At 38.5% G+C, this 144,179-nt stretch overlaps 3 protein-coding genes, 1 long non-coding RNA gene and 1 other non-coding gene across 5 annotated transcripts in view; 3 read left to right on the forward strand and 2 right to left on the reverse strand.

Annotated features, from left to right (window-relative positions):
- Positions 1-9,976: 9,976 nt before the first annotated feature.
- LOC122983203 (E3 ubiquitin-protein ligase Itchy-like) lies at positions 9,977-34,093 on the reverse strand. The gene is made up of 24 exons (XM_044352977.1): positions 33,928-34,093; positions 30,452-30,543; positions 29,728-29,869; positions 27,573-27,697; positions 26,386-26,520; positions 25,480-25,525; positions 25,194-25,375; positions 24,644-24,881; positions 23,529-23,624; positions 21,941-22,115; positions 21,732-21,801; positions 20,911-20,995; positions 20,605-20,733; positions 19,063-19,135; positions 18,135-18,206; positions 17,471-17,559; positions 16,856-17,015; positions 16,593-16,726; positions 15,038-15,178; positions 14,678-14,798; positions 14,395-14,499; positions 14,155-14,251; positions 13,440-13,512; positions 9,977-13,082 (listed from the first exon to the last, which is right to left on the reverse strand). The coding sequence occupies exons 2-24, from the start codon at positions 30,519-30,521 to the stop codon at positions 12,983-12,985; spliced, it is 2,658 nt and encodes an 885-aa protein (XP_044208912.1). The 5' UTR covers positions 30,522-30,543; positions 33,928-34,093; the 3' UTR covers positions 9,977-12,982.
- A 1,709-nt stretch (positions 34,094-35,802) lies between these two features.
- calcrl2 (calcitonin receptor-like 2) lies at positions 35,803-70,573 on the forward strand. The gene is made up of 13 exons (XM_044351880.1): positions 35,803-35,922; positions 57,439-57,496; positions 57,661-57,829; positions 60,131-60,238; positions 60,425-60,537; positions 62,341-62,432; positions 62,979-63,102; positions 63,294-63,447; positions 64,601-64,661; positions 65,748-65,814; positions 66,274-66,492; positions 67,091-67,132; positions 67,246-70,573. Exons 1-13 carry the CDS (start codon positions 35,873-35,875, stop codon positions 67,540-67,542), a joined length of 1,554 nt encoding a protein of 517 aa, XP_044207815.1. The 5' UTR covers positions 35,803-35,872; the 3' UTR covers positions 67,543-70,573.
- A 521-nt stretch (positions 70,574-71,094) lies between these two features.
- On the forward strand, positions 71,095-84,293 carry LOC122981689. Its single transcript, XR_006403293.1, has 4 exons — positions 71,095-71,675; positions 73,501-73,531; positions 81,242-81,379; positions 81,917-84,293. It is a non-coding gene; the product is annotated as an uncharacterized LOC122981689 (long non-coding RNA).
- trnaq-uug lies at positions 71,129-71,200 on the reverse strand. Its single transcript has one exon. It is a non-coding gene; the product is annotated as a tRNA-Gln (tRNA).
- An 11,297-nt stretch (positions 84,294-95,590) lies between the features above and the next one.
- LOC122982948 (vitamin D3 receptor A) overlaps positions 95,591-144,179 on the forward strand; it is an 87,477-nt gene continuing 38,888 nt past the window's right edge. Inside the window, exons 1-2 of the mRNA XM_044352593.1 lie at positions 95,591-96,000; positions 96,936-97,095. The gene's annotated coding sequence lies outside the window, so the exon portion shown is untranslated. The remainder of the gene's footprint in view (positions 96,001-96,935; positions 97,096-144,179) is intronic.

Raw genomic sequence — 144,179 nt, forward strand, 5'->3', positions numbered from 1 at the left:
TGTGTGTGTAAGGTGCAAAACCAGGCATAAGAATAAATTTAAAGCAACATAATAAACCAAATGAACAGCTGTCTGAAGGGGAAAGGGAGAGAGAGGGAGAGAGGGCAGCTGCTGCAGCAGCAGCATGGCAGACAGAGATTTATCTATATACTAAAAAAATGTATGTAAACAAATATACTGTCTACATACTAAGAATGAATGAACTTGTATTGTGTATATAGTGAGGTTATTTTGTGTGGGTTTTTTTTTTTTTTTTTTTTTTAAACATTAGATTAACTAAAAGTTTGAAGGAAAGAGTTGGAGGGCTGGGGGCAGGGGCTCCTCTCTGACAGGACAGCAGCATTCTCACTGAGTCTTCTCTGCGGAGGTTCCTCGAGGGCTTGGGAGGTGCTCTCCTGTTCCCTCGGTCTCTTCTTGCTCACACCAGCCTGTTAGTTACACAGACAGAGGTGACTCGAACTGGATGATTAGACTATTAATAATTAAGGAATACTAGAAGCCTATATATCATGGCAGAGACTTTGTGTAACAATTAGACATCCTCAATATGTTACATGTAAGTAAGTGATTAAAAGTCATTGTGATTCAAATGTACTGGATTCATATTTTTGAGTTAATATCTGAAATCAGCTACTTTAAGTGAGACTAACTTTTGCTGAACAACGGCTACTGTGGCTACAAGTGGTAATTACAGGGTAATGGGGAATGATAAACATACAGTAGAATAAGTTGAGAATACTCATGAATCAGCAGACTCAGTAGTCAGTTATGCAGCAACATTTATCTAAAGGTTGCCCAAGTGAAAAAATGATTTTAAGTAAGTGTATTTGAAATGTAATGAAATATTGTATGTTTCAAGAACATTTACATAAATGTGTACTTATTGTAAACAGATTGAAAGTATATGAATATTATGCTATCATGAAATACTTAAAAGTTTACCACACTTAAGTTAAATTGAAATATAATGTACTTGTAATAAATACATTTCTGTGAAATTTAATTGTAGTAAAATCTGAGTACAAAATTAGTTGTTCCAATTTTAAGTACATTATTTACTAGTCTGGATGCAAGTACACTTAAGTGTGCCATAGAATGCTAACATTTAGTTTACTTTAGTGTATGATTTTATCATTAGGGTGCTGAAATTAGCCGGCAGTGATGACAGGCACCACATTTCTGTATATATATAGTCTTGTGTTGTAAAATGATCATAAATGAATCTTGAATCGTGGTCTTTTCAAAGTAAATATCACCCAACAATGTTTTATATCCAGCTAAGAAATGTTTTTGATCCACAGGATGAAAATAGAAAATCCCCCAAAATAAGATGTGAATTAATGACCACAGAGACACTTGAGGATGAGATACAATTTCTTGTCTGTCTTTTGATTTAAGGTTGAAATGGATAAACTTTTGCTTATATTTGTTTTCCAGATTGTGTTTGAAATAAGTGAAACAAGCAGCTTATATTTCATACTAAATTTGATGTAGTATCAGCATCATGACTCCAGTCTGGTCTGACTCAGAATAACTGAGTATAGAAGAAATAAAAACTCATTAGGGCAACACTTCACCCAGGTTTAAAGGATTTGTAATTTGTTTCCTAGCAACACTAGGAGCCACTGCAGCACATTCCATAATAACCTAATTAACAGATTAGTGCCACCTGGTGGACATTTAAGAGCTTCAAGGTTTCCCGCTGTTTTATAGTAGACCTGAATCAAAGACATGAAAAAAACATGAAAAAACACCATCATGAACTAAAACATGAACCACTGTGGAAAAATAGCAGAGCTGGTGTTTCACACAGCAAATGCCACATATTTCATGAATGTGTCTGTTGTTAAAGGCATTTAGTACTCAATTGTAAACTTGAATTGTAACAGTTTTTAAAGAGGGTTCAGTCATGTAGTCATGAGTGATCTGGTGCTTGTTGTTTTATGAAACTTTTATGGTATCGTTGTTTGTGTTTTGTGCTGCTCTGTATGTACTGCAGTTCCATATATATTTTAATGTTGAGTTTTATGTATTTTAAAGGCACATCAAAGGATAGGCATTGCAAATTAGTTTAGGATATAAATGCTGTGGTATATGGCATTAGTTCATGCTATATACTTGTCCCTGTACAAATAAATGTTAAATGAACTAAACTGATCTTGAGGCCAGATGTGTGAGGATCTTACCACCTCAACTAAACTATTTCCTGCTGGACCTGCTAGAGCCCAATCTACAAGCCCCCACTGACTGCAGTCATAAAGGAAATCAGACTTGTAACACTCCAGCACACACTTCCACTCCATGACATTTGGGGATATCATACAACTACTCCCACTGGTCTCTAAAGCAGCAGCGACACATCAAACTTACTGATGACTTAAAGCAGGGACCGAGGGGGAACCAAACACATAGTCGGCGGAACAATAGGCTACATCATCGTCGAGGCAGCGCATGAAGACCTGCAGGAGGACAAACAATCAGTGGGTCAGCTGCTTGTAGTGCAAACAACTGCTGCTGCCAGGGGAAGGAGAGAGGACAATACGAGAAATTACACTTCTTTTAGCAGGAACACATCTTAACAACTTGGCTCTGTGATGTGACTGGCTGCCATGGCAACAGTGGAGAAGAGGAAGTGTAATCTCCTGTGCTGACAGACACCTTGTCCTGGGTAGTGCTTGGACTGCAGGGCCACATCATGGATGGTCCTGTAATGTTTTGACCTCATCACTGATGATGAAAATCTTACCTTCAACATATCTCACTGCTGAATGAGGTTCAGGGCTGCGATACTGAGTATGTAACCTTCAGTCCACTGTGATCCACGGCGTACATTCAGAGGATACAAAAACAGAATTACAACAGCTCTGAATGCAACATGACACACAGCTGCCACCAAAGTATCAAACAATCTGAACTCTAAAGTGACACAAATGACCCATAAAACAACTGAGTGATCATTTTTTTCTGTTTTATAACTTTTCAGAATGTTTTTTGATTCAGTGATAGCAAACACTGTCATTTTCACTTTGTACAAGAAGTGTTACAAGTCAAATAGAGGGTCGCAGTGTATTGTATTAGTGTAAAACTTAAATAATTGATGATTAACAATGATTTCGACTGGTTTATTAATCAGATTCGTTGTTTTTGTAGATTTGTTGAGCATGAATGCTCTTTTACAAAAATGTTTCACAGTCACACATGCTAGATGTCATCAGTGGTGGAAAGTAACTAAGTAGTCAATTTCAAGTCAATTTTATTTATATAGCGCCAAATCACAACAGAAGTTATCTCGGGGCACTTTTCACATACAGCAGGTCTAGACCGTACTCTTTATTTTACAGCGACCCAACATTTCCCCATGAACAAGCACTTGGCGACAGCGGCAAGGAAAAACTCCCCTTTAATGGGAAGAAACCTGAAGTGGAACCGGGCTCTAGGTTTGTCATTTGGTACATTTACTCCAATACTGCACTTAAGTACAATTTTGAGGTACTTGTACTTTTCTTGAATATTTCCATTTGATGCTGTTTTATACTTCCACTCCACTACATTTCAGAGGAAAATATTGTACGTTCTACTCCACTACATTTATTTGACAGCTTTAGTTACTTTTCAGATGAAGATTTGACACAATGGATAATACAACAAGCATTTAAAATACAACACATTGTTAAAGATGAAACCAGTGGTTTCCAACCTTTTTGGCTTTTGACAAAAAGCAGTCTGTGGTCAGGGTCACATTTCAGATGTCTATGAGTTGTTAACAGCTCCACCAAATAATGATTTTTCCCTCCAAACTCACATTGTTTCATTCCAATAAATGATCAGATGATCCAATATTTCACATTTAATTATTTACAAATTGATGCTTCAGTATTGATAATCTAATGATGTCATATATAATAATATAACAGTCAGAGGGACCAAACCTCTACTTTTACTGCAATACTTTAACTACAAAAAGCTGATAATACTTATCTTTTTTTACTTAAGTAGGATTTTTCATGCAGGACTTTTACTTGTAACAGAGTATTTTTACATTGCTTTGTTGGTACTTTACTTAAGGATCTGAGTACTTATTCCACCACTAGATGTCATCAAAAAGACAGTTTCAGTGTCTACATTTGTTGGTAACCTCTGACAAGGTGCATGGTTTCATGCTTGTCCCAGTGTTACCAACATGACACCCCATGTGACTGTGAGTGTTGATTTTCCCTCAATCCTGCATTTTATAATATGTAGCCTGCATATATTCACTGATGTTATGGACAATTACACTTATAGTCACTGAAAATTATGAAGTATTACACAAAAAACTAAAGACAACATTCAAAATATTATTTCAAATAACCACAAGCTCAGGATACACACATTACTGTCTACATCCCAGACAGCAAAAGCCAAGGGTTTTACCTTGTTGGTGTTCGTCTGGCTCCTGCTGGGTTCTCTCCTCCAGTAGATGTGATCATGGAGGTGAGTTGGCACATCACACATCTGTAACCATTAATGTGCAGTTTAGGATGGGACTCTACTTAATACAACTGAACTGAACATTGAATAAATAAGTTCATCTCTTGAACCTGCTGAGCACACTGATGCTTCCCTTAAAGGATAGAGGTTTTACAGTTTTTCACTAGGTTTTCCTTGCTGTAATCATTCCTTATGGTCATACTGGCTATTAAAAGATGGGGGCCAAAATCCACAGTGTGTCCACACAGTCATTTTGTGCGAAAATGCATTTAAAATTTCTCTGAATCTTATATGAGGCTTCAGCAGTCTGAGTTAGTCATATCAAATGGATATCTGCCACATTTGTCTTTTTAGCATCAAATTCCCTCTTTGTTTTTCTGCGGACAGTGTTTCCCTGCTGAGCTGCAGTGGAAGTGTCATAACAAAAAGAGGGACTTTGGGACCAAAAAGACTAACGTTGAACGATATCTACTTGATTTGACTCATTTGGACAGCTTTTAAATACACTTAAAACCTAACTGAAGAGTCGCCCTAAAAACCTTTAGATACAGAAGGAGGACTGTGGATTTTGTCCCCCATCACTTACATTATAAGTGCATTATGAAGAGATCTTTTAACAGACAGTATGAACAGGAGGAATGATTATAGCCAGAAAAAGCTGTTTCAGTGTTCATTTGGGCTCCTTGTTGTTTTAAGACAGATTTGAACATTTGTGAACCCATCCTTTAAATAAACAAGCTATTTTCTACTCTGCATACACATATGCATAACAGCTTTTCTGTTTTTGCTACAATATCACAGTAAAGTTGACATTATAAATAAATATAAATATTGATCACTTATGAGTTGTTTAATAAAGTAATGAGGGCTATATCTTAAACTTTGGCATCTTTAAACCAAAAATTTGCAAATTGCTGTTACACTGAGTTGTTCAGTGTTTATAAAAAATAAATGAAATAGTTAAAATAAAAACATCTAAATCAATACTAAAAACAAATGAAATTGTTGTAAAAAAAAAAAAAAATCACTTGTATATTAAAATAAATGTATGTAAAGAAATATACTCTCTACATGCTAAGTATGAATGAAAGTGTACTGTGTACATACCAAGGTCATTGTTTTTATGTTTTTGTAGAACTTGTGGGGTTTTTTGAAACTTTAGAAGTCAGTGAAAGTTTGAAGAAAAGAGGTTGAACACATCTGTGTGTAAAGACCTACCATCACTTACTTCAAACGAAGTAACGTGCTAAAAGGAATGAAAGAGTTCAAACTTACCTACATTCTAGAAATGTATAAAAGAGTTAAAACTCAATTGCTAACAGTTAAAACTTATATATCTAATATACTGGAAGCATCAACAAGGATATTAGTAATGTCTTGGGTGTGCAGATGAACAATTAAAGTCAGTTGTTGCAGTTTTACACATTCTTGTATAAACTGTGAGCATTTCTGCAATGAAGTTATGGGAGACTCTTTACTTTTTAGTCTTTATTTGGATCCCCACAAGCTCCACAAACTGTTCTCTAGTCTTTCTGGGGTCCAGTGAGGTCATGATAGTTTTTTCAGCATAATTAGTGTGAATGCTGACAAGCATTTCATTTCACATATCTGCCATTTCTGACCCAAGACTACACTGTAAAAAAAAAAAAGGTAAAAAAATGGTAAAAAGTCTGGCAGCACAAGTTGCCAAACACTTACCGTCAAATAACAGGTGTGCTTGTTTTGAATGAGTAGATAATGCTGCTCCATCCCTTTTATAGGGAGAGGATGTCCCTCCTCTGGACGCAGTCGTCAGGACTGTCAGCCAATGGGGCTGGTGTAGTGTTCTGGTGTACTTACCAGATGTAGGGTTGCCATTAATTTACTGCAAAATCAACAGTGTCATGTTGGTGCTTTTATAAATACAGCATAAAACTGTTATTTTCTACATTTACAGCAAAATACTGCCAAAAGCAATGTAAATTAACGGTAAATTGTATATTACTGTTAAGTTGAAAATTAAAGTCTTATAATAAGCGTACATGAATAAACTACCTTACAAAGGAGGTCCCCACATTGGGTCTCAAACTGGAGTTCCCAGATCATAGACGACTGCGCTGACTACTGAACTAAAACTTTCCTCATTGCCTGAGTGCAGACAGACCTTCTGCCTATTTATACACCCATAACATAGAGACAGCACACTGTGTAATGTGTAGGGAAGAACTTCAAAGGTGATTCTTGTTTTGCACTTTTCATTTATTGCTTAGTTTTTACAACCTAACTTTGTGGAAAGGAGAAGGGGAACAACAGGTCATGGAGAGTTCCTTGGGAGCACTTCGCATGTGTCAGTAGCTCAGATTTATCTCTGGGGAACACCCCCAACTCCGGGAGTGATGTCCAAATTAGGAAATGTGCGTCATGTAGTAGATGGATGTGATTCCCCTCGTTGAGACCTGCTGATAGACGTAACAGTGGAGCAGAGGAGAAAGACTGAGATAGTGATGTAACGGACCTGTGCACTGGTATTTGACATGTTTTTTTCTTCTTCCTGAAAACAAATACATTTTAAAATATTTGTAAGAAACAAATATTCATAAAAAAAACCCCACTATTTGTGCTTTGCTGAATAACGTATTTGTATTCGGGCACACCCCTAGTATATATCATTTCTCCCTGTGCAAAACTTCAAGTATATTTAAAATTTAAAGCACCTACCTTGCTAACATTGACATTTATGCTCTTTATTAATTATTGCTGGTGATGTGTTATGTTTATGAAGAATTATTGTATTATTACCGCTATTGTTAATTATGTATTTTATTGAAACTGTTCTCTTTACCTTTTATGTATTTCTCCTGTGCAATAATGTAATAAAGTATATTTAAAAAGTTAAAAACTTCACAGGTGTCCACAGCACCAAGCCGAGTGGGTTTGCTAAAGTGCCTGTCAGCCAAAAACAAATGCTTGAGAGCATTGGCTGTTGTCTGTAAGGCCGAGGAAGAAAGGTAAGGGCGATCGCAACCTCGTGGAGAACCACAATGTTGAATACTAGACAAATAAATAAGAACAAACAAAAAATCTGGATATAACAACAAGCTTTCTCCTCAGTGGATGGAGTTGCTCAGTTCTTAAGAAGACAGTTTTGTTAACATGTGGCCAATTTCTCTCACATGATAACAACTGGTCATATATGGGGGAGATGGTAACCTCCATCTCTGTTCAAAGATGGTCTGGTGTTGGATGTGAATGTCCTCCTTGATCTTTCTCCGGCCATTAATATATTCCTGGTTGATGGTGTTCAGACTGATGTGTTTCTGGAGCTCTTTGTGTCTCTTATTCAGAGTTGTAGAATGGGGAGAACAATTATCAAGGGATAGCTCAACTTACTGTATGTCTCAATGGGCAGGTTACACACAGGTAGAAGGAAATATATTGCTCTTCCTTCAACTATGTTACCTTGTGAATCACATAACACCACCCCCTTAGTGCCAAGGCTCATTATTACTGAAAATAAGATGAAAATGTGTTTAATTACCTCCATGAATATTGCCAGGAACCAAAGAAATGGTCCATTTATATTTTTATTGCTTCCCAAAACTACAAGTCTGCATTTTATTGTCATCAGAAAAATCAGGTTTAAAAAAAACCTCAATGCTCCTCCAAGGATCCACAGGTCTGCTGTCAATCTGTATGCTGAGTGTGATGCACTGAGCTCCTCTCTCCTCCTCTCCTCAGGTTTCTTAACATTAAGGGTATTTTTTCCTTACCGCTGTCGCCAAGGGGGAATTGTTGGGTCTCTGTAAATTAAAGAGTAGGTCTAGACCTGCTCTATGTGAAAAGTGCCCTGAGATGACCTTTGTTGTGATTTGGCGCTATATAAAGAAAATTGAATCGAGTATGTTCCAAAAAAAGTGTTCCCTAAATATAACTGAACACATTGTTTCCTTCTCAGTCCTCACACACAACCTGTCTACCTGACAAGCAGGTGCATTGGTTGATTTCCTGAGTTTGTGTATATGTGAGCATGCAGAGCTTAAGTAGTGCTTTTGCCTTCACATGATTCAGTATGAGTTTGCATTTCTTAGTTCTTGCAGTCCATTTGGCTCTGTGCAGTGTGTTTTGTTTGCATTTGGCCTGCTGGCATTTGGGGCCTTCTCAAGCCTGGTTATGTTTTCTGGGTTTTGGTTTTCTGTTTACTCTGTGTTCCTCCTGTGTTCATGTGTCTTCCCCACACCTGCCCCGTATCAGTCTCATCAGTCCTGCCCTGCTCCCTGTGTTTCCCTCAGCCTATCAGCTCCCAGCCTGCCCTTGTGTCCAGTCACCTGTTCCCCATTTGCTCATTAGTTCAGTTTGTTTGTATTTTCAATAGTAAATATAATTTATTTGTGGAGTAGCACTGATATGAGAAAAAATGTACAAAAGTACAAAATAACATTGTGCAATCACTGAAAAGTAATTTATAATCCAATAGAATTAAAAAAAATATATCTGAACGATATAGAAACCCTGAAACTGTAAAGAAAGATTGAAACACACAAATATTATACAAGCTCCATTAAGCTAATTACAATGTATTAATTACTGCTTGTTAGTTAAATTATATCTAAACTACATCACCATGAGCAACATAGTATCAAAATGACCATTCGCATGAATGACTGTGCTGAGTGGGGTTAAAAAAGGTTTGGGGCTGGTAGGAGAATTGCATGTGGAAATACAGAGTTGAATTTTGAATGAGGATCAAATACAGATATTCAAACAAATAATTCAATTTCATAATATCACATTCAGCTTCAAGTTTACTGGAATTCAGTTCTAAACTTTTTCAATGCAGTTATTCAGGTTAAACAAGATAAATTCAGACAATGTGATTCAAATTCAGCGTTTAATGCAATTATTCAAGTTGAGCGATTCAAATTCAAATATAAATGATTCAGATTCAGTTTCTAGTGACACATATTTCTGCCCATAGTTCAGCCTCAGTATCCTGATAATATTCATGTCCTTCACTACTAGAAACAGCTGGATATGAAAGCTTCGCTGGACTTCGACAACATGAATTCAGACTGTCAGATTCATAAGTGAACACCACTTTCAAACTGTGCACTCCTGCCCTCTAGTGGCCAAAGTTTGAGAGAATTTTCAATCTCATCCATCAATACACTAAAACATTAAAACGATTCACTGATTAAGTCATTAATAAAGGGCTAAATGTTTCACACTTTCTGATAAGTCATCAGCCTACAGTTCTCAGTGATTGTAAGTCATTAATGAAGATTTAAATATTTCACACATGTGCATTTTAGTAAATTGTTTTGTGCCCACAACATAATCACCTTTTTGGACTTACGGGTCTCCATAAATCAATGTGTCTGATAAGTTGCAAAAACGTTGATACTGACCACATGTTCAGTTGTATATGAGTGTATGTTGTGTCACACTTGGCGCCGAGTGTAAGATAGGGCCCAAAGTCTTTCACACTCACACCAGTTCTTTTATTCATCCATCAAAAGCACAAACAGACTCACATTTTTGATTTAATTTATTAAGGTGACAATTTCTATTTTACACATCTTTCATGTACATCAGAAATTAAACAGGGAAAAGAAAATATAGTGTTACCATAAACCTCTTATTAAAACCTTTCTTTTACAAAAGAAAATTTGTTATTGACACCATTTACAACTTGTTTTCATATACAGGAGAGTGACAGTGGTTTAGTTGTATACATGGAGGATTCTGGAGACCAAAAAAGAAAAATGAACAGAGCAGTGAATTATGATATTTAGGCCAACATATTTGCTTAACTACTATGTCCCTGGGAGTTAAATACGTGATCAAAGATAACAACAACAGTCTGCATTAGGGGTAACAATCTGAGGCAAAAATGTAAATAGGCAACTTTACCAATCAATTTTTCATCATGATACACTTGTTAAATCTCAGTTTTTCTACACTGACTTTGTCTCAGTAGTTGTTATCCCTGCTGAAGTCACAATTAGCCATCAAAATGTTGGCCATGTGTCATCAGCTCAAGACTTATAGCTTTCCACACTGGTGCAGTTTCTTCAGAAAGACTTCTGGTCTGGTTACTTTTCCACAGCAGGGTCAAGAAGGACTGACCAGAGCCAGTCAGTATTAAGTATTAAGTATTAATTTGGCCATAAAGCCTACATGTTCAATCATCTCTGCTGGCATCAAGCTGCTAAAAAAGATGCCCCATGCCTGAGGGTGGAAATAAGGCAAACACCAAAGAGTACCTCACCATGCATGTGGAAACAAAGAGCCTGAACTGAGACAACCAATACTGGATGTACCACAGTGTGGAGGGAAATTTTCAAAAAGTGCTGTGCTTCGTCAGACCAACACCAGAATCCAATATTTCTCAGTAACCAAACCTGTCTTTTCAGTATGCCAATTTACAAGAACACTCCAAAACGAGCAACCACACCACCTGGTGCGTTCATTCACTCTAGATAAATGAGATTAATCATCTTCTTAAACTCTGTTACTGTTGATCAGATGTTGTGTAATGTCAGTCAAACCAAACCAAGCCAGTGTTTGTAGTTATAATGTTACTGTAGGAGTGTTTCTGTATACAACTGGATCCCACATTGGTTAAGCATTTGGATTTTATCCCCCCCCCCCCATACACACACCTCTGTAATTCATGAACCATAAACGGCCAAAATCTACTATTCTAGTGACCCATGACCAACACCACAGTCAGAATCTTTACCTAAAATTAAATCTCAAACACATCTTCAAAACATAGACACAGGTATTATTTCATTGTGTGCTGAAATTAATTTTGAAGCAGTACTTTTGCTCGTGTGTAACTGAAAACTGCAGATGACATCTGAGGAATTCTGACTGTGGTTCAGTTAATGTTCTTTTCAGCGTAAATGGGGAGACAAACGTTTTATCACATCTTTTGGACAATGGTTTTACAATTACTATATATACTGTATATATACTGTATATATTAGCTTAATTTATTTTTCTTATTTACTTTGTGGTTTGCAAGTTTTGAGTATAACGTATTAAGCATACAACCATGGCCATTGCTTTGTCACTCACCTTAAAATGCTACATGTGTAAGTGGAGCTACATGGAGTTTCTTTCTGAGTTTTGCATTTTAAATGCCATTTAGGATTTTACCTAAACTGACACGAAATTGATTTGGTTTGACTTGCATTTTGGTATTTTTCCACTTGTGTTTTGAGGTTTTAAAGGTTCTGATACATTAGATCAAATACATCTTAATTACTGAAAACATCAAACACCATCTTAAAATACTCACTTCATTCCCTGAATTTTTCCTCAGGAAAATCCACTAGTCCACCCAATGAATTAAAAGAAGGAAGGTGTAAAAAAATCGGTTGACATAAGATTGAGATGAATAACTTATAAGATTCTCCCAGAATACTCCTAAATCCCATCCTGCATCACAGCGCACAAGCTCTGGCCCTATAAAACTAGGGTCAATTTAATTTCTGTTGAAGTCTTCCAAGTTTACCACCACTATAAATATTGGAGGCTACAACACTTTTCACAATCATTAAGCAGTTCACAGATCAAATACTATAGAGCTAGGAATACAAAACTGTTTCTCACTCTTCACTTATATCAAGCATGTCTCCCAAATATCTTTGAAGCACCAAGACTGCCTGTAGTTTAGCATTAATTTGGATAACTCCTTTTCATAAAGTACTGTCGATCCACTAAGTCAAACCTATCATCTCATATTGTCATGTGTTACTGTTCAATTTAAAGATTAACTTTAGTCATGAGGAGAGATGCAGACAAAAGTGTGAGAAATTTAAGGATATGATGGGAAATGACAATGATGTGGATGACGTTGAAAGCGAGCAAAACTCATTCTAATGCAACAAACAATCTTAGAGCAAAAAAGTTGACTTTTGGTGAAACTTAACCCTGTTTTAACCCTCTCAATCCTGCCTTTGAACACTTTGACATTTAGCTGATGTTTTAATGTAGAGCAACTTAATAAGAAGAAATCAGGTAGTCAGAGACACCTTGATAAGACATGACTGCTGGAACCTGTGACCCTTCTGGTTATGAGATTTTGACACCGACTCTGAGGCCGCCTTGTTGCTCACCATTACAAGATCACATGTGTGGGGAAGAAAAACTACTGCTGTCCCGTTAAACAGATGTCATAAAGGGTGAGGTTACAGGATCCCATGCATAATTTGCCGCACGTTCTGAGAAACAGGAGCAGCTTCAGTATTTTGGTTTCAAAGAATACTAAATTTTCAGGTACCAATCAGGAATTGAGAGGCCCACTGCGAGCGTGGTGTGCAGGGTAGACGCCAGCTCCTTCGCAACAACATGCAGGCAACAGTCTTGTACCCGCACCCATGTAAGTACCATACAGGTGCATGCATGCATGAGCACAAACATATGAAACACCCGCCTATTCTGAAAAGGCTCCCTGATTTGAATACTGGTGGTGTCTATTCCTTCAGACTCCTGCACCCACTATTTAATCTCCTCCTGGTTTCTCTCACTCCTGCCCGAAACCTTCTGTCTCCTCGATGGCAAACATCAGCTTCTCCTTCAGCTGCTCGTAGCTCTTGTAGGGCGGCAAGTCCAATCTGTTGAAGCTGTGAGAGTAAAATAAAAGATTAATCAGCCTGGACTCTCTAGTGTTTTCATAGGTAACAACTCTTAAAAACAGCTAAGAATTAGCATCAAACAAGACTAAAATTTGGCCTATGAAGAACTACTTTCTCTTATACATATAAATACTTATAAGCTATAAGGACTTTTCCTTCAGTATGTCCCCACTTTTAACGACTAACCAAGCAAACAATCCAAAATAAAGCAGGAAATACTACAGCTTCCAACAATAAACTCTACAAACAGGCTTGCTGTGACGACAGCTTAGTTAGTTAAGTAACTTTAGGGGCTTGACTCCCACTGAGTGAATCTACTGCAGGTTCTACTTTGCATGAACTCACCATGTGTGACTTCTGGGAAGCCAGTTTTCCTTTCCCACCTTCTCAATACAGAACTTCTGGGGACCGTTGCTTCCTATAAGGTGACACACGAGTACAAGTGAGTGGGAGTTAGAATGATCATGGTTAATTTATTACACCATCATCAGTATGACAGTTCGAAAAAACTGGAACAAACATTTTAGTCCTACACTCTCAGTTTGAAACGGTTCACTGTTGGTGCCACTCTGCACCATCTAGACGACACTATAATTTCCTACAGAAGGCGTCTCTTAATTTGTCCAGATATTGTTGTCCTGCTTCACTGTGATTAACTCACCACCACTCACCCTTTTGCACTTTGTGCTGCTGCACATACTGTACCATGAATCAAAATAGCAGGTGTGCTTGGAGACGCCCACACTATCCAAACACTACCCTAGATGCATATTTTATCTGCATTGGGGATTAAAAGCAGTGTTTTGGTGCCCTCTCTAGTTGAAAGTTTAAAGCCTCTTTCACCTCTGACTGCACTCACAATCAATGATGTGTGTGTTCAGAAATGTACTCTGTTGCACCTGTAACCGCACCAACCAACAGTAATCAACCCTAAGTGATATCATGGGGTCCTGGAGTACAGCTGTAGGTCACTGCTGTCAGGTGGGAAGTTAAACCACATTTTCAGGGGGTGTCAAGGTCAAGGTTTTAAATGGTCACAGTATGTTGCTGTAATTATTACCCATGAGGTCAGTGAAGCCTCCTACAGGCAGGCGACAGGTACCAGTGACAAACTGCAGCAGCCTCATCCTCTTCTCATTGTCCATCTCCTTTATGAACTGCAGGAAAAAGGAGTATGCTGGTTAAAACACTTAAAGTCACAAAGTCATTACACCTATATTCTTTCCTTTTCTGAGTGTGTCTGTAGATCACAGTAGAAAAGTTGAACTTCAATACATCACTACTGCTGGTGCACACTGACCTGCCAGAACCAGATGATCTGTTTGCTGCTGCGAGCGTAGTGTCTGTAAATGGTGTTTCTTTGCCAGTCTGCCAGGTCAATCTCCTGCATACCACACAGCATCACCTGTACAACACACAAGTTTATATTAAAAGACTCATTCTATTTATTTTACAGTGAAATCAGCTTATCTTCCTAAAAAGCAAATTCAATGTGCAGTACAGTACGTGCAATCCAGATGTTGTGCATCCCGCATCCCAAATCATGTATCATGTAAACAGTACAGTTCCCTGTTCATCCATACCTCCAGCTCTTTAGCATCAAAGTACTGCAGGTACTGCTGTGGGAGGACCTCGTTAAAGCCTTCAAAGAAAGCCTGTGTCTGCTCTTCCACTCCTCTGGACAGCCTCCACTCTGCCACCAGCCTGCGGTCAGAGACAGAGAAAAAACACACAGATATTACACTCCATCTTGTAAAAAACTCAAAAACACCAAAACAACAGTAACACTTAGGTTCATTGTGTGCTTTGTTTTAAGAAAAATTACATTCTAGTCCAAGGAACGTGTGAAATCAACCTGACATAGCATCTACTGTGTGAATTGTTATGTACTTAATTAAGAAGGCTGGATGGAAATGACTGAATCTTATCTAGATGAAACTCACCTGATGTACTCCTCTTTGTTCTCCTCAGTGACCTGGATGTCTCCTCCTCCTGGTTTCAGTTCGTGGGTGGTGATTTCCCCCAAGATTTCTTTGTCAACAGAGAAGAACATTTCCAGCTCACACTCCTCGATGTTGTTATTCCTAAAGAGCAGCACGAACAATTACAGCACAACTATTACAACAGCCAGTGTGTCAATCTACCTGTCTCACTTTTCACTTTTTCTCCCATTTGCTGTCGCTGAGGAGAGAGTTTCTGGTTTCATCCTTCATATAATATCAGATGCTCAAAAACTATACCACACATAACAAGGTTTTTTCTTGGAGCCCTACATACTACTATAAGGAGAACTTGACTCAGTACCAGCTTCTTGTCTTCTTGAGTTCATATTCAACTTGGACTCACTGACAATGTTTTATATTGTATATTATTTATATTGTAGGACTAGATTATAGATTTTTCAACCTCTAATCCTTTAATGCGTCACAGTGGACTATTTAGTGTGCTAAAAACATAACTGCTGACTCGTCTCATCCAGCTGTTTGTCCCAGTAGCAGTCCTCAGGGACGCGACACAGCTACTGAACATGCCGTTTTCAGGAAACGTTTCTCAGGATTTTTCCCCGGGAAACTGGTTAGCAAAGATAGTAAGATCTAATATCAGCTACTATATGAGAAACAAATTCACAGTCAACAAAAGATACAAAATTATTGGATCAAATTTTTTGTATCAAAAGTTCATCTGTTTTTTAGCTGCAGCCAAAACCTGTATTCTGGATGTGTGATACATGATGGAAAATCTGCCAGAGACCAGTCCAGTGTAGAGTCCAACCAGTCAATATCGACCTTACAATGAACTTCAACTCAGCGCAGATGGTATTGGGTAAAATGTGTGACTATCAAACTTTAAAAAAAAATAAATAAATAAAAAAGTTTGACATCTGCTTGTGCCCATGAGTTTTTCCTCAAACATCCCCCCCTGACTGTGGCTGCTTGAGTTGTATTCTGTACTTTCCAAGAAAATTGTAAAAAAAAAACTCAGGTCACCTAAAGCTGAAATAGACAGATCCTAGTTACTAGATAATGGTCTCAACAGATGCCTCATTGGATTTATGGCCTTTTTTGTTTGATAGTCTTTTTACACTGATGTTAAATTTAAATTTATTATATCAATCATGATATAGATGTTAGCTAAGGTGGTCTTTATTCAGGTGAGGTGACCCGCATTCACTTTGATATGCTGCTGGAAACCCCTGCCTCTTCATCTGCAATTCATGAGCAGTGACATTTTTACAAATAGCCTTGTTGTTATAAGTGTGAATGACTTTACAGACTTAACTCAGACTCCAAGTCAAAGGCTTAAACCTTGACCTGGATTTGCATTTTGTGAGTCATCTCTGTGCTACAGTACAGTGAGACATCAGGAAATCAAATTATGCACTGACTTGCAACGCATTTAGCACAATGGTATAAAGTAGTCAGGACTGTCTGATACTATTTGAAGTTTTACTACACTTTCAATCCAAAAATAGAACAAAAGACAATTTGATCAACTCACTTGATCCACATGAGGGAGTTGTAGAACTCAGGGTCAATTGACTCCAAGTCTTTGAGGGCCAACGGCTTGTTTAGGATGCGCTTGTAAAATGGCAGTGAGAAACCTGTGTCGATGAATTTTCCATGGAAAAGAGCCTGAGGGATGGAAAATTTTACAAGTTGCTGTGTGGAAAATTCTTCTCTGAGCAGTACAAAACTACTCCTGCAATGATCTTTCTTGCCATACAAATTAATACAAGTCCAAAACATGACAAAATGACAAACCATGGCGATGAAGCGTCCTATGAACTTGAAATACTTGAGGTGGTCAGGGTTGATGTAGGAGGCAGGGTTGATCTGGAGACAGTAGTTATCTTTACCAGCATATTCAAACAGGCAGTACATGGGGTTCAGCACCTCATGGGACAACAGGAAAAACCACTCCCTGAAAGAGAGGAGACGACAGAAATGAGAAAAGGACCCTACATAGCTAAAATAACGGCACAAATGGGGTTCAGCACTGCATTCCACTCAGTGTAGATTTACATAAAAGGGGTGAAATTATTAAAAGAAATGCTGCAAATACATCAGAGCAACTGCTGACATAAATACAGACATCAAGAAGGTATACACCAACAGTCTAGCTCAGCCTCTTGCCTCATTATCTCAAAAGGTATTTAAAGGAGAATTCTGCTGTAGAGGTTGTGGTAGACTATATTTCTATATTTCCAATGAATTTAGTAGCAAAACCTCAAAATCACTGGCAAGACAGGTTACAAAATGTCCAAATAATTCTTCTAAATAGTGAGTAATAGGCCAAAGCAATAAACATAACACTAGATATTTAAATCCTGGGAGAGCGCACATTCACAACCATTTATTTTAAATTTTGGGACTTACCTTGCGACGCCTCCATAGTCGAGGCCTTCTTCTCCAGGGAAGATGATCCACAGTCTCCTTCGCAAATCCTGAGCGTTGAAGCTCATGATCTAAAACAGAAACAGTGTGTTGATAGATGTAATTACTTTACACGACCCTAACGAAGTGCACAGAGGATATTAAAGTCAGTTCACCCTATGATCATTAAATATTGTGATCAAATAATTTAATCTGCTTCATATTTTTACTCCCTGCTCTTATTCCACATTATGCTAAGTATAAAAAACTGCAGGAAGGAAGGGTAATAAAATGTGAAATGACATGAATCCAGCTGTCTAAAGTATCACTGATGTATGAGAGAGAAAGACATAAACAGTCCAAATTATTCATAAAATAAAGTCTTTGATAACTGCATTTTAGTTATGTTTTTAAGACCTTACATTGGCCTTACATTAAGGCCTTATGAGATTTTTTCACGCTCTTCACACTGAGACCCCAAGGCACCATTATATTGGTTTTATTTAAGAGGTAATTATACTAATGTAAAATTCCACTGGAGAAGTATACTGACTGAGGCACTCAACATTTAGAGGTGGAGTAGGTGAGGCACATTTTCTGAGTGTAAAAGCACATGTTGAGTTGAGTGAGCTGTGTGTGACTGCGTAGCTGGGGCGGGTCACTTTACCTGCTGGAAGGAGTCTTCAAACAGCGTTTTTCTGGAAACAGTGATCTTGATGTGTTGAGGCATCGCCAGTTGCTGGAGGAAAGGGGAAATGTCAGAAGCAGTTAGCCATCAAATGTGCTTTCAGTTGTGCTTTCACTTGCCAGATTATGATTCATTCAAAATGCAATTAACACTGAAGGGACATATTTGCTACACACTACTGTATATAAGACACACAGCATTATATGTATAATCACAGACTGTTTACGAAGTATATGGGTATAATGCAGTATACGCTTTTGCTCCAAGTATTATGATGATTCGTATACAACAAGGTATGAAAACAAAAAAAGATACAGAACAAACACATTGCGTATTCTCTTATGGTAAATTTATGTTGATGATAAATAAATACAATATATAATAGATACAAAAGGACTCCACAAGTTCAGACAAAATCTGTTAAGTTAAATAGTTCCTAATATTAAATGTACTTAAATTCAATTTGTTATATAATTGTCAATAAGGAATAAACAAAATTTGAAGATTAACTGAGGAGTTGTAGACAATAAATTATCTCAATCCTGACGGATGATGGGATGACTTCAGTCGCCTTTATACTGTGCAAATTTTGTCCCGCCGCAAACAAAATTTAACTGTCATGATGAAAATGTGATGAAATATTTAGCTGTCAATCAAAAATGGTGTTCAGTGGACAAGTCTCACAGACCAATTTATTGCGTTGGTGACCAGACTCCATCAAAAATCATCATCATCAGAATACAACATAAAATGAACCCACCTGCCAAAGTGTGACATCAAACAAACTTGCAACATTGCTGTTATTGCACAGTGTGTAGGTTTTACTGTCATCAATGCTGAAAGTGTCCTTTACATTAGAATAACTTAACAGTAATCCTGTCAGTCTGTGCACTGTTATGACTCGTACCTGGCACCAGAATCTGAAGTACTGTACTTTGGCTTTGAAGTCTCGAACATAGGTGATCTGAGGCCCATTTTCACTGTGAGGGAACAGAAGCAGAGATAGACTTTTAATATGTATTCATATCTTAAAGTATATTAAATGTAAATGTATCTTATTCTATGAGGTTACTCAGCCATTAAGTTACCACTTCTGTCAGTTTGTATTGTCACATTCTTATCCCTTGTTCACCAAACTGGTTTTTCCACTACTGCAACTGGACCACAGTAAGGTCGTAAGTATTCTCAAGTGACGTTGTGCTCACAAGTTGTTATCATGAGTCAACTGAGGTGTTACATTTGAAGAAAAGCATAACACTGAAGGAAAGCAAAAGAGACTAGATAACCCATTAGTCGTAAAAGACGTAACAGTTTCTAAAAATAGAGGGATTTCACAGACAGTGACTCATATCACTAAATATTTGCTGAAATGGAACTACCAGGTAAGAAAGAACAAAAAAATAAAAAATATATAAATTTATTACAAAAAATTTGAATTTTCAAATACAAGATAAATTAAGCAAAATTAAGAAATACTATGTCATTGAAGAAAATATGAAAGAATTAGATACCCATCAGCATCAAGAAAATATTTTGTCTTAATACCAGTTTTATGAGTTAATTCATTACATTATAGCACAAACACTGTGGTATTCTCTGGCTGGAAACACTCATCACTCATTTATTTCTGGCATGCAGAAGTGCTAGACAGACTAAACACAGAATTTGACAGTGTCTCCATGCAACATGTAATCAAGGTATAACAGTTACAAAGGAGTGACTAGTATATGTGTTTTCTTCTTTTTTCCCTATCAATTCCCTCTAAAAATGTTTAAGTTTATAATAATTATAATTATAATATCCATAATAATGTATAATTCCAGATGTTCAGTCACACATTGTTGTAATTTAAATTTTTGTTGATATACCCAATTCTTGAAAACCTGCTTCATCTGCCTCGACCCATTAGTGATTTCCTCATTTCCCAGAACGTCATTTGAAACCAGGAAACATATGATGCATCACCTCATCTACTTTCAGTCAATTATTCATTTAAAAACAATTTTCTTGCCCGTTTTAGAATAAAAGCACACACAGATCACTGAAGTTGCTCCAAGCTCCACAATGAACTGAAAACTGCAACTGTTCAGTAATAGAGTATGGTGCTATGATCAGGTTTTTCTACTTGTTACTAAAGATAAATGCCCAAAGGTCTTATTCTTAAAACAAAGTATTATTATTCCAGTATTTGGCATGAACATGCACTGCTTCTGCATTAGTTGTTTCTGTTGAGTATGCTTAACTAACTAGCTTGCTTGTGTCTGCAAACAGTGGTTGGAAGCTCAAAACTCGTTGATTTTTCTCATTTCTAGAAGTTGGGAACCAAAGTCAATAAAGTCAGGTCACAGATTACTTGATGCCCCTTTAAGTAACAAAATAATACTGTTATGTGATTCTCAAAAGTGTCAATATTGTGAGAAAGTAGAAAACAATATGGCGGAGGACATACAGTGACGATTTTCCAGTGCGAGGATCGATGTAGGTGGTGGTTCTCCTGTTGTGGTCGACGAAGTAAGGAATACCATCTACAGTAAACCTCATCTCCCAGCCCTCTGGAAGTGGCTTCTCATTCAACAACCTAAAAAATAAGATTAGATCAACATTTAGAAGTGGATTATTTCAGGGGCCGCTAAAAACAAAGATACAGCAAACAAATCTACGTCACACTCAAGTATAGTATGGTTATATTTTCATCTGATATGCATGATATGCATGAAATGATGCCAGTAGAATATCCAAAGACACAAAAACTAACCCCTGTGTTCGAGGGTCCTCCCACTGTGTTGACCGTGTAGGGTGATGTACAAAATAAACTCTGCCGTTGGAGTCTGTTCTCTTCTCTGAAAAAAACACAAACAGTAACAATCAATTAGTGTATAATCAAACTTGTAGTGATATATGACAGACAGAGTTTAACAGAATGACATTCAACAATGCAAATGAGTCCCACAGCAAACATTAGGATGTACAACTGTGTATCAACAGAGCTGCAAAACAAAAAGCCAGCTCAGAGGCTAACAGCTAGGGTCCACTGAAAGATATCAAGGTCTAGTATTGGCCAACAGGTCCCAGATGAGGATAATCCAGTTGTGTAACAGTCAGATTAGTCCACAGATCCAGCAACAAATGCAGTATATCAGCTCAATTGCTGGTCAAAATCTGAGAAATTAAGTGATTGTTTTTGATGCACAGGAAGACACGTAAGACATAGCTTTCCTGTTGAGAACACACACATGCAATGTCTCATCTGTGTGGAATTGTGTGGGATCCCTGGGTTGTTTCCGTAATTACAGAAGTTTTACCTTTGCAAATTCAGCTGCTGCTTTGAACTCACTGTTGACAGCTACTTATCTTAAACCAACTACAAACTTCTTGAGTGTTATTAAGTTCTTACAGGAAATGTCACTGGCACTTAATATCACTTTAACACACATAAGTACATTCGAATAAAAATCACTAAACAAAGTGTGGGTGAGCTAAATTTGTCTCAGGTATCAGATGAATGTTTTAGTGTCACAGGTTAAGTACTGTCTCAAGAGTCTTTGTATTTAAATTGAAAAGCTTTAAAGATCTTACCCCATCCATGTGGAAGAGGCCCGAGAGGATCAAACTCCTTATTCTGAGTGGCTGAGACCTGCTCTTGCGCCTACACAGCAGAGAGGGAGAATAATTAATATGAATTTTAAAAAAAGCACTTACAGGACAACTACAGTGTTTGTATTTGATGGTTGATTTGATGAGCCCTCATCACCGCATCGCATCACATTACAAAGAGGAAGTCTCACCCCAAATATGAACCTCTGGTTGAACTGCTGCATGGCGCCCTGCAGCTGGCTCCGCTGATGCTGCCACTGCTCGTAGTTACGCACCGTCTCCATTGTGGGGCGCTGCCACGTGGTGGTTCGCTTCACATGGTCAACAAAGTAGACTCGCCCCATCTGGTCGACACGGCGTTCCCAGCTGAAGACAAAAGGGGACAAGGGCAGAGTGGAGGAAAGAAAGAGTGATTACAGATAGACTAGCTAAAAGTTAAAGCATCATAAAATCATTAGATACCATTTAAGCCAATTAATTTATCACTGTGACTTTACATTTTAAAAATCTATATTTTGTACAAAAAAACTGGCAAAACTGTATCTGAACACCAGCTATGTCAATAAAGTTTTTTAAAAAATGACGGAAAAAAGAGGAAGGTTAAGGAGGACAAGCAGGATTAAAATATACTGCTATGGTGGACGTGAACCATTGGATCCACATTACCCTACCGTACATGTTTAAACATGGGAGTGCATAAAGCTTGGATAAGTAAATGTGTTCCAGCTCAGGTGTAAAGTAACTCATCAATGTGGAAGATGAACGGGGGGCACATGGTCTAACTGCTGCAGTTAAAAATGCAGAGAAAAATACAGAGGCTTTAGTGGTGTGACTTTCGAAATCAACATAGTCTGCAGGGTTTATACCTCACTGCTATGTGGAATTTGAAGACTACAGAAATAAGGAACACTGACAAACTGCCTGTGAAATTACAATTGACTTAAGTTTATCTCCATAGAGAACCACAGTTTACTGTGAGGCCCTGGTAAAACCAGGAATTTAAAGAAATGAAAGATTTCATTTTAAATTGTTGTGATTCTAGGCAATAGCAGAGAGGCCTGTCGTCAAGCGACAATACTTGCCAAATAAATACACTGACCTATTTCAGGTAGTTCAAGGTAACCTGTAGAGTTTTCTTGTGAACAAACAGTTGTGTTTACATTCACTGTTTCTCGTCACACTGTATATATCATTGAGGCCTTACAAATGCGCATTTCCTTCTTCATAAACATTTGTGAAGCTGATCTTTTGAATATTTTGAAACTTACTGAAAAGCATTGATTCCATATTTACAGTATCTTCTTTCCTACCTTCTACTGGCACATGATGGCTATGAACTGCAGTATTGAACTATCATCCACGTGCACATGTATATACACAAATGCCCTCATAATCATGCTGGCAGAGCCTGAGAAACAAACCAAATGGAAACCCACTCCTGGTCAAAACTCTACAGGGTACCTTAAACTAGTGACTGATCAAATGCAGTGCTGTCTTTCTGCCAACATGTGTAGCACATGTAGCCAACACACTTTGATGATTTGTGTGAGAATACAAATTGCAAATGTCTAAGTTGGCAGACACAGGTAATTAACAAAACATGTTAACAGCGTAATCAGCATATTTAAACAGGGCCTGAGCCAGAATCCAGTAACCATATCAATGAAGATGAAGAGACAGTTTCATTTGATCTACAAATAGATTAGAATCCTAGAAACCTGAAAGAAAACTACTATCTGTATCTGAGAAAAGAAAGATCAAACGGGGAGGACTTTTTACCCAGGGGGCAGTGGCTCAGGGCGTTCCCACGTTGTTCTCTTTTCCACGTGATCGACAAAATACAACCTGCCGTTCTGGTCCACTCTCTGCTCCCATCTAGATAAAACAATGGCAATAAAATTGACAATGTTAGGTAATGGTTCACAACTCTGACCATTTAAATTATATAAAGCTTTAAAACAGCTATTACAACATGAGTCATCCTACTACAAAAGAAGCAAATAGCCAGTGAATGTCACAATGACGACACTACAACAGGTATTTAAGGAATGATTGTCTGAATGAAACCAAAGAGAGAAACAGAAAGAAAAGGACGGCAATGATAAAAGAGTGAGTTAGTGGCAACCACAGTAAAAATGTAAAATGAAATAAGTGACAAACTCAAAGATTGAATCAATGACAAGACACAGTTTCATGTTTCAGACAAACATGTCACCCTTTCATATAAACAATTATATGGTGTGAAAACATGTCTCCAGCCACTGGTGCCTGCACAATATCTTCTGATAGATTTTAATAAAGGTTTGCGGCGATATCTAAAACAAACCTACTAGTAATCCCACTCCATTGACACACATCCTTGTGCTGTCAATGTGCACACACTTGATCAATCCACAGATGGTTTCAGGATAAATAAATGTTCATTAAACTTTGACTCATTGCTGTACTTTTGATAGGCTGAAGTGCTTGTCATGTTCCCTGTAGGCAAGGATTCAATAGACTCTAGTTTTTGCTCAAAGACGACCCAATTCCTTTGCAACACACTAATCCTCCTCTTAATCCAATGCTTCTTTCTTGAACTTTGTGTTGATGAAACAAGTAGTTAATGCTCTGTCACTGCTCTGTGTTTTTGTCTCAAACCATCATAGAAAGTAGCAAAACATAAAATTAGCTGTTTGTCCAGGAAGCTATTATACTATAATTGTTCAGCATGACATCGGAAGATTAGATAATACTTGCCACTCTTCCATGTTAATGCCACAATTGACCTCCATTAGCAACATTTTTGCCGAGAAACCCCCCCCCCCCCCCCCCACAAAAAACTGTAATTTTGATTATTCTTTAATAAAAACCTTCCTCAGCCCTGTTGCAAAGACAACAAAATGAGAACTAACCCGGGGGGCAGCGGCCCAGGGTTGACTGCAGGGACCCTAGGACTGACAGCAGGCGTGACGCTGCTGGTTGGCTGTCTGGTTGCTGTGGGTACAGAGCTAGCGGCTGATGTGGAGTCCCTGTCCGAGCCTGCAGAAGGACTGGCGTCTGAGGCCGATGAGGGTCCTGAGTGCACCGGTGTGTCTGAACCTGATTGGCCATCACTGGCATCAGCTGGTGCAGAGCCGTTGCTGGAAGATGCTGAAGAAAGAACCAGATTTCACTTACAGTTCCCTCTTAGGTCCTTAGACCAGGACAGCAATTGCAGGTATGGAAATGTTTGAAAGATTTAGTCTCAGCATGTTTTCATCTAGATGAACCAAATGGCAAAGCTCTTTATCTTTATCTGTATCATGTCAATAGGGCTCACATTTAAGTAAATTGGTCATACAAAAATGTCATTCTCAGTAAGGCCCAACTCAACTCAACCCTAGTTTAGCCTGAGGGTAAGAAGAAGAGCACTTGACCTTTGTTGAAAAGCCTCTAGAATAGACCTGAAAGTAAATGTCTTACCTGGTGAAGAGGTGGGTCTGCGTGGGGTTGGAGGAGGAGGTCTGGAGGGCCTGGGTGGTCGGAGGGGCCGCGAGCCCCCTGATGACACTGAGGGAGACCCAGTGCTTTTCACTGACCTCTGGCCACCGGGAGAAGGCCGGTGCTCTACACCGTCCACAGCGGGAGAACTGTCTCTACTCCGCCTATACGGAGGGATGGTGGAAGAAGGTAAATAAAGCAGGAAAAAAGCTAAAGCTAGATATGTGACACTAGTGAAGCTCAATCAAAGAAGGAATAGGTGTTGTACCTTATGGAATAATCCCCATTAGGTTGCGATTTCCCATTTGATGTAGCTGAAGCAAAAACAGACAACATAAATGTAACAAAAATATGAATTCCTGATCACAAATACTGTAACTAAACCAGTTAAACAGACAAAAAAACGTGTATAATATGACGGTACTAAACCTCATATATAACAAATAAACATCATTTAATCCAAGAACAGAAGTAAAAATGCAAATTTACATTCCATTCTTGAACTTCAAGCAACTAAAACAATTACACTGAAAGAATGACAAACATTTGCATATGCCTGCATGGTATAGCAGAGACATATTCCTTAAAAACCCCATATGGCTCTCATTGTAGCATCAGGCCAAAATTCAAGGTTCACTTTTATAATCTGTCAGTACAGTCAGAAATGGAGAAGCAGCTTTGATGGTCTGTGCATGGCTCATTCTAAATGTACAAAGTATCTCAGTAAGATCACTTAGTGATGATTAGTCTTCAATGTGGCAAACAACTCAGGATGCTATATGTGTTCTGTACTGTAACTTTGTATGGAACCTTAACAGAATGCCAAGGCAGTGTTGACGCCACAGCTGTTAGGAGAAGTGCTCGCTCATAAAAATTGTATAAATTGGTTCATCATCAGTTAAAAAGAAGCCTTGGTATATTGGGAGAACAGATTTTTTATGTTTACTCACAGGTTAAGCAGTGTCTCTTTGCAAGATAGTCTAAATACTGACAACCAGCCAAAGCTGCATGAAATTATTCCTTATTCCCGAGTTTTTAACTTGACAGTTGCAGTAATATATCTGTATTAACTGCACCTTTTACAGTTAAAATTACAAACATACTCAAATCAAGCCTGCATACTTTTCAAATAAACTCTGTTTGGCTTGTGGCCCTTCGGTGAGCCCTGACTCACTGTGATGGTCGGCTTCAGCCGTGGCAAACATCTCAGGGTCAACAGTCATACCGTCCAAGCAGACGGACAAGTCTCCTACCACATCTGACTGGTCTCTGTCTGCACACAGCTGTAAGGTCTGCACCACCTCAGAGACTACATTAAGATGACAGAAAGACGGTTAGAGTAGGACAAAGACAAGTGAAATATAACAACTGCTATTAATGATGCAGGCATGCCATAACCAAATTAGTGACCAGGTGCATTTGATTTGTGAAGCAAGGTTAAAAAAAATTAAAACAAAGATTATTAACTTTAAAAAAATAAATTCAAAAGTTCCCATTTTTACCTATAAATGTCACTTCTTGGCAACTTGGGGAAGTCTTTAGACATTATAGTTTAAATTACAGGAATGATGTAAATTAGAGGAACAAGACTAAACAGTTAATTCTGCAGTTCAGGCTGAATGTTGCTCTTGTTGAGATAATTATGGGCTCGTTTGTAACAAACCCAAAATATGTTCAAATCTAAGAGTAATCTAAATTACAAAGTGTGTACTTTCCTGCTCTGACATGGAACATCAATCAGCTCTTGACATTTGATTTGCATCCAGAGTTATTATCATTAAAACTCCTTGACAATGTACATGCAGAAAAAAATGACCAAGCAGGAGACTGAATGGAGTCTTTATGAGACACAAATCAAAGTTTAACAGCTCAAAAATCTACAGTACCAGGCAAAAGGGGAAAAAGCAGCCGGCTCCTTCAGAAACGTTAAGTGGAGCGCCTTTTTGATTTATTTTTTACCCTGAAAAAGTTCAATAAACCACATCTGTAAGTGCTTTGAAATACTCTATTTGAGGTTTGCTTGATTTTTAATAAAGGCCTGAAGAGCCTCAAATAGTTTCATTAAAATAAATAAATCTGTTTAACTGTTACATTTTGTTTGACTGATGCAACACAGCTGTATCAACTCAGTACCACACCAGGGAGGCACTCAGAAACTCCGATTTCATCAACAAGAAGACCAAGGAAATTCCACCAAAATGTGATCAAATAAAAAAATATAGTGTGATACCACTTTATAGACTGCCTACATAAAATAAAAATGATGTTGTATTTTCCACTTAAACTCTGAAAAACAGCACTGATTTGCTACTTTACAGTTTCACATAGCAGATATATATATAGTGTGTGTCATACACTCACTTTTCATATCGTTAGACTTGAGCGTGTCACTGACATCCAGCGTGGCCATGCCAAGCAACACGTCCGACTTTAGGGTCTGGTGGCTCCACACGCGAAACACCAGTTTGCTGAACGGAGTCACAATCCTGTTGAAACAAACAATTCAATGCATCGATGCTTCTGAATGAAAGAAAGAGCGGTGCCTGGATCTGGTTTCAGAAAGCCCTCCAGGGACTTACTGTCAGGGCTTCACCAACATTTTATTAATCATTATTTCAAGCTCAGCAGTCTCTCTTTTTTCAATCAGGAATCTGGTAATCTGCTATTTTACACTCAACCACAATTTACAAAAGGTGAACAAAGCAACAACAAATGCTGATAATACAAATCAGTGAATATGTTTTTCTAATGTATTGATCTTTTTGTAGGTGCTGCACCTCTGTTTGTGGGTTCTTTTCAAAACTATATTTGGCAGGTAAAAAGTGAAAGCAGCTGGTAGTGAGCAGCAAAAGTCTGTGATGTCGTAAAAAGCAGCCAACAGACAATGAAGTTCAGAAGCTATTCAGGGATAACGAGTGTCTATAACCATCACTATGACAGTTGTTTAGCTAGCACCCTCAGCGCCCCCAAGAAAAAACATTTGTGGACACATGGGCTCAGGTCTCATTACATCCTATAGTAAACACCTGTTACATAATAACTCTGCCCTCATGGGCCAAAGAGAAACTAGAGAGGAACTCTATATTAAGAAGGTCACTGTGAATACCAGAAGATCCTGGACAGGCTAAAATAAAGAAGACATCCGATGTGTGAATGTGTTGGACTGCAGGAAGTCAAGTGCTCTATAGGTACAGTATATGTTTAGAACCAGGATTCCTGTAAATTAACCAGACACGCTCTCTCACCACTGTGAGACGTTTTACTTGTAAGTGCCAACCACAGGAGGACAGCATATTGTTTCTTAAAACACACACTATTGTCCTGAGCTCAGACCTACACTGCAGAAAAGAAATCCTTCCCGAAAACCAAGTCCTGCTGACTCATTCTGAAAGAATACATCTGCAGGCAAGACATCTTGATAAAGATCATATGTTCCACCAGCAATTTTACACAGTTATAGGGAAGTCTATTTTTGAATGCTGTGGAGAAACTCAAAATGATCTGGGCAGTTTTTCAAATACTACAGTCGGCCGTAATTTTTCATGATATGCTTCTTCGTCAAAACAAAGCAAAAGCCCAAATAACTACTGGTTTCATGAATCACTTAAACCCCAGGGAATGTTAGCTACCTCATGAACAGCCACTTTAGTTTATTACACCAAGACCATCAACAGAGTTATACAAGTGTTTGTGCATTTGTGTTGCTGCTCTTTACCCAGCAGCACAGGTAGTGACAACTATATGCTGTATGGTTTCTTTCTAAGCTTCTCAGCAATGATTATGATGACACTAAGAAAAATGCTACTAGTTTTCTTTAATAACATTCAATATTGTTTGTGCAGTAAATTTATAGCTTGGTGACAAAGGACAATAGTTTTAGATGTCTGTACAGCCTATAATTCAAAACATGTTAAGTGCTGATATTTCCCTTTAAATTCTTGCAGGTAAAACTTTAACTTCAACATGTACACACATGAAATCTGTGCTGGAGCCAAACCTGAGAAAAGAAGCTTTTGTAAATAAGAGCTTTTTTTTGTATTGCCATACTGAAATACCAGACTGTTGACATATAACACATTAGGGTGACTAATAATTTGTATAAGATCTCTATCAAAGCTGAGTAAATTGACTCTTAAGCTCCTATCATACATGAACTGTAACCCTGAAGTTATCAGGACATTAACCGGAGGAGCTGCATTTGAGAATCGAATGTCCAAATAAGTTGGACTGGACATTAAAGGGACTTTACCCTGCTAGCTGCCTAGTACAAAGTCTGTCTAATGTCCGACTGTTGTAGATGTGTTCTGTGAACATTCAAACACTGGTAGTCGCATTTTTGTCCTATGTTGTAAATCCCACCTTGCAGGCAGCACAGTTGAGCTAACATTTGTATTTACAATCCTCTCAACAAAGATCTGTTTGGAGTAAAATCTCTTTTTAATGAGTAGCAACAGATTCTCATTGATGCAATCAAACTTCACATGGGTGTGGTAGTCGTGATGTGACTTTGACTCACACAGTGAGCGGCTGCTTCCATTTGGGGCTGTGGGTGTTGTTGCACTTCTCTGTTTTCTTGGATTTGCCGTCGACCGTCACTTCTACATAAGGACTGGGACCAAACCAGTTCTTCTTGTTGTCTTTCAGTTTTGCTGATAGCACTGAAACAGGAAGATAAAGAGAAGAGACAGAGCAGCAGTCAGTCATGATGGTACCAAAAGAAAAAGTCAGACAAAAATAATTTGAGAACACAGAAACACTGTAACACACATTTTTAAATGAAAAGCTCAGGCAGAAAAGAGGAACATGACTGTGTTGAAATTAAAAGCAGTGCAAAATTTATTTGGCAGAAGAGGCAGTGTGGTTGGTAAAAAAAAAAAAAAAAGAACAGACATCTTGACTTGTCACAGTAGAATAGCACAGGTGTTACTAATAACATCAACAATGGCTATCTGTTCTATTCTATTCAAGTGTCCCCGTAAGCCATGATAGTGTGACAGTGAGCCAGCATGAACAATACCAGGACCCTGAAACTGAAGCATCTAAATGGAATTCAGCCGTCATTAATTTTTAATTATTATTAATTACTACTATTATTATTGAACAGAAGTAGTATAATAATGTTAAAAAATACAAAGCAGAAAAATATACAAAAAATTACAGTGTGACGCGTGAAAACATGTGAAATAACCAAATATTTGTACTTGATCCTCCGATCAATTTGATGAATATTAGAAACTTACCAATGATTTGTAGCTGTGCCTTCATAGGGTACCCATTAGAAGTGCCCGACTTGGTGACTCCACTGTCCATGACATAGGGCTGGGATGCAGGCCTGCAGCATTAGGACACATAGACACACAGATGACATAATTTGGATCAAGTATATTTAGTCCACTATATGAAAGACTTGCACAAATTACACTGTAAACTATTAACATATAAAACATAAACATAGTACAGATCTGTATCAATGACTATGTTTTTACCAACAACCCCGACCAAAGCTTGCTACTGTTTACAGTAAACAGGTAAACAACATTATTGCTTTAAGCATAACAAAACTTAAGTTTCGATTTGATTTATTCCAATAATCATCCATTTTCCAAAAGTAAGTATAGTTCATTTTTCAGGAACATAATAATGACTACATTATACTGCACTGTCAGTCACAATTAGAAGTTGACAATGTAGAGTATGATGACGCAAATCATCATCAAAACAAGTATCTCCTCATGCTGCTAGCATGAACGACACACAATTATGGTCTTCTTATTGCCTCTTAATTATCTCATGTGGATTTCTTTGGCCTGTTTTCATGTCATTTGACTTTGCACATAAAACTTTGTGCACAGTCACAGGAAAAAAAAAAAAAATCTGTTTCTCCTTGAAGCATGAACCAGCTTTAAGCCATAAAAAAAAGCAATCTTTCATTTGTTTTCCAGGCTGTATTCACAGTACAAGAAAAACAAGAAAGACAGTAATTACCCAGTCTAAATCAGGTCAGCTCACTGAGCTTCCACAATACCCCATGTAGCCCTCAGCTACGTGAAATATTACTAATATTACACAAGTCTCGTGCTTTTTCCATTATTGGTTAAATGTAGTTATTGTAAAAACACTTCGGACAAAAATGCCAAATTAACATAATGTAATGTAACAACTTTTCTCTGCAGAATCGATTTTAATAGATGCTGCATTTATAAATTGTCTTCCCTTCTGGGAATCTGTCCTCACCAACACCAAACAGCATTATCACAATGGTTGATATTTGCATTAGGAAAACAGACTGACAGTAGCTCAAACAACAAATAACACTGACTCAAACAAGCTTAGCATTCTGTTAATGTTACCCGTTATAGTTATACCATCACAAAAGGTAATAAAAGGAGACAGAGGTCAGGCTTGAACTCTGAAATGATGCTTGTATTCACCATCGTCTACTGTCACTCCAGTGTCTTCAGCCCTACATCCAACCTGCACAATGTGTGTCTGAGGGCCAAATACAACCCCGGAAGGTGCGCTGACTAAATAATTTGGAAACACTGCTTATAATCATGGCTGCTCTGCTTATTCATAGCTCACTACTGAAGATGTAACTTGTGTTGAAATTGGTATCTTTGCCTCTTCTGTGATAGATTGTTCCCTGTCCATCTTTAAAAACATCAATGTAAACTGGCAGCTCTAGAAAGAAGCCTGAAGAGACTGACAGCAACACCTGATGTTTACAAGACACACTGGCAAAAGCATCAATTAGTTTTGGGAATAATTTCCCCTCTAAAAAACATACACACAGGTCAAATCATGTTTGTCATCTTGCTTGACAATTTAAAAAAAAAAGAGACATGTCAACAGATCCAATGCCAACTAGGCTGCACCACTGTCAATCAAAGGAAAAGGAGAGGGAAACGTTGGCAAAACATCAGAAATCAGGTCCTGTGATCTCTCCTAGAATCTGGTTCGTTACCTCGACGCATCACTGAATAATGCATTTCCCTCCATCTATCTCGCACATGGTAGAGCAGGAGAAAGTGAGGAGCTCCTGGGTAAACTTTCACTTTGGCTACTGCTCTGGTGTCTGTCAATAATTCATTGCAACTGCTGACTTTGCAGCCTTGCATGCAGACTGACTCAGTTTCATAGATGAAGGCCTTTGCTGAATATTAAACTCTACAATGACCTGCCTTGACTTGGATTTTTTAACCAGCTGAGTAACATCATCCAAAGGCCAGTTAAATTGTGTTTGGCCGGTCTGTGGGGCATTTTAAATTGAATTTAAGGTCAAATTGCTCAATTTGCTTGCCTGCGGAGCTCTGATCTCTTATGGTCTCGGGTGTTGTGTGCCTAAACAGCCCACTTGGAGCAATATGACCTAAAGCTCTCTAAAGATCAGTAAAATCTCTAAAGACAGCCAATAGTTTCATTCGCTATAGGATGAACTTGTATTTTTCTAGGCTGTGAACTCCTTGACCTTGTGAACTCCTCCAGATTAACCATTAACCCCATGACTGAGAGGTGCACAATGGTGCATGTCACCAAAACAAACTCAAGAGCCCTGTGTTCATTTAATCAACCTGTGTTCACACTTAAAGTAGTGAAAGATTTACACATTAGGTATCCAAAATATGAACCCTAAAAGCTAACACCATCTAGGTAAATTATTCATTATTCATGGGTTATTTTTGGCAGATCACCCCAATAGCTTACATGTCATGAATAACAGTGAAAGTCTGATCTGTTCGTGAACTAGGCCCTCTGATGAACACCAAACATTACATGTGTCATGGAGACCAGAAAATTACGTTTGAGATATTGTGATGGATTATTAATAGTCAGAACATTTCCCGTAAAGAAAAGGAGGCCAACCAAGTAAACAGACATGAAAACTGCAGCCAGCCTCCCTGTTCAGTCACCAGATGACTAAAAATATGATATTGCCTGTAAGGAAAACAACAAACAAGAGGACGCAAACTGGAAGAAAAACAACAACCTTGCCAAGTTGCGGATGACTAATAACTGTGACAAAAATATCATTGTTTCTTTTCCTCTTTGCTTGTCTGTTTCTCCCACGTAACTGCAATTGTGTATGAACGCAAAGCTATGCAGTCAGAACAGCTGCTGTTAAGAAACACTGAGAAAACAAAAAAACCGTGTGCCATAATCTCAATAATTCATTTTGACAGCAGTTCGCTGGATATTCAACCTTTGTGAATTTTATCGAAGAGCACAACACTAAAATAGCAGATATTAGACTGAGTTACACGTACTATTCTCTCCATACAAAGCTGAGGAGGAACAAAATTAACTACTTATATTCCTGTTTGTAATTATTAACGTTATCTCTGTCTGGTACGCTAAGATAATAAGCGTTGGTAAAGATTACATCATTTAGTCCAACTAGCATTGAATAACGAGCTAACGCTAACTTATTTAGCCGGACAGTGAGGAACAGTTGGTCCTGGGTGTCTGATAACCTGCACTGACGCTAAATAGTATGTATATTTACAGTGTCGGGGTGGTCACAGGAGTTGCTGAGTACGTGTTGAATGTCAGCTGGCCACCAGCTCTGACAGCCCCGCTGCCATCCCAGCCCCGGCTAACTGCTAGCCTGCTAGCTCGGGTCATCATCATGGCAGGCTGGAAATCCTAAAAGTCCAGCAGCTGTGAAAAGGATAAATATCACCTGCGAGAGATCTAGTAACCAGTTTCTATCGCTTACCCGGAACCGAAAGGAGGCTGTGATACCAAAGTGTTAACGCCGCAGTGAACTGCCAGCCCTCGGTGAACAGGATGTTTTGGGTTTCAAGTCGGGGATTCACTTCAAGGAAGAAGAAACTTCCACCATCTTCGTAAGCTCAGGTCACGTGACCGAAACAAGGTGGGGCATACGCGACTCCCCCCTGTGCGCTGTGATTGGACCAGAGTCGGAGCAGGATGGACCAATTAACGGTCAGTAAACATGGGGCGCATTTATTATAATTAATCATTTATTGAAATATATCCATGATTTGAGGCCCTCTTTTCAACTTTATTTAAAATACAGTAATATTACGATACAAATAACAGTGCAGGAAGTATTACAGAAAAAAACTAAAACAAACTTATCACAAGAACAAACAGAAATAAAATTGTACAATGTAAAAAGATAATGGTAAAGAAATTAAAAGAGAAAAATGAATAAATATAACGTTGTAAAGTGAATAAGCATCATTGCAAACCAACTTAAATCATCCGGCAATGTTGTCCACAATGTTTCTCAAGAGATGAGATGAGAGATGATGTCTTCAAAGCTTTTTTATTTTTAGATACCCTGCAGACAGAATCATAGAATGTCTGAAGTTCAACATAAAACAAGCTTTTGTTTGGAAGAAACTGAAGAAATCTGACTTTGTGAATATGATGATTGCCCAAAAGACACAGCAATTTTAACAAGTTATCAGCGCATTTAGAGTCCTTGCAATATTGTATTGTAGCCGTAAATCGGCTGTTATTCCATGGAATTGGTATGAAAAATATGCAGTCTAATTTTTGGTTGAAGCATGAACACCCCATGATCTTTTAAAGTGCAGAAATACATCCTTGCCGACGTAAACTACAAAATCTCAAATCATCCATAGTCAGGTTACAAAACTGTGTTGCCTGTTTCATTGTTCTAGCTGCCCTTGGATAAAACGTTTGCAGATGAAGGCAGCACCGCATTTCAATCTGTCACAAGTGTAGGACAATCACACCAAAACAACTGTTATAATATACATATACATCCCTGTTGTTTTCTGCTGTTTTTAGATTTTGCTACTCACTGTATTGGGTAGATATTAAACTTCCACCAGTCAACAACAGATGGCATTGTTGTACTTCACAGCCAAATTACCACAGTCTGCTACTTTAAATCAATAAAGATTTTCAAACGATAAAGTCACAGCAGTTTTTTGAAACAATGACAAAACATTAGACTGTTTATCTTTATTATTTTATAGGTCAGAGTGGAGTAGGATGATACTGGAAGTTAACCCTTACCATCAAAATAAAAACATCAACACTATAAGGAGTGTTCACTCCTTTGATTCAGTTCCTGTCATATTATCTTTTCATTATGTCCCAGTCATGTTCACTGAAAATGCTGCTTGCTAGTTGTTTGGGAATTAAATCAGACATTTGAGAAATATATCTGCAGTGTGATAGGTGTCACTCTAACTGTATTTATTTTAAAAAAAGTTTAATATAACATTTCCATAAACTCTTTCAATGCAAAAATAAAGTCAAAAATTCTAATAGAAATCCTTCAACCACACATGAATAGAGCTGTGAAATAGTCCCTAAACTTCACTTTAGTTCTTTACTACAGTTGCCCTCAAAGTGGGATCCAGGGTCCCCCCATAATTAACACAATGACAGAATGTATGACCATTTTGGTCATGGGTTTCATATAGTTCTATAATAAAACGTCTAAAGCAAAAGCCTCATCAGATGGGGGACCCTGGTCTCATTTCTATCAGTTTACCACTTTTGTATTATTCCAGACAAAACATTCCCATGTGAGCACTTTATTTTGAAAGTGATAACAGGAAGATGTGTATTAGTGAACGTGCCCGGCTTCAGCTGTGGGTCGCTCAGTGTTGACAGCAGGGCAGCATGAGACACTTCTCTGCGCGGATCATGCAAGCATGGAGATATATGAAGGAAAAGTCGGTTTGACAGCTCACTCAAAGCAAAGGTGAGCAACAGCTCTCTGTTTTTCTCTCTGTTAAATACTTTTAATAGTGCAAGCGTCACTTATTGCAGTGGCTGTATGAAACTTCATTTGAATGTGGTCGTGTGAAATGAGGAGATGATGCAGTTTTACCGTTATGTGAAAGAACTATGGCGATGCAACGGTCAATAAAATAATGATACTAAGGCCATATATAATAACTACTAATACTAAATAACACAAGAAAAGTTAATTGACTGTAAGAATATTATAGGAAATGTGTAGTGAAAGCATAGAACAAAGTGCAACACAACATTCAGTGCGTTAGGATATCTACAAATTCACAGTTGAGCCCCCAAGATCAGACTGAGTTGACTGAGTTGGCTTATCACCACAAAACCACTGACTGCCACAGACAAACTATAACTGTGTTTTTTCTGATGGTGTTGTAAAGTATATCATAGAGGATGAATGCAGGTTGAGGGAAGGTCACACCCTGAGCTGGCTTGTTGCCTGCTTCTACAGTTGCAATTCTAAGTAGCATATGAATAGAAATAGAAATAGAATAGAATAGAGTGGCAGTGAAATTCTCTGCACATGCTTTGAAACACAGCAGATGGCCGATGAGTCCTTGGCCAACAAAAACATAAGCCCACAGTAAGTCAACATAGAGTTAAAAGTGACTGATATGTGACCGTAAAGACTGGCATATTGCAGTGGTTTAGTCATTTACCGGCAGCTTATAGTGTTTCCTGTCATTAGCATCGTTTGAGGTTCAGTCACCTGTAATGAGTTTGTAATACAGCAGCTCTTAATGCAGGTGTGTTTGAAGAGTTTGAGTTTTTGTGTAAACTTAGATGCAATATTTTAGAAAATGTAGATAAATGAAACCTAAATATTAATGACCATTGAAACCATTTAAAATGATACACAATCAAAAAGATGCTAAAACTTAACTCACTTCAGACTCATGCAGTTTGATGAACAAACCAAAAAGTGGAAATCAAACAAGGAAGCTTGATTCCACTGGCAGAGTATCTCTTCTATTTGACATCCAGTTTTTTGACATCCTTTTTGCGATTAACGATATTATCCCAACAATCATCAAAATATGCTTAAAACTCTTAAAATGGTACTAAAACATACTTGAATGACTTTACCTTATATTTTGTTAAGAAACTCATTTTTATTGCATCATAGGACACATATCTTTTTTTTTTGTGAACATCCTTTTTAGTGAAAAACAAACAAGGACAGATTCAGACTCTCTTGTCAACACCCAGTAGATAATCACAATGAGAGAAAAAAAAAATCCATTAATAAAAAGAATCTAGCTATCCAGCTGAGATCCAAGCATTCACAATCTGTGCCTTCAGCCATGGTGCCAAATGACTGGAAAGATGCAGGCTCTCCCATTGTGGCAAATGTCAATTCAAAATAATTCAGGAAATCAATAGGACTGAACATTAATGAGCTAGACAGCTTTTTCAAGACACTCATGAGGATAGTCATGCTCATGTGAGGATATTCGTGATTATCCCAATAATGGAAATTCACCACAGTTAAAATATCTTGAGTGTTTTATCCTGATTTAAGGTAAAATCTTATATCCTCTCGTCCCTAGCTACCATATACCTGTTCCCAGTAAGCTGGATGCACTGACAAGTGATTTGTTATTTTCTCCAAGAATTTGCATTTCTCCTGGCTAATTTTCATTAACTTTTACATGTATGCACTTAAGCGGTCACTAGTGAACTCTGCGGAGTTGTGCTCCCTCACAGGTAATTTCATTTTTCTTGCTGTACTACATCCAACAAGCAACATGAAACACTATACTGTTTATTTGTATATCTATTCTTTATTACATTATACATTTCTGTATATCCATTCTGTATATCCCCCCCACACCCAGCCATGTACTTGCCTCTGCAAGATTTGGTAGGCAGCTTTTATTTCACCAGCACAGGCTATTTCCATGTGTGCTTTGTGTATTTTGATCTATAATTGGCTCCATTGGAGTGGAGTGTCTACAGGAATACCCTTGAGTCCCTCCACCTTCTGTTGCCAAGTTGTGATCCTCACACCCAAGACATTGATCTCAGACCAGCACCTTACTTGACTTTTGAGTTCCTTAGAATGATTCCTAGACTCTGCAGTCTGACCATGCATCTGTCCATGGGAAACTGTCACCCTTACCCACCCCTCCAGTGTCCCAGTGTGTCTTTGGCTGGAACAGCCTGCTCTTGCCAGGCAGCTATCAGTGTATTAATAGGTGTTTTAGCTGCTACTTTGGTCCCAATCCCCCACTCGCTCCCCCGTCCTCCCCTCTTTCATAACACAAACAAGCCAACAAGTCCCCCCCTCCAAGTACCTGAAAAAAACTTGTTCTTATTTTAGGCTTAGTGGAGGATAACTGGCATGTCAGGGTTGTATGCTGTATGTAAATAATAGTTGCAGGGGCTGTAGGGGCAAAGATTTCTTGTCATTTTGCATGATAGCAAATGATAAGACTCCACTAGAATTGCAATAGACCAAATACAAGTTGCACATTGAGGATTTAAAGCCAGAACTCTCATCACATGTTTGTGTTAATGGTATTAATGAACAATACCAACCTCTCCATGTTCATTTTATGTTATAAAGCTATAAATATTCGTACTTGAGTGCTCCCTTAAGGTATTCAAGACTGCTTTAATAATGAAAACCATCGTACTGATGAAAAGTTTTTTGTGATTGTGTTTATTTGTGTAAGTTGAGAAAGAGAGCTAGAGACGAAAAAGACAGAATTTGTTTACTCTCAGGGGAAAACTAAGGAAAGACCTCAGTGATGTGAAATGAGAAATGGGATAGTAAAAGAAACAGAGTAGATGCTTCAGTGGTGAATGTGGTGTCAGGCTGACCATATCTTAGAACTGTGTCAGGGCATGCTGGCTCCCACACTGATTGATAGGTAGGGGAGACCTGACATGGTTACTGTTGTGTTGGTGATGAACTTCTTCTCTCTCAGCACAGCCTACAGGCATTGGCAGTCAGGTGGGAAAGCTTGCGTTGGTTGGATAGAGGAGTTAAGGATATGGGAAGGTGGTCATGTCTTGGGAAGAGTGCCTCAGTCTATTCTCTGTTGTAAACTGCCTGTTCTACATTTACAGCCCCAGGGACAAAACATGCAAATAGAAAAAAAAAAAAGACACAGCATGGCATAGCTCCAAGATGGAGGAGCTATTTTGGGGTCCAGCTATGGGAAAATAACCAAGTCCGTCATCACTCATACATGGACAGCTTGGTTGCTGTAAATCCTGGTGCTGCTAGTGTGCTGGCTCTCGTAAGTTATTTACAGGCTCAGACAGTGTTAAGAGTCTACTTTCCACAGAAGTTCACCAGAAACACTGTGGGCTGGACAGAAAATGTGCAATCACTCATGGTGGAAAATGGGTATGGAGCCCCAGACCGTGAGGCAGGATGTACAGAAAAGTAACAATATATTGTGTGCAGATCAACTCATATACCAAAGTTTAACTTTGAGACTGCATTCAAAACATTTGTTCTTTAAAAGCGCAGTGCATCCCTCTTTTCAGTCACCCCCTGCCTGCAGGTTCAAGCACCCTGTAACTGAACCTGCTTGTGGTCATTGCATAACAGACTGGTTGTTGGTTCTCACTGTGCTACATAGTTGGTTAGAACTCTCTGTTTGTTTTATATCTGTGTTGTATTTCAAAGCAGTTGCTCTTAAAAACGCATTATTAAATATTTTCAATATTTACATGGATTCAGTTACAAATATGTGTAATGTGAAAGGGGTCGACCATCATGATGAACCTACAGAGAATTATCACCCAACTTTCTAGGACATTTTTAGCCTCTTTCACCTCATGGCTTACAGCACATGTGCTGTATGAGTCTCGTGGCTCTCGTCAACCCTTTTTCCAGTAGTAATAGGCAGCTGATTTAGCGAAAAAGCAATGTTTATTCTGTGCGTACAACCGAGTGCAACACCATGATCTCTTCTGAGGTGAGACTGTCCGAACACTTGCACCTCAAGTCAAGTCAAGTTAAACAACAAAATATGTTGTTGGTTCATGCACTCCAGTATGACACATTAAGATAAGTGTTCTGATCTGACGCTCCTTATCGGAAAAAAAATGTTTAATGTGACAATGCTATGGTTTAGGTTTGCTTAGGTTTAGCCACAAAAAGGACTTGGTTAAGTTTAGGGCAAGATAATGGTCTGGGTTAGAATAAGTACTTTGTTAAAGTTAGCAGACCTTCTTCTTTATTAGGGGACGATCATGGTCATGGTGAAATAAAGAAAACAATGTTGACTCATGGTTGTGAAACAGGAAATGAACAGCCGCCCTATTTCCTTTTTTTTCTCTCATAAATATGGCCACTAGACAGCCTTGTCACTTGAATCTACAGATATTGTTATTATCCCCATTTCTGCAATTCATTATGTCTAGACCACAAAGAAATATAAAAGAGCATTTGAAACTGGTACAAGCTATTTTAGACAATTTCAGATGACAATTTGTACAAACTAGTTTGTTCACGTATACTGAAACCTTAGATATCACAAGTTCATAAAGACATAACAGTGCTGTTTATCTACTTCCTTTAGTTTTGTCTTCTCCCTATTGGCCATTAATGCAGCTTAACAAGCCATGATGTTAACATAATTAATGGAGTAATGAGAATCTAGAGCTCAGGTCAGACAAAATGTTGAAATAATTTTGTAGCGTCGAGAAAGAATCCAAAGTCCACACAGCTTTGGGTCTATGGATGACTTGACTTTCATCCTGCAGGTCATTTTTTCCTTTGCTGCCTGACATGATAGAGAGACGACTTCAAGCAAACCATATCCAGATGCCTGTAAACTTCTCCCTCTAAGCACTAGCAGAGGTTTGCACTGTGCTACGCACTATATGGTGTCTGTTGTGTCAACTGGTATCTTCACATCTAGTCATGTGCGGTCACACTGGCTTTCCTGATTATTTTTCTAGTGCTGAAAGCCACCAGAGATAAAGGAGGCCATATTTTACTTCGCTTTATGTCTAAGCATAACCTGTAGTATTATTGTATGATATGTTGTGATTCTTGCTTGCAGACCTTTCTCACAGCAGATGTTTTGATGCGTGAAACATCCTTAACAATCGCTGAATTCCATTTGCTGTTATGTCAAGTCAAAATGTCTGCTTTGAGAATTGTCTATTTTACAGCACTTATTCTCCATCAGTTATCACGTAGACTTTGAAAATATGATGACATCTGTAGCCGCAAAACAAGATTTTAACTTGAAGTTTGAAAGATAGGTGCTTATTTAGTTTCATGTTGATGTCTTTTGAGCATCAGAAACTTTTGGGCGATCTTACTCTATTTCAGTGCTGGTGATTGCTATGATTTCTGTGACTTTGATGCAGACAGTCCGCAGCACCATCTTTAGAATTAAGATTTTTGACTTGATTTGGTGATAATGAAATTCCTCACCTTTCAATGTCTAACAGAGACTTTGTGTTTTTGCATTAAAAAGCTATAAGAATGTTCACCGTGTCCCCTCAATATGAAAGCCCCTCCCATGTCCCTTTGTATACTCATAACAATGGCTTATTTTTAACCTGTTGGGCTGTTTAGAAGAGGAGAGGGGAGTGAAGAGAGGAAGTGGTTGCAGGATGACAGAGGAAGATAATAGCGTCCTCCTCAACCTTTATCCTTCCTCTGCCTCGTCTCACATACAGACATACATACACACACTCTCCTGGGGTTTGTGTTGCTTCTCCGCGGTTCTCCGGATCCCCTGCTGGAATATAAATAAGTAGGAATAATGTGTGAGCAGATACACACAGACATGCACCAACAGACACACACACACTTATCTGGTCCCTGGTATAGCTACAAGAAGGAGCTCTGACAGTTTGACCTATAAGACGGTCAACTGGAGCAGCTTATTAGGAGGAACCAGAGAAAACTATAACATTGGAAATTCAGTCCTTAATCTTACACAGACTCTGATGAACTAAATGAAAAACATGTCACACAGTGAGTATTTTTCACAGACTCAGTAAAGAAAGATGTAACTGAATAAGCTCATATAATTGTATTTAGCTGCTTTCTCATCAGAAATTTAAGATGAAATTAACATTGAAAGGGAGATGGAGGAACAAACATCTGAATGAGGTGAATTTATAGTATACAGTGGTGGATTACAAGTATAATTACTTAAGTACTGTACTTGATCATTTACATTTACTTCTACTCTACTTTATTTCACAGGGAAATGTTATACATTTCCATTTATTTGATAACTATAGTAGCTAGTTACTTTTCAGATTTTACATTAAAAAACAGGATAAGGTTATATAATATACCACAAATTGTTAAAGATTAATTAGCCAAACTAACCTTTTTGGCTGGTGTCCCATTATGAAAAAAGCAGTGTCTAGTTTATTTGAAACATAATAAAGCCCCCCCCCCCTTTATTGCACCCCTAATAGTATACATTGTAGTTTGATAATTGATTTATCACTTTAGTAATTTTTCAAGCAAAAACGCCAAATATTTTCTTTTCATATGCAAATCGAATATATATCTATCAGTTTTGAACCGTTGGTCGGCCAAAACAAGCAATTTGACGACAATGATGATGATGATTTTTCACTATTTTCTGGCATACTGTAGAATGAATGATTTATAGATTAATTGAGAGAATAATCGGCAGATTAATGGATAATGAAAGTAATTGTTGGAGCTTGTGGTTGCAGTTCTGTTGAAACATAATGTACTTTTCCTCACAGCAACGGCTATTTACCATATCATAATAAATGCCTGGAGATTATAATTTACCAAATCTTTCACTGCATCACCATTCAAACAGACTAAGTAATGCACTGTTTCTCAGACTTGATCAGCTCTGGAGAAATTGGCTGTGTATATTTAGTCCCTCTGGTTTCAGCCTGGTGTTATGTTTCTGGTATTTTATCTTATCTCTGTTGAACACTCCCATCTGTAGCGCCACACTCTGTAGTTGTTCTTTGAGTGGTGTTTGTTTTTGGTATCTTAAAAGAACATAATCTTTTTCTCTCTTGCAGCAGATGAATTCCAGTTAGTTGTTTGCTGTAAAGGTTGTCCTTTTAAGCTTCACTGTATTTATTTGTTTTTTCAGTGTAGCTTTTTATTATGTTCCTCTTTAAGCATGTGTTATATCCTTGGTTCTTTGAGAGAGTGTGTCTGGATTTTCTCAAATTAATTGCAATACTTCCCAAAAGCAATCACTGCATGTGTTAAGACAAATGTACATTTCTCAATGGTAACATATGCATTAATAGTTTATTTTTAGTAATAAAGGCTGTCTTTTAAATTACTGCTGCTCATACCTCAGGCAGTAATGACCTCAGGGGTCGGAACAAAACTCTGTTTTACGTCACACAACATCTGCAGTTCATTTAACTGGGTGCAAGGGCCAATAAACCTAAATCTGGTGTAGCAAAACAACAATATTTCCCATCATCCCATTTGATGACCCGTGATCCCATGAGAGCAGTGTTACTCTCACAGCGAGGTTTAAGGATGTGGAGTGTTTCTCAAACAAATCGGATCAAGAAGATTAGGATTCAAAAAAGTATAAATGACATTAATGTACACTAAAGATAGATAGAAAATTTACTCTAAAACCATACATTTCCGTTTTTTCCCCATTCTGGCGGATTCTACGCAAACATAGATAACATAAGATATTTTTAGCAAATACAGTGAAATTTGATAAAAAGTGTTTCAATGATCTAAAACAGGTTTTTTTGTCAGCACCTTAAGATTTAGCCTAAGAGCAATCAACCATTTTGCGAAGACATTTAACATCTGCAGTAATGAGTGATATATGCAGAGATACCTACTGTACAGTATTTCTGATACCAACCAACAGTTACCTCAAAAGACCAGAATGCAAGGAGGCAATGAGGCATGCCGTCTTATGTCTCTCACATTTCCCCCCACTGGAAAGTCTTGTTCTGCTGTTACAATCACTAGTACTGTGCCCATGTACATACACTGTACATCATACTGCTAAATGATAAGTAACCATTCTTTGGATGTTGTCCAAAGGCATTCTGGGAAATGTAGGAAATTACAAATTTATTTAGAGGGAGAGGCAAGGTTGAGAGAAAGTGAAAAAATTATAGTGGGTATAGGTAAATAACTGACTGACTAACAGACTGATGATATTTAAACACTGGAAAGAGATGAAAGAGTGGAACGCCAGCCAAAGCAACATTCATGATTGTTGTTAGATATCTCCTAGTCAGGAAAGCTATTTCTAAATTATTGATATTGTTCTCCCACTTTGTTGTGTGCTGCCAGGAGTGGCTATAGTCTGTCAGACTATGTCCTAATGTGCCTCAGGATGAACTATTGAGAAGCACAGTTCCTATTTTATCAGATAAATATGTTATCACAAAATTTGTGATAACATATTGTTACCACAAATAAACATTCTTCATGTTGAACCTCATAGCTTATCAACCAATAAGAAGTAAATCCTAGAAAATATAAAATAAATCCCTCTGCATCTCACCGTCATATAGGCAAATCCGAGTCACCCTATAATACTGTTGGCATTGGCCTGTCCTGTGTATGATCTCAATAAATCGTATGAACGTTTGGCTCAGGAAATGTGTGTTTAATTTCCTCTGTCGTGGTTTGTCTCCTTTGGAATTTTTCTAAATATAAAGTAAAAGACTCCAAGGCTCAAACACTCCCTCCTCTTTCCATTACAGAGACAGACATTTAATCACTTATTAATTGTTTCAGAATTTCCTCTTCTTTGCCATAAGTCCTTGTGAAGAAGAAGTTTAGACCATTCATTTGATAATGTTTGTACACTAATTGTGAGGGTTTTTTCAGTGTTGTGTATGCTTGCAAAACTAAGGTCTGTGATTCATGCACAAAAAGGACACATTCATTAGAAACATCACTTACCTTGAGCGCTTTGGTTGCCAAGAGACGCTACTGCTGCAGCTCTTCCAGCACTCGCCATACCTCAGCGGTTGGATTCAGCACCTGGCAATAGCTTTCACAGTTTGTATAACACCGAAGACTGTAATTATAGGGGCTGATGTGGGTTTTTGAAGGCTAACTCTCATGTTAATATTTTTACGATTATAGCTACCAGTAGCTGATACCATGAGGCAATTTTGCATGTGTTTAAGTGTGACATAAAAACAAAACAAGTAATGGTGTTTCCAATTTGTTCAGATGAACTGACAGTTCAATAACTGATTTTTGTCTGACACTTTCCTTTCTATTCTATTGTTTCATTATGAGTTTTGTGTCTCCTACACGTGGTGTACTGCTCAGTGATGTTTCTGCAGCTGTTACCAGAAAAACAAACCAAACATTCCAGTTTGATAATGACCGCTCTCAGACATTTAAACATCATACTGTAGATAGAAATCAGGACTCCTTTAAAGGAATACACTAAGCTACTAGGAGATCAACCAACTAATATAGACAAAAGAATTACTCATGCTTTACTTGTAGATCATTGGCTATGGTGCTATTATACTTAAATAGTAATAAAAGAATAATTAACCAGAAAGTTAACTGGTAGTATCTCCAACACAACTAAATGATGTGTTGGGGATTTGTAAAACGATTAACAGAAAATGTAAGAGAAAATACTACAAACCATTCCCTGTTTGCAAAATACGTTATACATTTTTCTTATTGTCGACAAATTCCATGAAAAGACCAAAACCTGTGTTGAGAGTTTGTCTCTCAATACTCTCCGTTTTCCTCAGCCTGTCTGTGGCTCTCAGCCCCAAGTTCATTCCCACTCAAGTCTTTAAAAGCAAGTTACAAATATATATACTTTCACTTTTCACTTTTAAAAAAGGCAAAGTAATTTCCTAAAACAGCTGGGCACTGTCATTATCAACGTTACTCAAACAGGAGTAAATACTGCATTTTTTGGGGACTATTTTCAGTGGCGGATTAATATGCATTTGGTGCTCTGGAGAGTATTTCCAGCAGCAGGGCTATGTATGGTTGACATAAAATAAACTATAGTGCCCATGCTCATCAGAATGAAGAATCATGCTTGTTTGATGTGTTTTTATAGTTATTGGACAACAATGGAGATCTATGGTAGAGAGGAATAAGCCACACCAGACAATACTTAACATTTCTTGATATTAAGAAAAATATTGAAGATCATTGGACCTATACTTTAAAGTAATCCTGGATATATCAGCTGATTTCTTATTATACTGGCTACAGAAGAAAGACAGAAACAACAGCCGTATGGGTAATTGACTCATGAGTGATTTTGGTGTTTTTGTCTTCAACACTTTCCAGAGCTGAGCTCACCAACAAGACAATCTCCCAGAATCCTGATATATTCCTAGAGGTTCTGGGCAGCATAAAGGACACATACAGACTCAACAGGAGACTGAGGGAATGAGATAGAGGTTGACAGACAACGGCATAGGAGAGAAAAAAACAGAGGAGAAGAGTTTGTGCATTTTAAAATGTGTGTGTCTGCATCCTCTCCACTTGATATTGTCAGTGTTTTATGCTCCCGATCACCTGGATGAATAATTCGAGGTGATGACCCTGGACAAAATAAAAGACAAACAGACAGGGACAAAGGAAGTGACAAATGTATCAGCCTTTTGTAACCAGAAAACAAAGACAGACCAAACTGCTTGGCTGCAGTTCATAGATAGATTGTACACAGTGTCCATTGGTGACAATGGTATTACAGCGAGCACTGCCAAGGTATTCTAATGTGTGAGTTTGTGTGTCCTTGAATTTACAAAGTCCTAATCGAGAACAATACATTGCTCAAGGCAAATGTGTACATAACAGATAGAAAGGCATTCATTGTTTGGTTCCTATTGAATGGAAATTGTAATTATAAATGAATGTTTGTGGGTGTTTGTGTGTGTCTCTGTGTAAGGTTGTCGTCTACAGAAATTCAAATTGCAGTCCAAGGGAAAAGAGGTCAGCAATTTGTGCTAAGCACCAAAGATGGGAACACATATACAAAATGTTGATGACTTGTGGATTAGCTTAGCTTTTACCTGGATTCATACATGTGTTTTGGTGTTGTGTTACAAGTCACAGAAGGGTTGTGTTGTCTTTCGCTGGAAGGAAATGATTTAAAGATCAGATCTAAGGCCTTATTGCACAAGGCAGGGTCCAGGTTGAGGGTGATATATGTGCTGGTTTGGCTTGTTGTAGTGTTAAGTTCAGATGACAGACAGTACAAATATGGCTCAGCATACTATGCCAGGTTTGTGATTTCTGATACAGTGGATTTAGAATAGCATTAATGCATTGTATACATATGAATCAAGTGTGTGTGTGTGAGAGAGAGAGAGAAAGAAAGAGGGAGAGACAGAAAGCCAAATGTGAAATGTCTATGCTGACACTTAATATTAGTAGTCGAGGTAGTCTAATGCCAAGGGGCATTACATATCAGATCTGTCAGCAAGAGCAGCAAGAGTAACAACTTTCTGGTTCTCTGACACAGAAACTTGGTCACTTTATCACTTCTGTCAGTTACTTTAAGAGATCCATTCAGGCAGTCCATTGTACATGGTTAGAAGGTTGGATTTGGTGAAGAAGGCTGTGCTTTTTGCGAATCCAAACAGCATAACAATTGAACTGCATTATACAGAATTAAGAGATAACTATAAACATATATGAACATTAGGTCTTTATTTTATTTGCATCTACCATACTAAGATCTTTATTCAATTTGTTGTATATGTTTTGTATCAATTCTTCATTGCCCTCAGCTTTGGTAAGAATATTGTATACAGCACCTACTTATCATCTCTTTTTATCCCTTTTATTTAGAATTTCCCCTATCTCAGTTGAAACTCTATTTGTGAGGTGAAGTTTTCTGTTACCCAGTTTTTCAATTACATATACTTAAAAATTCTATGTCTTTTATATATTCATATTTATTCTTTAGTTCCTGAAGTGAAGGTACCGAGGTATCATTTTTAATTTTCAGATGATTATATAGTAATTAAAACATACTTGCACTTATTATATTCCATTTCTGCCAAGTCCGTTCCACTAGATGCCACTAACTCCTATACATTGCACTTTTAAGGGAAAGAATTCCATTTGTAAATATATATGTGCCTTTTTTAGACTGTTTTTATCATATTAATGAACTTCACTGGAAAATCATAAACCTCTAGCACTTTATACAGATAAGGCCATTCAAGTCGGTCGAAAACTTTTTCTGCGTCAACCGTCATTAGTGTTAAATCTTTCTTATACTTCTTTGCATACTATATTAAAGACAGACACATTCTAATATTGTTTTTTGATCTCTGTTTTGTATAAACATGTTTTGATTGTGATGGATAATATTGGTAAGACTTGTGCTAGTCTGTTATTTATGGCTTTAGTAATATTTTTTTTATCAGAGTTGATTAAACTAATCACAATCTCTGCCTGGCTTCGGTATTACAGAAATAGTTGCTTGGTACATTGTTTGTGGCAGTGTGTGATTTCTTTGGGGGCAGAATTTATGACTTCTATAAAAAGAGGATTTATGCTTGACCAAAATGATGGAGCTTTTTTTTTAAAGGAAAATTATTAATAGAAAATGAGTTCTGCACAGGTATGGTCCTTATTAAGTTCCTTTTTTGCTCCACTGATAAGAATTTCCAATTAAGTTATTTTAAGAAAGGGAAGAGAGTCATGTTCTTTTATTTTTGATGTATATAGGTTCTCAAAAAAATTCTGAAATATAATTAAGTTTGTTGGAGTTATGTCTAAAGTCATTAGCTTTCTTGAGTAATAAGCTGTCCAGTTTTCATTTTAATTCCTGTAAATTGGTTAATGTTTTGCTATTGACATCTTGTGTTTTTTCGAAAACATTTATGTGTTCCCTCAGTTTATTTATTACATTATCGTACTCTGCTTTCCCCTTTGCTCCCTCTTATGTATGTCTTGAATGCATCCCAAAATATACCTTTTTCTGGCCTGCTCTGAGCGTCTACCCCACCTACAATGGTTTGGATAAATAAATCAATATGTTTCAAAAATTCAGTATCCATTAAATATTTCCTATTCATTCTCCATATCCTATGAGGCAATGTATTTTGTTTTGGGGATATAATGTATATAACCATAGCATGATCCAATATCATAATGTTGTTAATTTTACCTGATAGTACTCTGCCCAGGCCTGTCTTAGATATAAATAAGTAATCTGTTTGACTATAACTATTTTGAGGGTGTGAAAAATATGTGTTATCTATTGTATTATCATGTAAAGTTCTCCATATCCTGCAGTTCATTTACAGAGAGAAATTTTTTTGGTGGATTGATTTTCCTGTTTTTGGTTGAGCTATCATAAGAACTTAATATGTTTTTTAGGTCTCCTCTTAATATGATCATCCCTGTTGTACTTTAAAAAGACATCTGAGGTGGGAGATTTGTGGACATTAATAATGGTGTAGAGTTCTCCAAACACTTCACATTTAACTATTAGGAATCTGCCATAGATATCTACGTGTTGTGAGACAATGGTATCCTCTCGTTAATTAGTATTTCCACAGCCCTACTCCTAGAGGTAAATGCCACTTCAAAGGCCTCCTCCACCCATTGCCTCTGAATGTATTCTATCTGCCCTGCTTTGAAGTGAAGTTCCTGTAGAAAAACAATGTCAGAGGACAGTTTCCCCAAATGATATACGATTTTAATTTTTTTTTATGCCTTCCCGTAATCCATTCACATTCCAGGTTGCACCTTGGAAAGTAATCAGAAGAGTTTGTACAGGATTTTTATAAGACATATTCTATATCAGAATAAAGGGTGGTAGCTTATTAGAGATAGAGCTGCAGAAATCACACTAGCTGGAAACAAGAGGCACTGATTTTTGTTGGGAAACAAAAAAGGAATATATCATGTGATTTTGTTTTTTGTTTTTGGTTTAAAATGAAAAAAGGAAAAACCCCTGTGACTTCTGTTTCTGGTTTCAAACACAAAAACAAATTGGCTTGATGTCCGAAGACCTGCTCAATATTCAATCCAAAAATCCAAAATGATGATACCTGGACCAAGAAGTACCTACACTTCAGAAATGGAAAAAAATGATGAAATATTACTTTTTACTATTACAATTTCATAACATATGGAGCTCAATTTACAAAGCTCTGTAGATCGAGTGTAGCTGCAAATCACCCAGCATCCATAAATTTTAAGGTACCATGTGTTTCATCTTTATCTTGTTCTGTTTTATTGTGTATATGTGTGTGTGATAAGTATATATATGTTTGTGCATGTGGGGATGCAATATTCAGACCTTTACTCACTCAATAGAAAAAAAAAAGAACATTAGATCTTAGCAGAGTCAGCAATACCATAACCTTTTTTGGGGTGGTGGAGGAAGCTGCAGCACCAAGCGGTATTAAAGGAATGGTTCAACATGTTGGGAAATACATTTATTTGCGTTTTTGTGAAGAGTTAGATGAGAAGATCAATAAGCATTAAATGTGAAGGTACAGCCACCAGCTGGTTTGCTGGAAACACTTCACTTGGCTCTGTGTGAAGGTAACAAAGTCCACCAAACAGCACTCCGAAGGGTTGATTTACGCTTGATTAGATCTAGTTAAAACAGACAGGCTGTCCTGGAAGGCATTTATAAGTCTTGCACTTCGTTGTTCACCTGAAGTGACAGAAGTAAGTAATGTCATGAATGAAAAAAGAGAGATAGAGCTTCCACTCTAACCCTCTTCTACCTGCCTAACTTCCTCCTGGATGGGTGGAGCCTTAGAATCTACGTAGGCAGCCAGCTCACCTGTGGCAAACCCTCTGGCAACAAAGAAGCTGACTGACCTCATGTGGATGCCTCATCCCTCAGTAGTTTGATCTGTGTATAATATGATATGTGAAATTACTTTGTCTGGAGGTTTAAAATGCAGTGATCACTTTACTAGCTTATTTGTTATTTGCGGTATTAATTAAGTTTCAGTAGTGGTTAAGTTATTGTCTCATTCCTATGTTTAGATAACACTTGTGTTTTAAATTAAACCATCATTGTTGGATTATCAATTTATTGGAATTAGGAATTATGATGTCTAGATTAATATGTTATGCTTTTCTTCTGTTGCCAGACAAACCAGTTTTCTTATTAAAAGAATGGACTGGAACCCCTCAGGCTTTACTCATCTGTCCTAACAGACAAGCCATTGAGTTGATTGGTATTCCTGGAGCCAGACTATCCTCAGGATATCAGGATTCAAGCAAAATATTCTTCAGTTAAATTGAATTATGCAAATTAGCAAAAAAAAAAAAATAAGCTAATTTCTGTTAGAAAGAAAAGAGAACAACAGAATCAGCAAAAATGTAGCCAATGTTCCCGCTCCATGGTGGAGGTAATGACACTATTCAGCTTTGAAAGAACACTCTGGTATTTCAGGAAATGTACTTCATAAAGTAGCTGGAAAAATCACAGGTGCAGTTGATAACATTACATGTTAACTATCCACATACAACATGTACATCAGTGGCGGCTGGTGACTCAAAAAATTGGGGAGCACAGGAGGACAACCAACATGGAATCTTACAACAAACGGCATCAAACTATATCATTGTCCCCCACCTGATAAAATTGGAGGGGTGGGGGCAATTTTATGTGCCAATAAATCAATTTGCTTTGAAAAACAAAAACTCCTGTGTGAGTGGTGTAAAGGCTGCTTCTCTCAGATTTATAGTATTGTTCTATTGTGACAACAGATTTATGTTCTCATCAAAAACAGACAAGATATCACATGATTTACACATGTTTCCTATGTATTCTCTTAGTGTACAGAAATATATAAAGTACCACAAAGCTTATAATGTGATACAGGAACAGATCAGTGCTGAATACTAAAAAGATTGAATACTAAAAATATTCACAGACTTAAAAGTGTAGGTTCACATCAGAAAGTATTAATGCATGTATCAAATACATGACTTACACACTCTTATCTATGTGCACAACATACAAAATATAGTCTACAAAGCTGACATGTTAACAGTAGGGGTGCAACGGATCACAAAACTCACAGTTCGGATCGTATCACAGATTTGAGTCATGGATTGGATCATTTTTAGGATCAGCAAAAAAAAAAAGAAGAGGGAGACAAATAAAACTTTGTTTTCCATTTATTCTGTAACACACTTACGGCAAGGAACAGCAAGGAACTCTTGCCTGTGGTCTTAAATGAAAACAACATTTAAGATGTCCAATGTTTAAATAAAATATAGAATATAGAATTAATATATAGAATATTCAATGCTCAATTATTGCAATATGAGGCACGATACCTTCCTCTTTTAAACACAGTAGTGAATGAAACAGTCTGTGTCCACATCATAAAAACTTGATGATAACTTAGAAACATGAACACGCGTCTTGTCCTGCAGCTTGTTGAACAAGCCACAAAACTAACATTCAGCGGGGAAAAGTCAGTTAGCAGCTACATAGGTAATTAGCTGCTCAGCTGCAGCACATTACACAGCAGGTAAACATACCTGCAACTGTCACTTCGGACCAAGCGGCAACCTCTGGGGCTGTAAAATGAGGCCAATGTGGAAGTGCCAGAAACTGCAGTTCCTTGAATGGCCACTTGAGGCTGGCTCCAAAAGAGAGTCATTCCCCATAGACCCCCATGTTAAAATGCCCAACTTTACAGCAGAAATAAACATGTTTACAGCCTGGTACAAAAAATGGTTTTGGTCTCTATAACTAATTTCTCCTTTCATGACAACTGTACGAGTGGTGAATTTTTTATAACTCACACGTTTAAATTTTATTAAGCCATAAAGTTATGCATAATGAGTGACAGGTCCGCCAGCCACTAGGTGGCTTGTTTCAGCCATTCGGCCCGCCTCTTTGCCCATTTTTGATTGGCTGAAAGTTAGGCAGCGTCACACATTGCCAAGATGGCGAAGGCTGGAGCGGCTTGCTTTGAGCTTCAAAACCGCTCTTCAGAAACCAACGGGTGAAATCACGGTTACTACGTCCATATTTTTATACAATCTATGCTTCGGAACCGTTAGATGCTGGTTCAATCGTCGCTCTTCAAAATCTTTGTTAGCGACACACTGTCTGTCCATGACTTGTACTTACAGCAGTTTGTTAACTAAGTTTGTTAAGTTACTTTAAGCTTATTACTCAATATATGACTCAGATTAAAAACGAACTGTAACACCCACTACAAGTCACTAGCATAAGAAATGACAAAAAAAGGAAGTATAAATATTTTTATTACAGACAGTCAGATTTAGATTTTACATTCACCCACTTTAACTTCCTCCTAATTAACTTCCCAGCTATCACTAACAGGGCAGGGGCTGAGTTTTACTAAGACACACCAGTGCACACCGCAATCAATAAGTCCTACACACTAGGTGAGTTAACACACTCCAAATTGGCACACGTGATTATCTTCACTGCAACCGACTAACAACCACATCACACCTTAAGCCTGCCCTGACTGCGTAACTGGGATTCAACCTGAATAAAGTCACCAGGCAGATTGATGTTAAAACAAACAAACGAAAATAAGAAAAAAAGAAAACTAGTCCGCCCCAAGGGCAATACCCATATCTTTTAGCCGGCTACCAGCTCACTTGCCAGAGCAGACTAGACAGAAAAGAAACCCCCCAAAAACACAAACAAACAAATAATACAAATAAACCCACGGCAAGAGCAGCTAGTGGGCCACTGATGTTCTGCAGGAGAAAACAATATTAACAATCTTAAAAACACTTTATTGCACAAATATTAAAATATATACTAATTAAATGTCAAAAACTACATGACTGAACTTTTAAAATACCCGGTACGTCCATTTATTTTCTGACTACCAGCTGCCTTCAACCCAGCAGGGAAGCAAGTCTGAAATATACAAAAACAATAAATGTCACACAAACACACACACACAGACACACACACACACACATTCCAACCTGGCAGTATAATACACACACAAAACAGCGTTAAGCCTACCAGTCATTCCTGCACTCCTGCCTTCCCTGCATGCTAGCATGGATTGAGGTGTGCACCTCCCTCAATCCACTGGCCTGAACCAACAGTAGCAAAAACCTCCGTTCCTCCTTCAGTTAGCCTTATATCTTGTCAAACCACACTAATTAGTGCACCTCCCCTTTTTCCGCGCGGTGCCACCTGCCACAGAACTAAAGAAATTGTCACAACAAGCAGCCAGACCTCCTGCACACTCATTCACTAATCACACAACAACCACTCAATTAAAAACTGTATCAATTCCAAAAGAATGAGTGAGTCCACGCTGCTCACTGTAACTTCAACAAGCAAACTACCCACAGCACATTATATGATCTCTGCTGCATTCTGGTTAAGGAGATAAATTCACACAACAGCCACAGAAACATTTAACCATCAGAGTGACCAAAGAGACAGAGAGACAGAAGCTGTATATGACTCACATTATCTGATGTCATCTTCTTTCTATCATGGAGATGAAGTATCAATGTCATAACATCTATTTGTGGCTGTTGGTCATCTTGTTTGTTAGTTAACAGAACTTTGTGGCTGCTGGTTAACCAGTCTGATATCATTAGCAACAATGACAAACAAGCTAACTCTCCTGGTTGAACTGTACCGGTGGCGTCCCACCACTGCTGCACCGCCCAGTCCAGATCCATCCTCCCGTTAGCTTAACAACAGTCCTTAACAGTCCTTCCATGGATGTATAGCCTTCAGGGCTGCTACAACAATCTAACAGTTGTGTTGGCTAATGGAAGGAACTATCTACTGCTTGTTATCTACTGCTGCTACTGTGCCTCACAGTGGAGAGAATTGAAGATGAAATCTGGAAACTATGATTGGACCAACGTGATGTCAATATTGTATTCTGGTTGTTGATTGGTTAGGGAGGACGTCCTCCCTTGGAGTGTCATTTTACGTGTCTTGGCCAATCATAGATTAGCATGGGAAAAAATGAAGTACATTAAATCAATGTAAGAGATCCCGCCCTGCAGAGGACAGCAGGAGCCTGTCCTCCTCTGTCACCCACTCCCCCCCACTATCCCACACTGCCCCCCATCACCATTTCACACACGCTGCTCTTTCTATTCCTGCCGTGCAGGTGTCACTTTTGAAGCATTTTAAACAGAGTTTCAATAATGGATTTTTTCCAAAGAAGAGAGAAAATAATAAATTATATATACATATATATATATTTATTTATTTATTTATTTATATAATAAATAATACTGAGATTTGGTAATGGTTTATTTCAACCAAATATTCTTTTTTATACTTTGATCTCCCTCTTGCCTCTCAAAAAATAGAGGAGGATCAACCTCCTCTGCCTCTATGGACCAGCCTCCACTGATGTACATAATACAGGTTGAGTGTTGTGAAATGCACTTTTGGCAGAGCTAGGCTAGCTGTTTCCTCCGACTTCCATTGTTAACACATCAGGAGCTACAGGATTGAATGCACAGAGATGAAATAGGCCTACTGATCTCATCTTGGTAAGACAGCATAACACACAGACTTTGAAACATGTCAGTGTATTGAAGCTTTGTTTTTACTTTACCGCGACAGACTGTTAAAAATACAATCGGAGACCTCAGCAGCAGCTAGCACAATCAGGGTCAGCTTGTGTTATGTGGAAGGAAGACAAAAAAATATTTTCCGTAAGTGGAACTTTCTGTGCCTTTCCCGCATCAAAACATGAGTCACTGCAGTTACTGAAAGGTTATAAATATTAAACTCTTGAACAGTGAGAAGTTATTTACTGCAAATGTTTCAATAATTAACTTTGTGTTAGGGGTGAGTTAAAAGAGCTTACTTCCGTACAACCTTTGCACATCTCTCCCAAAATCACTGAACATTATGCATTCCTTTATGCTTTAAATACTCACTGAAACATATTTTATTCAAATGTTCTGTTTGAATTCAATCTGGGCTGTTTTGTTTTTCCCACTATAAGGGCCCTAAATTCCCTGCATGTCTTTCTATATGTGAGCAGGTACAGCAAGTAGAACAAAAGACAGAAGGAAGGAAGGAAGAAAGAAAGAAGGAAGGACAGAAAGAAAGAGAGAAAGAAAGAAAGAAAGAAAAAGAATGAAAGATAGAAAGATGTTTTTCCATATTGAGTCTATTTAAAGCACTGGTTCCCAAAACCCTCACACCACTGACGCACAACATTTCCCACATTTTTTTTTTTCCTTAACCTGTCTTCTTCACTCTTTCCCATACTTTCAACTGTCAAAATGTTTTCATTATTCTGGGGATGACAGAAGCACTTCTTGGTATGGGCTGTACTGAACTGTAACTGCTATTAACATACACACTGGCTACCAATCTTGTCTTTAACCAATTAAACCCCAACCACATTTTTCCTAGCAGTTTGACTGTATCAAACATAAATCCATTTTCAAAGCCTTGATGGCTGCACCATGACTGCACCATTTCATTAAGAAAAATTCTCAATATGCATGATCATAGCCTATACATTTGCCTAAAATAAAAATAAAACACTCTTTAAAGTTAAGTTTAACTTCTTTGCTCTTAAACAATTCCGAAGACTGTTGTTTGAACATCCAGCATTTTGTCTGAACAACATAAACTTGAAATCCAATAGAACCAATTTCATCGAGAGAGCAGCATTTCTTACCACATTTGAAACTGAGATTGTCCTTTGCCTTCATCTCCAATGTCTGATGAAGGCATGGCCATGTCAAGAAAATGCACAGTGGTACATATGACACATTTCTGCATTTTATTATACCCAGAACTAAGCATCTGATATTGTGATTGACAACAAAATGAGAAATTTTAACTGCCAAAGATATTACTTCAAGCTGATCATGAGGTCCAAACATTCAGGCACATTGTGGTTGGTTTCCTCCTTCAGGGGTAAATAAAGCCCATCATGTTTCCCATCATCAAACACTTTTTGTAGCATGTATTGGTTTTTACAGACTCTGCCACTGTCACCTCTCTCTCTTATGTCTCCTTATGCTGACTATCCCTTTCATCATTGTTGGCTCATTATAGAGGAAACACTGAAGGGAACTTGCTGCCCCTTTGCCCAAAAATAATAATAAACACACATCTGTTTCTCTGACCCTGAGTGGACAGTGGAGAGGAATGACTGCTGGAGCATGACCTTCCTGTCCTGATAGATTAGAAAATGCACATACTGTAAATAAACATACACAAGGACCCTTGTAAAGCCATTCACTCACAAATTTGTAGGGAATTTGCAGATTCCCTTCTTAATGGACCTCCATTTTGAATTTGAATATATAAGATTTTCATATTGTTTATTTAGTATGGAATTATACTGTTTACACAGTAAAATACAGTGATAAAAGCTTTTATACATTAGCTGGCTCTAAGTATTACATGTAATTACAGCATCTCACAAATTAGAGCCTTCCGTAAATTAGAGCCTCTCACATATAATCACATGATTACTCAGAAACTTTGTGTAAAACTGTCTAATAACTGCACTGTCCTTGTTCTTGTTTCCCTGTTAGAGACATGTGGAGGACCCTAACCCTCGCACTGATAGTTGCACTGGTGCTGGGCACAGAGGTCAGTACAACTGTGTGATGTAATGTAATGTAAAATTTGAATCTAACACAACAGAGATAAATTACATGTAATGTAGAGGGGTTGACTTTATTTGTAGATTAACTTTCCCGTTGTAACAGCTCTAATATACAGTATCTAAATCTTTGGACGACTACACTACCCAGGTGTCCCAGTCGGAGGATGTGGGGTCGACTGTTGAGAAGACGGTGGGGGATCAGCAGGAGAATTTCAGTAACATATCCACTGTACCAGGAAAATCCCAACACCAGATCCTGGCTGCTCAGTATGAGTGCTACCTGAAGATAATCCATGATCCACCACGTACAGATGAAGGTGATAGTATTATACCTATTGTTCCGTTTACTCACAGGTGATAAAACAAATCCAGCTGGGATTGTCATCTCCTTAATGGTATTAACACGTTTTGTTTCTGGCAAGTGTCAGACAAGACACCAATCACATTTTTAACAGTTTTAATAAAATCATTCCCTGTGCAAATGTAATCACTTACACCACAACTAAAAAAAATAAAATATAGGATATTCTTTTAAAATAAATCCATTTTCATTTTGCTTAGATAGCCTTAGATAGCACTGCTGTTGTGCTGGGATCTACAATGTAGATAGAAATAAAAAGACAGGTCAAGTATGACAAGGGTCAAGTATCTGTCAATGATCCTCATGGCAAAAAATGAAAAACACTCTTTATGAAAGCATGTTTTCAGAATAATTCATAAATGCTTTTACCACATCAGCAGGATACTTACTACAATAATCACTTGATCACATTAAAGGTTTATGTCAACTTAAAGCCACTATGTGTACATTTTTAGTCATGCTAGCAGCATGGCTCTGCAGATCGGTCGGTCCAACACTTTGGTCTAAACTGAAATACCTCAATAACTATTTGATTTCACATAAAAATATAAGTAAACTGAGAATATAAACCAAAGATAGGACTATAATGTTAACTCTGAAATGTACTGAATATACAATGTACAATGGTAATAATATACTAAAATATAGAATGTACTTTAGTGCAAATCTAGTAGTCGTATATTGCTAAAAGCTGTACGATGCATTGGCATTAAATTTGGTACTCCTCTCTTTTTTCATTGCAATAACTTTGGTGATCCTTGACTTTTCCTCTAGCACCAGAAGCAGGTACATTTTTTTTAAATGTGTCCAATACTTTGGTGCTTGACATTCCCATCGACCTCAGCTATTCTTTGTGTTTGGCACTATTTGGCTTGTATGGTAATGCTGACACGCTACAATGAGATGGTGAACATGGTAAACATTATACCATTTAGTATCACTATGACATGCAGATTTAGATATAAGCATTACTGGTTGTTCTGTCTATTACAGTATCAAGTGTGTGCACATACTAAAAGAGAGAGAGGGAGAAAAGGAGGATGTGAGTCTGAAAGAAAGGAAACTTGCCCTTTGTCTCTTTCTCAGTGCCTGTTACTCCCGCTCAGTACTGCACTGCCTTTGAAATGTTATTTTGTGCTCTGCTTCCCAACATGCCACTGTGTAACCTGGTACCGCCAGGTTTCCGTCTATTGTTGACAAGTTTTGTGAGGGCCAGCTGTGGTGAGACACTTAAAGCGCACAGTTTACCAAGTGTAGTGCACCGTTTATGTTGAATAGATAATTTATGTGATTCATTCTGTCAGGAATTTTATTAAAAATGTATAAAGGTACCCACCTTTATGATTCTCTGTTGACATGTGAGTCACTGACAGCATTACACAGTTGTTATAGTTAATGTGTTGAGTGATAATGCATTACAATACACTCAAATGTTCATTGTGCAAAAACTAAAAGAGATATATAAGTAGTCCTGAAGAAAATGCAGTCCAAACCTATTATTTCTTTGCTTTGTCAGTGACCATCATCATCATAAGTACTGTAGGTATACAGTGATATTGTCATTTACTGCATGTATAAGTCATTATAATTGAGAAAAATCATAGTTTATATAATATAGGACATCATATTTTACATTTACTAATCTAAACATGCAGTAGCTGAAACACGTGAGGAATCATCTTTGATTTGAACAGAGGAAGAACTTTGTGGTTGGTATAAGCAAGAATATTGTAGCCTCAGCAGCTGAACAGACAAACACTGTCAGCCACAGAAACTGATAACGCCAACTGAAAATGCAGGACCGTAAGAGAACATAATGTGACTTAACTCATTGCACTAGAGATGGAGACAAAAAAAACAAAAACAGAAACATTAAACCAACAGTTTTACTGCTAAGACGGTCTTTTGAAGCATGAAGCATTACCTCACTACTCACTCTGAAACTAGATGTGGAAGAAAAGGCTACATAATGCTCTTTTTCATCTCTTATTTCTCATCCAGCACTTGTTTGGGATTGTCTGATTAGCTCCTTATCAAGAGGCTCCACATGCAGTATGCACAATTACATTAAAGTCTCAGTTAAAAGACCAAGGCATGCATTTTTGAGATAGAAGGCTTCATAATTAAAACTGTTCTTTCAATATTACGGTTCCCCACAGACACACACACACACACACACACACACACACACATACTCACATCTCTAATGTGTAGTGTTGGCAAGCTCTGCAAGTTAAATGTCTACTGCCCTCTGCAGGTACGTATTGTAACCGTACGTGGGACGGCTGGCTGTGCTGGGGGGATACACCTCCAGGGACTGTCATGCAGATGTGTCCTGAATACTTTCTCGACTTTGACCCTTCTGGTGAGGCCTTAACACACACACTCACACATGTAAGAACAAGCAAACGCGCTATCACAGAGCAACACCAATGAATGGTCTCTCGATTTCTAAGTGGTAATTACAATGACCTTTTAATTGTATATTTTGTACAAAATAAAACCATAATGCCACATAAATAATTGTAAATCATAACTTTGTCCTCAACAGAGAAAGTTACTAAAGTATGTAATTCTGACGGCCAGTGGTTCCACCACCCAGAGAGCAACAGAGTCTGGACCAACTACACACAGTGTCAGATCTACACCAAAGAAAAACGCAAGGTAAACACAGTGCAGTCAAACTCTTGTGTATGGAATGTTTTCAAAGAATTTGTTCACATCAGATGTGTTTGGAACAGTTTATTCAGACTCTGGCATGTTTCCACCTTTGAATCTGATGAATCAGTTATCCTGTCTGTTGAGGCGCCAGTTTGAACTCCGAGTTGCTGATGCTTAGAGATTCCTTCACCCTGTTTCCACCTGTAGTTTGGCTCTTTTGTTTTTTGTTTTTTTAACTGAAGTCTACAGTGTGTGAACTGTGAAAGGACCAAACACAAAGTGCAACAGTGCACATTTCTTTTGGTGTGATCCAGAAATGTTATCTGAACCGACTACAGGAAACAACACCAGAAGGCTTTGTGACAGATGTTGATATCTGATAGTCAGAAGTTGCAAGTGCTTTGACAGCTGAGCATAACAAAATGAAGTGAGGACTTAGTGGCATGAACAGTGGTAGAATGTAACTTTTTACTCCACTACATTTATTTCACAGCTATAGTTACTAGTTACTTTTCAGATCAATAGTTTATATGTAAAATATATGATCTGTTTATTATATAGACATTATTAGAGATAAGATTATCCAGCAGTATGAGGAGTTAAAGTTAGTCAACATTAAAATGTTGCTTACATGTACACATCAATGAATCAGTATTAGTCTTCTAATAATATAGACATATATGATAAATATAACACTCATTTTATATAATGAGTACTTTTACTTTTGATACTTTCAGTACATTTAGCAAACAATACGTATGTACTTTACTTAAGATGATTTTGAATGCAGGACTTTTACTTGTAATTGAGTATTTTTTCATTGTGGTATCACTACTTTTACTTAAGTAAAAGATCTGAGTATTTCTTCCACTATTGGGCATGAACACTGGAGACTATAAACTAACGCTGAGTCTTTGCTTAAGTTACAGCAGAGCAATTTGAATCAGATTTCTTTGAAACCTCCAAACCATCAAAACTCTGACCAGGAAGGATCAGAGGTTAGCAAAAGAAACATTTGAAATCCATGTGAATTTAATTTACAAGCCCTGATTCACCTGTACTGGGGCATTGTCAACGCTGCTACTTTGCTGTTTTACGTTCTTGTGGTCTCGTGTCAAACATGTATGCAGTATTTACTTTTAAATTCATAACATATTTCTCATTCATTCTTGTTACATGTGGTTGCTTGTTTTTTTTTTCTTGATCAAATTTGGAGATGCCACACTTACTGTTAGGAAAATTCCTAAAACTTCTCTGAAATGTTGAAGCAGATACAGGGATTACTGCACCAGCTTTATATCATAACCAGTTTTTGATGTTTGATTAATCATTTTAATTTCATTAGAGGTGTATCAAAAAGTCTAAATCTAAATGCAGGTAATTTAGGATTTGGAGGATGGCAAAGCTCACAGCTCCGCACACAGATATTTCTGGAGTGTAAAGACTGTCTGAGTCCTTGGACATTGTTCCATGAAGTTATTTGCGGTGACATTTGGCCAACAATATAATTATTTTCTTCAGTGAATCTAAAGTCATGGCCACTCAGGAAACACTTTCTCTACTGTTTTCCCCAAAAGAGTTATATTCCCTCCACAGATGTTTTCTTTGTTCTCTTTTATGCTACAAAGAGGTGACTGTGCTTTTGATAACATATTGTATAGGGACTTTGCAAGCACTGTACCTGCTTTGCTCTGCTGGCTCGCAACTTAAATACATGAAAAGATGATGATATAACACTCATAACTATCCTGAATAACCTATGAACTTATTTATTTTAATCATGAATCAATTGTTCTTTCCCTGCAGTTTGCCATCAGTCTCTACTACTTAGCCATGGTGGGTCATGGTCTGTCTATTGTCTCCCTGATCATCTCTCTGATCATCTTCTCCTGCTTCAAGTGAGTCATGACTTTTCTTCTGTCTTCAGTCTTTGTACATATATATTCTCTATTTTTTAATTTTCTGTTTTTCCTTTAGAGAAACAGTGTGTGTATGAAGGCCTAGAAACATGTGTACGCTGCTTGTATGTAGACCAAGATATGGCAACAATGTTGACATTTTATGTCATAATCACAACTGGCGTGGTCAGTGTAATTCCTAGTAATATGATGAAGAATACTATTGTTCCTTATAAACTGTACAACAGACCAATACAACACTGGGGGTCAGTGAAGAGTTTGAATGTCTAATAATGAAAATGTTTCAGAGGCTTTACCATCCTGTGAAAAATCTAATGAATGTATTTGTGAGGGAAATGGTAAATCTAGTTTATTTGAGTGATTATTTGGCAGGAAAACTGTATGATCAAATTTAACTTGATATTGAATGCTGTGCAGAATATTAACTACTGGCAATTTTAGTTCAAATGTATTGCTATCAGCCTTTAAAAATATAAAGTAACCTCAACCGTCCTTTCCCTCTGTATGTCTGTGTTTCTCTTTCAGGAGTCTTAGCTGCCAGAGAATCTCCCTCCACAAGAACATGTTTTTCTCCTTCATCTTGAACTCCATCCTTACTATAATGTCGCTCACTATGGCCAATAACCATGCCATAATTGCCAGCAACCCTGTGAGTCACTGGATTATATTTGATCTCATTATAATAATGAATTATACTTTTTTTTGCATAATTTCCCCCACATTAAAATTGTGCTTAACGGTATGCAAATTAGGCATTATAACCCATGGTTTAGTGCATTATGCTCAAATTGTAGGTGGATGATGATTTTATGATTATTCTTGCCATTTTCTTTCTGGCAGGTGAGCTGTAAGGTTTTGGCTGTGCTGACTCAGTATACGTTCACTTCCAATTACTTCTGGATGCTGTGTGAAGGCATTTACCTCCACACGCTCATCATAGTGGCTGTCTTTGTAGGCGAGCAGCAGCTCATCTGGTACTACGTCCTGGGATGGGGTGAGTCAGGAGGATCATTTCCAACCACATTTCTTGTGTTTTTCGGTGCCTTTCAGGCCTATAATTGCACTGGGAAGATGGCTTCAAACAATGTCTACAGCAACATTTCAATGTCATATTGTACAAGGATATTCTAAAAGCAGATTACATAGTTGATAATAGGGTAGTTTTTCTTATGATATAATCATCAGGAAAATGAAGGGATTGCTTTATAGTTGCATTTTGTAGGTAGCGCTCTGATTATTCGCTCGCAAGATGCTACAGTACAATGCACTTGCGATGCTTTGTAATGGCCTATGAGCACCACTTCAAAGTGAAGAGTTACTGAATTATCCTCAACAGGCATGGTTTTCAAGGTTATTAGTAATGTTAGTCTTTAAAGTTATAATTTTTATCTAATAAATTGCTGACACCTGGATGTATGGAACTATCAATTGCCTTTATTTTAGTCTTGAATATTTTTGTTGCGCTGAGAACATTCAACCATTTTTCAACACAAAATGTAACCCTGGAGTCTTGATGTACTTGTGCCGAGATAAGTGGGCTTTTCATGAGAAACTGTCATCCAGGCTTTCAGTTGGTCTGCCTGGAGAGTCAACCAGCTCTCATGTATTAGTCATGGACTCTTTTATGTCTCTCTACAGCTCAGGTCTTTTTTATATCTGTACATATAATAGCCTTGCTGAAATGAGCACGATACATGTCCTATGTGTCACCCTTAGTTTGAACTCAGAACTGCTGTTGCTGCTGATACAGTAGCTGAAAACTTTGTGACTTCAGCTTTCTTAAACTGACAATGCATACAGCCACTTGTTGTGTAAGTTACATAGAGTAAGAAGAAAAGAAACGAGTGACCTGCTACACATACAGGAGAGTGGTATCGGTCTTCTCATCTAACTTTCAGCAAGAAAGTGAATAAGTGTATTTCCTAAAATGTTTAACAGATCTTTTGGAGTCCAACTTCACCGGGGAAAAGCACACCAGTAAGCAAGCTAGATAGCTAAATAGCTGCTGAGCTTCAGCACATTAAACAGCATGTAGCCTTAACATACATGCAAATGTCACTTGACACGCAAATGACACGCTGTCTGTCCATGACTGTGGAGCTTTGGGCTGTTATTCTGATATTTCTGTCTTCTCTCTCTATCGTAAGGCTTTCCCATCGTTCCTGCCATCACGTATGCTGTGGCTCGTGGGCTCTTCTTTAATGACAAGTAAGATGTTTTGTTTTCTTTTTTTAATTTTTACTCATTTCTTCTTTTTCTTCTTTTTTCCTTCCTTTTTTCTTTTCTCTTTTTTTAATCTGGGCAATAATTTAATTTTATTGGTGATTATCCACTTAACAGCAGTAGAACTGTTCATTGATATGTCCGTGATCAGATATCAATACAGTATTCAGACTATTATCATGAAACTAATTTGAATGGAAATGACACATACTTTTTTTCTAATGTGTATTGATGGAGGAACATATTCAAAGAACAGCAGGGGAGCAATCAAGTATGCATATTGGGTTTGAATGAACAATGCAGACAAACAGTACCATGTAAAGTTACAGTTAAAACCTTTAAAAAGGTCAATGTGGAAAGTATTTCAGGATTTCATATTTCAATATTACGCTCATGCCAATGCCACTCCCTCCCTCCCTCCACCACCTCAACCTCCTCCTTATGTGGCATTTTCGGTGTTGCTGATTGCCTTACATTTATGTTCATGTATGTTTATTAAGGAGGCTCAGTTCTCCCAGCAGAATCTTCGTTGCTGCTCAGAGTCTTTGAGAGCTCCCTCAAACAACAGATTCTTTTCCGCAAAATCTGTTGAAACCTGTAAATGTCTGACTGAATTACGCGAGGAACAAACTTTCTTAGATTATTGTTTTCAAGATAATATATAATATAAATAGATAATATATGAACTAAACTGGTGGCGCACAGCTAGTCCAAGATGTCATCAACATAATTTACATCTACATGTTTGCTGTACTTCTTCTGTGAGGCCCAAGTCCCAAGAATGCCTCCTGTAACATAACCTCAGGGTGGAGTTTCTCATGCTCTCTCCTTCCTGTGACCTTCTTCTTCTCTGTTTGATCACTTTCAGACTTCAGAGAGGAATTGAAAGGCATTGATTTGCCACATCAAGGGGACTTTGCATAAGCTCTTTGTTTGCAGAGTGTAGTACAAACGATGAATTATTCAGGTTTTCACTAAGCCCTCAGGCTTTTTATGTCACTGCGTATGTAAAAGACTCACAGGAATGGTGTCAGGAATTTCAGTTTTTCTCCCTCTGTGTGTTTGTCTCAGGTGTTGGATCAGCGCACACACTTACCTGCTCTACATCATTCATGGGCCCATTCACGCTGCACTGCTAGTGAGTAATTAATAAAAGTATACTGTATACATTATGTATAAATACACATATACATATATATATATACCAAACAGTTCTGATATTATTATCCCACTGAGATGTAAAAGAAGTTAAACATTTGGACCCTTAATTCAGGTGTTTTTATTTGATTTGTAATGGTGAAACACAGTGGCAACGTAGATCTTTTGTGATGAAAAACAGTGATTTTTCCTTTTAACTGACATACTGAGGAATAGGAAAAGAAGAAATAGGAGACAAACTACAGTATTATAGTGACTATAGTAAACACAACCTTATTTTAAGGTATAGTTATAGTGCCACCATGAGGCCTGTCCCTGTAATTCTTAAGAATTAAGGTACACTGTGCAAAGATTTGCCTTCCCATCAACTCAAGTCAAATATATGCAGTAAAATTAAAATTGTTCCTCTATTTCACTCACCCACCCTCAATCTATCCAGGTGAACCTTTTCTTTCTCCTGAACATCGTCCGGGTTCTGATCACCAAGCTGAAGGACACCCACTGTGCTGAGTCCACCGCCTACATGAAGGCAGTAAGAGCCACCCTCATCCTCATACCTCTGCTGGGAGTCCAGTTCATCCTTCTCCCCTGGAGGCCGGAGGGACGTATCAGCCGGGTCATCTATGATTTCTTTATACATATCCTCTGCCACTTCCAGGTACAGTCAACAACAACAACAACAACAAAAAAAAACTTGCGTTAAAGTTTGAACAAAGGGTTGATGCTGCTCATTCAAATCATGGCTGTATTAAAGAAAATCCTGTGGTTAACTATAACTAATTATACGCCAATAATCTGCAAGTTTTCATCATGAATATATCTCAGTTAGTAAGATATTCAATTTTCTGGTCAGACCTGGTGTTTTGCATAAAGGCTTTCTCTGGTATTAAGTATAATTAAACTCCTTCCATGTTCATTAAGCAACAGCATCAAACTAAAGAGCACTCCAGTGTTTGATAGAGCCACTCTCTGCTCTTGAATTTGAATAATGAAGTGTTATTTGCACTCTTACTTTTGGAAATTAGACATTCGGCTGCTCCTGCTGCTATTAGTGTTAGTAAAACAGGTTTCTTGTGATAGCCAGTTTCAAATTCACAGCAACTAGAGAGAAAGAAGCCATATCTCACTTGTCACAGTTTTAAACTAAAAACTGAGAGATTTTACCGTTTAACTTGCATTTATTGTTTACATGAGGATTTCACTGACTGATATCTATTTCTGTATGAATATTAAATCTATGACCTATTACTTTGCAGGGACTCCTGGTGGCAATTATATTCTGTTTCTGCAATGCTGAGGTACGTTAAAGATGTAATATTTCAAAGATACTATCAACTGCTAGAAAACTAACTTCTGTTAGGTCATTTATCATAACCAAGATAATGTAAACTCTATCTTTGTTGTTATCCAGGCCCAAACAGCATTGCAGAGGAAATGGGCTCAGTGGAAGTCTGCCTGGGGTAAGACTGGCTGGGGAGAAACACCCATCGCTAACAACCACTTTAACTACCACACCAACTCCTCCATTACCGAAACTAGCCGCGCCACCATCAGCTTAGAGCAACCCGGTGCGCCTTTTGAACAAGAGGATAACAGCCACTTCCTGTCCAATGCGCAGCAAGACGCCAACAGGCAGCAAAAGAACAGCAAGACATGCACCAACGGGGAGGTGGACATACTGAACAAGTCGGAGACCACTTACATCTGAGAGCAGCGAGGTGATGCTTGTGGTGCCGAACACACACGCACACACTCACTTACACACAGACACAGATGTCTAAAGAGAGATTACAGGTGAATTCAATAAAGTTTCACTGATTGGGAAGCGTATAAAATTTCTGAAGAGCACTTAAAAAACCTATGATGTTCACACACATTTTACAGCAACAGCTCCACTTTATGGACTCATATGAACCGATGAGAGAAATATCATTTATATCATGGTGTCATTCTGTAATCCTAGTATAATAATGGATTTTGTGTACATGTGTTCTGTTGCTGGAATTAAGTCCACTTATGTATTTCAGTTATTGTTTGTTTTCCTAGTTTTTAATCATGTATTTCCTGTAAGTATAGAGCGAGGTGCAAATCTCAAACCTGCCATTTTGATATCCCAGAGGCAGAGGTGTGTGTTTGTGTAATCTGCCTTATGAATGCTTTACCTGAGCACCACTGTGACCAATGAATGTCATAGCCTACTGATGTGATCACACATGTTCTTTTACATGCTTTTATCTAAGAAAGATCATACAATCATCACTGGCCCCTGGAAAGCCAGCTTCCCCATTTATGCTGTTTTTCCCGAGAATGAAAACCACACCGAGAGAATCATTGCGTTTGCAGGATGAGACACCACAAAAGTGACACAATCATGGTTCCCATTCACTTCAGATTTCCTGATGACATGTAACAGAAATAGTATTTACTCTCAGTCAGAGGAAAGGTTTGATTTTGTACTAATCTGCCCTGCAAAGGCAAAGTAACTACATATTGGGTGAAAATTATGTGACCAGAATAGGACTTCTGGAGACTCACAAACTTAGCTCACAAACAAAAACAACAACAAATTGCTGTAACTACACTCAGGTTTGGTCATCTGTGGGCTCACCCTTACATTACACTACATCAAGTTAAAGCTAGCTGGTGAGCAAGCCATGACGAGGGTTAACTATGCTGAAAGTAAATTTACTTAATTTATTTTTCCAAGCTGTTATCGGTAATTAAAAATGGTCAATTTTAATGACTTCACATCTGGTAATATAGTTTGTCATTCCATATAACTAAATGAGGAGGTAGCTGAATCCAGTTTTGATGTAAAAAACAAACAAACAAACAAACAAAACTCCAGCTAAAGTCCTGCTATGGACAGTAGCTGTCATCTTATCTTTCAACTCAAGTGGAATTCATATGATTAAGTGAGGTTAAGTTACCTTTAAATGACATGTTTAAATGTGTTAAACTGTAAATCAATTCACCATATTGGTTTCAATATAAATATACATAGTAGATGGAGAGACAGACGCCTACTAAAACAGAGATACAATTATTATTGTATGAGAACTATGGACTAAATAATAAAAAATAAGGTTAATTTTCTTGAATAAAGTAGTTAAAATGGACAACTAACAAGAAGGAATCATTTTTTATAGGTTCCTACATTGTCCCCATGAATTTGTGAGGTATATTCAAAAAAGACTTTTAGGTTTTATATAGGTTGTATGATTTCTTTTAAAGTAAAACCAATCCTAAAAAGGCCACATTCTTTTGTAACACCGTTTTCCAGCCAACTTGAAAACTTTAAATTGTTTTTGTAAACTTTACTGTTTCTGTAGATGCCTTTATAGGGCAGTAATGTTGAAAACAGAATTTATATTTCAATTTTGTTAATGTTAATAATGTTAATGTTAAGTTCACTGAACAAAAGAAACACATTATCCCCACATTATAATAGTAAAGATAAACTTTATTAAAGTTTATGGTCACTGTGTTTGCTACACACCTTTAGTTATAAGTTTACTTTTATGACATATTAACAGACCTCATGTAGTATGAGGGCAAAGGGCTTTTGACTTTTATGGTCCATGAGAGCAGTTCAGTCAGCTGAATAGGAGATAAAACAGTGGCGATTTGTATGTAATAATGACATATCTCCATAATGTATAACATCCTGGCTACATAAAAGCTAAACATGCATTTGAAGGAGTCTGCTTCTACTTTTGAGCTTCCTCTAAGTCCAGCTGATTTACTTCTTGGAGTTAAATTGTGAGAATATGTTGCTCATGTTTTTTCTTCTCCTGGTGCAATTTACCACCATTATTGCTTTTATGACATTAATTTTATTGCAATATGACAGGAAATCTTAATCTAATATGAAGCTCTGATAAACTGAAAACTGAGGATGAAAATATAGGGGAGACCCATTTAGAATTCCATTGTGAAATGTTTCTGTGACAAATACAGTATAGGACAGAACAAGCCTGTGCCACGTTAGTGTATAAATGGTCTGAAATAAATATTTTTTTCTATCTCTTTCTAACTTCAGTCAGCATGGGAAGGAGACAGTTGTAAGAACTGGCATGTCTTTATTATAATAGTGTTCCTAATGCTTCTTAATGTTCTGTGTTGTTATTATTGTGGATGTTAAAATTCTAAAATATTATTTCTAATGGACTGTATTATTGTTGCAATATGTTGTTTTTTTTTTTCAAATGCACAAATATAATTTACTGCCACTCTATGGAGAAATTATTGAACGTATTTTCCATTGCTTATGTAACGTGCTGTATGCACACTGGCATGCTTTAGTGCCAGCACCTTTTCAAGTTTCCATTGGAATACTGAGCAAGTCTTCTGTTTGAAAGTGAGCTGGTAGCAAATATGTGTCCTTCAAGGATGCACCCACACACAACATACTGGTAATACAAGTGTTCCAGTGTGCATACAGGCTACACTGATGCATGGGGAATAAAACACAAAAGAGGTGAGAAAACACAGAATGTGAGAAGACTCTGTTAAAGAGCCGTGGTTCTCAACTGATTCTGCACAGGGACCTGACCCCTGTACACTTGTGCCAATGCTGCCCAGTAGAGAAAACAGCTGTCATGGACATATTTGTAAAGAAATCTGAGAAACATTCCAATAAAACATCAAAAGAAATGTTCAATTCAAGCATATTACTGTATATATATTTTTAATAATGACTGCCATCCACGAGTGGAAATAAAGTTGTTTGAAATAAACCTGTGATGTTCAGTGTGAGTTGTATTTCAGACAGAAATGTATTTAATCTGTGCCACAGTATGATTATTATTAGTATTACTAGTTACTTTGCAGATAGATTTTCATCATTCAGTTTAGATCAATTTACCAAACTAACCAACAGTAATATAGGGTTCTACTGGAGTTTTTACATTGTGTTATTGCTACTTCTACATACAGTACTTATGGGACCAGAAAGGGCAGGGGCTTCCTAAAGCTTTTTCAGGGTCCTGAATTTGGAAAAACTACATGGAATTCAGCCATCATTAATGTTGTTCATTTCACCTGCTTTCCTGCCTTGGCTTGTCAAACTGCCTGCTATGAAATCTATTAAAGGTATATTGGAATTATTTAAGGAACTCCTTTTTAAACCAGAAGACATTTGGGCAACATGTGAAGAAAACTGTTTGGCGAGGCACAAATAAATAAACTCTACCACTGTGCCGTCGCTTTGTATTAGCGATTGCTGTTCGTATGCACATGCAAACCTGCACAGTACGCTGCTGCTACACTATTTCACATGGAGGAAAAGGATGAGGTCCCACCGAGATTTGAACTCGGATCGCTGGATTCAAAGTCCAGAGTGCTAACCATTACACCATGGGACCAGATGGTACCGCCATGTTGGCTTGTTTATCTATAAAGCTTAAAAAATCCTGAGCTAGCTTTTGTCAGCGTTATAAAATTGTGTACGGCAATTGTCTACATCATAAAATTGTAAACCGCTATAATTTCCGATTTCTTGAGCTGTAGTTCAACGACACAGTTACCGTTACAAAACACTGACAATGACGTTAGCCGGCTTTAGCTAATATGTGCAACGGTTAGTCTCCGTAAACCTGTTATTAGCTCGTTGGGTGTGTTGTTGAGTCTGTAGGCATAAAACCGTCTTTAACTAATTCCTACCTAGCTCATAGATACCGAAGCTTAAATTAGCTCTCTGTTGAGGGTAATGTATGTTAATGTATCCGGTACTTAATCGCCGAAACGCCACGTTTTTCGAGCACAACGACGGAACGCCCCGGTGACCTGATGTGGTTTGGACCACTTGCTTCTTTATGCTACACTTGCATCTTTATGCTTGTAAGTATTTTACAAGTTCAAAAAAGCAGAAGAGAAATATATTATGGAGGGAAATACCTCATCTTTGCTCTTGTATTTACACTTATATTCTTGAATCTGAACAACTAACACTGTAACCTTAACAAAGATAACAATAATAATAGTCAAGTAAGTTAAAACTAAAATAAAGTAAAAGGGTCAATAAAAATAGAGAAGAAGAAATGTAGAGGAATAAGAACGGGAGACAGACAGAAGAAAGCGTATTATATCTCTGTCTACATTATGTCATAATTTTACCCACTGTGGATCAGGCCATGGCCACGTGGGGGCAGCAGAGGATCAATGTATGTATGTATGCGTGTGTTTGTATGTATCTGTCTATCGGTGTTGTGTCTTTTTATAATTTCAACAAAACTAATGCACTTTATTTGGGTTGTATAGTGAAGTCAATGACAGTGTCATGTTTCCTGTCCTGATGTATCTCAAGGTACAATTACATGTTCTTATATTTTACTCAGACTATGTCTATACGCTCACAAATGTTGATTACCTCTATATGGCTCCGCTGTTATTTATGCCACATTTTTTCCTTTATGGGGATGGTTAAAGTTTTATCCGATTTATTCCACAATACATTCAGATTACCACAGTCGCTGAATTTCTGCGTTACAGGCAAAGAAGTGTGATTGTTTTTGCCCCTGCTGTGCAGATGTGGATAATTACAGAGTGCGGTGGCTCAGCCTCTCTCTCTTTCTGTCTTTATGGCTGTAAGCCTGCTCCATACAGCTCCATCCACCCATAGCTTAACAGAGAGGTGCTGTGAGGATACGTTAACCTGATGTACCACAGCTTAGTCTATACTAACAGCTTTATGGACACACACTCAGCTCTGTCATCACAATCCCTAACACGTGAGCAGACCACTCCCACTTGGCCTAGCGCTCCTTTAGCCCCATTAAAGACCAGTACACACACACACACACACACACACACACACACACACACATAACAGATCATGGTCACTTCTGGGGGCATTACATAGACTTACATTAATTTCCTGGAGACTTACCCCAACCCTGACCATAACCACTGCTTGCCTAACCGTAACCCTAACTTTAACCACTGACCCAAAAATTAGCTTTTTCCAAATTGGGGACACGGTTTTTGTCCCATATTGGACAAGCAGTCCCCAATTAACTGGTCTTAAGTCTGAAATTTGTCCCCAAAAGTAGCCTGTGACAGACCACTCACACACACACAAACACACACATTTGACTATCTAAGGACTGGTGGTAAATCAATGTGTTGCTAGACTTTGGATGCAGGAATGTGACTTAAATCAATCCAGGGAGATGTAAGGCTGTCTGATTTTACAGAATGTCACTGTTGGGTTAACCTATACCCCATATGCTGGAAGTATAAGTCAACCACACAAAGAAATGTATTGTATGACTAGGCTATTTGTTTTCAGTCTCCCAGCATGAGAGAGAACACCTATGTGATTTACAATTTCACACAATGATCCAAAACAATCAATCCCCTTTAAAAACATGCCAACAGCAAATCATTTTACCTGCAATAAAAGATATAAAATGATTCAAGTCACTACAAGTCTATACATATATATATATATATATATATATATATAGTAAAAGTGTATTAACATATGGCTCGGATAGAATTATGAAAGGCCACAAGGAAAGCAATTACAGTCTCTAAGAACAGTGTTGAAATTTGAATATGGCCTTGTAGCAGCAGGCTATGGCAGCCAGACTTGATAGATAAAATAGATGAAACATTTTCTTACTTTAATAACCTGATTCCCAACATTCCGTGTCCCTGACAGATCGTGTGAGGCTTCAAAGAGGGCAAAATTGGTGAGTACAAGTGTGAATATAACCTATAGATACACATCATGCATGCTGTACAGACTCAGTCACACATCCACACACAGGAGTAAATCGGTCTAACCCCCCTTGCCCCCTCTGCCCCCCACACCCCCACCCCCACCCCCCTCCTGTAATCCCAGTCTGTCTAATTTGGGCTAAATCCTATTTTAGTGATAATCTCAATTTTTGCCTAATAGGAGTTGATTAACAACCAGACCCCAGATAAGATTGTGTTGCATGCCACATTAGGATACAAAAGAAAATTAATAATGTCTTATTATCACTTGATCCCTTATTTCATTTTATATTCAGTAAATCCATCTGGTTTTCTGTTCACATTCTTCTTCATTTGCAATACACTTGATACTCACTATATGTGAAACTGTATATGGCATTTATTTTTCTGCATCACATATCATAGATAGGCCTGTAGCCAGATAGATAATTTGGTACAAACTCCCTTGAAGTACTGTGGATCTTTGGCTTCACCTGTTGAGTTTAACTTGAAATGTGATATAGTGCAATAAAGTTGGGGATAACACTTAATATCTGGAGTCTCTGTCCGCACCCTTTACGCCCACTGGTCCGCAGGTTTTCGGTCAATCAAGTGGTGAGGCATTTCTGTATTGGCTCAGGGTCGCTGCTACACTGTCTCAAACCTCACAGACTAAGACTCAAGAATCCTGCGGGTCAATGGGTCACAGGGAGTCAGTGGATTTCCCTTTAGTCCAGTTTCAGATTATGTTGACTTGAAACATTTTAGGAGGAGAGCCAAAGGAATCAGTTACAAATAAGTCAGGTTACCTTTTTAAAAATAATAATAGTAACTTTATTGATATCTACAGATTTGATCACCAGATTACTTTGGATTAGATGGGATGACACATTCTTGTGCAGATATTTGTTGCAGCAGCAAATAATATCTACAGCAAAGAATAAAATGAATCAAGATGATAACTGACAGTTATCACATTAGAACATATTTAGTAAAATTACTTGAGTGTAAATAATATAAAAGTGGGTGAGTTTAGAACATACTGTATACAGTATAAAATAACAGCAGCAGAAAACTGAAAAGTTACAGTATTAACAGTGTAACATTGAATGAAGCATATAGTGTTAATAAAACAACTATAAGATAAAATAGCAATCCAAAGACATACGCAATGTATAAGAACCCTTTTCTCTCTTTGGTTTAATAGAGACTGAGCATCAGCATTTCAGGCTTATGTGCAGCAGCTAGAGCTTGAAATCATGCCTAAAAAGTCATGCCAGTCATTTTCAATATCCTTTTAATCCTAGACTGGAACATTAAGATAATAGCATCAGCCTCATCAGTATTGCTTGAGACAATTACAGTAAAAAAAGGAATGGAGGAAGGCAACAAAAGTAATGTGATTTTCCATAGTAAATATATGATAAGATGTGACAACCATAAATGGTTTTAAAGGCTTGTTAAATGTATTATGGTGATCCTTTCAGCCCATTTTCTGGATTCCTGAAATTATGTTCACTGAAACTGGTTTATATTTAAGACCCCATGAGGTTTTTCAGCTACTCGATTGTCCGAATGGTAGTTGATTTACCAGCGTTAATCAGTGTTACAATAAACTTTATTCCAACAGTTTTGCTACAATGTCAGTGGGTAGAAACAGTAATCATGTTGTTTGATGCTAATAATATTTTGCATCAAACAACATGATTAATCACTTTGACTATCTCGGTTTTCTCTCTCATTACTTTATTCTATCAATTAGTTGATCATGGCTTCAGATGTGTGTTGTTTGGGCTACAACCATTACGTTTATCATGATGTTACACACAGTTACAAAATTCTTTAAGATTTCCAATGTTATTGCAAGTATAGTTTCCATGAAACAATACAAAGCAAGCAGTCAGACTGAAAACAGCCTTGCCTCAAAACAATGATTCACGAGTCTGAAGGCTTATAATACTATGACACAAGATTTTATATCCTTGGAAAGTTATCATGTTGGCATTAAGTTTACTAATACAATACTAATCACAGTAACTAAGTAGCTTAGGCCGATGGGAATATCAGTAGTTTTGCAGGTATTTGTCATTAACTAAATTATTGGAAAGAAATATCAGTAGATGTAGGGATATTTCACTGAACTAGTGAAAACTTTGGCCATCTGGTTGCACTACAGGAAAGGTCAGGTGATCACCAAAGTCTGTAGGATTTTCTGCAGACCATGAATATCTGTAGAAAAAATCATGACAATCCATCTAATAGTTGAAATATTTTAGCCTGAACCAAAGAGTGACAACCGGCAGAACAAAATTGCCATACCTCTAGGCTTAAAATGTAAATTTAAGATTATGCGTTGGTTCCATGATGTGTTGGGTATGATTCTGGCCTGGTAATAGATATTAGATGTTGGTTCACAGTCATCTCATCCACTAATGATATGACAGAGGTTTCCACCTTGGTACAGCTAATGTGTGTAAAATCTACAATGAGACGGGTTTTGAGTAGACTCTGTTTATAGATGAAGGATTTTTTTTTTTTTTTTTTGGATTAATTATTTATTTAAAGGCAGTAGAGTATCTGAGAGTTTTCCTCCCTTTGAATGGTTGCAGGGGGTCACACACCCTGCCTTAAGGAGCAGCCAACCTCAAAGAAACCTCATTACTGTGTGTTTCAGTGGAAATTTAATGTCTCATGATGGTCTAAATGCTGCTCCAGATACTTTTCCACCCCAACAGGAAACACTGACTTCTTGTAATTTTGGGGGAATAAAAATAGAAAATCTTTAATCTTGGTTGAAATCCTGACATTAATCAGGGGCTTTTAGTCACCACAGACTTGCAGTGAAGTGTGTGGCCACAAGGAAGTCTTAAAGTGCTAAAACGAGACGATTAACACGTAATGTTCTTCTGACCTTTCCTAACCTGGCATGGATTACAGCCCAAGACTTTCTAAGCCAATCAGACAAGACAAGACAAGGGTAGAAGCCTCTGAGACAGTTTTGAGATGTTGGGACCCAAATTATTACAACTGGAACTAGTAAAATAGAAATCATTGTAAATGTTTGGAAAGATTTATTAGATCATGACTCAAGATTAACATTATTTTGTCAAGCTACTATTCCCAAGGTTAAGAATGAACTTTCACGTTTTGAGAGAGGAGTTTCTTCAGGTGAAGTGATCCAGTGATTCTGCGTAGTTTAGTAGTGAAGGGACCTGCATCATTTTGGTTTTAGGTTGGCCAAAAATAATTAGTGGTTTTTATGTATTGTTAAACTCTCAGCCGTCAAGCAGATGTAAAATTCAAGATATAAAACTTCATCACTGAAGTTAAAGTATAGCATAAAGACTTGAAACAGCTAGTCTGTCCAAAGACAACAAAAACTGACTACCACCACCTGAAGCTCACTTATTAACACATTTGATCTAGTTTATTTAATCTGCACAGAAACCAAAATGTAAAACAGCAATTTGTGGTTTTACAGGGAGGTACGTGCAGGAGCTTTCTTTAGCTTTGTCTTTATGCTTACTGAAGCTAATCATCTGCTGGCTCTAGCTTCATGTTTAGCATACAGACATGAGAGTGGTAACAATCTTCTCATTAATTCTTGGCAGGAAAGTGAATAAGCATATTTCCCACAATATTCAACTGTTCCTTTAAAGTCCCTTTCCACTCAAAAATATGTTTTTCTGCTTGTTCCTACAGTTGGATGTTTGAGCCTCACTGTGCAGAATGATGTACGTGCAGAGTTTGTTTTCACATTCATCTGCTGAAAGTGGAAAGTTTATCTGTGGTCACTGAAAATCAGATTTTAAGGGGCAGGCCTATGAGCATGATTTGTGACATTATGACTGAAGGCTGATTTGTGATATCATGACTAATTTGGAGCCAATCGTGGTCCAATATTCAAGTTACACGAGTGTGATGTGGAAACTTGAAGCCTCCAGTATACACTGAGAATGAAACTTTACAGTGAAGTAGGAGACATCTTGTGTCTTGCAGTTCAACTTCTGAAATGAAAAATATTTGCATATTCATAGATTCTGGACTTTTTAATGAGGGAGAAGGACATTTTAAGGATTTTAATGTGGTAATTATACTTTTCTTGTGAAAAAAACATAAGAGACACACATCATTATTGTTCCAAGCAAAGTATTTTACATGTCTTAATACATGTCGGGAGGGGATCATGAAGTATTCTGTCTTTGTGTCCATTGTGCGTCAAGCTTCAGCCAATGCAATAGCAGCAGTATTGCCATAAGGCTTGTAGCCAGATAGATATTTTAACTCCCTTTAAATACTATGGATCTTTATCTTCACCCATTGAGTTTAACTTGAAATGTGATATAGTACAGTAAAGTTGGGAATAACGCTTAATATCTGGACTCTCTGTCCGTGCCCTTGATGCCAACTGGTCTGCAGGTTTTCTTCATTTTTTAAGTCCAGTTGGTTATTTTCATAGATGAAATCTGAAAAAAGTGTAATGTACCTCAACACACCACAGCCTCACTGTTGAAATCAGCAGGCAATAGTATTTACAGTAGTATACACTGGTGATGGTGTGGCTACAAGGGAGGGAAAGGCAACATTGATTGGCTTCCCTTTCCCAGAAGGTCATGGTGGCTTTCTGAAACAATTGTCATCTGTTCACAAGTTAACCGCTGTGATATCCATCACTAATCTCATCTGTGCTGTCCTTTTTGTAACCATCTCCCATGTGACCAAACCCTGCACTCATCATGTATTGTGGTATACCTTACAACAATGGTAAAATCGACATTATCTACTTAACTGTAGATCCACTTCTTCCAGTTGTGAGAATTTCTTGAATTATCTTTAATTTGATTATGTTTTTTTGTTTTTTTTGCCTTAGTTGCTTTCTCTTATGTCTCTGATTTATTTGTCAGACAGTCTTGCTGTTCCCTCTTCATACCCAGACACACACACACACACACACACACACTCAGTTTTTGCTTACAGTATAAGCCTGTCTGTGGGAGTTCTCCTCGGTACAGTATGCAGTCTGTGGGTTTTATCAGAGGCGTCCCACCTGGAGGGAGTCTGGGAGCAAAAACACAGCTTCAGACAGATTTAGAGCTCTTTCTGCTCCGCAGGAATGAATGAGCAGTGTTTGTGTTGCATGGTGTTTGAATAGTGCTCTTTTTGGAGCGAGCCTCCCATTGGTAAGTGGCTCCTGGAGTGTGAGGATGCATAATGATGCTGGTGGATAAAAGTCTTGCATCTGTAAAATGTCAACACACAAAACTAACAAAAAACTAGCAGGACAGACACTGATTTGAGTGTATTCATTTAATGATATTCAATCAAAAGTTGGTGTTAAATTGTCTGTGTCCCCCAACACAAAATGTTCACTTTCCCAACAATGTACTCAGTCAATTGTAAAATTTTCTCTGCAGAATATCAGCTTTTAATGGAGTAAGAGAAATGACAAAAAGCCATAAAAGCATATTTTTTAAAAAACACTGTTGGATTCAAATATGTTCTCTGTCCTTGGGTCATTACTCTTCTCATGTGAGCTCTTTCTCTCACTAACTTTTGTTTCCTGGCTTTTTAGCACCTAATTTAATGCTGCAAAAATAGGGCACCTAAGAAATTAAGGCCACAACAAATGAAAACACTGCTCCAGGCATATATATATATATACATATATATATAGTTATATATAGTTATATATAGTTATATAGTTATATAATTTTATATATATAGTTATTTATTTATTTATATTCACTTGGTGGATGAAACAGCCATGTGTTTTGCAGCTGTCTGTTACAGAACTGCGTGTCTTCTTAAAATATTGTTCGGGTACCAGAATAGGTCACAGGCCTGTTTCTGTGCCTGGTACAGTATGTGACTCCGATTAAATTTAGTCAGGCTGACTGAGATTGAAACTAAATTTAAAACAGGTAGCTCATAAAAACCTCACCTTGTTAGGGACATTTATTATTCTTTACATATGGTTAGAATTTAATGTTTATAAATTATGTGTGTATTACACTTATAAATCTAATTCAATTATTTTGTATAAGTACATGTGGTTACAATTTATTGTAATTAATTTAATGACTTATATTATGGCATACTACAATGACTGTATTTATACAGATGTTATAAAATAACAGTTCATAAAACTAACCTTATGGATTATTGCATATAGTTACATACACAATGCTTTTCATGAATGATAGTGGAGAGCATTTTGCTGTGGGACTTGCAGGTATTTACGCATTTCATATTTACTATGGGACAATATTTTGTATCAGAGCTTCACCTGGATGTCAAACATTACAAATTAGACAATGTAAAAGAAATACTTTGACACTGAACATGGATACTGAAATCTTCTTTCTGGTCTCTGCCCTCATTTTCTGTTCCTTTCCCCTGTCTGCTATCAAATAACAAATCTTTCAAAGTTTCCCACAGTATTTTTTAAATTCCTCTTGTAGGTGCTCTGTGGCATAATGTGCTACAGGAGACATGTACAGAGCTTACATAATGACATCAATTATGCTGATTTCTACCTTTGTTGCATATTGTCCTCTCTCTCTTATCGGACTCTTTAATAATGTATGATCTGTTCACTTCAGTTCATTAACTCAATATAAAGAAAAAAGAGGCCATTGTTTATAACCATGATCAGCATTTAATATTAACTCTGGATCACTGGCTGCTGAAATTGTAAACCTGAAGCCTAAATCTCCACAAGCTAAGATGGATTTATTTTCAGTAAACCACAGTGTGAGTTATTGTATCCACTGCAACATTCATTAAAACACAAGAATTAATCTATAATTTGTTAAGTTTATTATATCATTATTGTTGCACATTATGCAGCCAAATCCAGAGCAAAATCATGGCTGTAATTGTTGTGATTAAATTGATATTTGCGTGAATGTTGTGGGGCCCAAGAAGAATTTTTCCCGTTGACAATTCATAATATTATTTTCTGAGTGTCACAACCTGCCAAAAATTATTGTGTATTCTCTCAATTTAAGCAATCAGGTACAATTAAAATTAAACAGACTCAAAGGCCAGAATAGTATATTATTTTTATGCCATGCATGTGTACGGCTGTCAGCTGGCTCAGCCAGAGAAGAAGTCTAATATTCTTCCTCTACAGTCCCAAAAATATGGAAGAAGCTTTTTGGCATATGTGCCCAGTATGTGCCAACTTTCACTGGAATGAATGGGGCGACATCTTAGAGCACAGTATCTGTCTCTAAGCACATCCATACTTTTGGTCCTGCTCCACTCATGGTTCCTGAAGACGATGTCATTAATCGACTGACTCAAGAGAGTCATGGGAAATGCAAGGATATTCAGTGAGCCATTATCTAAAAATAATAATTTCAGCAAACGTTATATATGCTTCCTTTGAATTTTAAATCAAAGAGCACCCTGCAAAACAATCTAATGCATTTATTATTTTTAATTTTAACTTATATAACTAATTTGCCAGGTTCTTATATGCTACATGATCAGTAACTGCAGATCTGATATGTATTAAGTTAACATTAACATTAAGTTAATATATATATAGATGTTAGAGTTTCATTCAACACTTGGTTACTAATTGCTAACATTATTTTGTGTGCTGGCAGGTGTTAATTTCAGACCCCAATTTTAAGCACTTAATAATGCTACTCTAAAAAACCACTGCAACCTTCTATTCTATATATTGTCTATAGCAGAAAAAGTAACAAGATGAGACAGTTGGAACAAAAGAGAGCAGAGATACAGGACACTAGTGTGACAGCAAGCAGCCATGCAGGAACCAAGGACAGTCCTGGGACAAATTAAACACGGTGATGAAAGGATTATTTATTGTGAGTTCTTGTGAAATGTTGTATTTCCATTATCATGTTTTTATTAGATTAGTAGCTGAAACGTCCTTGTAGTCCCCTCAGTGATATTGCACCAATGTCTGAGTAGAAATGCAGTGGCCATTATTGCTTATAATTAGTCTTCTCAGGATAACACATTACAATTTTGTAGTGCTTGTAGTACTTTTCCTCTTAACTGTCAGTGATTTTTTTTAAATGTTGTCTATAACAGGGAACACCGTGCCTGTGTCCAACTGTGACTGAAGTTCAGACAGTCAGACTTAGCCAAGATAAACTCTTAAGCAACAATGCAGCAATCAAAAAACACAAAATGTTTGATAACTCAAGGTAACAGTAATGAAATTGTCTCAGTCAAACTGGATTGACAGTAGTTATGACCACCACAAGATCAAAATTAAGTAAATAGCTTAATCTTTGAGTATCATGTTAATTATCATATATAAGAGTTTATAGGATTCATGGGCAGTGGTGTGTTGTTCAACCACAACTCAATTGATTATTTTCTATTGCTTTACACAGGGTGGCTCTCACCACAGCCAGGCAGGCATGAAGCAAGGACACTGAGTGACTAGATCACATGTGACAGAATTGCTGTGAAGAGACTTTGCATGTGAAACACTGTGGAGGGAGAGAAAGGCAGGAGGGCGAGATGATGCAGGGAACAACAAAGAACAAGGAGAAGAGGAGAATATCTGGAAACACTGAAGGAAAAGGCCAGTCACTGCCCAGGGGGACTGAGGGAAAAAGAGGGGGGTGGTTGTATGTGTGTGCGTGATTGCACATATACAGTTCTGTATATGAAGACACATATAGAGTGTGGTCTTCAGCAGGGCCAGCCCTGACTATGTTGGTGCCCTAGGTGATATTTTAGATTGGAGCCCCCAAAAAGTGCAACAATAGTTCCTCCGGTCCTAGAACTTCAAAAATGAATTCACACTAAAATAGCATGCAACAATGGTACCTCCAGCCCAGACAGAATCCTCCCAGTCCTCCTGACAAAAAGGCAAGGGGGTTTCAAGGTGCCATTCAATCAAGTGTTTGGCGACATGGCATGGCCTGAGGTAGCACATGAAGTTTGGTGGCTGTCAGGCGAAAACTGACCAACCAGTAAGGCTTTGAAAATCAAACCAGATGAAAACCCATTTAAGTCAATGGGGAAAAGAGAGGAAAAACATCAAGAAGGGAGAACAAGTGTGTGTTTCCAAAAGCTGTAAAGAAGCAAGCACACCTGTTGGTAAGAAAAAAACAAAAGAAAAACAAGTCCCACTCATTTGGTGCCCCCTCCCTTATTTGGCGCTCTAGGCAACCGCCTGTGTGGCCTATGCCACGGGCGGCCCCTGGTCTTCAGTAAGAAAGCATGAGAATCAGAGGGGATAAGAAAACAGGAGAGTGACCAGCAGGTGGAGAGTCGGTGTGAAAAATAATCATTAGATGTGGGTCACCATGTGACCACATCCTGCCCACGGAATAAGAGAGAGTGAGAGAGGTGTCAAACTGAGATCAAGAAAGATTATAAGAGTGGGGCTGAGAAGGGGGCAGGGGTCCAAAGGTGCTAATCTGAGGCTGTGTGTGTTACATAAACACTGTCCCTGCCTTTCTGCCAGGTTGAAGTCAGGTTGCAGGATTCAATCGGAGCATGTGAGGTCACAGTCACAACCAGGCCACTGTGTACAGCCAAGGAAAGACACAGCAGGAGGAGACACCAATAATATACATGGTACATTGCGGTGCTCTTAATAACAAGGGTTCACCATAGGGCTGAAAAATGAAAATGACGTTTTGGGTTTGTTGCCTCATAGCAGAACCCTTTTTGTGGTGGAGTGATCACATGGTAAAACAACATAAGTATGTAGGAACTGATCCAGATCAACAGGAGAACATACACTGGGTAGCAGATTGGGTTTCTTGACTTGTGTTGGGCCATGAGTAATAAACTGTCCATATTTTGGTGATTTATTGTCAAAACTGTGACAAATGTTTTTCATTTACCTGTTTGCCAAGACAAAGAAGATGTTGAGATTATGAAAATTTTCAATATGACTAAAGTCTTCATAATATTGTTGACAATAATGAGGAGAGAAAAGTGGAATTTGGCAATAAACAACTTAAGAGTTGACAGTCATGCTAGCAGTTCTTTGAGGCGTTTCTTAAGCACAGTGCTACAAACAAAATGCTAACGTCAGCATGTTAGTGTAACACACTCACAATGACAATGCTAGCATGCAGATATTTAGCTGGTAATATTTATCATGGTCTTCTCCTAGGTTAACGTGCTAGCATGCTAGCATATGCTAATTTGCACTAATTAGTACAGTTGAGGCAGCTGGGAATATAATTAGGTTTGCAGGTAGCCTATTGGGCCATAAACCATATTGGACAAATTAAAAATTTGACCTGATGATTGTGCTAGGTGGGACATTAAGCTGTTACAATTAATCCCTAAGGGGATATTGTCTGTATAAAATTTCACGGTAATCAGAAGTTGTTGAGACATTTCACACAAAACTACATGTTAACCTCCTGATGACGCTAAGGTCAGTGGATGATCAAAGTCATTAGGATACATCCACTCAGAACAAATAAAGGCTTTACAAAATTTCATGACCATCCAATAAGTAGATGCTGAGATATTTTACAGGATAAGTAAAAAATCTGAATTGCTGCTGGCTTTAAAGTTAGTAGGAGTCATCCTTTGGGGACTATGAATGTCTACAAAATTTCAAGGCAATTTGTTGACAAATTTCAGTCTGGACCAAAGTGGTGGACTAACATTGCCATCTCTAGAGCCACATTGCTAGCATGGCTAAAATCAAACAACTAACTATATTCTGTATAAAATCAATCTATGTAAAAGACAAGAGTTGATGACAGCCGATTAAACCATAAAAGATGTTTATATGCGAGCAATCATGTTTATTTGTGCCTCTTCGTCACTGGACACTGCCCACATTTTCCTCTTCCCTGTAGAACCTGCAGTACCAGCAGTGCTGGAGCTACACACCCTACATTTTTGAGAGCTTGGCTAACATCAGAGGGTGGGGGATAAAATGCATGGTGACTTGGAAGGCTGATATTTGGACACACTTCACTTATAATTCCAAAGAAGGAGTGAGTGTGTTGTCATCTCGGGAGAGAAGCTGCATGGTTATAAAATAGCTGGAGGGAACAGTACTAACCTCAAGAGACACTTCAAAGCGCACCTGAATAAGAAATGAGGACTATTTAAGGTGCCTTCCGAGCTATTTTAAGTTCAGATGAGGGCTACATTTTCGATTGCATTCTGCCTCACTGACTGACTTCTGTTAATAATTTTATGATTTTTTCACTTTTTTTTTTCACTGTGTATATTTTGGATATAATTTTGTTCAGCTACTGTAGGCCTCTGTCTTTTTTACCCAGATTATGCCTGTACCCTACTTCCACTCATGCTTCATGCTTGTCCTGATGTGACACTTGAAAGTCAAATCAGGACAAGTGCTCCTGAGGTCAGCTGAAGTACCACTCTGTTGGGACATTAGAACAAAAATGAAACCTTAATTAACCCCAACTCTGTGTGCAGCAGAGGTGTCCCTTTCCTTTTACCGTGCCGCTAATATCTGGCACTAAACATACATTTTCCAAAAAGCTCCATTCACCGCCCACACTTTTGGGAACACTGTAAGCTGAGAAAAGACTGGAGGGGTAAATAAAACAAGCTGAAGTTTCCGATTCACCGTGTGTCCAGTTTCATCTCCAAAATAAATCTTTCAACCAATAACAAACATTCTCAGTGGTTAACTCAGGAACCACCTCCTGTCAATCTCATCCCATTGAAAGCAAACCAGAGTAACCACAGCAAGTTACTTCTGCCTGTTATAGCCTGTAAAGTGAAATGGAAAGCAAAGATACTGTCAACTGTAGTTTTAAAATGCTCTTGTTAACTGGGAGAAACTTGTAATAATTGCACAGTTTAAGAATTAGGTTCAAAATAACCTAACCTAATCTCTTTCAACCATGATAAATTAGAAATTAGCACACATATACATAACAGAGGGACACACTGCAAACTTTTCTATTTTCTGAGCACATGAATCAGTGGGTATGTAGCCAAGAGGATTAAGACTTACTGGTAATAAGTAAATGAGGGAGTGCATTCTGTGAATATTATAGAAAATACATAACTGACGAGCAAAAGGAAGCACATAATTGATGAAAGAGGGTGAGTCCGGTATGCAGTCGAGTAATTACATAATGTAAGTATTAAGTGAATGCAAACATAAGTACACAGTTGCTGTAGTTAAGTACATACAGTAAGTGAGCAAAAAATTAAGTGCATAAGTAAGTAAATAAACACATAAAAGAGTGAGTGTACAGTGAATTGGTGAGTAAGTACATAAGGGAATGATTCAGTAAATAAGAAACCACAAAAGTACACACCACTAAATAAAAATGTATGTGCAGTATGTGCGGCTATACATAAAGTAATAACATAGGAATCTCTGAGAAGTTCAGATTAGGTAAATTCTGTGCGTGCTTATCCCAGTGTCTGATTTCTTGGTGACATCAGTGTCTCCTCCCCTTCTCAGGCCTCCTCTGCACACTAGCGTGCAACAAATACAGCAAGCAGGGACTCTCTTAGTCAAACATTTACCCAAGGCAGGTCAGGGAGCTTACAGTGCTGTCTAGGGGGCCCTCACCAGTCCTTTTTCTACTCTTTCTCCTCAGTCAAATTGTCAGAACACACATTTCAAATGTAAGCTAAATTAGTCAAACTTTTACACACGAGCTTATTGTTTACTTCCCCTCAGCTCTCAATTGCTTTTACTAAAACTTGTCCATTTAAAGATCACTTTAAACATGTATTCACAGACTGACTGAGCTTGTCTGCCCTCCCTGTCACTCAAGTACACTTACACGCACACACAAACATCTCCCTTTTGCCCTCTCCCATGCCCGGCATGTCAGGAAGCTTACTGCTTTGCCCAGAGAGTTCCAACAATACTGCCTCTCCTTTTTTTACCTCACAGCTTTTTAAAAGTCAGAGTTTAAAAAATTAAAATCGGGTCGGCTTGCATTGCGTAACAGTTTGGTGGTTACGTAGCAGCAGCAGCAGCAGCAGACCCTCATCGGTGGTGTAAATATGACGCCAGGATGTAAAGGGCAAAGTGCTGTTTGTTTATTGACAAAATAAGGAGAGAACATTGCATCAATAGGCATCTTGTTTTTGTCATTTCATGTACTATATTATGTCTAATGTATGCATCTGTGTGGAGAATTGTTTCTATAAGTGTCTGTGTGTCTCTTTGTATCCTGTTGTTGCAGGCTTGAGTCAGGAGGGGTTGGCACACCAGTGTGTAATTTTCTATGTATAACTCTGGCTCCGAGGCAGTATGGTCAGGGTTGCCAGTTTATGTTTTTCCTTTTTTTTTTTTTTTTTAAATGAGATCTAAACACACACACACACATGCACATACACACACACCACACACAAAGCAGAAATACACAGATTCTCACAAACTGTAAACATATGGACGCAAACGTATATGCACACGTGACTTCAGGGGACACACACGCTGTGCAAACACACATACAGTCTTCAGTTTGGCTGTGCAGTTGGAGAAGAGCTGCACTTTTTTTTTAAGTCTTCCCTCTCTCTGGGCAAATTATGCAGGATAATGCAGAAAGCAGTTGAGCTTGTACAGATTTGCACCTGTTGTTTTGGATGGAGAACAAAACATCTAAAACAGCTTGTATTTTACTGGGGTATTACCAAAGGCAGAGCAGGGGAATAACCTCAGCACTCCAGGGCTAACCTGTAGAAAAATGCCAACAACTCAGCCATAAACAAACACACACAGATGTCCTGATATGCAAAACCAAACTCATGCAATCATGCATCCATCCTCCAAACAGTATACTTAAAGACACACAATTGCCATCTGCTCCCACACATGCATAGGCTGAAGAAAAGACATTTTCATTCCTCTTGCTGGACAATCAGAAAGTTTCAGAGTGTTTGGGAAGTGCTAAACAAAGTCATAACGTATAATAAGGTGGATGCTGCAACTTATGATTATTCTCATTATGGATTATTGTTTTGATTAAATGATGAATCCTTTCATCTGCAAAATGGCAGAAAATTGTATAAAATACACCAAGGTGAGGTTTTTTCAAATTGCCTTCTTTTGTCTGACTGACAGTCTGAAACGATTTTATACAATTTACAATTGTATAAAACAGAGAAAAGCAGCAAATCCTCACATTAGAAAAGTTGGAACCAGAGAATGTTGCAAGAGAATGACATTTTGGCTTGAAAACTATATAAATAATCAGTTGATTATCAAAATTGTTGTTGTTTCAAGCTATAAAAATCACTATTGGAGATTAATGATTTTCTTTTACAAAGCAAAACAGGCTCAAAGCATTTCAAAGTCACATGTAAATAATGTGACAGATATATTTGTTGATATTAGTGTGGAATCTCAACTCAAATGAGATTCAGTTAAATTCAATTCAGTTCAGCTTTAGTAAAAATCAGGTCAGATCAGTTCAATTCAAACTCAATGGTATAGAACCAAAAGCGATGTTGCCAATGCTAAACAGTACCAGCTGGATTGATATGATTAATATTAATAGATGCTAATGAGCAATAAGTATCAGTAATATATCATAAATACACATTCAATAACAATCCATATCACCGCCCTTGCTTTGTTGTCCACATGTATGATCGTGCAGTCACATGCTCGGTGCTCCAGGGTTTAACCCCTACAGCTAAGCATGTGCTTTGGGATGTTGTGATCTGTGTCACATGCGTCTGCTCATGAATGGACTACTGGTCATGCTAGAAAACTGAGTTATGCATGACGACCAGGGAAAGTTGTGCATTGAGACATCTATCGTACCTCATCTAGCAAATGAATAAATGTAACGTTAAAATGTAATCCATAGTGGTTGCACTGAAACTGTCTCTTCTTGTTAACAGTGGCAAGAGGAACTTGTTTGTGCGCTTTGGAAAATGGTAAAATAGGAAATAGCAGTGTTTGGGACTAATTCCTAGAAAATAAGGATCTGTGGCTGATTTGTGTGTGTGTGTGTTGTGGTGTGATCAGACGGAGAAAAATATCCTTGAAATATAAAACGCCCAAAACATTTCAGTGGAAACTTAACATGAAAGAGGCAAAATGTCTCTTGTTATATTAAACCTTGATCGTATGTCAAATATGAAAACATAAACTTGACAACTGTTAAATGCTATGTGAACGTGACCGGTGATACTTTTCAGTGCATGAAAAATGGCAGAGAAAACAAGAAGCACACAGAATACAGAAGAAGAGCCAGCTGTGGTAGGAAATGCCGACCAACATAAACCACTGTGTCAACAAAAAATAAAATAGCGAATATGGTGAAAAAAACCCTCCACAATGGTAGGTTGAAGACAGAATGGTTGAAGTGGTTGAAAGGAGAATGGCACCGTTCTCTTCTTTGAGACCTGCTCCCAGTTTCCAGCTGTGGGGAACAAGTGTGGGATGTGTGGTACATGACACAAAAACAGAAATCTCAGTGGTAGGAAATTGCCGGTATGGAGTCAAAGTGTATGATTTCATAGTTCACTGAAATTGAATCAAAAGTGGACAAAAATTCCACGAAAAATCAAAAATAGGGGGCACTCAGAAATGCATTCAGAAAAAAAAAAAAGTCTTACCCTGCCAGGCAGCGCTGCTTGCTCTGTGTTCTAAAAAGGCAATCCTCATATTTTATACATGAAGTTTATATTATAGCAGCAGTTGCTGAGCATGTCGTCTCGGGACGTGGGCCTCTAACACTGGCACTCCTGTCATGTGAGGATCCATTTTGGGTTCTGACGCAATGCCTGAGGAGCATTACATTACACCGTCATATGAAACACGGGATCAACTCCATGATGAGGGATGTATTGAGAGGATGATACTAGATAAATAAAGAGGAAAATTGAGACATCTTTGTGTAGAAGAGCCCACCAATTAAACTGGAATTTCAGCTGTGTTTTCAAAAGTCATGCAATTCCTTTCTGTTTGTTGTGGTGGGGGATCCTCAGTGTTTCCAATCACCAACAGATTAATTTGAAGCTGTGATTTGGGCTTCCTCTTCACCACTTGTGGCAAATCCCACTAGGGCAGAGGTCATGAGGGACCAGAGGGAGAAGGAAGGGTGTCAGGAATGAAAACAGCAAGCAGAGAAAGGAGGCAGACCCTGACCCTGTCACCCTGACCCTGTCATTTTTCTTTAAATCTCTCCACAAATGAGAAAAAGACCAAATGAAATAAAACGCTAGACGGGCAAACTTTAAGCAACTGCAAACAATTTGAATACTGATAACATGAATCATTTAAGCTTTTCGTCATCATTAATGCCACATTGTAGCAGTTTTCCATGATTCTTGTTTTCGCTGCAGCAAGAATTACTCTTGCCGTGTGGACTGAGCAGAGCGAGACAGAGAGAGAAAGCATGCAGGGCAGTAAGAAATGAAGCAAGAAAGGGAGACAAAAGGAGAGGGGGGTTTGGTGTTGTGCAACAGCCTGACATTGATCAGGGTTGTCGAACGATGACGCGGCAGTCTATTGTCTCATCCGTTTGCAGTCTGCAGCCTCTCCCTCTGTTTTCTGTCTTTTCTCTCTTCCTCTCTGTCAACTCTCCCACTGCCCGGACACTTTCCTTTTCCATTCTTCAACATTGTTCAGATGCAGCTTTAGTAAAAAATCTCACAGCTATTGTGTCATTGTTGTAAGAGCATAGACTGAACTTGGTTCATAGTTTTGTTATCAGCCCTCAATTTAGAGGAATTCCACAACTTTTTTCTTTGAAAATGTGCTCTTTATCAGATTTATTGTTGTGTATAGAGAACATTGACGATTGTCTCCTGTTTCTGTCCAGGATATACAATTATACAATATACAATTCATTTAACTGTCTGCATACATTTGGTCATATGAAGAAAGAGTTCCGCTTGGTTAAATCTGGAAGGCTGATACATACATACATATATATATATATATATATATATATATATATATATATATATATGTGTGTGTGTGTGTGTGTGTGTGTGTGTGTGTGTGTGTGTATTTTAAAGAGGCTAAAATTTGGTGATATTTAACATGTTTGTATGAATTAACTAATAAAAACATAGAAACACTCATGCATACTCATCCAACTCAAAATAAGTGAGATACAGTATAAGAATCAGTTTGGGTTAAGTACTGCCAACCACAGCCAAAATGTGTAGAATAGTAGCGTATTTCCACGTGTTCCTTTTTTCTGCAGATAAAGAAAAAGGAGTTTATAATCTTCCATTTCTTTTTTTCATGAAAAACTGTTTTGTTCTTTTCAGTGGTAGGGACACTGACGGAAACTATTTTTGCTAACACTTGCTATACACAGGTGGTGTGTTATGATAGAGCTGATTTATGACTGTAGCTTTGTGCAGTGGGCTGTATTCAGTCAGACTCGAAGCGTCTGCGCAGGGTGTGTATCCTCTCCTCAGCCCAGCCACTTCACATTAAACGCTTCCTGAAGAGCTAAAATGAGTGGAAATAATCCATCAAATATATTTCCCCCTTCGGCCAAGTGGATATAACGCAACATGTATTGGTATTTAGTCAGATTTTATTTTGGATCTGCAGCAAAGGAAAAAAAAGTGGAATCCCCTTGAGTACAAATGGAAACATGTTTAATTGCTCCGAGGGTGCACAAGTGAAAGGAAATTTCGAGAAAGGCTTAATGTGTGGTCTACACAGGTGATTTATGCTGCATCACTTCCTCAGGAAATGTCAAACACATAATTGCTTACATGCCCCTAGAAACAGGAAAGACAGAAGAATGACATCAGCACAATGACTTTGGCATTTGATAAATATTGACAGATTAAATAGAAAATCAAAGAAAAAAAGCTCTAAAGTAGTGCCAGTGCAAGACAAGAATAACAATGAACTTTAAAGAGCACCCAACCAACCGCATGATAGTAATAAGATGTAACCAACTGAATAATCAAAATAAAAATACGTACAAAACAAGCACACCACAAGCACAAGTACGGGAACTAACACAAAAGATGAAATAAAAGTAGTGTGATGATGAAGTAAAACAGACTGGCCTCAAAGGTTTCAAACAAATAAAATCTGTGGTTTGGTGTTTATGTTCCATGAAGTGGACTGCAGAGTCAGTGGGATCGTGGTGGTCAAAAGTTTCTGTTTTATTGTGCCGTTGATCTTGGGATTTAGAACAGAGCGGTGTCCACAAGAGAGACAGATAGTCAATGGCGGTTAGCGTCCAACAGGTGATGTCTGCTGTACATGAGCTAAATACTCGTTGGGTTTGTAATGTGTCAAAGTGCAATGACACAATGTGTGGCTTCGTGTCAGTGTTTGACAGATGAAATGATCATTAGGTAGTCGGGACAGGTTGTAGTAGTGGTTGTAGTACTGGTGACTGGTACTGTACATTACAGGCAAAATGGACAACATCTTGAATGCTGCTCTGTTTTGCTCTGTTTATCCTTTTGATTTTGGGAGCTCACACCCATACACATGCTACACATTCACTTTCAGTTTAAACTGTTTTTTAACTGCGTCCCCTGAATGGATAAAGTGAAAACAACAAAAGTGATAAAGACGTGCAATCCGCTATTTATTTAATTCAGTTTCATATTAATGTAATCTATTACAAAATGTGCACGTAATCCTTACTCAAACACTTAAAACATGTGATATCATGGCCTCAAATCTTATGGATTCTAATCAAAGTAGACTGTCAGCTGAAAACAGGGCTTAGTGTATGCGGTGTGCAGTATTTGCTGACTTACTGACCCCATGTTCCAGTTTTGCTCAGCTATCAAATTCACTCATGTCTGATTGGAAAGAATGCAGCACATTTGTTGTGAATATGGGTCAAGTTTATTGATGTTGGAAAATGATGATGACATTGTTGAGGAGTTAGAAGAAGAGGCCGAGCTGAGGAGCATAAAAATATAAAAGGGGGACGAGGAAGGGCCTGGTTGTTCCTGCGACAACTCCCTCCCTGGACTGTGTGATCCTCTGTGTGGCTGTAGCTGCTAAAATATCCCTGAGAGACTTGTGGCACACGAGGATGACACTGCTACCAATCTTCTTGCCACACACTGCGAGTTGATCAAAGAGTGTGTTTGCCAACTGCTGCAGCATTCCTTTAGGTTTGTGCAATTGCGCCTCTCCTTGTGCTTTTTGACTGCAGCTGAAAAATCAGTGTGAGGACTGCATTCATCCAAGTAAAGGTCCAGCCATGTGTGAGAGCCAGTGGGCCAGGGCTCGGCCTGCCTGCGACTATTTGCTTTTCCAGCTGTTTCCTAGACTCACCCTGTGAGTGGGAGAGAGAGTAGTGTGTATGTGTGTGTGGGTTGGTTTGGGGGAGGAGGGGGGTAGGGTGGGGAGTGGGGGGGCGTTGAAGTGAGATGGAGTATGGGAACGGGAAGGAAGATAGTGAGGAAGAGAGAGCTACAGAGAACGTGTGTGTCTCTGTGTATGTACAATTTAAGTGAGAGTGCCTCCTGTTCCTGTTACGTTGATGTGTGTTTGCACAGTGGAAACACCCCGAGACAACCAAGACACCGCATACAGTATATACTCTCTCTCTCTCTCTCTTATACACACACACACACAGAGGGATGTAGTCCTGTGTGCGCATGCTCCCACACAAACACGCCCATATGCCTGGCTGCCCCTCATATAGACTGATCCGCCTCTCAGACACAAAGCCACAAGGGATGGCCTAGATTCCAGCACATGCACACACAGGCAGGCTGCAAGGAAAAACATCATGCACACATACACATCTGAATATAGAGTATATAAACAGTGTATACACATATGGTTACTTTTTCGTTTCGTATATTCAGTCTATAATAACCTAGTCAACACTGTTGTCTTGTTGTGCATAATGGTAAAATCGTTGTGTTTGATAGTCATTAACACTTGAGGCTTTTAGCACAAAGAAAAAAATGTTACAGGACCCTGAGGGGATGGGCAGGTGTGGGATGTACAGAACCACGCTGTGCATTTAATGGAGTTAGAAAGGTTTTTAAGCCATGACAGCTCTTGGTTAAACTACATGTTTACCATTGTATGACTGTAATATATTTGCCTGTAACCATTTATGTTTGACATTTATATTTAGGCACTTAGAGCACAATCTTACAAGATTAACATCATGATGATTGCAGCAGTTGATTAGTCCCAATTAGCCTCAAGGACGTTAACGTTAGAAGCAGAGAGCTTGGACAAAAGAATAAAAAAGAAAAGAAAGGGTCACTTGACCCAAATCGCTCTCTCTCTCTCTCTCTCTGACACGCACACACACACACACACACACACATTTGGCATTTACCAGTAGTAGTATCTAGCCATGTGATCAATTTATTTTTATTTGCCCAGGGTTTGAGGTACCTGCCTCACAATACAATTGAGGTAATGGCATTTTGTTTGTGAGTGAAAAAGTGATACAATATGTTGGGTTTTATTTGTTTGATCTAGGTGAACTGACCCTTTAACAAGTTACAACCTTTTAGTGGTTTATTATGTAACGTATACTGTAGTACAGTATAACAGTGTAATGTATAGTGTAGTATGATAATAAAATAATAATAATAATAATACATTTTATTGAAAGAGTGCTTTTAAAGATACTCAAAGACACTAGTTTAACATTATAATATAGTGTAGGGTATAGGGCAATATAAGAGCATAATGGAGTATAGTATATGTAGTATGCTATAACAGTATGCAGATTAACTATAATAATAATAAAGTATAGTATAGTATAGCACAGAGCACAGAGTATAATAAAGTATAAAAAGTATGATATACAGTATATATAGTATAGTATAGTATAGTATAGTATAGTAAAGTTTTGTATAGTATAGGGTATAGTACAATACAACAGTATAATGTTATAGTAAGTATAGTATATAACAGTGTAATATAGAATAATTTAGAAGAGTATAGTGCATAGTATAGTACAATTTAACAGAATATAGTATAGTATACTTAAGTATAGTAATACACATACATTTTAAGAAATTACAACATTTAGCCAGAGTAGATGTCCCATGCAGCCAAATGTGATAATCATATTGATGTAACAAACTCCACTCATGATGAAGACATCTCCACTGCCTGACAACAACCTTATCCAGTCAGAGAAGCAAGTAAAACAGTATTCTTATACATGAAACAACATTAGTTCTGAACTCATTCACATTACTTTAGAGAGCCAAGAGCTGGGCTTGTGTGATGACATGAAGTAGTTTCTGATCTGTTACTGTCACAACATACTTTAATTCGATATGTAAAAATAACAAGCTATACTATATATCACATGGTGAGAATAGCTTTTAAAACTCCCCTCACAAAGCACAGAAAGCAAGCTTTGAAACACTCTAATCCTTTCACCGAGAACTCAAAGCCACCAATGAGCAGGCTTCAAGTTGCCTTTTTTCCATCTGTGAGAGAGGGCTAATGTTGCCTGTCTCATATGTATCATTGGCTATAGCCTGAAATGGCAAGTTATGGATTTACTTAGTTGCCAACACAGACCTTCTTGATACTGAAAGGTCATAAGTTAGATCCTTGTAAGATACAAATGGCCTAAAGTTCAGTTGGCATACCCTTGATGAAAAAAGACTCCTAAGTCCAGCTCCCCCAGGCTGGTGCAATGCACTGACACATCCAAGGAAATGACAAGAAATGAATATAAGAAGAGAATCATTCCTAATTACAGAGTCGGTGTTGTGGTGATTGAAGAGCTATAATAATACCCCCCAGGGGAGACATAGTATAGCACCACAGGACCCCATCATCCCTCTGAAGTGTTCCACCAAGCAGACAAATTAGCTCTGATGTCTCGCTATACGCTATGGACAAAGTTAGTTAGTCGGTTAGAGGAAATGTTTTCACTGACCTTTTATGTTCTCGGTATGTGTATACTATCAGTTACCACCAGTTTCCAGGACAGACAGATCAGAGAGAGGAGAGAGGATGCTGGAACTTTCATATATTATGTATAGGTAAATCATAAATAATTTACAATGAGATATGTGGAGTGACAAAGTTCATTTAATGCTTAAACACAAATGTACACACACACAAATATACCAAAAATGATAATAACTTCAGTGACATTTCTCACCATCTCCTCTGTCTCCATTTCTGCAGACAAGAAAACGCCCTGGACATCCCGAGCGCCAGAATATATGATAAATTATTTTCTTCTGTGTAATTATGTGATTTGTTTTGTTGTATTAACTGTTATTTTGGACGAAATTGTTTACTATATATCAGGCTGTCTGCTACGTCACGACACACCCCTATATGGTAGGGAGACAGCTGGAGACTCAGCTCGAGACTGATAAGCGTCTCGACCAATGGGAACCAACACTATTACCGAGTGGAGAGCTGTGATTGGACACTGGGAGGATTATATATATGTATAGATATGCCTGACTGCTAAAATGTGGGGGCGGGACTATGGAGAAGCGCTGTCCATCTATGTTGATACAGATCTAAAAAACTGGACTAACACAGTGTCTGCTTACGTTGCTCTTCGCATGGACTAATGTAAGTTATTTTGCACTTTTCAGTTCCTTACGGTGTTCCCCTTGTAGTGAAAGGTGTTGCAACAGTGTAATAGCATTGTAGTTTTGCTCTTTTTCGTTTCGTTTTTCTGAGAAGTGCTTTCAGGCCGAGTGGCACACGCGCTTTTCAGGCCAGTAAAGTGTGCTGCTGTTAACGTAGCGTTAGCTGCTGTTATTGCTCTCTAGCGGGCTGCAGTATTTTGACATGCCGCTGACACAAACAATGTATCCATTCAGCCTCGGCGTAATGTCATTGTAGAGAGGCCATTTCACAGCCGCGCCGCTACTGTAACGCAATAATGTCCACGGTGTGTGAACATTAAATGACATGTTCGTATATCAACTGCTGGGGCTGATGGCGTTGTTGTTAGCCAGTGTCCGAGCCCCGGTGATGTCCTCTCATGTGTAGGGAAAGGGGACGGCGAAACTCCTTTTAAGAAATGTGGCAACTGAATATGGCCGTGCCTTTTGGCAAATGTACAAATCTAGTAACACGACTTAAGACATTTCACTAATGGTTCGGATTCTTTTCTTCTATTCGGTCAATATCCTAACCGACATGTTAACTTCAATCTCAATAGGCAGCGCAGGAGAGTGGCAAGAAGTGTGAACAATTAGCTATAATTATAAAAAGTTTTGTTTATGAAGTGTTGCATCATGTGTAACTTGTTGGCCGAATTTCCTAGAAGACCTGAAATGATTGGCGAAATGTCTTGAAGTCTTGTTCTGGTGTTTACCTCTGCTTTAGCAAAGCAACTATTGAATTGCCAGATTTATTGAATGACGTTTGGCGTAACAGTGTGTCCATGCAAGAAATAACGGGACGTCATCGGGGCTAACGTTACCCAGCTCCCAGCCCCGAGACTGACCGTTAGATAGGCCTGCCTAATTCACTCCTCCTTTCTTCTCTGTTGACAGTTTTGTTTTATACCGAGGAAAAGTTTTTCAGCGTGGGGAAATTGTTAAAAAGCCACCCTTCAACTCCACTGGCTCGGAAAATTTGGCGACCTGGCTCCAACATTTGGGGCCCCCTCTGCCTCTACTACTGCACAAAGTGAAGGTTGATATGCCACATCAGGTAAGAGAGGACTGACTGGCTAGATTATGTGACAGAAATGCACTCGGTTAGCGTTATGAGCTAGCTGCTGCACATGGGCCAAAAAAAAAAAAAAAAAAAAAATCATGCAGCTTTTCTCTTTGTTTCCATGCTATACCTTATTTACGCGCGGAGAGGCCACATGGCATTTCGCATTTCAGCACAACTTCTACACAGGCCGTGTCCCTCCCGGTTATGTTTTGTGTGTGGTGTTATTGTTATAGGCGGGTGCTTCCCTCCACATTCCACATGTGTATGCCTGCCTGCCTGCAGCAGGGCCAGTGCGCAAATCCCTGCAAATTCACAAACGCCGAAGGGGAAACAAACCGAAATGGAGATTATTACATGGCATTAAATGAATATGCATGATTGCAAACGCGATTTCATGTGAAACACTGGAAAGCCGATGAGTGCTGTGATGTGGTTTTAGAAGTGTACGGAGGTGTTGCATGTCTTGCTTCCTGGAGGTTGTCAGTCTCTTGATGTGGAGGAGGGTGCTCCTCTTTGCAGGCGGGGAAGACAAAGGGACAGATGAGCATGGAGATGATTGGAGTAGAATAGATCCGGATAGACTTCAGTCAGTCACAACAATTTACTGAAAATGCTGTATTGTGACTGTTAGGAACCACAGACTGTATTGGGTTGAAAAGTTATTCTGTTCTGTTGTTCCTACATTTTTGCACGAATTTGTGAAGACATTTTAAATCACATTTCTCTTGGCGTTTGCCTGTCATTAAGTGTTATTTATTTAATGAGTTTCCAGTTTATGTGTTTCACTCGGGGGCTGAATATCAAACAAAACAATTTGTCCTGATTTTTAGGTAGGAATTTGTTTTATTTTAAACTGATTGAAAGAGTAGCATTGTTTTGAAGTGTGAACATAATGGACTTCTTTCTTTAAGTAGCCTATTTTCACCCAAGCTGAACACATTTCCCTTTGCTGAGGAGAAATTAAACTGCTTTTTATTTTATGTAGTAGAAGTTTTGTGTGACGAGATTTTTTTTTTCCTATTTGTAGTTTAATCTTATTGATTTTAGCTTTAGATTTTTGGTACCAGTGGAGTGATCTAACTTTCTCTATTTTCTTCATTAAACCCTAAACCTGAAAATATATAAATTCATTAGGTGGACATAACCCAAAGCAACATTTTTTATTTGCTTTAACACTATTTTATATTTAATTTCTAGACTACACAGCTGTACAACTAGGTATTAAACCCTTTTTCAGCACTATAAAAACAATATATGTGGACTGGTCTGTGAAGATGATGATCTATTTGTGGTGCTGAACTTGAATTACAGGGACTACTCCAGTCTCTTTTTTTGTAGTGTTGACTCTGCTGAATATTATGAAAGACTATGTACCGTGTGTGAGAACCACACGATTAGAAAGTTAATGTTTTATTCTTTAAACCTGCAGTGTGGAACTTTTGTCTCCCCCCTCTGGCAGTGACAATAAATAGTAGTTACCTGGATGTAAGTTCTATAAGTACATGCTCGTGCCGGTCCCCGATGCTACTGTTGCGGCTGTAAAATGGTGGATAAATTGTTTGAGCATAAGAACCCCCACATAATGACTCGTTTCACTATCCAAATTTGATCCATTCGGTCCAATAATATTTGGGAAGTCTAGAAGAGCCGCACAATTAAATGATTTTATCCCTCAACTTAGTGGAGGGCTAAAGTGGAAGTTAGCTGGCTTCGCTGCTGGAAGTGTCTGGCGCACATGCTCTATGGGCGCCTTTCAGCTCTGGCAAACCAATCATTGCTGGTCAACATAAAACGCATCACGGTGCGCCAGTATGGGAATGTCGCCACAGACACCAGATTAAAAACTCTGGTATACTGTGAAATACAGAGAGATGTACCTGGTGGTGATTGACTTAATCAGCATTGTGTGAACTCATTTGGCAAGGGCATTTATATCTAAAAGTCCTGCACTCCAGCTTTAAAGGACATGTTGTTTGCCACTTTGTGGTTTCGTTTCATTTGTATGTTTGTTTTCACCTTGTTTAGACACATTGTGATTTTACTGAGCTGTTGTGAGTAAACACACCATGTTACACCCTGCAATAACATGATTCACTGGTCACTTACCTCCCACTTGTCTTGGGCCAAAACCTTTTATCGCCAAGATTGTATGGTATTATGCTGTCTGGAATATAGACTTATGTTTCTCAGTGTCACCTGCTCCTGTTGCCACCTAGGAGATGAACATAGTGCACTGAATCCATGGAGTTAACATATAGCATATCACAGTTATATTAATCTGCAAAAAGGAGGTTGAGAGGTTTTGTCATGAAAAGAAAAACCACTCTGTTACTTTGCTGTGTTGATTCCTTCATCTAAAGGTTCCTCACACCCACCTATTACCTCAGTGGGATACAAAGGGCCTTTTTCTGTAATGAGGTGCTTAGTATGGGTTTTAATCTTTGGGAAACTCACAATTCAATTTCGGATTCTTGGGTTTCCAATTCAATTCAGAATTGATTCTCAATTGAAAACCTATCCATGACTGAATGAATAGAAAAAGGGGCACTATTTTCAGTTTGACACTGTGTGCCAAACCATTCACTGGTGTCCTTAGTCAACTGAAATACAATATAAAACATAACTAGCAGATAAGATAAATGGTCCACAGCCTTTTATTTTAAAACGTTAACTGCCTTAATTAATGAATGAATTCATTTGAAAGCATCTTACAGTCTCCTGCCTGTATGAGAATAACAAACTGAGGGGGAGGCGGAGTGCTCCACTGTTTTGTTATTAACGTCATGTCTCCAGCAGTGGAGAGCAGCCTCTCTGCTGCACCGTTAGCTTCGGTAAAAGACATCGCTGTCCAAGACGCTGAGCAGGTGCAGGGTTTTTGAGGTGAAACAGACTGAGCACTGAGTTATTTTTTTCACCGCAGAGTTGGTTTATGTTGTTCAATGCTGCAGTGTGTGTCGGTCAGCTTGTCTTTTTTGTTACTGCTGGAGTTTCGCTGCTCTGCTCCGCTAACATTAGTCTCTGAGTGATGGCGTAGAAAGTTTTCACAATATACTTCACGTTCATCTCGCAAAGGTAATTGTTTAGTCATTAAATCAAAAAATGCTTGCAACGGCTGCCTTTTTTGGAGACGAACTACAAGATGATAACTCTAGTGTGTGCATGCTGTAGACTGGGTGCTGCACTGCAGTTGAGTTCGACCTTTTTCGCTCTGTCAACATCACGTTATTAACTAACATTTAGAAAATCGATTTTTGACATTTGTGAATTGATTCAGAATCGTAGGAGACAAGAATCGCAATTCTAATGTGAATCTTTTTTTCTCTTTTTCACCCACACCTAGTGCTCCATGGAGCACATTGTGCTCAGGAGGTTTGTACTCTGCTGAGTTACAGGCAGGTTGTAAAATGATAACAGATGCATGGGGGCCTCAAGGTGCAGCACACTATTTTGAAATGTAAGCTAATTCCCGGCAATATGGAGTGCACGTGTGCATAGACGCACATAACACATTCACACAAATACCTACAGGTCTACACACCCACACACTTTGTTGCTATGAGTAAAATGTTTCCAGTGTCTTTGTTCAGTTCATGGAGTTTAAAGTCAGCACTGCTTCTTATTTGCTTTCAGAGTGATTTCTGCAGTCACATTTTATAACAATACGGACACCGTCATTTTTGAACTGTTTCTATTTTGTTGAAAGTAATCTTAGGAGCAAACGTTTCGAACAAGTCTTTGCCCTGATGTTTATAGACATTTTGGGTTTTGTAAACTGTGGTTTTATCCAAACCTCACTAGGCAATTAGAGTACAAGGATTATTTTCAGCTGGAAACTAGTAGGGCAACTAACAGTTATTTTTATTGTCAATTGATAATGATGATTTTCATGATTAATTGTTGATTCATTGTTTATTGTCACGTTAGATAAAAAGCAGCAGCAAACTCTCGCAATTGGGAAGCTTGAAACAGATGATTACAGTGATTAATTATTTATTAAATACCGATTAATTTTCTGTCTATTGACTAATTGATTAGTAGACTAATCATTTCACCTCTAGAGACTAAAATTATAATTTTGTTCCATTGCAGAAAACTACAGAGGCATTATATATCCCACCATTTCATCTGGTAAACAGTCTATTTAGCTACTGCTCAGCCTGTCCTTGAAGCATCAGGTGTGGGGTTTGGGGGTGGAGTACATACAGCCTTTTTCATGAGATCCAGTATTGACAAGTGCAGTGGTGGGTATATGCGAGGGTTGGATAGATGGATGATACGGTTGTCTGTCAACTACATGTGACAAGAGTTGGTCATTGTTTCAGGGCATATTGATGTCAGTCAGTGATTTATTTATATTTGGCATAGCAGGCTGGGATGGTGGTTTGGCAAGGTCCTGCCCTGAATCAACACCGTAGTTAGGGGTTTTTCAAAGTTCAGACAAATATTTGGATACTGATTCCAGTTTAATCTGTACTGCCTTCAGATGTAGATGGTCCCTCCTTGTCACAAGCTATTGTCACAGACGGAGGCTCAGGCTTAGCTGAAGGATGTTTTAGGAAAAAATGTGTGTTTTGCAGAACACTAGTGCTTCGTGTCGTACCTCCCTGCCCGACTTTCCCCTCCTCTCCAACATAATCTCAACAGGGAGCAATAGCATCTGCTATCAAGGATTTTTAACTACATATCCTCTTAATCGAGAGGACATGACCCACACGTCGGCTTTTTATTATATCTTTTGTAGAACAAATAATATGCCACACAATTACAGATATGTAGGGATGAATTTGAAAAGGAATGACAAGCAATAATCTCACTAGAACTTCAACCATTAGTCGATTAATCAATTAGTTGATTCAGTTCAAAGGAAAATTAATCTGCAACTGTTTTGTTAATCGATTAATCGTTTAAGTCATTTTTTCAAGCAAAAACACCTAACATCTGATAGCTCTAGGTTCTCAAATGTGACAATCTGCTGCTTCCTTTGGTCTGACGTGGTAGTAAATTTATTGGAAGAAAGAAATTTGATGACTGTGACGGTTATTTTCACTGTTCTCTGATGTTTTATTGACTAAACAATCGATTTTATTGTGAAAATAATCAGCAGATTAATTGATAATTAAATAATCATTAGTTGCAGTCTCTCTTGTGTCCTTTGTTGTAAGTGCTGATTGCTGTAGTATTTCTGTTCCGCACTTCTCTGAGTTCTCCTGTCATTCAAACAGCTTAGTCCCTCTGTTGTCTTTTCTCTTGAATTTTCCCTTTGTCTGTTAAACCATGGTGTTCATACTAACCAGTTCTTCTTCTGCTTATTACAAACAAAACACATAACTCCCTGTGTGGCAGAGGTTTTTCCCCTAGGAAAGACCTACCAGACACTAGGAGTTTACAATGGCAAAATGTAAAAGCTTTCATGAACTGGCCAGAGGTTGTAAAGAATAAATCAGCAAATTCACATTGTGACATTCACATGTTACAGATTACTCCTTTTTTATTATTCCTTTATTCCTACAGCCACGTTCTCCTCCTATTCCCTGCTTCCTTAATGTGAACGTGCTAAACAGGGGCTAATGGATTCCTTATGAGAGGTAATTGTGTAGCTACAACATAAATGTAGTCGAGGCTCTGGTGTTGTGGCTGGTGTGATTAGGTCTTGTTTGAAGCCCCTAAGGGGCTTGGCGAGATAAACGTCAATAGCGGCTCAACTCACAGTTTAAGGTCACAGGCTACCATACAAGTAGTGCTTACAGAAATGCAAATTCTTGGCCTTCACCATCTGAATGACTCGGTGGTGGTAAACAATGGCATAGAGATCGCAGGGTTTATGCAACAGGTTGTGGTCTGGGGTAGCTTATCACAACACGAACACTGCCGAGGTCAGAGTTTCAATTCTCATGAGGCCAAGAATACATTGACAATTGTAAATATAAAGCCTTTTGGTGATATAGTGCACTGATACAGTTTGTTATTTATTGAATTTCATTGCCTGTCTGATTATGAAAGGTTTCTTTTAGGGCCATTTTAATTTTATGTAATTTACAGGATGAGATGGATCGAATATGTGATAAGCAGTAGTTGTGTACTATAGCTTTGAACAATGTGTTTTAATGCACATATTCATTCTAGGCCATGTGATGTGCCCAGGGATAGTGAAATATTAAAATGCATGAATTGAATTATTTCCCTACTCCACTCTATAATCACTCCAACCAAATCTATGCAAATTGAATCAGTTCTAGGTCTACTGAATATTTGCCGTGATTACCAAGCTATCCCTACAGGCACAGATCTGAGACCAGCCTGCCCTTCACATTAATGTTGTCACATTACCAAAATTATGACTTTGATACGATACTGGCAAAAGCCTAAAACATCAGGAAAAGTAGAGTAATAAAACTGATTTTTAGCAGCTTGCAAAAGTTAACGTTGCCAGTGTGAACGTTGGGTTTGCCACACTACTAAGTTGGCTAACAAGCTAAAGCCAAATTATGCCTTCAATTGCCTTGTCAAACTCAGATGGTGAAAAAAAGTTTGCTTGTCACAAAATAAATCACACTCATTTGACTTATATTTGAAGCATGTAATTATGTTATCTATCACACTGGCTAACCTGTCGCTCTTTGAATTTGTTAAACAAGTCAGCATGTCTGTCGGCGAGATGCTTTGCTAAGTTGGACGTGTTTTCTCCCGTGGTCTATGTGGGCTTAAAACAACTTTTACAGACGGGCTTTGTCTGCCATATTTTCCTCCGTGTGTCTGCTTTGTCAACAAGCTGTGGACGGTCGGAAAGAGCACTTGTACTCGTTCTGTCACCATGAAAGCTTAAAAAAAAAGGGTTGACACGCCCACTATGCCTGCAGGAAGTGGAAGCAGAGCGCTGCTCCACCGTTGTACATCAACGCAACTCGTAGGAATGAGTCTGTGGCTCTTATTGAAAAACTGTCGTTATTTAAGTACTGGTACTAATAAAATGGGGTATAGTACCGTTTTTAATGGCAGGGTATTGCAAAACCTTTCTAGTATCGGTATACCGTGCAGCACTACTTCATATAATGTTCATTAGCATCTGTTTAACCTGCCAGTCTGACTCAAGATAAAGCACAGGCCCGCTTTGTTTTTTAGCAGGTCCATGCGAGGCTTAACGTGGCCAGAAAACAGCTTAAATACTTACCAAGAGACCAAAATCACCATCAGTCTGTCTTTGCAGAGGTAACTCAGACAGCAGATCTGGACTGGTGTTCAGGTGACAGCAACATATGCCAAGTCCTAAAATTATAAGTGGAAGCAGCACAGTAAAGACCTGATACAAGAAACATATCACATTGCCCCAGATACCTTTTTTTTTTTATTATTTTTACCTCTGCTTAACTTGTTCCTGACTGAAAGACAACAAGTGAAAACCAGAGATGTTGTGCAATCAGAACACTGTGTTTCTAATTCTAACCGATGTGATTTCTTTTGAAAAGCCACAGTGGAGCACTGAAAGTGGGGTTTTTTTCATGTAGTGTAGGACATTGCGCTGGCACAGATTGTTAGAGTATTAAGCCCCGCATTGGTGGTTCCCTTGCCACCCCTCATGCCACACAAATTACCCTTTTAGAGCTTAATTATTTGCATCACCTTTGATGCTTAGAATGCTAATGAGGCTGAAATATAAAGGCATGTATTTTGGTTATTTAAACTGTCTGAAAAAAACATACATGGATTGCCCAACCCTACTCCAGGAGAAGTGGAAAAGTATAATACAAAATAATAATTCTAAAAGCTCCTGAAAAAGTCAGCCAGAGTAGGGATGCCATGGTGAGGAAATTTTCCCACCGACCAATAAACTTGTGACAACACCAGTATGACATTTTACAAAATAAGATATTCGTCAATGACACTCATCCGTAGAGCGCTTAATTTGATCTTGAACATTAGATTTTTAGTTTAGATCTTCCCCTTATTTAAGAGTTAGTGGCTTCTGGCTGCTGCCAACAGGTCATCCTCCGTGTACAGCAGGGCTGCGGCGCACACAGACAGGGACGAGCCAGAGAACGACCGCCACCTAGAACCAGAACTCGCCTGCCATCCAGAGACAGACACACCGAGAGCAGGCTGAGCAGGCAGACAGCGGGAGAGTTGTTGCCGAAAACAAGCACCGAGACCTGGAGACATGAGAGTAGCTGCCCGCTAACAGCTAGCGTTACGTTTGTTTACAGCAGCAGGATGGAGAACAGACGTCTCACTCTGCCACTTTTTGCTGTGACTCTGCTGCTGCTGCAGACAGTCAGTTTATAATTGTTGTGTCTCTCGTCCGAATAAGTATCGATAACACACTTGATACTTTACAAGTTGGAGTTTTTTCAGTTGATGAACATGGGCTCTGATACGCGAAAATGAAAGAATGTGTTCGTTTCTATAGACAAAAGCAAAACTATGGTATGGGCGGTGGGCAAGTCATGTAATTGGTGTATGTCCCAACACCGTGTAACACCGGTAACATCGACCACCGCAGCAAGCCTAAGCCAGAGGCGTGAAATGTTTGGCTACAGGTTGGCAGATTTTTTCATGATATAAAAAATAGCCAAAAGCAAGACTTTCAAACTTTCATATCTTCAAACTAGATATTCAGTAGCATTGGCAAATTTAAAGAACAACCCAGGCAAACATTATTCATGGAAGTTCTGCTGTATGCCATGATATAAAAGTCATGGGGAAAAAGCCTTGATATATTACTGTAAAAAAACAAAAACACAGGTCTTAAACAAGAAGTAACCAAAGTCTGCCCATGCAGGTATTTATGTCTTTGCTCTGTAGACGATCTGAGAGAATAGTGAGTGACAGACTGCCCTTAACTCCGAGCATCAAGTCCAGCGTGAGTGGTAGGGGCTGTGTAATGTTGAGTTGCAAGAAAATCAGCATTTTTGCACCGCGATCATGACTTAAAGCTGCACTAATCAATAACATATAACAATGGATTAAGATGTCTGTGTTTAATGTAAAAAAGTGTTGCTCGTAGTGAGGAAGCCACTGAGAGCACTCACCAACTCATTGTTTGGACTTTCAAGCTCGTTGTTGTAGTTTTACAGCCCTCAGCTTTACTCTCTGATAAACCCACCATGCGCCAGACAAAGTTAGCGACTAGCTAATGAAAATTGTGGAGCATTTAGCAGCTAAAGAGCCAGATATTTCCCTCAGGAGTTGGTACTGCAAAATTGGTCTGCTGGATGTGGCAAATAGGCAATTGTTTGCTAACACGTTCACCGCAACAACTTTATAAGGCGATAATATGTCAAAGTCGTGTTTATGCTGCTTTCTCTACCCCAGAGCGGCCAAAAAAAATCAACTAGTGCAGGTTTAACAAAAATCATAACGTATATGATAAATTGTAACCTTCTACAATTAGCTGGAAGTTTTAAATTTACAGGCAATTTGACAAAATGCAGAGAGTTGATAGTATTTTAACAATATATAATAATATGGGAAGAAATTAACGTTATTGTGTGACGGTCATCGTTTGATTATATCCTCCAAAAGGGGGTTTTAACATTTCTGGATATTGCAGGGAATTGCCCCGGAGTGAGCAGGAAACATAAAACACTCGCAAATGAGATTCAGCTTCTGTCTCCTTCTTACTCACTCTTTCTGTGTCTGTCTGTGGAGGCCCAGTGAAAGGGGGTTTCAGTGAGAAGCTAACCCTCCTTCCCAGCCTCCACCCCCCCCCCCCCTCTTCCATTCCTCATTTTCTCTTTCCTGATGCTACTGTAGCACAGAGAGGGAGAGACAAACCCACTGAGGGGGATTGGTTGTAACTCAACAGGCCCCCCACAGAAGGCTCCACCCATCTCTTTCTGGGACTATTGGCCACCCAAAAGTGTTGTGGATGACCGGGCACAGTGCCGCATACACACACACACACACACACATTCTAATGTGGTTAAAGTCAATATCCTTTATTACGATTGGCGAGTATATTTCATGCTTCACTGTCTTTCTCTCACTTCCGTCTGCTTACATCCTTTTGACACGTGTACATACACATCATAGATCCAGTGTAAATGCAGAGCAGCAGGCCAAAGCCAGCAGGATAGGACGAAGCATGTTTTGACTTAGAGCTATAACACTTTCACTCTCGGTCTGAGCCTTTAACACACACTCTGTCATGGCTTTATTGTTTACATGTTATATTATGATCTACATAGACTTTTTAGAATTGGGTTTAGTTGTCTCTTGCTATTTATCATTCCTGTGGGTTTTTTTAAAGTCTGTAAGCATTATATACAAACTTTAGCTATCCCATTTTCACCATTTAATCACAAGTATCACTGTACTGCTTGTACTTATTAGATAAGTCCAGAACAGAGTCTCCAGTCTGTGTTATTAAACACTGCAGGATGTCATGTCTCTTAACGTTGGGTTCCAGACTAACCGTCACAAGTACCTGAATACCAATACATTTACATTTACTTAATGTACAAATGTTTGTTTTTTTTGGTTTTTATCTCCTTGCCACTTGTAAACACTCAAAACTGTCTCTAGGATTCATATAAATTTGACTAAATGGTGGCAGTCTGGAAGCCTGTTTATAACCTATGGTCTTTCTTATCCTCTCTGTTTATAGTTTCATCATGTTCTGTATTTACCAGAGACAAGCTAGATTTGACAGCTTTATGTCCGGTTTTAGATTTGTAATTGGTCTTAAAGTCAGGTCCCGGCAGAATTACAAATGTCTCGGAAAGTCTTAAAATTGGCTTCCTGAAACCTGGTTTCTTTATCCTCTCTGTAAATCTGTTAAACGAGGAGAAAGCTTGGCTCATTCTTCATATCTCAATTTATATGTTTATGTATTTTTTTTTTTTACCTCCTTTACTCTGCTGGATCTACCCATCTTTTTGAATAACTGTCCATTCAATTTCCTCTTCTTCTCTTTCCCTGCTCTTTACTTCACCGTCTCTTCTCTGTTCTCGCTTCACTCATTTTTACGTCTGTCCTTCAAGTATAGTCCTAAAAGCCGAGCTCTGTGTATGTGGGCTGTATGATCATTAAAACAGAATTCAACCACCTGCTCCTCTTTTTGCTTTCAGTGTCGTGCCCCCTCCACTTTGCATCATCAGACAACACAGGAACAATATGAAAAAAAAGGGAATATAAGGTTTTAATCATTTGATTTTCCTGCTTTGAGTTTTGGTGTTTGGATCCATGACTTGTTTCTGTGCTGAATACTGTCTGAACATGCTGTACATACTGTGGTGTTTACAGTAGTGTAACATAAAGGTCACGGTGATGTTAAAGTCAGTAATATAACATAAAATATAAATAAATTATACTGTAAATATTGCAATGAATCTTCAGTAGTGCCATTGGAAAACTCTTGATACACATTAATATTTATTTGGAAATAAAAGCAAATAAGCAGTACAGACTTTTTTTTTTGCAAAAACATGACAAACGGACATGCAGCAATGTTGGTTTTATTTTGTTATGCTGATGTCTTTATTACTTCACCTCAGGTGGTCTTGGTAAGTTTTTCTTGCATACTTGAATACAGGATGGGGTTAATGCAACACAGCTTTCCCTGTTAGTATTTTTGGTTCAGCCCCTAAATTGGTCTTAAATCAGATTCCTGGTAGCATTAAAACTCTGTAAACGTCTCAGTTTCCTTTTAAACATGCTGCGTCTCGTTCTTCCCCTCACAGTCTGTCTCTGCCTCATTTCCACATGTTGTCATTTGCCCTTCTTTCTCTCCTCCACTGCCAGCATTTTACGCTTGTTATTCTCTCTTCGGCCACACTCTCTCCCTCTCTCTCTCTGTCCCTCTTTATGCGTACTGCGTTTTTTTTTTTTCCTTGTTATGGTTTTTCTGTCCTGCTCTATCCCATTCCCTTTTTTCCTTCCTACTGTGCGCAGTATCATGTAGCATTTAAGACTGTTTGCCTTTGGCAGGAGCCGGTGTCTGCTTGGGTCAGATTTGCTTTCAGTGCTACATTGATCGTGGCTGTCGTATATGCCCCAGAGTTTGCAGCAGATGAGAAAAACATAGGTAGTCTCTCTTTCTAATGCACGCTGCCCTGCCTTTCTGTCTGAATCATTCAGGAAAATGACGCAACTTTACATTGTACTACATTGTGTATTGTAGTGTGTGTGTGTGTGTGTGTGTGTGTACATGCTTCCCTTTTTTTAGATCATTCACACAGCAACTGAAAGAACTGGACAGAAATGAAGCTTTTTAATAATACATTGAAAGTTTGGTAAAAACTTTCAATATATTATTAAGAATCTGATTGGATATTTTGTTTATTAAACAATAAACAAAAGAAGAGAGCACAGCCATAGAAGCACACACACATACACAGGGTTAGCAGGGAGCAGTGCACACAGGTGTTATTAACATGAAGAGTAAAAGAAAGCTCGGGCAGTCAAGACCGATCTCATGAGCATATCGTCATCGTAAAACTGAGCGCTAGGGGTGTGCCATATTGTTGTTTTTTTTTACGTTATTGCTATGTACAGCAGCTGCTGGCCCTGCAGTGGAGTCAGTAATACGGACAACTTCAGCAGTGTGGAAACGGTTTGATACATGATCCTCGGGAGAAAAAGAGCAGAGGTGGTACACAACATACTGCGTCATCTAGTAACTACATTGTGAGACAAATCGCCACAAGCTGTAATTCAGCTCAGGTGACAACGATTGATCAATCATGACACTGTATGCTCATATTGCGGTAATAAGAGTAGCACGTCGCAATATAATAAAAAAAATAAAACATTCTTGATCTTGACAAGTCGGGAAGAATAGAGACTAACTGTGCAGTCAATCACTCTCATTTAGAGAGCTCAGAGGAGAGCCGACAGCGCCGAAGTTAGTTTAATAATCACCAGCTGGACACACGTTTCACCCGTCTGCACTAAGTAAAGAGTAAAGCTAGTTTAAAGTTCATTATTGATGCAATGTTGTGATACTATTTTAAGGCCATATGACCCACCTCTGCTGAGCACTCTATGAAATGCTGTCTTTCCTGACAGGCTTGCTGGTGTGTGTAGTTGGCAGTCTTGTGACTCCAGCCACACTAAAAGGAAATAAACTGTCATCATTCCTAATTACTTATTACTTGCAGCTGCGACTGAGCATGGTCATAGGCAGGGATCCTCTCCTGGCCCACACAAACGGAGACAAAAACGAAGGAAAAAAAAAAAAAAGCCACTACCACAGATTATTAATCATCTATAAATATCTAGTTTTTTTTTCTTCTCTTTGTTAACCTGGCTACCACCCCACAAATAAGATTACATTTCCTGTTTTTTTACCTGTGTCCAGAGGCCTAACAGGTAAAACCACAGGCCCTACAATCATCGAATCAACACACACGTGTTTGTTATTGTTGTTATGAAGTTTTCTAATCATGTAAATAAGTGTAACATAGTGCACGTAGTATTTGTGTCAGGTCAGATCTCTACTGTACAGACATCCCTCTGGCTACTCACGGGAGTTTTGACACCAGTTGTTTGAACTCATTCCCTGCCTTTCCAAAATTAGAACGGAGCAACGCAGATGGCCTATTTACCAGGGTGACTCTCATTTTCACTCATCCACCATCCATCCTTTGTTTACATGGCACATTGGGAGTATTTTGTCAAATTCGGACGGATGGGTGAAAATATTGCGCAATCTGTCCCTGTCTCTATGTGATGGTGTGTGTGTGTGTGTGTGTCATATTTTTTGGAGCTGTCAAAACAGAGCAGCAGGAGTAAGATGGAAGTGGATGGATGACACTTATGTCAATGTTGGTGGTTGTGGGTGTGTGCAAGATGTCACATGCTTGTATCTGGCAGCCTTGCTACATTGCGAGCATGTATGTGTGTGTGTGTGTGTGTGTGTGTGTGTGTGTGTGTTCTGTGTCCATAACTTGTGTACGCCATTACAGAGAATGCATACGTGTTTGACTTTGACCATGCTGTGTGTGCATGAGGTGTCCAGTGTGTACGCTGAAAGCTGACACAGCTGTTTCACAGTAACCGCACTGTTTCTCCACACTATCTACAGTTTCACTCCCTGGCTTTCATCCAATCAACTCCTGCCACTTACCTCTATCACTGCTTTTCTCCCTCTCGCTTTCTCAGATTTTCTCTTTCTGTCCTTCCTCCCACTCTCTCTGGGCAGATTCACTGTTTGACTGTGTTTGTAGCGTGTTTTGTTGTGTTTTTTTTTTTTTTTTTGCATATGGCCATAATTGTGTCCTTTCGGTCAGGAAGGTTCCTTTTGTTCTTAACTCTGCTCGATAGACACTGTCAAACCTAGCTACTTCAGAGGGTTACCCAGCATTTTTCACAAAGTCACAAGTAGTTTGTTTTTACTGTTTCTTTATGCATGAATCCTCCTGCATGTAAAGCATGCAAATTAGTTGTGGTATTATAGCCTCAGGATTAAATATCACCTAGCCTATGTCAGATGCCTTGCTGTCAGGAGGGTTGCTTAAATGGGTAACATAAGCCACAGTAAACACATGAGACCCAGTGACCAAAATTAATTTCAAACATAGTGAGTAGGGTATAGTGAAACAGTTTGTTTCAGTATTTTTCCTATGGATAGTTAAGTTTGAAGGGTTGTAATGATGAGGAGAAAAGCCTGTAGAACTTGTTTCCAGTATTTCACCGTGTTACGTCACTGCCCAGGAAGACAGCAGCCATTTCTTGCCAAAACCTCCATTTTCTTGTTTATCTATGTTTTAGAACTGAAAGGGGTTTTTTTTTTGTTTTGTTTTGTTTTTTTTTGTGGTGGAAACAAAAAAAAAAAAAACAACAATCCATGCATTTCTAATGTCCTTCTCCAACCATTCATAATTCGAAGCAGCATTGAAACCAAGAGGGTTGAACTGGCGGGCAAGACAAAGAGTGGACATTGTGAGGACGCTGTGGGTGTGACAATGATATGGAAGAGAAAAAAAAAGTAATCAGCTCCAGTGTGCTGATGAGCTGTTACCCTGTGAAACATCATATTGAGTCTGAAAAAGCAGCAAATCCAGATTATACTGTCGGCTTAAAAAAATCCATCCAACTGTGAATTTCTTTAGCAAACATTTGAAATGTTACAAAAGCAAGAATGAAATGCATTTGTTTCAATTCAGCTGGCAATGAGGATAAATGAGCTTCCTATGAAAACAGTGGAATCCATAAGTAGCAGGATGATGACACATTTTCATAGTTTTGGTTTTTGTTCTAGCACATTTGCAGTTTTAATTCACTGTTGAAACTGAAACCTCAGTTTGAACCATATGAATGTGAGACTGTTCACAGACGGGCCACCGCCTCAGATCTTACTAGACAATGAAGCAATCCTGTCCGACTGGAGAGCGTTTAGCCTGGCTAGCTGGATAGCCGAAATACACTCATGCAGCTACGTCTCGGTGAAGATAAGGGCACAGCAGTTTGTCATTTCTCCCCAGGAGGTCAGAAACAATCTTAGGCAGTGTAGTATATTAGTGTAGCGGATGTTGGCGAGGAAGATAAACAGGGGAGCTGGTAAACTGGGGTTAGCCTTTAGCCTAGCTCGGATGCTTGCCGCATTTCGGGTCTTGGTCTCGCAGCCCGGTGGCTGGAACAAGCCGAAGCAACGCAGATTCTCCAACGTATCTCCATCCGGTTGTGGCACTTAAAAAAAAAAATTTGCGGTAATGACATGTGGTAATGAGCTCAACCCGGCAGTAGGCATCACATGACTGCGGTATTGCAGTAATGCGGTTATCATCACAGCCCTACTTGTAGCCCTTTAATTATGCACAGTTCTGAATTTTATGACAAAGCAGCAGGACAATGATACTCAACACGCGGCAAAAACAACCAATGAGTTTTTTTCTATTGTGGCCAAACAGTGGAATGTTTTTGACTGGTCAAGTTAGGTCATCTGACCTCAGTCCAACTGAACATGTTTTTCACTCACTGAAAAACAGAATGAAGACAAAAAGTCCTAAAGCAAGCAGGGAGTGAGGATGCCTGGCAGAGAAATCACCTGGAAGGATTAATGCATTTCTCAGAGGATGTATTATACAGACTACAAAAAACAACTGGACGATTGGTTCATTATTAACAAAAGGCAATAATCAGCGTTAATCAAGCATAAAAATGCTGTCACGTATTGCTTATAAAAATGTTTTTCTATTGTGATTCACCAGAAATTGCTCAAAGATCCTTTGAAGGAAACCCAGTGATACTCAGCCTGAGTAAGATAGAAGCTTTCAGTCCCCATCAGTCAGGCTGAGAGGCCCCTCAGCTGGCTGGGAGCCAGGGGCAGCAGGGAGGTGAGGTATTTTAATTCACCTTAGCCAGGAAAGGAAATTGTTTGCACCAGAGTGAAGCAAACAATGAAAATAACTTTTGTGACAACACGGATGCCATTGGACAGAGCTAATCTAACAGCGGAAAGCAAAAACAGTCAGGATGTGTAATAAAACCTGCGGCCTGAGTAGTTGCAAAGAACACCTACAGATATGAAGTTTCACCGTAACAGAAACCACACATTTTGTTATGGCGGAAGCAGAACTATGACTTGTTCAGTTGTGTGCACAGGAAAAAGTTTACTGTTGACAATGCTGACTTCATTTATTCTGAAATAACAGACGCTATGAGGTGGCTGCATGACAGCAGTGGTTTCACACCAAACACACGAGTGCATAGTTTGTGCGAGGTAGTGCAGGGAATGAAGTGCAGCACATAATCCTGCTGAGCTGCTAATTAGGATGCCGTGTACTACATTGTAATGTAAACAATCTAGGGCTATCAAAGTTAACACGATAATGACACGTTAACGCAAATTTGTTACAATGCCAGTCATTTTTTTATGCCAGTAACGCAGGTTCTGTTACAGGGATTTAGGTTGTAAGTCTATTGTCTGAGCCGCACTCCAGAGCAGAAGGTGGCAGTAAGGCACCAACAACAACCCCTTTACCAACTGTCATAAAACAAGAAGAAGAAGAAGAGGGAAAAATCCGGCAGTGCGGCACCTTCCCACAGGGTTGTGTGGGGGTGTTGGCCTGTTTATTTGTGCTTCAGAACGTAACTGCTGTGAAACAATTAGAAAAAAACATTTTATTTCTCTCATTCACCGGCTTTGCTGCCCCCTCTGCTCGTTCACTCTCTAGCTCGCTTGACCACCACTTCTCTCTCTCTCGTCGGTCCTCTCAGCTTGCTCGCGCGCTCTCTTTTTCTTTTTTAAAATGAGTCGGGAAGCTGACAACAAAGCCTTACTTTACTTTTAACGTTATTAAATGAAGAGAGATGTCTTCCCCTTGTCCTACTAACGTCTTTGTACTCCCTCATTAATCAGTCTGATCGCTGGCTTATATAATTAGCCACCGCAGTGTGATGTCTGATTGCGTTTCGCCAAAAGTTGATTCTGGTTCAACTTATTCCTGCACAGCTGCTGTGTTTTTTTTCTGCACCCCGTGCAGACCCCACTTCCACAGCCTTAATGCACAACCTCTATTCAAATGAATGGGAGGGCTTGCGTTTTTCCTGTATTGCCTGATTTGGTGTGAATACGGCCTAAGCCACATAAGCTTTGTGGCTCAGCACACAGTTTATGCTAATGCAGACAGCCTCGTTAGCCCCCAAACCATCCCACTTGCAGCAAACCACGTCTGATGTGGGGAAACCCATGAAGAAACCTACAAGCAGCAAGCTTTCAACAACAATACCTAATGTATGGCTACAGCTCGCAGGCCAGTTAACATTGTGGAGGGTCTGCGTGAAATAATTGGGATCGCGAAAGTCATTTTCTTTCTTATACTCCCTTTCCACTGTTTCCTGCTCACTTTATGTATTGCTTGTTTTATTTTGTATTATCCTGTTTTTATCCCATAGCACAAGGGGATGTTTTTGTGAGCCTTTATTTTTCCCATGTGAGGTTGGACACAATTACATTGTGTGATTTGCTTTTGAAGTGAGGGATCCAGGGAGTGATCTTTAATCAGTACTGAAGTAATGGAAAATTTAGCTGGCCAATGTGCCCATCTGTTGCCTGTTGAGCTTGAGTTTGCCATAAGTTATGATTTGAGAATATTTTTAAAAGCTAAATGCTGTACCTGTGAGGGTTTCTGACAGTCTTTGTCATTGGTTTGTGTGGTTAATGGATTTTCAACAATAAATACATAAATATTCGCATAAAGCAAGCATATCTTGTCCACTCCCATGTTGATAAGAGTATCAACAATCGAAAAATGTCTGGTAAATTTCGAACAGATAAAAAAAATGTGCGATTAATTTGCGTGATTACCGACATGATTAACTATGGACAGGCGTGTGATTAATCAAGATTAAATATTTTAATCAATTGATAGCACAATCACAATGTTAATTTTGATATCCCTCACATAAGACAGAGAAGTATCAAAGGCCTATGCCTGGGCCACACAGCTTACCTCTGGCGCTGCTACTGCCAACTCTTATCTTTCTACATAGAGTTTGGCTTTGATAATGGCCATAAACAATAGAGTGTTTCATATCATTTAATTATGAGTTTAGTTTATATTTAGTGTAGTCAGAAAAAGATTAAGAAGCGTGTGCTCAATTGTTAAAAATAAATAAATGAAGAGGTGAAAGCTACTTTCTTTCTGACGGGCATGATGGGGTTTGGTTGGGGATACTTCTGTATCAGCCACAAACACTCCTCACACAGGACGGGTATTTTTTTATTATTGATTTAACTGACTATTCTGCCAGTTAAACCCCCGCTGTCACCGCTCCAAGTGAAGAAAATCCCTCCAGATGATGCCAAGTTCACCAAACGAGCCAAACACACTCCAAACAAACAAAACTCCAAACTGTCAGGAGGGAAACTGACAACAATAAGGAAAATAACAACACCAAATCTCCGCCTGGAAGCAGGTGAAACAACAGGCAGGAGTTCCGGTTTGAACTAATATCGCAGAAATGGACAGGAGTTGAAAAAAGAAGTTCCGTGTGTCGCCGACTCTCTGTACTGGAGTTCCCCCGCCAGAGAGGCTCCCTGCACCGGCGTGCACCGTGCAGGCTGACCTGCAGTGGTGACACTTCACGTCTGTGACATATTCCACAGATATAGACACTAAAGCCATAGTGAAAGGTGTAATGTTGCTGGTATTATGTCAGTATGACTGTCAACAGATCATTTTCTCTGTTTATTTTTGCTGAAAACGTGGAAAAAATAGACAAGACCCCAAATCTCTAGATCGCTCTACTGGCCTTGCTCTGCACTATGTCACACTTGCACATTTGATGTGAAAGCCCAAGAAGGCGTGTGTAGCTTTTTTTTTAATCCTTTATTTAAACTGATAGTGTCATTGAGATTGGGATCTCTTTTTTAAGAGAGATAGCACAGATAATTCAGACACACGTTAAACATTATTTTCACATTAAGACAAGTGAAACTAGAGAATTTAACTTCAAATTCTTTTGCAGCACATGCCATTTGTCTGCAGCTAATGTTAAAAAGTCCTGTGCCCTGACACTATAAGTACTCTATTTATATGTGACCAGAGAGCAGAAGTAACAAGGCAGTTTTTGCAGCAGAGCATGAATACAACGCTGCTCCCTTTTGTTAGTTAAAGAGGACCATCCCACCTTTTTGTATAAGATGCAATGATAAGTGAGGAATTTATAAGCTGTGATGACGCGCTGTGCACTGTGATGCACACAGTCAAGAGGCTTCAAAGTGGAGGGAGAAGCATACATATATATATATATATATATATATATATATATATAATATCACCATAATCAATTGCTGACATAACTGTAGATTGTACAATGGTCTTCCAACGAGCAGAAGAGAAAGATGATATGAAGGTCAGGCCATTCAGGGTTTATTTTTACTGTACTGTTAGATAGGTAATGAAAAGAGCTGTATGCAGAGACTTAATGATGCAAAGAGAGACTATTGTGTTTTTGTTGTTCCACTCATATATAGCATAAATGTACCCATGTGTCAGATTGGAAAAGGTAGAGAATATCATAACTGATGCTTTGGCGAATATTGCCAAAACTACACACAAAATACAACGTTACTGTATTCTACTGTAGAAAAATGTGGAAATTCTTTACAATGGCAGTGCTTTCCTCGTGAGCATATTTTTGATTTAATGTGCAAGTATCATATGTATCGTATGTATGAGTTAAGATGTTGATGAATTCATTGAACTTTTTTTTTTAATATGGACCCACAGTCACAAATAAAGTAAACTGAATTAAAAAATAAACCCTTTCAAGAACCCAAACTCCGCTCAGGCTCACATTTCTTCTCTATCCAGCCTCCCTGCTGGCAGCTTTGACTAGATTCAGCGTCAGTTACATAACACTGTCATTCCATGAATACCTTGTAACTTAGCAGGTTTTTTTCCCTACACATTTTTCTTTGAATTGAGTGTTTATTCTTTTATTTTGAGGAGTCTCTCTTGACATTAAATGTGTCGATGCACTAATGAATAGGGTTGCCGTCATTACTGGCTGTTTAGATAACGATCAGTTCTCTTTGGTCCTCATCTGAATGTATAAAAGTTATGGACTGTTAACGTGGATTGTTAGCCTTGCTTTTGGCTTTGTCAAAATCAATTAATCAATCAATCAAAGAGACTTGTCCTTGACAGTGGCTCCATTTGGGGTTGTTGTTGTTCAAACTTTCATACTTTACATCAAATTACATACATAAGGAGTAATATGATAAACAATACTTTGTTGAACAATGATGTGGCTCATTTAAAATACAGGATATATTTATATCAGTGTGATATATGATAGCCAAAGTTACCAGGTTGGGACATGGAGTTGGGATCACTGTGGATTAAATGACATATTTTCAAGTGTTCGATCAAAAACATCTGAATCCGATTGAATTTTGCCGTACAGCAGATGTCAGAGCTGGTGTTTTGTAGGGCTGCGCCGAATATCTGTATGGAACCCCTCAGTCGACAGAGATTCTTCAAGTTGAGTAGTTGTTTTTTTTGTTTTTTGTCAGTCAAATCTTAAATTGCAAGTGCTTAATTATGTTTAAAGAGAAATACAGTTGTCTAATAAGCCTATCCTGTTGAAGACGAGAAGTTATTATTTCAAAGCGGACAATTGCCTGAATTTATTTAAAATGTTCAGGCCTACTGTATTTATTTTTTATCTAAAATAAATCCAATCTTGAACAATTTCATATGTTAACTTATTCTTGTTGAGATGTCTCTATTAGTTTTTATGTTTAAAGACAAATACAGAAATAGACCTAGAAGACCTTGAAGAAGAGATGTCATTAATTTCAATCATCTCTGAAGCTAAGGCTAATGGATTTTCTGATTGCCAGGTAGTCTATACGGAAAAAAATACAAGGAGCCAACAGTTGAATCTTGGTATTGAACAGCTCAGAGTGTGTACGGCCCTAGCGTTTTGTTTGTCTGCCTAAGAAAACGTACAGCTTCATTCCAATGAACAAAAGTGTGTGTGTGTGTGTGTGTGTGTGTCTGTGTGTGTGTGTATGTATACACACAGTGGTTTTGTTTTCCGAGGATGTATGCTAGTTTACCCAGAGAGGAAAAACCAGGCAACAAACAACAGCCACAACAAGTCTAAACAGAGGTACAGTAATGATTTGTACTCCTTCAGTTTCCTCCCTTGTTTTTTTCTCTCCTCTTCCTCTCTCCCTACTCTCCATATGGTGTCGGTCGGTTGTGGTTTTTGCATTCTGCAATTCTGTTTGTATGTAGTGATTTGGTGAAGATCTCATGCCTGGCTGGGAAATACAGAGCGTTCGGCTCCTTTCAAGGCGCACGTACACAAGCATGTGATTATAGACTGACATAAGTCCATGAATGAAGAAAACAGATTGAAACACGACTAAACGTCTGCACACATACACTTTGTCTTTGTCTGTCACACTTCAGTTGTTTACAGTTGTGCTGGTCACTGCGGAGTTGAAGCTGTCACTCAGAATCAGATCCTGCTTTCATATGTGGTGATTCAGACTGCCTGTTTAAAAAACAGCTCACATGTTTGACAGATGTGTACTTGATGGCTTTGCCAGAAACTTGATTCACAAATCCTATTTTGACAGTTGCTTGTACATGTCATTATGTATTTGTGGTCTAATAGCGAAAATTTTAAAGTTTTGGCTGGTGAGACTATTGTGTAACTTTAAGGGTTTGTCTTTATCTGTAATGTCATCTCTCCCCTGTAGTTTTTCTCTCCTCGGTCTGCTTTTAGGTAGCAGGAACGTCAAGGAAAACACTCCACAAAGGCAGCGGCAGACAGGACAACTTCAAGACATCTCCTGAAAAAAAAAATAGAGGTCGACCGATAGCGGACTTTTAAAGGCTGAGATAATAATGATAGTTTGGAGCAGGAAAAAGCAGATTAACCTTGAGTAATTTCCTACTGAACAATCTTTAATTTTATTAGAAATTTGATCTTATCCATACTCTTCTCAGCCCATTTCTGTATTAATACTTTCACCGGTTCTTTTTCATTAGTAAACAATTTTTGTTGTTTTTTTAATTATAATTTTTTTTTAAAAGAATGCATTCAAAGCAGGATTAGAATTGATTTACATTTTAAATACAATTAAATACTGTTTCAAGAGCAGCAACAGTAATGTTTACAATAATAAAGTCTCTATATAAACTCAAAAATATCTCACCGGAAACAAATCTAAAATGTCAGCAAAATAAATAATATTCCTGACATCAAAATACTGAGTGAAGTTTAGAAAGAATGAAGAACACAGACATCAGTCAGTATCAGTCATTCCTCCTGTCCTCTGTCCTCCTCCCTCTGCTGCTGGTTGAGGAAGGGGCTGGTTTGGGAGGTGGGGGGGGCTGCCGTCTCAGCCAGCAGCTATGTTTACAAGAATTTGCCACATTTTAAGATACGTGGCAAACTAAGCTAAACAGTTAGACTACATACAGACAACTTTCATTTGAGCTTTTTCATAACAATTCACTATTAGCTTAACAAATGAGCTGTGGTTGTATAAAACATACTGTCGGTGGATTGGAGACTGTGGACAAAGCAGTTGAAAATGTTGTTTTTCTGCACGATCATGCTTGTTGAACAGGTGGTTTGTTAAATCGCTTATTTGCTTTTTACTTGCAAACGTTTTATTGCACTTAACGTTACAGACACAAGCGTCGTTGCCATCAACTGGTTCACTGTGTCCACCGGCCTCTCTGCTCTGCTGTTCGCTGTGTGTGTGTGTGTGTTTGTGCGTGTGAGGAGCTCAGCCCTGCCTTCAGTGAAACACAAGGAGCAGAGGAGAGAAAGACAGAAGCTAATGCGAAACGTGGTAGAGAACTCTCAGCATGTTTTTTTTTCTTTTCGTTCGTCTCAGGCGCTGTGAAAAAACACTTAGGCGCTGTGCCTAAGTCTTATAATGGTAGGGAAACCCCTGATAACCTTGACTTTGTATATGCAGCCTCCATGCAAAACAGTGATGTACATCCCCATGTTACCGGTGGAGGCTGCGCAGCCATCGGCCACTAACGGAGCCGAGTTCCAACAAATCCGATAGTTTGTAAAACATCCTATCAGCACCGATTAATCAGCCAAACTGATTAATCGGTTGACCTATAAAAAGAAAGTTATGTTTTCAGGAAGGGAATGGCCGTTTCAATCAAAGGAAAGTCATTTGAAGATCAGAATAAATTCTAGTTACCAGTAATGCTAGAGACTCTTCACACACAGGATAGCATGATTTGAAACTAGCATTTCTTTCGGCAGTCTTAAAAATAAATGAGAAATATAGAGAGCTAGAATAGAAATAGGAGCAATTAAAGGACATTATCACTCTCTGTCACTCACATGCATGTTTTTTGACCTGGTTTGCAAAGCATGGTGGTGTTTACTGATATAAAATTATCCTATAAGATTTCAGAAGTTTTTTGTATTTGCTCTGATCTCATCATATCATCCTAAGTATGCATTTAGAGCCAAAGTCAGACAATTATGAATATTTAATGCATATTAGAAAACAAAGTTGTAGTTTGAAATTTGAATTTGAACATGATAATTTGAACAGATTATCTCTGGACCAAGTTATTGGTGTGCTAACTGTGAGGCCTCTATTTCTCCGGTTGAGGGATGACAGAATTACTCAAGGATGTGCTTTTCTAATCTGGCAAAACAATTCCTTTTCATCTTGTGTTTTCATTCCTTTCTCCTATATCATGTCCTCGATTTAACCTGGTCACACAAAATATGACGAGGTGCTCAAGTGATCGAAAAACCTGCATCTCAAAATTCATGTAACCCTACAGGAAACGGAGCGAATCCTGTTTCTTCCTGCTCTGTTTTGCAGATTTTCTCTTTCTCAATATGACAGAAAGTATTATTTCCCTCCTTTTCAAACGGAGAATACAATCTTCCCCCCAAAATACATGCATGTTAGTCGTCCAAGAGGCGAGGATGCTGACAAGGGCAAAGTCGGAGTTATCAAACCAGCCGAGGCTGGAGTCATGTTGCTGAGCAGCTTTCTCTGCAGGGGCCTCTAACACATACATGCACTTGTAAACACATATGCACACACATGCAGTGATGTCCTGCTGTTTGCAATCTGCAGGAACTTCTCTAATATAAGTAGAGTATTGAGATAAACAAGCATCTCGCGAGTGCTTTTTTTACACGCTTGCATGCACACTCACAGGTGCGCACACTCACACACACATTTTTTCAGCCTGTTGACCCTCTGTTACTATCATGTTGAGATTTGAAAATACCAGTTACGGACTTAGAGTGGCCTGTATACTCCCTTCAAGGTCTGTTCTTCATGATTTACAAGATGGGACATTTGGGGGTGAGAGGAAATGATGATTCTTAAAGGAAATATTTTAATTGTAAAATAGTACAGTTTATAGGTTTCCTCATAAAATAGCTGGTACAGCATTTGCCAAATAACTGATATTATTATTATTCAGCTTAAACAATTAGTTATATTTATGATGTTCATTGTCTCCTCTTATTTCTTAGTAAATACTGCTTTTGATATATGGGTGATATATGGTGCCAGAGTGACAGAGAATTATGCTAGTTTCCTGTTCACTACTCTCCCACCATGACTGCATGTACCAGTATGCATTGTGGAAGAGGTTCCCAGTCCAGTCAGCCTGAGCCCTTTTCTTATTTACCTACTGAAAGCAGGCATCTGTGCTTGTCTATCAAGACATGTACACAACAACCAGTGAGCGGTAGAGTGTTTGTGATGTTGATGGAAATAGTCAGATCAGGTGTTATTAACTGTTCCAATTAATGTCTCCATGATAGTGCTTCTAACTGGATACCTGATAGACACTTTTAGCACTCAGCATAAGCACAACATAAATCATATTACTACTACTACTGCATTATTACTTTGCTGGCCATAAATGAACTGATCTATTTTACCAGTCATCATTGTTTGTTTCTTTTACTTAAACATTTAAGAATGTTTCAAGCTTCCCACTGTTACAAACACTGACTTGCCCTCAGCGCAACAAAACAACAAAACCATCTTTAAACCTCCACTGTAAAATTCACTGTAGCATCGGCTTAGAGTTGGAGCCCAAGCTTTATTACCTTGGCTAAATTAGCCAGAGCAGCCTGAGCCTCTCCCTCTATTTGTTGCCACTCCTCTGCAGTGACAACTGACAACATGTTATAAAATGTATGTAGTAATCCACAATATCCTCTGTGCACATATCATTTTTGCGGTTCAAAATGCGGTTGAACTTCATTAGCTGGCTTGGCTCCGATGTAACCCCAAAGGCTCCTACAAGAAAGAGGAAAATGAATCTTATATCAGTCTCCCTGTAGTTCTTCTACCATCCATTATTGACGTCAGCAAAGTAGGCTGCTACTGCTATATAGACAACCTTGGCAAGTAATGTGGACATTATAGATCCCACCCCTATGACTAATACATGGACATAGGCTTGAAAATTGGTGTCTTTTATTTCTTTCTGTGCTCCTCTTTTTTCCATTTTTCAAATTTTAAAAGAACTTGAAAATATTATTAAGAACATTTAGTTTGCACCACATGTATATTTTAACATTTGTACACTGTGTTTATTTCTTCAACTTTTTGTCAGTCTGCCCCACCAGTTCTTGGAACAGAGGGCAACATGTTGTGCACAGTATTGGTGTCTATGTTCTCATTCAAGTTAAGTTATGTTTTTATGCACAGGATGTGCTGGAGCTGGTAACTAGAAAAGAGGAAGGGAGAGAGCGAGAGATGGAGGGATGGAGCGAGAGATGAGTCATTTTCTCTGTTAGACACTGTTGTTTTCCACTAAGCCCTGTTATTTTCTCTCATAAATGGATGCCAGGTAGTGGGTGGAAAAGAGTCTCTTTTTTGTTTTCACATTTGGTGTAATTTTATAATGGGGGCAGACTGTGGTTAAACTTGAAACATTTGCATGGACTTGTCCCTGTTTAACCCTCCTCTCCCTCTTTATATAGACCAAAAAATGTATTGTGAAATTACTTGGCACAAGATTAAAATATTTGGTTTGCGGAAATGCTCATAGTTTTACAAGACAAATTCCCTGTCTCTCCCCTCATGACTTATTTTCTTCTTGAACTTTGTACAAGTAGAAATGCAAAAATGCACAGGTTCCATATCCTGATGAAGAGGCATCAGAGATTTTCAAAGGCCCTACAAATACAAGTGTTTTCAGTTAATCTAGGGAATTCAACCTCTGCTTCTGTTGAAGTTGGGTGGAGCTTTGCTGGGAGTTACCTAATGGCTGTGCTTCATTTCCCTGTGCCAGCATGCCATACATATGATGCTGAATCTCTATAAGCTGATAATCAAACAGCAGCAGGTTGTGGTGATGTTGTGGTGAACTTCACAGTGTTTAAGTGTTGGCCGAAACAGTACAGAACCTTTTCCATTTGGTATCAGCTATGACAGGCCATGTGTAATTTATGTTTGTTAGGTTGTGTGCAACTGCATGAAGGGCAAGTTCCATGTCTTCACTTCAGCTGAAGTTTGACACATTTGGGGTACTCTGGTAGCTGAATAACTACAACATACCTGGTTCTGTTCCAGCGGGGGACCTTTGCTACATGTCATGCCCATCTCTCTATCCAAAGAAGGTGAAAATGCCCAAAAAATAATCTTTAAAAAAAGTAGTTTAGAGTTACAGCTTATTTCATGACTCTAGAGTCCACAAAACCTCTTCACAATTTATGACATTTAGAAAAGGAAAGCCCATCAATCTGCGGACAGGACTGAGTGTGCTGCTTAATGGTGTGACATGTCTCCTGAGGATGCTGTAAGAATGTAATTCACAGTATTCAGTTAAAACAGAGCTCAGCTGTAACACCAGAAAAGTTAACTTAATGATCTCATGGAAGCAGTGAATATTTCATTTACAAGAAACCTGCTGGGTCTGTGCTTGATCGACAGACTATGGTGTTGAAGATGCCAGCCTTCAAACCTCTTTTGAATAGTGCTCTATGACACTGAATAGGAAAAAACGGAGTAGTATTAGATTAGCGGCAGATCGTATTGAACTGAATCAAAAGACAGATGGAACGGAATTGAATTGGATAATAAGGGATTGAATGGAAGCTTATGTCTGTGTTTGGGTCTGCAGGAGCTCTTTCAAGAGGCCATTTGCACTCCGTTAAGCTGCCTGTGAGAGTTTCTCCTTTTATCTCAGTAGCTTATCTCTGGCCTGGCTGCTGCACTGTAACCACTTTTCTCCCGTCATGACTCATCCAAGATTATGTGCCGGCATTTCACAGTGGGAGCCATTGTGAAGGACGATGTTCATCTTTTATCTATAGTAATACATTTCTGATTGCAGCATACTACAACTATCAATTATTCAGGATTACCTGGGCAAACACACACACTTTTAAACAAATAAACATGATCAGGCACCAAGCAAAGACTTGGAAGAGACTGAGCAGATGGACATTTCTCCGTTCTCTGTTTAAGAGCGGCTGAGATTGACACTAAAATGAGAATAGCTGCACCACCTTAAAGGTCAGTCCACCTTTAGTGAGCCTGGTCAGGTTAGGCTATTCCATTGTTGCTAACTTCAGGGCTAACCCCCTTCACTTTTCCAGCAGTTGGGGAAACAATAGACGAGACTTTTCATGGTTTTGAGAAGCTGCAGCATTTATTAACTGACACACAGTAGCCTATACTGTACATTTATTGCCGTATTGACAACTTAGTGCTAACCTTTTCCTCTGCTCCACTCGCATTCACGTCACTTTCTCTCTCACACTTGCTACACACACACATTACGCACTACCCTATTCCTTAAAACAGCTTTGCTACTCTTATAACAATACCTTTCACTTAGATGTCCTTTGAAAAATAAGGACAGGGAGGATAACTCAAAACAGTTCTACAATAACACAGGGTGTTATCGTGCTCGCACAGTGTATGAGTGAAAATCATTAGTAGCCCACTGATATTAATGATCGTGTGAAATTTTAGCACTGCCATCCACAGTGCAGAATTATGAGCAGGTGCATTATATTGAAAAGTGTTCCTAATATTTTGCTCCCTTGGGACAAATGTTAGTGGATTGGACAAAATATTAGGAACACCATTCAATATAATGCACCCCAGTACACCGACACCACCCACTATGACCTCAAAAGTAGAAGTAGAATTATAACCTCTCTGGCAATGTGCTGAAAACTGAAAATGTATAAGCTTCGTAAATGTAGAATTTATGGCAGAGCTATTGTATTGGATTGCATTAGATGGCACAGGTGTTCCTAATGAAGTGGCCGGTGAGTGTATTTATATTTTTGGGAGTTAATTGTGGTCCTTGGTATTTATATGAAGGTTGTAAGTGTGTTGAATTGCCCCGATATGCAATATGCTATCAATATTGTAACTTTAAGATTGCTTGTAAAAACATTTGATGACTGTTATCTAAAAGTGTAGGTTCAAATCAGAAAGTATGAATGCATGTGTCAAGTACATGACTTACACACTCTTATCTATGTGCACGACATACAAAATATAATCTACAAAGCTGACATGTTAACACTAGGGGTGCAACGAATCACAAAACTCACAGTTCGGATCATTTTTAGTATCAGCAAAAAAAAAAAATCTATAACACACTTACAGCAAGGAACTTTTGCCCATGGTCTTAAATGAAAACAACATTTAAGATGTCCAATGTTTAAATAAAATCTTAAAATATATAAAATATTCAATGCTCAATTATTGTTAAATTAAATTGCAATATGAAGCATGATACCTTCCTCTTTTAAACATGGTAGTGAATGAAACAGCCTCTGTCCACATCATCAAAACTTGATAATAACTTAGAAACATGAACACACGTCTTGTCCTGCAGCTTGTTTAATGAGCCACAAAACTAACATTCACTGGGGAAAAGTACACCACTAATGTCAGTTAGCAGCTACTTAGCTAATTAGCTGCTCAGCTGCACAGCAGGTAAACGTACCTGCAAATGTCACTTCGGACCAGTTAGATGCTGGTTTGATCGTCGCTCTTCAAAATCCATGTTAGCGATGAAGTATTCATGTCATAACATCCATTTGTGGCTGTTGGTCATCTTGTTTGTTAGTTAACAGAACTTTATGGCTGCTGCTTAAGCAGTCTGCTATCATTAGCAACAATGACAAACAAGCTAACTCTCCTAGTTGCTTCTCCGGTCGCTTCTCTCTCCCCGGTGGCGTCCTGCCACTGCTGCGCCGCACAGTCCAAATCCATTCTCCCGTTTGCTTAACAACAGTCCTTAACAGTCCTTCCATGGATGTATAAAGAGTCCTCCAGGCTTCTACAACAAGCCAACTGTTACTTTGCTTATGCAAGGAGCTATCTACTGCTCATTATCTACTGCTGCTACTCTGCCTTACAGTGGAGAGAATTGAAGATGAAATCTGGAAACTATCATTGGACCAACGCAATGTCAATATTGTATTCTGGTTGTTAATTGGTTAGGGAGGACGTCCTCCCTTGGAGCGTCATTTTATGTGTCTTGGCCAATCATAGATTAGCATGAAAAACAATGAAGTACATTAAATTGATGTAAGAGATCCTGCCCTGCGGAGGACAGCAGGCACTTGTCCTCCTCTGCCCCCCACTCTCCCCCACTGCCCCCCACCACCACTTCACACACAATGCTCTTTCTCCTCCTGCCTTGCATGTGTCGCTGTTGAAGCATTTTAAACAGTTTCAATAGTTTCAATAATGGATTTTTTCCAAAGAAGAGAGAAAAAATATGAGAATTGGTAATGGTTTATTTCAACCAAATATTCTTTTTTATATTTTGATCTCCCTCTTGCCTCTCAAAAAACAGAGGAGGATCAACCTCCTCTGCCTCTATGGACCAGCCTCCACTGCTATATACATATGTACATACATACAGGTGACAAATTAAAGGAAAAACCGGTACAGGTCTGAATGCTTGACCCCTACAGTGAAGGAATCTGATGGCTCTGTTATGCTTTGGGGGGGGGCATTTTGATGACATGGTTTGGGTCCACTTGTCCGTTTAGAGGGAAGGGTCACTGTAAATCAATACAAAGTTGTTCTGAGTGATCACCTTTATCCTATGATGAAACATTTCTATCCTGATAGGAGTGGTCTCCTCCAGGATGACAATGCCCTCATCCATAGGGCATGAGGGGTCACTGAATGGTTTGATGAGTATGAAAATGATGTGAACCATATGCTATGGCCTTCACTGTCACCAGATCTCAACCCAACTGAACACCTATGGGAGATTTTGGGCTGACATGTTAGACAGTGCTCTCCACCACCATCATCAAAACACCAAATGAGGGAACATCTTTTGGAAGAATGGTGTTTACCCCTCCAGAAGAGTTCAGAGACTTGTAGAACACCCAACATCTTACTAAGACACTTTGTGTTGTTTTTTCCTTTAATATGTCACTTGTCGGTAGATAGATATCCACTACTCAGTAAGTGGATTTTTGTACATGCACTGTACAACCTTTTATAACTTCAATGAATTTTCTTGCCAACCTATTTTGTGACCATGGATCCTCAAAATGAGCAAAGTGTCATCAGAACACGAGCATGTTATTTCTTGGCAGATTACTCATCAGCTGATTCTGTGTTCATTAATGCTCATCCGTCACATGACACACAAGCCTTATTTGACAAGACCGCCGTGAAGAAACACAAACACACTTAACTCCAACTGTAAACAAGCTGGCTCCTCATCTCCTCTTTATTCAGTTTCTACTCATTGAAACTGCTTCTTTTGTATGCTATTTTTGAAGTATTTTCCTTTAGGGAAGGCAGCTTGTAATTTTTGGATCAATTTACCTTGTCCTCTTATGAACCTCATGCTGCATTTTCTGTGTCCTCTCCCAATGACTCACTACCTTGTTCTACAACAATTACATTGTAAAACATAAAAAATGAATAGATAAGAAACCTTGGGAAAATGAAATACTGAGTTTTTTTTCTGATACATAAAAACTACAAACAAGGGGGAAGAGAAATAAGAATTTGCCGATTCCAGAGATAACCAAAGAAAACTCCAATACAAATATATTTTGTTTTGCATAACCCAAAAAGTATCACATCCTTAAAGAAAAATGCATGCTTTGACTTTTACCGATAGCAAACGTATCCATCTTCTTTGTGCAGAATCTTAAGTAAGTGGTATTGTGGTAAGTGCAGAATTACATCTGTAAATACTGTTTATAGCCTAGCCATCAATGTAGAGAAAGAATAAGAGCACAGCAGGTATTTGCATGGATTGTATTATCACCTAACAAGTCACTCATTCCATCAGTGAGAGATTGACACATTTTGTATGTAAGTAAACACTGGACACCTCCTCTCTGCTTCTTTCTCCTTTAACCTACTTTGGGCTAAAAGGTTTGGATGGTTGATTCTTATTCCCTATAGGGCCTATATGTGAATGATCAGGTATCCATGTGCTCAGCTGTGATACATGTTTGGATTAGAGGCATTAGAAATCAAAGCCTGTGTTGTTACACTCCAGGATTGTTGTTGTAAATCTGAAAATGACTGTGACCTCTCCCAAGATAAAGCTGCTGTCTTTGATGTCTGCAACTTAGTGAGGACGCTCCCTTGTATCAATATAGTATCCACCTTTCAGTGCACCTCTATCTGAACTACATCACAAATGCTGTGTCCTACATCCCACATTCCACTGTCCTTTATCGTACATCTCATATACAGCCTCTGTTGTCCTTGCCCTACTTTCTGCATTAAGCTTAAGTATGTCATACACCCTTTTGTATATGTAACTGTACATTTGATGTTTATATCCGCCTTCCTATGTCATATGATGTCAGTTTTTTTGGAGCTTATATTTTTTGAAGGACTATTAATCATTCATGCCTACAGTAATCGCCCACTACATGAGAATTTAGTCAGTGATGGTAAAACTGGAAACAAATACTAGGAAAAAAATCGAGTCTGATACAGCAGTTTGAACTGAAATTTATGAGCAACAGCAGCTGGATTTTTAACACTCCCTATTATCTTGAAAAAGTCAGGCTCTTCTCCTTCAGTAAGAGGCCCTTCTGCTTCACTGTGTGCCAGGCCCTTCTCCTTCAGAGCTCCTCTCCTTTAACAGCTTGCCAAGCCACATCAGGGAATGTGAAAGAGTCTGTTTTCAAGCACAGACTCAAGATCCATCACTTGAGTTTATTATATCCGAACCCCTGCTCTGACCCTGACCCATGTCCGCTATCACAATCACCTACTTTTTATGAGGCAGTGCTCTTATATGTTAGGATTCTGTCTGCCCTGTGTTATCTATTTGTTTATTTTCTAGTTGAACTGCATGTTTGTTTAACTGTTGTAAAGAGTGCTGAGAGCATGCTGTTGAATACACTTCAGATTCCAGCGAAGTTTAAATGTGAACTTTGTGTGTGTGTGTTTGGTCGGATGGAGTGTATTGATTTACACCTGCATACTTGGCAGTCTAGACGAGCTGGGAGGAGTCCCCCACACAATACTGCCTGTGGAAGATAAACTGATACTTGGCTTAATGTTGCCATTATAACTATTATTACCTGCTCAACAAAGGTGCTGGCAGCTGTACACAAGCCCATCACCGTGTCCAGTGTGTCAATGACAGGAAAATGGAATCAGCAGGGAAAAATAAGGAAGGCATATATTGGTTTAGCATGTACGCGTGTCTTAATGAATGTGTCTTTTCACTGAGTTATGTGTTTTTTGGGAGGTTCTCTGTTATATTGTTGTGTCATAATACAGAGTAGGTGTGTAACATTACACAAAATTCATGGTTCGGTATGTATCTGGGTTTTGGGGTCATGGTTCAGTACGATTTTGGTACAGCAGAAAAAAAAGGTAGAAAATAACATTTTGTTTTTCATTTTGAAAAATGTAAACATCCATCAGTGGCTCATTGGGCAAAACTATTACTGAACCAGTTTAGTTGTACTGCAGCGGAAACTATTACTGAACCAGTTTAATTGTACTGCAGTGGAAACTATTACTGAACCAGTTTAGTTGCTGCAGTGGAAACTATTACTGAACCAGTTTAGTTGTACTGCAGCGGAAACTATTACTGAAACAGTTTAGTTGCTGCAGTGGAAACTATTACTGAAACAGTTTAGTTGCTGCAGTGGAAACTATTACTGAACTAGTTTAGTTGTACTGCAGCGGAAACTATTACTGAACCAGTTTAGTTGTACTGCAGCGGAAACTATTAATGAAACAGTTTAGTTGTACTGCAGCGGAAACTATTACTGAAACAGTTTAGTTGTACTGCAGCGGAAACTATTACTGAAACAGTTTAGTTGTACTGCAGCGGAAACTATTACTGAACCAGTTTAGTTGCTGCAGCGGAAACTATTACTGAACCAGTTTAGTTGTACTGAAGCGGAAACTATTAATGAACCAGTTTAGTTGTACTGCAGCGGAAACTATTACTGAACCAGTTTAGTTGTACTGCAGCGGAAACTATTACTGAACCAGTTTAGTTGTACTGCAGCGGAAACTATTAATGAAACAGTTTAGTTGTACTGCAGCGGAAACTATTACTGAAACAGTTTAGTTGCTGCAGTGGAAACTATTACTGAACCAGTTTAGTTGTACTGCAGCGGAAACTATTACTGAACCAGTTTAGTTGTACTGCAGCGGAAACTATTACTGAAACAGTTTAGTTGCTGCAGCGGAAACTATTACTGAAACAGTTTAGTTGTGCTGCAGCGGAAACCATTAATGAAACAGTTAAGTTGTGCTGCAGTGGAAAAGGAAAACAAGTATTCTGTTTCTTGCAAGGAGTAAGGACACCTGCTGACAGCTGTTTTATGCTGATTTATGGACTAACTGTATATAAAGTAGTTTAAACTAGCTCCACCTCCAGCAGCTACAACAGTAACCTGCTGCTTACACACTGATGCTTCAGTATTAATGATCTAATGATGTCATAATATATCAGTCAGAGTCAGAGGGACCAAACCACTACTTTTACTTTAATACTTTTTCACTACATTTTTCTCTCTCAGCTCTGGTTCTTACAACATGCTGTCTGACCACATCAGAAATCAAATGTATTTATCATTGTTCTGATTGGCTTCACTATAAGGCAGACTGAAAAGCCGACCGTCACAGAGGGGGGAGGGGAACGGGGAGGTGCGGTATCATTTCACTACAGAGACAATGGAGAATATTTTAATAATAGTGTTGCACTCGGTCAGCGTTATGGGTCTCTCGTTTGTCATTCTGATGGCAGCAACACTACAGGGTAACCAGGGTAACAAGGCTACCTTAGCTAATCCGGCTAGCATACATCCATGATTATGGTACAGCTAAGTGGTGCGCTGCCAAAACGTTCCTGGTGGAACTTGCACTCTAGAATTATTGTTCCGCACATTGGAGTAAGTGGATTGTTAAACTACAGTAATTGTCTAGGTCATGGAGCGTATTCTTTGTTCAACTGCATGTACCGAACCGTAACGTCTGTAGGGTGATGGTTCAGGACAAATACATGTAACGTTACCCCTAAAACAGAGTTATAGAATCAGGTTTTGGCACATCAGTGATACGAATTATAGTTATGTGTGAGTATGTTTACCATCGTGCGTATCTTTTATCCTCAACCCACAACCCATTCCCACTAACACATAGAAATAACACACAAAGGAAATCACCTTTCTGCCTTTAGAGAGGATGAAGGCATCTAAGGACTAGTGTTGCATACCGGGTGGGCTTATCCTGTACTTTTGGCTGTTAGTGGTTTCTACACAAATGCCCCCCACCACACATTCACACACACACAAAAAAAGCACAGTGCACTAAGCTTTCAAAGTCCAACTCAAAAGTGGGAAATTAAAGGATCCTTCTATTCTTAATCTTAATAGTCTTAATACAAAATGTAATCTAAAACTTGCAAAAAATGCTACAATAGAGATTTTATTGTTTTGATTACAAGTGTAGGGTGATAGTTCATTTTTTCAGATTAGGGCATCCTCACTGTAATTCATAAAGGTGATATTAACATTCGACGCAACCACAGAAAACTAATAGGATCTACGGATGGTTACAGTCAACAACCTAGTCTTCCAGTTTATCATCACATCACAGCATCATCATTTTTTTCAACGTTAAGAATTTAAAATACAACTTCAGACAATATGACAGCTATACTTTTCATGACATACTCTTTGTATTTGGGGAAAGTGTAGAGCCATCAAATATGTAAAAGCAGGTAAAAGAAGACGGCATAAAATCTGTTTTGTGCCAAAAAAAAAAAAAAAACACACTCTAGAATGAGAGTGGTCATAAGATGTGCTAGCTCTGGACAAAAGTCTTTCTCATTACAGTCAATTAAAGTAACTGGCAACTGCTCTAACATACTCTGTTAACAGAGAGTATGTGTTGTAATTCATTGAAGTGTCTGAGTCACTCCTACATACACCTCTTTCAGTTTTGTTTTTAAATGGAAACTAGTAGCAAGAGATGCTTTTAGCAAGATGTCTCTTTATGTCATATGTGCTGTAGGCCTTCATCTTAGCAACAGGCTGCAATTCTAAATATTTTAGATATGCCACACAAACCTTAGCTAATGGAGCAATTGTCCAATAACCATTTGATATTGCTCAAAGGAAACTGTTTTCTGATGAGTTTGTTTTGGATGCTAAAAAGAAGGTTGTTCTGCCAGTAAAGTGAGAGAAGGTTCCCTCTGAGCGCTGTCTGGCCACATTAAGCACTTTACATTTCAATGAGCTAATATGTTAGTTTTGGCCTGTTGCCTTTTTTACTTCGACATGGAGATTTTGGCAGAGGGCAGAAAAGGCTTCACTTTTTTTGACCGCAAAGAGGTGATGAAATCACAAGGACTCTGCTTTTTGGACTTTGCTGCAAGTTTTGACAGAAAATGGGGTTTCATTTCACAACAGCATGATGGTACATCCATATAGGGAAAATTGTTACTTTAAGGCTAGTAATGGTTAGTTCATGGCTTAATAATTAAAATGTCGACTTTCCTTTAATTAAACTTTATCTTAGATGCTGTCTCATTCTCTCTGTCAAAAGCCACATTAATATATAATCTGTAGCAGTTGTCATTATGTCAGGCTTTGGAATACTTTACCCTTTCATTAATTGAATCAATAGCCTTTGGTTATTCACAGATAACCTGCTGGTGTAAAAACTCTGCAGTAACCTATTTAATAGACAATATTTAGTAAACGATAATGCATTTTTTTAAAAATATTTCTCTAGAATCATTTCTCATGAATCATGATTGACAAGAAATGTTTGACTGTTAACTTAGTGCATCACTGCACCCAGCATTAATTCATAAAATCATTTGCTGTGGCTGTTCCTGAGCGAGATGTCAAAATATTATCATTATATGGAAAACACTGCTAATATACTGCTAAAAACACTGTCAGATGGGATGTTTGGAATTGGAAAACCACACACTACTGATATATTAAACAGTTCAGTTACTGAAATGTTTGAATTGAATTTTAAATTCAATTCAACTAGAGTAAATTAGGTAGTTATCAAATCTGTTGGAATTTTTCCATTGGGATAAGTTGTACATACTTTATACAGAGGAACAGCTTTCAACCATGCCATATTTCATATGCCCTTTTATCTTCAGTATGTCTTAATTTAAAATGGCTAATCTCAGCTACTTCCTCAGGCTATTTGAGGCTTAGGAAATTCCCAATACCTAAAGCTCACTGGCCTACAGCATTCCAATGTCATGTGGCTTGCACCCTTAGCTTATAAGGCCAATTTTATGAACATTAAGGAGTCACCAGACCTGTCATCCACTTTATTATTTAGGTCATATGGCTCCAAAGGTGACTTTTAGAAATGTTTACAGTGATATCTGTTACTAAATTTGTCTCATGTTATCATTATTGTTTGTAATGAGTTTATTGCTCATTAGCAGCTTGATCTAACGTTGGCATGGCACTGGTGTTCTAAAGAAGCAGAGCTGGGTTATGTCTAGATAATACTGGTGTCTGCTGAATGTGTAAACAGGCAACTACAGGTTAACACGTTTGCCACGTTTTACCGTGCTTCAATAAAAGAGTTGTGGTATTCAAAGTTATTCAAAATGGCTGTAATGAATGCTACATCAAAGATCTACGTCTGCCTCTAAGCATCTGAATCAAGCCATTGTTTTGCTGTCTACCACATTTTTCTAATTTTACATTCTTGGAAAATTAATTGAATTGTAGGTTATAAAACAGTTACCAACAGTCTCATTGAACTTTTATAACCTTTTATCGCGCTCCCTTGATGACATCACACAGTGCTGTGGTACATTCACTGAGATTATGGCTATTGTGCTGTTGGAAGTGTAGGAATGTTTGCCCAGAGCTTTTTTTTTTTTTTTTTTTGGGCAGGTTCCCGCTGAGTTCAGGGAATCCTTCTTTCTTTCTTTCTTTTGTTTTTATTTTATTTTTCTTCCTTATTTCTGCTTTCTCTCACTCTCTCTTTTCCTTGTATTCCTTCCTCCTTTCCTTAGTTGTGTCTTTTCTCTGTCCTTCTTTCCCTTCTGGTTACCCTTTGATGTTTGACTATAATCTGCTGCTTGTTTTGTGAGTTTTTCCAGTTTTGAGCCTCATGCACATCTCTCCTTCATTTGCTTACTCCGTGTCCTTATTTGCTCTTTACCTTTGCACATCCCTGCCTTTGAGTTCTTCCCTCTCTTTTATTAAATTTTCATCTTTATCCTTCTCTTGTGCTTAACCTCCTACATCGTCCGTCACCACTTCCATTCCCCTCCTCTCTCCCCCTTTCCCCTCATTCCCTTCCTTAAACTCTTTCCTCATGTCAGTGATGGCTCGTGCTATATTTGTGGAGTTTGCCCTCACCCCGCTGACCCCAATTATCAGGTTAACCATTTACCTTCAGGTTTCACCTTGTTGGCCCTTTGCCCCCACTCCATGTCAGCACTGACATAGCTACAGGCGACATTTGCTTTTTGCTGCATCAAATATGCAAGCTTCTGGTGGGGGAGAGCGGAAGAGAAATAAAGAGAAATTATTTGTAATGTGGGAGTAGTGGGGAGGAAATAGTCAAGGTGTAAAGGAAGAGGCGAAGTGTGGGAGCGTAGGGAGTATCAATAAATGCAGGGATCATCGAAACAGTTCGAGACTTAAACCAGAGGAAGGAAGGTAGAGGAAGAGCGTGAAGTGGGATTTATACCTTTGGACCCAGCAGTATTTTTTCTGGAGGAATGTTGACTGTACGCTACTGTGTTTGGCTGCTGGGAGGAAAATGGAGGGAGCTCTCATAGTAGTATAAGGTCAGTTGTAGCTGCTAATGCTGCTGGATTGGGTCATGTGTCATATTGTTGCTTTTATATCACATGTTATTTGCCTTTGTTATTTAAGTCTGTTTATTCCTCTGAGATTTGACCCAAAAGGTTTTAATCTCAATCAGCAGCATTGTTATTTTGCTTTAGGAAGGACATTGGGATGTTACCAGCAAAACAAATACATATAGAAAATGCCAAATAAGGAGGTAATGATATGTATGCACTGTATGTGTTTTCAGGATTTATCATAGCAAATGGAATTGTTGTTGTTTTGTTTTTAACAGCGGACTAATAAACCTGCGCTTCATGAGTAATGTATGACTCATGACAGGATATGCCAGCAAAGGAATTTAGAGTAGTTTAATGGGCATCGTTTGTTATGATTACTTTCTTTGTTTCGCAATTAAATCAGCAGGCATATTGATGAAACAGACACAATTAACCAAAACCAAACCAGACCAGAACTGAAACAAACAGCTAATTGACTTAGTTTTCGACTTTATGTGGGCAGCATCAATCAGACCTGCATCTTTGCTGTCACAATTTTAGCATTTTCTATTCTTTCCTCTAATTCATTTCATTTGAAACGTTGGACTTCAAACTATTTGTAGACACCTTCCTGCTAACTTGATGTGCATCTGCCATTATTTTAGAGTAATGGTACAATATTTGGAATATTTAAGGATTTTTTTTATGCCGTTGATGATGAATTCATTGACAGAACAATCAATAGCCCCAACAAGCAAAGCATTCATTAGTTGTACACTTTTTACCTAATATGTACTAATTTGAGAAGATACACGTTGGCATCTTTCAACAACAACAAAAAAAAGGATTCAAGAAAGTAACTTTATCTTTGCATACAGTATTTCTACTCCTCAAAGCAATAGACAGAGCCGAGAGGGTTTCAGCAGGAAAAAGCAGTCAGATCCAGCCAGCGAGGTCCGTGGCCTACATCATATTGGCTGTGTTGGCCAGGACTAGGGCGTCACTCAGTCTGCAGGTCCAAGACATGGTGGGTAGTAGACTGACCTTTTTCTGAAATCATTACTGGTTTGGACTTTGCCATTCTGTAAACAGCAATGGAAATATAAGCAGTAAATAATGTTCCAATAGTAAGGTTGACATTGATAACTGTTATTTTAAATAATAAGACAATAAAATACCTCCTCAGAGGGTAACATTAAAATTCAATCAAATGGTAACTTGTACTAGAAAATAATAATAAATTGGCAGACACTAAGAGAAGCAACACAAATGTATGTATATAACAAACAATACTTTGAAATTAGCTGCAACTCATTTGGCTCTATGAGACCAAATACAGAAGTCAAGTCTGCCAACGTATTGGCTAGAACTTGAGCTAGAGTAACACTGAATGTGAATGGAAATAACTGAACATTGTTTTATTTTGTCGCGGTGTGTTTTGCAGTGTTACATTACGTGGCCGTTGCATAATGCTTTCTTTTGTTTCATCGGGCCTAGATCAAATGGTAATATAAAGCATTTTCTGTGCAGTTTAGTGTGTTTATCTGTAAATGGCTGTGAGAGTTTAGCTGTGTAGAAAACAAGCTTTTCTGTTTTCCTCCTCTGATTATGCCTAAGTGTAATTAGAGTAATAGAGTGTAGTTAGAGTAATATTCATTACTCTAGGTGGTTTGGTATTTGGTTGTTCCTCATGAAAAGATGAATACACACATCCAGTTGCTTTTGCTGAGCCACTCATTGCAGGCTGCTGTTGTAACACACTCACACACACACACACACACTCAGACCACACAGAAGCTCTCTGTCCGGACAGCTTCACTGGATGAATGCTCAGACAGCTTCTCCTCTCGCCTGAATGTGGCTGCCACGACCCTCACCTTTCCTTTGGGGAAAGGCTTGTACAGATCCTCATAGAAAATAACTAATAATTTATCTTAAAGTTATTAGAAAATATTTATCCTGGAGTTTGACTTCTGAATCAGTTTGAGTGTGTGCTTGAGCCATATTTTACGTGATGGAAATGTTTCTCAGAGGAAGTAGTGGGTGGGCTTCTTAGGTAGGAGAAGGTCATATTTGATACTGTTTGTTATATATTTAACTGGAAACAGATGAATATTAACTCATTGAATGTGGAGTTTTTAAGGCTTTTGTAATCGTACATGAAAATAATCACCGTGCTCACCATCAGCAGCTCTGTCTGCTGTCCACCAGATCACGTTTGACGTGATCAGAGATCTGGCCTGAAAAACAGCCTGCATTTATGTATTATTTGTTTTATGCGGCCCACCTCTGAGGGAGGGTAGAGACAGCTTTAAAATTAGACAAACATTGTTTTTATGATAGAATTTAACAGACATAATGGTGTTAATCAGGCCATTTTAAACGGCATATCGTCTCTGGTTTCAAACATTCAGACTCACTCGACACTAGGGCAGTGGCTCCTCTGTGTGGTTTGGGAGTACAACATTTAGCATATTAACTTGGGGTGTCTGGTGGAGCGGCGTTGTGACATAAGGGGTTACACATCAAAATTACCCCTTGGCAGTAAACGCAGGGGTATAATAGTAACAGCTGAAAACAGTCAGACCTCGACTGTAAGCAAAAGATGACGTTTTTATTGCGAGTGTTGAATTTATATCAGAAATATTTCAGTCTTAAATTGGGGTAACCAGCTGAACAATGGTAAATATTGAAATCAGAAATGTGTTAACTTTGCATTGGACTCTTGCATCATTATCAGCCTGTTTGCATCTGGCTCGCTTCTGCAAGCTGCTTCGACTCTGCTTCGACTAACGTGATGTCCAGTCAATGAGCTGGTGTCCCATTGCCCTTATGCACATATTCTAGGTCAGCAATCGACAAGAATGTATCGATCATACATGATCTCTGCGTGCATGTAGAGAGAGAGAGAGAGAGAGAGAGAAAGAGAGCTTTGTTTCTCCTTAATTAAAGCAAAATGCTTGTCAAGCTATTCGGATGTATTACATGAAGCAGAATAGTGTAAACATAAAGAAAGTATGATCTACAAATAATGTAAACAGGTGAGAACTGTACTATACTGAATTATGTAAACTATCTTTTGGTTGGGTTTCTGCCCAGACCACTTTAGTGTGTAAACCTCACATCCCTCTATATTCTTCTAACACTGAAAAGATAAAAACAAAATGCACTTAGAAGATGAATGGGCTCTGTGCTAGAAATATGTTGTCTGTTCTCCGGTGTATATACTTTGTACTCGGTATATTACAGCTTCAGTTCTCCGTAAGCCATCACAATTAAGATGCCAGGACCAGCGCTGGGCAGATCACGTGACACCCTCGGGCCCAGAGAGACGTTTTACCGTACAAATCTATCATAAAGAAACAGCTGTAAGCTAGGAAGACAGTTTCACAAACACTTGGAAAACTATCGTATGCTGTGTGCAAAAGCTGACACTTTGGCCTGAGGGTGGCACTTGAGGAAAGCTCATGTAATGTGTAATGGAAAGTTTATTCTCTTGGGAAACTTTCTCATTTTCTTCCTCACTTTCTTGCCTCTTAATTTTCTTCTTCAGTCGTGTTTTCTTTCTATCTTTCTGTTTAGATTCCTTGTTTCGCTCTGTGTTTTTTTCTTCACCTGACTTTTTTTTTCCCCCCAATCCGCCTTCTTTTCTTTCCTTCTTCACCCTTTCAATCCTTCTCTCTCTCTCTCCCCTTTTTCCCATCTCTCCTTTCATTCCTTCCTTCCCGCCTTAATTTTTTTTTCATTACTTCATTCCTTTCTTTACAAGCTACTCTCTGTCTCTCCCTCTCCCTCTCGCTCCTCCCTCCCCGTCTCCCTGTCAGTCTGCCAACAGCCCGACGGCCTGTTCGTTTTCATCCTCTGCCTAGAAAACAAGGTCTAAAGTTCAAAGCTGCTGTTGTGGATTGGCGGCAGGAGAGGGAACACAGAAGGAGGCCAGGCCTGGGTCAAAACAGATTTGAATATCATCTCAAATAGATGGAATTTCAATCTAATCAGACGCCACACTTCAAATTCAGTGCACATAATCTCTTGTGAATAACATTAAAAAAAATCAGGATTGATTACCTCATGACAGAAAAGATCAAAATGACTTGTGATTTTTGTTTCAGTGCCTTAAAGCCATCACTGGACACTGATGTACACCCAAAGAACAAAGTTACTTACTTAGATCATTAGTGAGCAATTTTGAGTTAGTGATCAGGTTTTTTTTAGGAATCAGTATTGGCCAGATGTATTGTCAAGCAGTGTATTTGTCTAACCTCAATATCACTCTTGATTATTGGCCCCTAAAGTGTAAGTGGACGGAATTCAAATGTCTTAAGGTTATATTTATTTGTGTGTATGTATGGTAGACACTTTGTCCTGTGATTGTAATGAATTCAGAAGTTGTTAAAAATGCTACACGAACTGGGCTGAGGAAATAGAAGATAGCAGAGGAGTGGGTGGAGGTGATGTTAAAGGAGAAGGGAGCTTGTCTGACATGTCTTTTGGCCCAAAGCCTCAAAAGGGGATGCCTGTGAGATGCCAAAAATATAACAGTTCTTCCCGTGTGTGTGTGTGTGTGTGTGTGTGTGTGCCCACACACTGTTTTTCTTGGTGCTTTTAATCTGATGAGTGAGGTAAATATATTTTGATGGGCTTGTCACTTTCATATTCCCAAGTCCTGACAGTGCTTACTGTACACCCACAAGGCCTGTGTATGTGTTTGTGTGATTTAATTTCATTAACATATTATCCGTTTGCACAGCTGGGTTATTCCGACCGTTCCTGCGTTAGAACCTGTGTGTGTTTGAGACAGAGGTGTGTGCATGTACGTGCCTGTTTGTGTGCCTCCACCTGCACCATTAAACGAGAGAGAGTGAGCCAGAGTGTCCACCTGTATTTATCCCAGCTCAGCTTCCTTCAGCCCCTGTCATTATAGTGCCTGTATAAAACACCCTCCCACTAACTTACACTGACACACCACACAGACAGTTAGCAGCATCTTCAGCACTTTTCCTGCTGGTGAGTGGGTGTGTGTGAAGAAGATAAAAACCTGCTCTGGTTTTGCTGCGTGTTGAGTGTGGTTGTATGTTTGAGAAAAATGAAGGTACGCACCTTAGAGAAGAGTATTTATAGCTAATGAACTTCTGAGGGGCATTATGTTACATGTGCATTAGAGTTTAGTCAGGATGGTAATCATATATGGATGAGTGGGATTAGGAATTAGATAGATTGAAAGTGTATTTACTGAAAGTGTGTCAAGTTGGCCTCACGTGTATATTCCTGTGACATCACTTTTATCCATATCTGTCTTTTCAAAAGATGTGCATACTCACTCACCTCTGACTGTTGAGATATGTCGTTAATACTAAAGTATGTAAGTTAGAGCTGCAATGGTTAGTTGATTAATCGATTAGTTGCCAACTACTGAATTAATCACCAACTATTTTGATAATCGATTAATCATTTGGAGTCATTTTTTAGGAAGGAAAATGTCCAAATTATCTGGTTCCAGCTTCTCAGATGTGAATATTCCCTGGTTTCTTTAGTCCTCTGTGATAGTATTTTCTCTAACAGTGGCCGGTATTCAATTAAAAGCCAATAATGGCTGGGGGTGTGGTTGACATGAACAAATAAAGGCCGGCTTGGTCAAATTCAAAGAGAGAGTTTTGCAATATGCGGAGGAAAATTAATGAGCGAAAGCTGCAAGACATTTTGACACTGACCCGATAAGAATCAGATACTGGAAAAGACAGAAGCATGAGCTGCTGTTAGCTGACAAGACGAGAGCACAGCTAGCTAGAGGTGGGAGGAAGAAAGTTAGCTTGGAGCTAGAGAGACAGTTGATTGATATTTGATATTTGGCTGTGCTATTAACTGGCTATTAATGTTTATATCCAGCGTAACGTTACCTCAGATTTGTTAAGTTTTTATGTGACACTGGCCATATTCCCCCTCCGGTACTTGACTGGTCATACTTCACACAAGTTAAATTGAAATGTTTGTGTAATGTTTCACAATAAAAGTCAGGAAATTAAGGCATTATGTCCATGGGCATTTAAATTTATCGATAGCATAATGCAGTAACAAAAATCTAACAGAGCAAACGGAAGCAGATCAGAAAACAGGGAGGCTTCATACTAAAATATGAGCAAATATACTTATCAAACATAGCGAATTAGGAATAAAGGCCTCTCTCTGATATAAGCCTGCTTCCAATAAAGGCCTGGTACCCTGTGCAATTGAGGTAAATAAAGGCCCCGGCCACTATTAGTGAAAATACAGTAACTATGTGTTGATTGTGGACTGTTCATCAGGACAGAAGAAGACATGGGGCATTTTTAAAATATGTATAGCATTACTTGATATCACAATTACACTGTTAGTTTGTTGATAAGAGCAGATGAGTCAGCAAAGCTATGACTTTGTTGCCACAGCTATAATAACATATGAAGAAGTTCACAAGTAGAAGATAAATGATTGAAATAATTTCAAATTAGCATGGACTGAATTAACAGCACCTTTAAAAATGTTTTCAACCATCTGGATGTTTTACGACTCAGAGTCTGGAAGCTGTAATCACAAACATGCTTCTACAAGTCAGGATATGACTCTCTAGATAATTTGCAAGATATATTTCTGTAGTGATCTTGAATAGATTAGAAAAAAACAACATAAAACCACCCTCTTTGATTTGAAGTATTTTGTGTTGGCTTTGACAAAGATTTCACTGATTTCCAGGGCTCAGTTACATGCGGATAGTGTATGTTTGTTTGATATGGTACAGTACACTTGTGATCGTTAAGAATTGTGTGTGTCTGTGTGTGTGTTTGCGTGTGTGTGTGTGTGTGTGTGTGTGTTCAAGCGTCAGGGGGTGCGCCACATACCAACCAATCACATCAGTCCATCTGTTTAGCATGCTTCTGTAGCCAATTGGGACATCCCATTAGTATCTTTCAAACAGACTTGATACACACACGTACACATACACACACACTATGCATGCACAAAGACTCACACAAATCCCACCACGCTATAAATGGACTCGGAACCCCCTCCTCCTTTTAATGGCCTCAGGCTCATTTGTTGGATTTGCAGGCATCTGGTCTGGTTGGATAAAATCAGAGCTAGCTCTCTCTTGTCCATGTTTGACGCCTTGTGATCCTGATGTATTGTATCATACTGTGCTGAAGCACAGTGTAGCCTTTTGATACTGACATTCATAGAAGTCTTGTTTTGCTGCTTCCTGGATTACAAATCACAGATTACAATTATGTGTCTGTGTCTTTTCTTCATACACTACTAAACTACAATGGATGTATGATTTCTCACAGTTCATTATGCTCATGTTTCACTCTTGTACATGTCCTCCTTACATTCCTTACATTTTTATTTCGTATTGTTGTTTTCCTTAGGGCTTGTATACATATTGCATTTTTTTTCTGAGCGCCAGAATCTTTTTTTCAGTGGTTCCCAGTGAGGAAAGAGTGTATGTAGCAGCATGCGGCTGCTCAGAGAAAAAGTGCTGCACTTTTTTGTGCGGCCACTCCGAGCACTTCCAGATGAAATTCTCTGAACTTGTTAGAACGGCGCTGGTGTCGTCACTGTTGCTCCTTTTCAGGCAACCAATCATATATTAAATAGGGCAGGACTTGTCACCCTGGTAACCAAGAAAATGGAGAACTGTGTTCTGGCTGTGTCTGTCTATCCTGAGCTTTATGATATGTCAGACAGAAACCACCATAACAAAGACAGAAAAGCCCATTTGTGGGAGCAGATTGGCCGGACACTGAATGTTGCTGGTGAGTGTTGTGCTTTTATCATCCTACATGTTGTAAGCTTGTTGTTAGCTATGTAGTCAACCCTCTGTTAACGTAGCTTTAAGTCAGCATTTTTTTTCTCTTATCGCACAAGTGTTTCATCCCAGTGCTCCCCAGGGCCGTGCTAGCACTTTTCTGCCAGAGAAAATCGCTATATGGACACACGCCCTTGTGTTAAAATATCTCTTACTTTATATTATATTGTTTACAGCAGGGCTATTCAACTTCAATAGCAAGTGGGCCAAATAGGAAAATCACTGGGGGTCTGTGGGCCACACAGAATACTTTGTCAATTAATGGCTACAAATAACTTACAGTATAATGTTAATAGATATACTACCACATGGAATAAACTAGTCATGTGCATCCTTTTTCTCTCACTTTAATTGTATCATTACAATCAATTCCAGACAGCAGCCAGTCCATACAGAAAGTAGGAAAGCTATGGTTACAAGGCTTGAAACAGAAGTGCAAAAAGTAACATCTAAAAATCCAAGGAGAGATGAGATGTTTTTCTGACAGGTCCATATCCACAAATGTAGAAAACAAGATGAATGTA

This window comes from Thunnus albacares, chromosome 5 (assembly GCF_914725855.1).
Source record: "Thunnus albacares chromosome 5, fThuAlb1.1, whole genome shotgun sequence".
Lineage (NCBI taxonomy): Eukaryota > Metazoa > Chordata > Actinopteri > Scombriformes > Scombridae > Thunnus > Thunnus albacares.

Excerpts from the sequence above, each read along its gene's own strand:
- calcrl2 (XM_044351880.1), top strand. The coding sequence starts at position 35,873 with ATGGAGATATATGAAGGAAAAGTCGGTTTGACAGCTCACTCAAAGCAA. Across the intron at positions 35,923-57,438 it reads ACAGCTCACTCAAAGCAAAG|AGACATGTGGAGGACCCTAA; the intron begins GTGAGCAACAGC and ends TTTCCCTGTTAG. Across the intron at positions 63,103-63,293 it reads CCATAATTGCCAGCAACCCT|GTGAGCTGTAAGGTTTTGGC; the intron begins GTGAGTCACTGG and ends TCTTTCTGGCAG.
- LOC122983203 (XM_044352977.1), bottom strand. The coding sequence starts at position 30,521 with ATGGACAGTGGAGTCACCAAGTCGGGCACTTCTAATGGGTACCCTATG. Across the intron at positions 29,870-30,451 it reads GGCACAGCTACAAATCATTG|TGCTATCAGCAAAACTGAAA; the intron begins GTAAGTTTCTAA and ends TTCCTGTTTCAG. Across the intron at positions 20,734-20,910 it reads GAGGACCCTCGAACACAGGG|GTTGTTGAATGAGAAGCCAC; the intron begins GTTAGTTTTTGT and ends CTTATTTTTTAG.